Source organism: Strigops habroptila, chromosome 8, assembly GCF_004027225.2.
Source record: "Strigops habroptila isolate Jane chromosome 8, bStrHab1.2.pri, whole genome shotgun sequence".
Classification (NCBI taxonomy): Eukaryota; Metazoa; Chordata; class Aves; order Psittaciformes; family Psittacidae; genus Strigops; species Strigops habroptila.
Window position 1 is genome coordinate 37,600,905 of NC_044284.2, and position 127,660 is coordinate 37,728,564.

The following is a 127,660-nucleotide window of genomic DNA, read 5'->3' on the forward strand; positions in this document are numbered from 1 at the left end:
CAGTCAGTTCATAAAACTTCAATGCCAAACTTCCAATGCTTTCTCTTGTGTCACTGGTACCGCTGCTTCTTACTCCTTGAATGTTCAAAGTGTTACTCTAAATTCTGATCTAAATTTATTCATGAAGAGATGTGGGGTTTGTGCCATTTTTGGATTTTAGCTTTTTCATTTTATCCTGTGTGCTTGCCATGTTGATACACTTATAGAAACAATCTATGCTGGTTTTGTCTGGTTTTGTAATTGCAAATTCTGTAATTTCTATTTTCCTGACTATCTGAGAAGCATTTAACACACCTCTAGTAGACAGACCTTGTCTTTCATCAGTGTGGGTGACTGTTTATTTTTTTCACAGCCCTCTAGATTGTAGTTCAATACACCCCCAGATACAGTAATGAGGAATCATCTGAAATGGAAAGACAAATAGAGAAAGTACCGGGTTTATATTTATGGAATTCACTACTACAGAATGTCATCGAGAGCGAGACTATTGTAGTATTAAAATAAATAATGTTATTTATCATTCTGGAGTTTTCCTTTGAATGTTTTCATTAATTCTACTGGGTGTATTGATCCTCTGTCTGAAGAGGACACTAATTGCACTGGTTTTCAGGCATGTCATCGCAGAATGCAGCCTAGGCCGTAAGGATGGCATATGTCTTGCCCTTTCCTTTTGAGTGGCTGGAATTGTATCATAAAAAAAATTAAGGGCCTAAGGAGATACGGATCTCGGGTCTGGCTTTTAACAAGAGGATGGTTTCTCCTTAAAACTACAGGTGGGAATCTTACTATTGCCAATCTGATTGGTGTATGGAAGACTCTTGGGTCTGATGTTTTACAGTTTTATAGAAACACTTAAACATGAGGTCTGAAACCTCAGAATGTCACCTATTTACTGTATAGGCCCAAGCTGGTCTCTGCATTTTTGTGTTTCAGTTCCTCATCTGTCAATCAAGAGTAGTGTGTCTGCTTAGATTTCACATTTCTGTAACGAAAAGTGTATTCACATAGCCCCTGGTCAAACGAGTCCCTTTGTTCTTGTCTGTCACCACTGGGCTCCACAAGAGCAGTATTAATTGTGAGCAGAAAGCTTTCCGTGAGTTTTGGGGGCTAATTGGATGGGATGTTTAATATAAACCTTGATATAGTTTTGGAACCAAAGCTTTTTCTTGGTCAGCACACTTGTATGTTGATGTTCCTCCATCCAGAGGTTACCAACGAACTGAGTTGGCATGCTGCAGCTAAGAAACCTTTTCATCACAGAATAGTGATTCAGTTGTGTAAACAAATGCACTGAGACAGTCCCGTGGTTAAATAGCAGATGATAGAAACAGTTTCTCTTGACTATGTTACGAACGTTGACCATCATGGTTTGAGGGAAATTGCTGACTATGAAAGACCGATGTGCCGAAAAGCCATGTTTTTCTCCATGGTGTTTTCTATTGAAGTCAAACTATTTTACAGGGAGACCTGCCAGAAAAGCTTAGCTCATGGGTTTCATCCAAATTAGGATGAATTTTCATGGAACCAGATGCAGACTCGAATGGGGCCCTGTGTCTAATCAGCCCCTGATGTAAGCATCTGCCTGCTTCATAACCTGTCCTGTGAGCTTCTCCAGTGTACACTGTGCTCCCAATACCTATGCGCTGGGCTTCACCTATTTAATAGTGCTTTTTCTTTTGGCTGGGGCTCAGGAGTTGGCAGTCTGGCTCCCCTCCGTCTCTCTTTGGGTGTAGAGCTGTGCACTTACCATTCTTGGCTGTCAGTTAGGAGGTTTGGCAGAGATCTCTGATTTGAGTAAATATATGTGAGGGCATCTCTCCATTGCAGAGCTGTATGGCATTGCCTTCCCTAATCAATAATGAAAGAAAGATCGTAGGATGTGTGGAAATGTGTTGGGGGTCAGAAGGTGAAGGATGTTGTTGTCACAAGCTGAGAAAGATGTCAGGGGTTTTGTGCACACTATTGAAAGGCTGAGGTAAAACAGTAAGTCACTAGGGTGATATTCTAGTAAAACAGCTCTGTCTGTATACATAAAATTTCCAGCTGCTAGTCCATGCAGGTAGTGTTCGATGAACTGTTGATGAAAAGGAATTAGTTGGCTGGTAATTCATCTAAAAGATTGGCAGAGGATTTTGCAGGCTTACACCAGAGCTGGCTGGAGACAATAATCTCTTTTCTTGAAGAATGCTGAGGTCCTGACGCCCAGCTCGTTGGAATGAAACCTGAATGCTTTTTATTTCTTTGTGAGAGATTTTTTTTTCACCCTCTCTTTTGTTTTTGTTTTTAGGAAGGAACAAAATGTTTCATTGTGATTTTGTCAATGATTTTGATATAATGGATTAAAAGAGTAAATGTCTTCCAAATCCCGAAGCCTTTTAAAAGAAGAATTCCATTCAAAACACATCAGAGCTGTTTTCTCCCCTGAATTTTTGCTGGAATTTAATTTTAAGCAAAAGTTTACACACTTTACTGGCAGTGTGGGTTCCCTTGCAGCAATGATATGCTGTGGAGAATAACAGTGAACAGGATTTTTTTTGGTCAAGTTATACTTTATGCTATCCTGGCGGTGGAAGGGGGTGGGGTGGGGGGGGAAGTTCACATCCACTTGGTAGCCTTGTACTGTGCCAAAGCAGTGTAAAAAGGCCTCGGAGTGAATAAGAAACAAGAGAAGTCTTTGGGTTTTAACTGCCCCTGGATGAGAGAGTAGGATTCATCAATGCCTTACTGTAATTTTACAATTCCATTGCAAACTGTAATAGGATGGCAGGGGGAAGAAAGAAGAAGTTAGTACAATGCAATAGGGCAGGCTTCAGAGAGGAGACTTTTCTCTTGGCTCAAGGTTTCGTGTCCTAGCTTCCTGGTGTGATTGGAAGGAACAGACTTAAATGGCAGCTACAGAGCTGCCCAGAAGTTCCCATGGCTTCTGTTTCATCTTTCTTTTATCTTTCTAGTCAGATAGAAATGTGATCTCTTGACATCCACGGAACCCCCAGTGACTGGTTTGTTGTTCACGGCTAGTGCGGAAGCTCAGCAGCCTCCTGACATGCATGTTGGGACCCTTGCTGGTCAGCGTTCACTGACTTCCCTCTTAGAGGTGGAAAGGTGTACTGTTGTTTGAAAAGCAGCAGGTTCATTCAAAGTGAACTAATTTGATCTGGGATGCTACTATTAGCTGCTGGATGTTGTTTTGTGACTCTCACATTTCAAGGGAGTTTGTATTCAGTGATAGGGTTTAGGCCTACCTGTAATCTGCAGCACCCAGGAGATACAAATCTACAAGGAAGGTTCTGGGGAAGCACACCTAGTGGCTCAGGGGCTGTGGCCCTGTGGAACAAAATCCTGCTAATAGGAAACTGAAGGGCTCTACAGTGCACATTTCTGGGTTGGCTGCTGCCCTGCAAAATGGCCTTCAATCATTCACATTTATCTCCTTGTTTATCCCAAAGGTGTGATGAAGATACTGTTAGATGTTCTTATTTGGGAATAGTCCTCAGTAATTGCTGGTGGTTTTAGTTTCAAGAGTAGCACTGACTGTTAACTATTCTTTCAAAGATGTGGTATGGTGTCATGAATTTGGAGGGATAGCTTACTGCTGAAAACATTTTGGTTTTCATGCATTCCTGGATGTCAGTGTGTTTTATAGTAGCATGCAGGGGGTGGACACTAGCTAGCATCCCTCTCCCTGGTCCCACCCGTGCAAAACAATAAGGTTGTTCAGCAGAGTAAATCGGGGAGCCTCCACTCAGGTTTTTACAATTGGATTTAAGTTTTGGGGGGTTACTGAGCAATATAGAGGCATAAGGCTCTGGTCACCGTCCGTCTCGGGTGCTGGGTAAGAAAATTCAGGTAATTCAAAATACTAAAGCTGGGAGAAAGGCTAGTTTGTTTATGGGAGCAGCGCACAATTATCTTCATTTATTCACAGAGCACAATTATTCATCAGATTATTTCCCTTAATAAGTCCAAGTCTATTTTTTTTTTCTTCTTTACTTCCATTTCCCCCCAGCTTATGCTCTTCCACCAATATTTTCCAAATCCAAAAGAATTGGTTAATTTTGTCTAATGGTGTAAATCTGTGCATTTGTCCTCACTGGAGCAATGTTGCTGTCAGCTTGTTTTTTGAATCAAAACTGAAAAGGTGGTTTGTTTGTTTTTTTTATATACTAAAATCAGTATTGTCTGTGTAAAGAGTTAAAATAGTAGAAATCATAGACCCTGAATCTTGAATACTATAGAGTAATAATTTTTTTATTTTTAATTTCATTATTATAGAATAATATATTTGAAACTATTGTTAGATTTATCAAAGTTCAAATTTTAAAAGGTTGGGGTATTTTCTGCATCTCTGAGACCCTTTAAGGTGGCATTCTTAGGTAAATATTGTCCCAGAAACTAGAGCCTGAAGACAGTTCTTTAATATTCTGGAGTATCTCTACTACAGTACAAACCCACCATAGCATGGAGGCAGCACAGAGCTGCGTACTCAAATTCTGCAGACTTGGTTTCTAAAACTAGGTTCTGAAGTGTATATTTTGATGATAATTAAAGATTTACTAACTTCTTTTCAGTCATGTTCTGAAAAACAACTCTGTGTAAGTCTGTTTCTGCATTTCTTTGTCTTCTGAAGCTGCTACCCATTACTATTAAAGACTTCAATGGTTCATTTATAAATGGCATTGAAAAAATAAAGGAAAAGACTGATAGGTGTTGGGTTTTTGTGTTTGGGTTTTTTGTTGTGGTTTTGTCTTTGTTTGTTTGTTTGTTTTTTGTTTATATCGGCATCTCTGCTTCCATTTAAAGATTGGTGTAGAGTCTGCAACTAGCGATTACTCTGCAAGTGTGGTATTAATACTGCCTATTTACAGCTGCTGTATATTAATATAGTCATTTGGCCATGTTAGCCCTGATATACCTGCTGAGCTATCATTCAGACTGAGCAGGATGGAGATGCCAAGCCATCCCTTCCTGAAAGTTCATTATTAGAGGTCAGGTACTCTTGAGATACCAGCATCCCTATTTCCACGTGCTTTCCAAAGTCTGAGGTCTAGATGAATTTAATTTTTCTCTGAGGAAGAAAAAATCTGTTTATTACTGAAGAGTAAACAGACACTCTACCACAGGGCAGGAAAGCAGAACATTTGCAGCTGAAATGTGTATGCATAGAAACTGAATGAATTTTTTTGAGCATGGGATTTTGGCTGTGGTAATCAGATTTAACATTTTCCTTTGTCGTTTCTTTTGGGTGTTTTGCTTTGTTTTACCTACAGGGGCAAGGGGCCTTTGGCAAGACTACTAAATATGAAACAAAAAGATCAAGGAACCCCATTAAAATCAACAGTGTCTCTTACACTGGTTGGGTTAGAGAAGAAATCAGCGTTGGTGAGGTGGTAATGGGAAGCAGTGAGGAAAAAAGTTCTGAAATAATTTTTGCCTTTCCTTGGACTGAGCTGGAAATTTCAGTTGCTAGATTTGACGGATGTTATAAAATTTAGAATTTTCTGCTAAAATTATGTAGGAGACATCAATAGGTTTGGGGTGGGATTTTGGGGGGACTTTTTTTAGAGCATCAAAATGATGTAGAAGAGGAAAGAGGGAATACTTAAACTAGGACCAGCCTGTGCTCCCAGAGCACATGTCTGGGAGAGAGGGACTGGGCTTTTTTTCTGCACTAGCAGCAGTTCATGGGTTTTATCGAGTGAAAGTTTATTATAAAATACAAAACAGCTGGACATAGGACAGGAGTTCTCTCTGTCTCTTCCGTTGGGAGTTGTATCCTGACCACTGGGCTGTGAAATTATTCTTGCTCTCTTTTTGCTGTAAAGCATTTTGAATTCCTTTCTCTACAGCCTGTGCAAGAGATTTGAGGCATGATTGTAGCTTTGCAGTTAGGAGCACTAATGAATCCTGAAAATGTAGCTGTGGAGTTGAGTATATCCAAGATTAGTCAGCTACTCCCAAGAGTTTTCAGAAGTACAGGCTGGATTTGTCATCACATTCTTCATACAGACTTCTGAGCCTCAGTTGCCCCTCAAGGATGTTTTGATTTCATAGGATTTGTGTCTGCACATACACAGTAGAGAAGTGAACAGACAAATCTGAGCATCTCTGTTGCAGAGGTGGCGGTGGCAAAGTGACTCCGCAGTAATGGAGAGTAGGCTGAGAAGAGAGAAGCTTGCTAGCCAAAGCAGCCACTTTCTCTTGCAAAGGGGACTAGAGGAGCCAGGGCAACAGCAGATTTTCTTAGAGGATGGCGCAGTTACGGGAGGCAGCAAGAAAGCAGGTGAGATAAGCACAGCAGTGAAGCAGCCTGGGAAGGCTGCTGAAGTGCTGGGACTGCCGGAGACAAGAGGATGTTGCAGAAAGAGCAGAAACAGGGGAAAGGAAGTGTTTCACGGATGCATCTTCACAGTTTCCATTGGCCCCAGGAGGACAACAGCACTTCCTCCACCTTACGGCAACAACCTTTTCAGGTGCATCTGTAACCAAGTAGAAGTTGCCAAAGGGAACACTGCAAACACAGACTTTGTTTCAGTTAAACCTCCAGGCAGGCAGAGTGATTGCGCTAGCAGCTAACTACAGTCATTTCAGCATTTAGTTGTAGGTAATATTCGGGTTGCCTGAGTAACTGTAGTCCATGGAGGTACAGGACTTTAGAATAGGCAAGCTCTGGATTCACATGATGTGGATCACTTTCTAGGCCACTTCAGCACTCTCCATTGTCTGTAGGGAGCCCGCCTTAATACCAGGCAGTGTGACTATTGCCATGTGCTTTCCCAAATCAGGGGAAATAATCTGATCTCAATCTGGCGTCAACAACTGAAAACACAAGAACTTTTTTTAGTGTGACATACCTATGTCTGGACCATCACTGGACCTATTCTAACTTGCTCTTTTCACTCATGTTTAAAAAAAAAAAAAAAAAATGGAAACCAACAGACCTAACCACAACCCACAGCACACCACATGTGGTGGGGTTTTCTTGCTTGGGTGGGTTTTTTTTTTTTTGTTTGTTTCTTTTGTCTTTAACAGCTGCATCTCCTGAGGTTCAGTGGAGCAGGGAGCAGAGATGACTGCCATGTACTCTGCTGGAGATCGGGTTGTTCACAAGATATACCCTAGTCATGGCACTATCTGCTAAAGTATGCAGTTGAACACAGGAGGAGCACGCTCACCTTGAGATGGTGTTTTACCTAGCCTGTCTCACCCTGGCATTGTTGGCCTTTGCTCCACTTTACCCACTATCTAAGCTGTTACGCAATATGTTTGACTGGTTTAAAAACAATTATACCACTGGGTCCCACCTTAAGCATGTAACAAGAAACCTTTAACCACAACGCTGCGGAATAAGAGACAGAATGGCTTTGAAAGTCAATGTGCTGCCAACAGCCAGCCTTGCAGCAACGGGTTAAGCGGGGCCATCCCTTAGACTGTCACTCACCAGACTTATTTTTGAGTTGACCTGCTAGGATTTTTCCCTTTTCTCCCACCCCTTCCTCTTCTCTTTCTTTCTCTTTATTCTCTTTCTCAAATCTCTTTTGATTTCATGCTGGCTTTTTAAATTGAGGATAAAGTTAATTCACTGCACAATGCCAGAGCTGGAATGAAATACGGCCAGTCGCCCATGTGGAGGGGAGGGCTTCGTGCTGGCTGGGGGTGGCTCGTTGCGTCTCCTAAGGCCACTACGGGCTGTCACTGATTTATTGATAGCGCCTCTAGCAACAAAGCAAGAAGTTAACTAATTATGAACATATGGTTCAGCTCATGCTTGACTCAGCAGCCACCTTGTTAGCCTGGAGCTGCCTAGGTGTTCAGAAGCAGGAGAAGAGGAAAGTTTTGGGTGGAAGGTGTGGTCCAAAGTCCCACTGACAAGCCAGAGGGAGACTTGATTGATCCTAATCTATTCTTTTTTTGTTAGGAGGCAGCATGCTGCTGTCAGGAACAGCTTGGTAGGAACAGATTTGTGGCCTCTAAGTCCTTGTGGTTATAGTCAGCATGCGACACTCGGTCGGCTCCTTGCATGCTCTGTACTTAATTGGTCTCAATGGTCGGGTCTGAAATGAGACGGTAGTTCAAGGTGCAACACATGCTATACCTGAAATTGCAGCCTGTGAGCTGCCGCACAGATGTCAGCTTTTTACCAGTGGATTTACCACTGGGGACCCGGAGGGTCCGCACAGAAAGGGACAAGGGATGTCTGAGAGGACCCTGCAGATTTTCAGTGCTTAATATGGAATTAATTAGAGGAAAATTTAGAGACAGAGAGTGTGGCTGGTGGAGGAACAAGGAGGGAGACACACAGAACTTGTTAGGAAGTTGTCAAGGTGGATTGCAATTTTGTTTGCATTGAGTGGTCAGCATGCATAATCTGGACACAGAAGAGTATTTAATGGGAATTGATACCATCTAAAGGGGGGAGGAGGATGTCTCTTTCTGTCCATCTGTTGGTCTTTCAGAAATGAACTGGGCTATGCCACAGGATTCAAAACAGTGTAGTTAGAGGCTATTTTTTTTTCATGGACGTAGGTTGTCTCCAGGAAGAGTGGGCTTATTGCTGTGCTGACTTTTAAAACATTTTTCGGGCTCTTATAGTTTGCTTAACTGGAAATGCTGAGCATAGAAAGATAGCATTTTTAATAATAGGCAGCAGAAAGAACTCCAGGGATGAATGATTTGACAAAGTTAACAAATGGGTTATTTTATAACTGTCTAGACAAAGCAAAATTGGGCGGACAAGGCTATCTGTATACTGAGATATATTGGCAGGGCCACAGTCAGGAAGTTGAGGGAGATGGTTAGTGACTTCTACTAGGCACTGGTGAAGCTGTATCTGAAATACCGCATCTAGTTTTGGTCTTCACAGCGCAAGAAAGTTGTTGACAAACTGGAGAATCTAGCAGGAGGGCCACAATGCTGGTCAGGAGGCTGGAGCATGTAAGGGCAAGGGAGCTGGGTTTGCTTAGCTTGGAGAAGAGAGCTAAGGGAGTCTGATGGCAATCTTCCACTGACATGGGGAGTATAGAGAGGACAGGACAGCTCTTCAGATATGCAGAGTGAAAGAACTTGGAGTGGTCAAAATCTGGCACAAGTTATGTCCCAACTAGATATGAGGGGAGACAAAAACTCCCACAACAACAACAACAAACAACAACAAAAAAAAAACACCAAAAAAAAAACCACCACACAAAAAACAAAAAACCACAAACTACTAAACATGATAAGCTGCATAGGCTGTGAAATAGCTGTTCCTGGAGGTTTTCATAACTTGCCTGGGCCAGATCCTGGGCAGTGTGATATAAATTTGAAATGGACTCTTAATTTTTCTATGACCAGGCTGCAGCTGGAGCACAGGGCCTGGGACAGAGTGATGCGCCTCACATCCTGTCATGCACTGCTGTGCTGGCTGGCTTGTGGCTCCAATGTCATACCATGATGCACATGGCAATTATCATTGTCTCTCCTATAACGAAATGAGTTAGAACAGTTGATTAGTGGGTAAAGTCGATCTGTACACAACAGTTTGGAATATATTTCACCCTGATACAGCAATAGCTTTGCTTAGAAGAGGCTGTGCTTTAAGCCGTGGTTAGCTGGTTAGAGCAGAAGCAACTTTTGAGGCTAAGTGCCTGTCCCTCAGCTCTTTCTTATTGCCTCCTGTGAGAAGATGCTGCAGTTGCATGTGAGTTGGGGACTAGAATGCGAGGGGCCCTGTGAGACCTCATGCTGCTGCTGAAGGTGGTTTGAGCTTACCTGGTTGACTACACAGTGCTGCAGGTCAGAAGCACTGATGTAACTGGTACTGCAGATTCAGGATATTGAGATGCTAATCTCTAGTTAAGTTACCTAGAGAAGGTGGAGGGATAAATTCTCAGGCTATTAAAGCTGCTTTTAGAGTGGATTTCTGACTAAAGCCTTGATTTTTGTTTGCCTGTGGGGACCTTCTATGGCTGAAAGCTTTGCCTGCTATGTAACCAAATAGGAATAGTGACTTTTTAATGATATCCCTGTGTCAGCATCTCTATTGTAATATACACATTAAACAAAGAACTGAGAATAAATATTTAGGCTTAAATTCTCATATGTGTCACCCTAATAGTGTGAGAGAGAGAGATCTGAAGGGAGTGACACTTAAGCCCAGCATAACACCTTATAAGCCTGTCTGCATGGTGCAGCTTTGGAGGAGTTAAGAACCTATTTGGTGCTTCCGAGTTTCACTCAGGATCCATTTCTGATCCATTTTTTATCCAGTAAAGCAGCATGGACCAGGGGAGACCTTTGTAAAGCAGTGTCAACATTCCTCACTGCAAAAAAACAGCCACTGCTTTGGTTTGTGGCAAGTGCAGGTTATTTCAGAAGATGAGACCATGTTCTTGAAAAATCAAACAAATTGGGCTCAGATTTGGAAGTGTCTGGATCAGTTGGTGGTTTTATACCTAAGTCCGAAAGAGACTTGTGAGTACAGATTTAGATGATGATCCAAAAATCCTGGAAATACTCAGGAACATGTGAATTTGAGTCCAATTTCAGACTTGCTGCCAGCGAGATACAGCTGCCCAGTTAGGAGGAGCTTTTCTGACTTTAGTTTGAAGTTGTTGCTACAGGGCGGACCTGTATCTGAGTAGGAACAGTTAGTTGGCTTACCTGGTGCTAAATGGGAATTTGGTAGCAGTGATCATAGTTTTCTGGACACTTTATTTGCTCTGGAGTTGGCTGAAAGGGGAAAAAATGTAATCAGAACTCCTAGTGCTAATGAATGAGACCAGCACATACAGATCAAAGGCAGAGACACTGCAGTGAGTCATTACAAAGTGAAAACCTGTGTTCTCTGCAAGTAACACTGTGTTCCTGCTCAAGTGTGTTGGGGACTTGGAGCTTCTTTCCTGCAGCGTTAATAAAATGGCTTGTCTCCAGGTGCAGATGTCGCACAAACATCGTTACACCTGGAATTTTATACTCAAAACCGTATTTCTTCCTGAGAGCTTTTCATCACTATGGACAAACTCTTTAGGTGCGTTCCCGTACAGAATTCAATGGTATTTCCCTGTCTGCTGATTTCCTTTGGCTTCCCGGCTGAAACCCAGATCCATGTCACGATGCTCCTGTTGTGATACTGATTGCTGCTCCCTTTCCCGCCAAACGCAGATGTAGCCATTAGGATGACTTGCATCCTGCTGCAAGCAATATGTCCGATCTTTACCCTACAAAGGTATTGTTTAAAGGGCTCTGGAGATTTTGAACAAACTGGCCTGGCAGGGGGACTTTCAACTTCCCCTCCTTTATGGGCGCAACAGCCTGTGTTTGTAAACAGAGCCTTAGAGGAGTGGTGGGAGCTACCAGAGGACTGTCAGGTAGTTAATTGGATGTCAGCTCCCTGCTGGGGCTGGAGGCTAATGAGTCATCCTGCATAAAGGGAACAGCCCTGAGAGAAAGGCAAAGAATTGGACAGCAATAATCACATCTACAGAGGAACCCAGAGCCCGCCTGTTGGGGTAAAGGCAGAGCAGCATTTGGGGACAGAGGGCTTCCCTCTTTGGGTTTCATTAAGCAGAGATTAAGCAGGTTCTGAATTTGTAAAGTTTGGTGTGTGTGTATTTAAACGTGCTCATGTTCATGGGCAGTGGTCTAGTATGCAATATAAATACTTTCAGTTTGTTCATTTTGGTTGCTTTTGTTTTCTGAAAAATGCATAACCTTTAAAAAGTAAAGAGATCGAAATGAAATATTAATGGAGAGTTTCATCCAGGAAATGGCAAAAAGGAATAATAAAAGGAACATTGCAGCCACTACTTCAAGTTAGGAAACTTTTTTTCTTGTGAAAAGATAAGTCAAAGTCCATCTTGCTGAAAACTGTCTTCTAAAATGATGATCTTTTCATTGAGAACCTAACATTAAAAAAGAAGTGAAGTCTTTTGGAAGTTAGCATTTTGTACAAGTTCACTTTATGTCAAAGAACATTTTGATTGAAAATGTGGTTACATGAATAGAGGGATTTTTATTTATACTTTTTTTTTTATTTTTTTTATTTTTAAGAAGGGCAACATGAGTGAGAGAAAGATTAGATATTGGCATGAAGTTGCATCATTAAGAATATATGTTATCATTTAGAACTATTTTTGTCAAAGGAAAAGCTAATAAGAGAGAAGTAGTCAGGCACAAAAGAAAGGTAATATAAAGGTTGAAAGAAAAGATGGCTGTAAGAAATCCTGGGAAGTCATTAGGCTTGTCTGTATGCCCTAAAATGAGCTGCTCTTTATCTGGGCTGTGCCTGATGGGTATTTGCCTAGCCAGCTCTTAAAAAAAGAGAAGAATGGAAGATCCCTTGCCAACCAATTCCAGCAGGCCACTGTTCTTATCTGCAGAGAGTTTTCTTGATGTTTAATTTAAACTATCCTTGTTGCTATTTAAGTCCATTGCTTCATGTACTATGCTCCTTGAACATAAAAATTAATTTCCTTTCCTCCTTCAGCAATCTTTTCCATATTTGATGCCTGCCTTAAATCTTCTTCAGAGCAAACACCATATTATTTTCTTCTTCTTTCATGGTATCCAGATCACTGATCTTCCTAGTGTCTTCCCACAGTACTTTCTCTATTTGCTATTTATATTTCCTGAACAACCAAGAGAAGAGGGGCATGGGGGGAAGGGAGGGAGACAAAACAGGACCTGCTGCAAAGAGAATTTGTTAGCCAGCAGAACTTCTATAGGTAGAAGCTACCTGCTAATTAAAGTGTCAGTGAAGTGGAGATGGTGCTGGATACAGTCAAACCACAGTTGTCATCCAAAAGTTTCACCATGTCTCAGTTCTGTGTGGCCCACCTTCACCTTCTCCTTTAAGTACATAAGTAGTGTGCACCCTGATCCTATTATAACTCATGGCAATAGCACCAGGAAGACCTGTATGCCTCAGTGCTCTTAAGTCATTCAAAAATGGCAATTCATAAAGGCTGACAGCCAACTGAGTAAATGAGGTATTGGCTTCTCTCCAGATTTATGCAATTTGCTGGATTTTATCAGTGCTTCTCTGAGGTTTTCATTACAGGCAAAAAAGCAAATTGACAGAGTGGTGTTTCCCTTGATCTAGTCATCTCTAGATACAGTCCAAAACTGTTCTGAAGCAGTTGAGGAAATACTTCATCTAGTTTCTAGAATTGCTGAAATAGTGCATAGTGGCCTGGCACTATAGGACTTCATGGCCAGGGAAGTTCTATTTTGAAGGCAGTAGATCCCTCAGTGGCTGTGGCAATCATAGGCAATCCTTTTTGCCCTGGACTCCTGTTTATGCCTTCTAACAGGGTGGCTGTTTTAGAGATAAAGGTTTCTCATGAGCCGCTATGTAAAAGATAAAATAACCCAACAGCTTGCAGAGAGCTGGAGGGATAGTGTAGTTCCAGTTACTCAAGATGAAGCATCGTGTCACCTTCCAGAGCAAGAAAGCCATATTAGCTGGGTAGCACGGTGTATTTACCTGGCTGCTGCTCATGCTAGATCTGATCTGTGAAGCAAAATCAAAAGGCTGTCAATCCTGCACCAAATTAAAACAGAATCATGAGAATTAACATGCTTTATAAATGTGGGTTAAGCACACTGTAAGCACACTGTAATTACAGTCAGCTGCCTGGCTAGTGCAATCCAGTAGCACTGAGCTTAGGAATTAAATTGAATATACAATTAATAGGAGCTTATATTAAAGGCATTAGTAGAGTTACAAAAGCTTTTTAACAACAGAGTGTGACCCAGCCTTGGACACGGACAATGGTTTTTTGTGTGCTATAATTAGCACACACAAAACCTCCCCATTAACTTGACAGTTTTCCATTTGTTCTTTAAAGAATTGAGCAGTGCAAAGTGCTCTTGGCCCATCAGAGGTGGGAGTTGTGCAGTCAGTATGGAAGTGTCGGCAATCTCAACATTGTCTCCCTTTGGGCAGTGCCAGCTGGTCAGCTGAGATACCTGATGAAATAATTTACCTACAAGGTTAAACTCTGCCCCTGCACTGCCTGTGCATGCCTGAGTGATACCAGGACCAGCACGCAGAGTTGTGACCAGTCCTATGAAGAGCTGTTTCTCCTTTTTCTCCTCCTTACTCACATGAAACAAATGTACCTCAGTGGAGAGAAATATTTTGACCTGTTGTAGGACCTGAGAGCTAAGGGTGAGGAGCAAATGCAGAAGGAGGGAAGGAATTTTCTCATTCATTGTTATATGAGCTGAAGTGTTAGAAGAAATCTTGCACTGAATTTAAGACCAATATAGCAGTAATTGTGAGAGCTGGCATCTTTGAGATCACTCTGCAGGTCTAGGATAGAGCTGGAGAAAGACTGTACAAATTTAAAGTAACAAGCTGCAGAGGTTGTGTGAAGGAACAGATCTATGGTAGGACATTTGAACCTGAAGAAGGGGGGAAAAGCAGATCTTAAAGACTAATGGAAAGCCTTTCGGAAGCAAAGAATTTTCAACAACAGTTTATTTGCTCCGAGTCCCACATACAACTTAAAATTCAGGTGAGACTTCACGTGTAGTCTTTTGAGGGCATGTTGTCTGTGTAACTGAAGTGGAGCCGGATGGTTAAGGTTGAGGAAGAGGATTTGTGTTCACCCTTATCTCAGACAGTGTGTAGTTGTGTTAATTAGCCGCTGAGAAGCTCCACTCATGAGACTTATATCACTGGTGCCACTGATCTTCGGGACAGGGCTGGCAGTGCGTGCAGACCTGTGGCAGTGAAGGACATGGCAATGTGCTGTAGCTGCTAGGGTTTAAGGTGTACAGACCTCGGATCTACTCCATCCACTAAAGACAGATTTCTCCTCTTGTGTTTCACTAGGATACCTGTGGTAAGATTCTTACCCACTAAGCAGAACTTCCCTTTTTAAGAGAGAAGAGATGGCTGAGATCCAATAAAATGCCTGACAAGGTCTTTCTGAGCTAGGACAAGCACCTCTGAAACATGGTAGCCAGACACAGAGATCATCCCAGGGCAGAAGTACCACGCTGAGCATGCAGTACCTCTGCCCAACTCTATTCTACAGACTATTTGCTTCAAGTAAAATACAGTCATTTCCTAACTTCAAGCCTCTCATAGGAGAACTTTTTTAGATATTATTTCACACTTAGGTTGAACTGGTTTTCCCCTTAACATTTGGCTTACACCTAATGCCCCTCCAAAGCCCATCTCTATTCTCAAGAGAAGCTCTTCTGTCTCCCTTTTTGCTGTCATCCTGCAATTCTAGGGACATGCATTAATCCCTGTTATTTCTGTCAAAACTTCCCTGCTACGTGACTTTGTGTGTGGACCTGCACAGTGTTCTGGTGCACACCTGAGCCAGAAGCATCTGTTTTCAGGGATCCGGTACCTCATAGACAAGGTGACACGATTTTCCTGTTTAAAAAAGCAACTTTCTCTTGCACTCAGGTTTCAAAATTCTGCCACTTGCAGAAAAATGCTGTATTTCGAAGTGGCTGCACAGAAGATCAGAATCATCAGATGAAAATAATTCCTTATTACTTCCTTTCTTTTCTATTAACTATGCAGTCTGTGCTGGAGCTTTTTATAAAGCACGCATTACTAGTGGCTCTGGCTTTCCTGTAGGGCACTAATATGTAATACGAATGACATCTGTCATGTTTGATTTGTTCTGCTGCTTAAGTCTGGGGAAGAACAGCTCTCACTTGTGACGGGAAGTTTGAGTATCTCCCTCTGTGCTGAACTGTCTTGCAATTTGTTACAGTCAGTAAAGATGGCTGCTCTTCGCTGAGGCAATATAGAAGCCCTGCCGATGCACTAGTTGCTGGTACTAAATACAAAAGCAATGCTTCTAAAAGTTCCTGAGCTCCAAATTCCTTGCCACTAGATAAGTATATGGCTGACATATCACCCTGGTCTTGCATTCTTTCCTGAGTATCCTTTACTGGCCATAGAAGACAGGTTGTAGAGCTAAATGATCCATTGTATCCAACAATCTGTTGTATCTACAGATTCATAAAGGTTAATTGATTAACTTTCACCCCTTCTCAAAATAAGGACAGATTATCCAGCTGAGTGTTATCATGTTGTTTAATTTGTCTAATATTTGCCACTTCTCGTCCTGAAGCTGATGATAGCTGGAGGGTTAATGTTACCTGGCGTTTTGCCAGTGATGGGTTAGAAAAGCTAAAATAAAGTGTTCCAGCCTAGACAATTGTTTGCTATCTTATTGTCATCTTGAATGGTGAAAAAACTTAAAACATCAAAATTCTTATTGAACAACATTTTCAAAGTTAAATTAGAAAATTTAATTTATTTGCTTCTTATTTTGGTTTACCCTACAAATCTGCTCCAGGTTGTCTTAGTCTGTGTCTTCTCTGCCACCTGGTTCTTGGCTATCTGTCACATGTTACTCCCTGCCCAGTGTCAGAGTCTGTACTGGGGGTGCAAAGATTTCTCCTGTGCTGCTCTTCTGACCTGTGGCTTGTTTTCTCATTTTTATTTTTTTTTTTTATCCTTTAAAATATTTATCTCATTGCTGAATGTCTCAGTTTCTGCTCATTCAACCTTTTGTTCTTTGGTGTTGGCATAATTAATAATTTTATAAAGCTATTTGGCAGATGGTTTGCATGAAGCATAAGCAAATAAATTATTCTTGGTTTGCTTAGAATTGTAGGGGAAAACAATATTTATCTAATTATACTCTGATGTGCATGTACTTTTTATTTGATCAGTATATGGTTTATATCTATACACACACATTGACACAGGTGTATATACCCAGTCTGTTTTATCACACATTTGTGTGCACTCCTGTTGTGTGCCCTGAGTCCAGATAGGTTTCATACACATGCTCTGACCATCTGATTGTTGCTATTATGCTTCAGAGTATGTTTTCAAAAATAATTTCCTGCTACATTCCTGACTGTATTTGTAGGCTGAGTTTATCCTCTTCCCTGCTGTTCCATGATCTGCCCCAAGGTTACTAACAACCCCAACAGACAGCCTGGCTCATGCTACCTGCTGCTTAGATGCAGATTAACTCACTACCAGCCATATGGACTACCAACTTCATAAATTCCTCTCCTTTTGCTTTCTGCGCTTAGAAAAGTTAATGGACAGTTTACTGGTAAAGAAAACGTAAAACAAAACCCCAAACCTGTGACATAATCATCTGGGCTTAACACAACTGGCCCCTCCATCTGCCTTTATGCTGGGATTTGTGCATATAAAGCAGAATATGGTGCTCTGCGTAATGTGGATTCATACTGGTGACTTTCCATTAATGCCTAGGTACTTGTTTACAATACAATGGACTTAGATGAAGGCGTTATGTGTATATTGCACACACATAAACATGTATGACTTTATATGTTTAAAATTATCCCCATTGTGGGGTTGAGCTGTAATTAGGAGCAACTCTTATAGTTGTTTCTTAAGTGTTACTAGATTGGCAGACCATGTTTCAAGGCGATTTTCATAGTGAGTTTACAAAATACATGTTTAGGGAGAGGTGAATGTGAGGCCAGAAAAAGAGAATTTTCAGGAGGTTAAGATGCTGTGACATAAATAAGGAGAGGTCTGTGTTCCATTACTAGTATTGCACCTCAAGATTTTATCAGAAAACTGAACTCTTTAGTGCCAAGTGCTGACTTTAGGGTGCCCTTTCTAAATAGTATTTACTGTCTGGTTTTTAGAGGTGGGGAGCTGGGATGCTCAGGAATTAATGGGCTGAGTCTCAGCAGAGCTCAGGGTCCAGCATTCACGAATGTTAGTGGCATACTCTGTCCCAACCCTGTGGCTGGACCTGTTGTGCTTATGGATCCCATCCAGACTGAGTCCTGATTGACTTTGTTTGGGCTTCTTGCCATATGGGACAGATAAGGACATCCAAAAGAGGTGGTAGCATTAATCCAAGTTCTCAAAAATGTGCTGTGCCGTCTGAGACACAACTGAAATGTGCGTTAAGCCACCGCAGGCAGTCATTAGTCACAAAATACCTTTCTGTCACTGCGGTACTCTTGTATTGAAGACTTAGATTACAGGCATGCTGCATCCAGTCGTTTGTGAATTATAGTTTATATTGGCAGTTTGCAGTGTATGTTTATCTGCAGAATGTGTGTTCATGTACAGGTAATCTGGTGCATATAAATATTTCAGATTATCATGTATATTACTTTTGATTGTTTTTTTGGTTTTGCTGAAAGTTGGGTCCTTAATTTAACCCTGGAGTTAAGACTTTGTATCCTAGCTTTCAGGCATTAGCTTATATAGTCTTTATGTTCCTTTGGTAAAGGACTGAATGGTTATGGAATCAAGAAAGATTTAAGTTAGCCCATTGATATGCAACAGTATAATCGGCATAACTGCTGTGACAGTTCCAGCAGTGCTGGGTTTACAAATGTATACTTTCATAAGTTCTTCTAGAGAGGCTTATTCTTTAAACATTTGGGCAAATAACAGATTTTAAATCTTAGGGGAGAATCAAGTGAAAAATACAATATAATATAAACTGTTTTAAATGAAAACATATTTTTCTCAATATTTCCGACTTTTAAATAAGAAATGTAAATATTTTTATAGTCTCTTTAACTTTCACATGTGTACTGCAGCATAGAAATTCAAATCTATCTTATTGGACCTAATCCAGCACTTTACAGGCTACCACTTTTCCCCATCTCTTTCGAAAATTAACAGTTTTGCTAATTTTTTGGGGGGGTTCTTCAGGTTTTTTTCAATCTTTGGAAGGAAGGGAAAAAAAAGTAAGAGTCCTCAAAATAAAAAGCAATGAAGTATGGCTTCTCCAGTGACAGAATACAAATTAGGATAGAAAAAAAGAAAAGAAAGACACTGAAGTATAGCTAGTTCTTATTTTCCAAATGATTGAGGGGTTTTCACAAAAAAACAAAACAAACAAACAAACAAAAAAAAACCCAACTGGTGTTTCTTTTTAGAAAAAAAAAATCTTTCAAAATATCACAATTCATTATTTACCTTTTGAGCTCTCTTACTGAACGTTTGTAGAAGAGGCAGGCTGTGAAATATTGAAAAAAACCCCAACATTGGAAGTTTCACATCAGATGGTGTCTTCAAATTTCTCGTGCTTTGGTTCCTGCCTCGAGCTGTAGTTGCTGCTGCAGAAATTGGTAACATAGAATTGAAGCCAGAATCTTACCCTTTTAATTGAATGAGATTTAGAAGTGATTTTTGAGAAATTATGATTACCTGCTACGTGCTCAAGAGGTGTTGCATCCCGACTAGAAGAAAGTGCAGCAGGAGGGCCAGGAGACCTCCATGGATGGACAAGGAGCTGCTGAGGAAACTTAGAGGGAAAAAAGAAGCTTATAGAAGGTGGAAGCGAGGACAGGCGGCCTGGGAAGAATATAGGAGCATTGCCCGGGAAGCTAGGGACCAGGTTAGGAAAGCTAAGGCCCAGCTAGAATTAAGTTTGGCAAGGGATGTAAAAGATAACAGGAAAGGATTCTATAGATACGTAGCAAATAAAAGACAGACTAGGGACAATGTGGGCCCCCTCCAGAAGCTATCAGGAGAACTGGCTACCATGGATTTGGAGAAGGCTGAGGTTCTTAATGACTTCTTTGCCTCAGTCTTCACCAGCAAATGCTCTGACCACACCACGAAAGTCTTGGAAAGCAAATGCAGGGACTGTGAGAATGAAGACCTTAGGCCCACTGTAGGAGAGGATCAGGTTCGAGACCATCTTAAGAACCTGAACGTGCACAAGTCCATGGGACCTGATGAAATCCATCCACGGGTCCTGAAGGAGCTGGTGAATGAAGTTGCTAAACCACTGTCCATCACATTCAAAAAATCCTGGCAGTCAGGTGAAGTTCCCGATGACTGGAAGAAGGGTAATATAACCCCCATTTTCAAGAAGGGGAAGGTGGAAGACCCGGGGAACTACAGACCAGTCAGCCTCACCTCTGTGCCTGGCAAAATCTTGGAACAGTTTCTCCTGGAAAACATGCTAAGGCACATGAAAAACAATGAGGTGGTTGGTGACAGCCAACATGGCTTCACTAAGGGGAAATCCTGCCTGACCAATCTGGTGGTCTTCTATGATGGAGCCATGGAACTGATGGATAGGGGCAGAGCAGTTGACGTCATCTACCTGGACTTGTGCAAAGCATTCGACACTGTCCCGCACGACATCCTTGTCTCTAGATTGAAGAGACATCAATTTGATAGATGGACCACTCGGTGGATAAAAAACTGGCTCGATGGCCGCACGCAAAGAGTTGTGGTAAATGGCTCGATGTCCAGTTGGAAACCTGTAACGAGTGCTGTCCCTCAGGGATTGGTGTTGGGACCGGTCCTGTTCAACATCTTTGTCAGCGACATGGACAGTGGGATTGAGTGCGCCCTCAGCAAGTTTGCTGATGACACCAAGCTGTGTGGTTTGGTTGATACGCTGGAGGGAAGGGATGCCATCCAGAGGGACCTTGACACGCTTGTGAGGTGGGCCAATGCCAACCTTATGAAGTTTAACCAAGCCAAGTGTAAGGTCCTACACCTGGGTCGGGGCAATCCCAGGCACTGCTACAGGTTGGGCAGAGAAGAGATTCAGAGCAGCCCTGCAGAAAAGGACTTGGGGGTGTTGGTTGACGAAAAGCTTAACATGAGCTGGCAGTGTGCGCTCACAGCCCAGAAAGCCAACCATATCCTGGGCTGCATCAAAAGAAGCGTGACCAGCAGGTCGAAGGAGGTGATCCTGCCCCTCTACTGTGCTCTTGTGAGACCTCACTTGGAGTACTGCGTACAGTTCTGGTGTCCTCAACATAAAAAGGACATGGAGCTGTTGGAGCGAGTCCAGAGGAGGGCCACGAGGATGATAAGAGGGCTGGAGCACCTCCCGTATGAAGACAGGTTGAAAGAGTTGGGGCTGTTCAGCCTGGAGAAGAGAAGGCTGCGTGGAGACCTCATAGCAGCCTTCCAGTATCTGAAGGGGGTCTACAAGGATGCTGGGGAGGGACTCTTCTTTAGGGACTGTAGTGGTAGGACAAGGGGTAATGGGTTCAAACTTAAACAGGGGAAGTTTAGATTAGATATAAGGAAGAAGTTCTTTACAGTGAGGGTGGTGAAGCACTGGAATGGGTTGCCCAGGGAGGTTGTGGATGCTCCATCCCTGGCGGTGTTCAAGGCCAGGTTGGACAGAGCCTTGAGCCACGTGGTTTAGGGCAAGGTGTCCCTGCCCATGGCAGGGGGGTTGGAACTAGATGATCTTAAGGTCCTTTCCAACCCTTACTATTCTATGATTCTATGATTATACTGAAAGAGTATGTGCATTTTCATATGCTGCATTTTGTAGTGTAAGTGCCTTTAAGTTATCTGTACAAAGACAAGTCTTTCTCCTGGTTTTATGCAAGCTGGTAGCAGAGAAATGAGATTAAAGGAATGAGCTGGTTTATAGGTAGATTCATTGAATGATTCTGGTGACTGAATGATTCTCACCACAGAATGTCATTCTCTGCAGCTGGGTGGATTTATTTGTGTGACTGAAGCATCCTGACTTTTTTCCCTCTGAGCTTAATGATGAAAATCCCCGACTTTCATCTCAAAACTAGATTAAACATTTGTAGTGTTATTTAAAATGGGTGGGACTGTTTGCTGACTTCCTTGTCCTGAGCCAAATGGATCTCACCCTCTTGGGTCTGTTGTTCTAGCTGTCTGAGGGCAGGGCAGAGGCAGGCCTGAGGGCAAGATAGGATTGGAAAAGCAGGAACCTTAGAATGGTTTGAGTTGGAAGGGACCTTAAAGCTCCTCCAGTTCCAACCCTCTACCATGGGAAGGGACACCTTCTACTAGACCAGGTTGCTCCAAGTCCTGTCCAGCCTGGCCTTGAAGACTGCCAGGGATGGGGCAGCCACAACCTCTCTGGGCAACCTGTGCCAGTGCCTCACCACAATGTCTGTCTTTAGTCTTTGAGATACAGGAATTTTTATTTAGTTCTAAGGTTTGAAATACTTCTTCAGCAAGGAGGGAAACCCAGAGAGTGGCCAACCAACTGTGTAGCTCTGGAGCTGGTGCAGTAGCAATTCATCTGGTTATTCCATCACATGAGCAGTGCATGAGGAGAAGGGGTTCATTGCTGTTTGCTTTCCTATGTGTGGCTTTTATGCACCCTGGCATGGTCGGAGGAGTAGACATGATGTACAGTTGTAAGGTCTTTGCCTCTCTGATAATACATGTTCAGCTTGAGTCCTCTGTCCCATCTTTGTGTAATGAAAATTTCTCAGCAGGATGGTGACTTGTGCTGTGGCCCTAGTTTCTTGGGAGGAGGGGCAAGGGGGAAGGAAGAGATTTCTGTATCAGCAAATACCTTAGAAGTGGATGCAGGATATTTAGTGAGAACGTGCAAGCCGCCATGAGAGCAACAGGGAACCAAAGTCTTAATGAAACCCTTTGACAGGAGGGTAAGGCTGGCTGGCGTGGTCACTGGTGCTTAGCTCTGGTGCAGACGCCAGCCAGGCCCTGCTGAAATAATCCTCTTAAGGGAAAGAAAGAGTAGAAAGCATTTCCATCTGCTGCACATTCTCTTTGGATGCAGCGTTTGCTGTGTCCAAGTCTTCTATGTTTCTCTGTGTCTTCTATCTCTGAGGCATAGCAGGAGATCTTAGGAAGGGAGAAGCACTGGAAGTTGTATCTGCCTCATTTGGACCTGGATATAACCATGGGTATGGGAAGAGGAACAATAGGAATTGGTCTACATCGCATTAATCACTTTGAGTATGCGCTGGCAATCCTTACAGCGTGCCTTGCTGCCTCTGTACATTTGTGCGTTATTCCTCCTGTCTTTCTCCTCCAATGCTAGATCACACTGCTTTTCTCTTGATATGATTGCCTCCTTAAAGATCTCATGCAGAGTTGCTCTGCTTGCCACAAGCTGACTGTTTCATACCTCTTTGGACTAAAAATATGCCAAGATCAGTATTCCAGGATACTTCAGTTCTGGTACCAAAATTCTGAATCCAGCCAGCTGTGTTTTGATGGAGAGAAAGAAGCTCTGATCTAGGTCTGAATTTTTCTAATTGTAATCTGAAGCAAATATTGTTCACTTTTTAAAAGAAGGAATTGCAAAAGCAGATTTCCCACCAATTTGAAGAGCCTGAGCAGAGCTTCTCTCTGGCTGCTATGAAACACAGAACTGGGTGGTACTTGGTGCCTCAGAACTCTCTCAAAGAATGTGTGAAACACATGGATAAGGGTTTGCTAACTTCAGTCTATAAGAACAGGTCTCTCTATGTTCAGAAAGAATAAAACCCTCCCACCCTGTTTTTGTTTGCATTCTGTGGTGTTTTGGGTTTTGTTTTGTTTTGGTTTTTTTTTGTGGGCAATCTTTGGCATTTTGTGGCATAAAATTAGAAGGTTTTTAGACTAATGGCATGCAACATCCATGGTGCACTGTGCCCTTGCTGTTCTAGAAGCTGGTCTTAGTCATGTGGGTTTTGGTCTTTGTACTGGCCAGGTCAGGTAGAGGAGCAGCAAGTTTATTTCAATATTAAGCTGTCAGCAGATTATAGCAATATATTGTAAGGAAAAAGAGGTTCCTGAACATTATTAAGTTTTTAGTTTGGGATTAGGAGGTTTTAAGACAGATTTAATTAAACAGAGTAGGGACACCTTTATGAACCTGAAGTTGGGGTTAATTCACTCCCCTAATGTGCTCCATTTCTTGATTACACAAAGATGAAACAAATTCCATGACCTACCTGGGGAGGCCTGGACGGGAATGTGAAGTTTCATCTCCAGACAGTACAGTGCCCTGTCAGTGAGGGCATGATTAATAACCATGTCAGGGGACTCTGGTGATGGAATGAAATGAAATTGAGCCATGTCTGACAGTGAGCCAGTGCCACACAGGGTGCTTTCATGGAGATGGTGGGCCTGGTTGAATGGACTTGATAAAAGATGCCCTTCAGAGTTGCAGCAAGATGGGGGAAGAGGAGAGTAGGATCCAGAAGCTGTCAGGAGCTCATGATTAATGGAACCAGACATAGGTGTTTGTTTAAATTTGCCTTTGTGCTTGGCATCTCTTGGACTGTGATGAGCGCCTTTTCAGTGAAGTGGTGAAACAGCTCAGATGCAATTAGAACTTACCCCAGCTGCTACCACCACAGTAACCGGACACAAACAAACCCTTTTCAGAGCATTCTTGAATTTCTGATGGTTTTTCACTAGGTGCTTCCCACTTTTGCTTATTTCTGGACCCCATGGCTCAGTGTTCAAGTGGCACAAGATTTGCAGATGAGAGCACTGATTGTTACACCTGTCAAGCTTTTTCCTCTTTAAGCCTGTATTCATACATACATGGACCTTACACTTGTGAGTTTCATGCCAAATGCATAATGAAAAAAAATTAAAATGAAAGGATTTTATCAGGAGAAATGATTGAATGTGTCTGGATACTTGGGGACATTGCAGTGGATTTTGTGTTTTGTAGAATCATGTGTTTACAGAGCTTTAAACCCAAAAGGGACCCCTTTGCCTCTGACACCATATATCTCTGTCAATTTTTTTCTTAGCTCTCTCTTCACTGAGGTTTTGTATGTGATTAAAACATCTTCTCCCAACAGGCGCCTGCCCTGATTTTGAGTTGCTAGGGAAGGGGGTCACTGTGTGCAAGACAGTTCCCATGTTTAATCACTGTTGTTACGTAAAGTTTTCACCTTCTTTCCGTTGTAAGCAGCAGTTTCCAACTGTTGAATGAAAGACCCTGTATGTACCTGGAACCGGAACAATGCTCACAAAAGGCTGTTGGTCTCATCCCAGTGTTCTTGGTAGACTGAACAGACTGATCCCTCTCTACCTCTGCCAGGTCTTCGTCCCCTGTGTCTTTAACTAGTTGGTATTATTTTTATACTTAACCCACCAGTGTCTCCCCAAACCACAGCCCCCTTGTTTTTACACAGAGCACCCTCCTTCACTCCACACATCCTGAATGTTAGCTTTTTTCCCTTTTGTGCCAACATACTGGGTGGAATTATGTTGAGTTTCTTGCCCACTGTGTTGTCCAGTTCCTTTTAAGCACCACTGCTGTCCAGAGTATTGTACTCTTCCTCAATTTTGCATATGCAGGTAGTAAAATGAATTCTGTTTGAGTGGGCCCAGCTCCCAGAGAGTTTAGGCCACTTTCTAATGTTTTTTATTCAGATAGATCTGTATGTTTTATTATCAGAGCTTTTATGTTTATTACCAGTTATTGATAAAAATGCTGAGTACCAATACTATGCTCTACAGGATGCTAGGATATTCTCAAGTAAGCATGCATTGCCAGGTTTTGGGATGGTGCATTCTTTGCAAACCCAGCAGTCAGCACTTGAAGTCCCATTTGCATTCTTGTTTCTCATTTAGGCTTATTCCTCTAGTTTCTAGGTTTGAACTAAGTTACGTCAGACTACAAGTCTGTTATTCGACAAAAAAAAGATGGTTCTCAATCCAAATACACCACAAATGCTGGGCAAGACACAGGAAAGTTTGGTTCCCTGTTTTGTAGTTTCAGGTCTGTACCCAAAATGCACAGCTATGTGCTCTCTTAAAAAAAAAACATGAAAGTTTCAAATCCTCCATGTGAACTGAAAGTAGAGGAACATGAAAACCAATTTCTTTGGTTTGTATTCTTTTTTCTATATTTTCTTGTATTTCTTGTATTCTTTTCAACTGTTTTCTCATTTCTTTTTCCCAGCATCTGTATAAATCTGATAAGAGTTCCTGCTGTGGGCAGTCGCAGCTGAACGCTGAGTCAAGAATACAAATGAAGTCCAGATTTCCAACATGTTATTTTAAAAGTTCCCTACAGTTAATGCACTATAAGTCTAATAGTGATGTTTCCACCAGACCACTATATACACACAGTCTTTGGGGAAAAGAAGGAATCAGGATCAGTCTAGTATTCTGAATGCATCGTAGTCCAGATTTGATTTGCTCCCTTTTTATTGTTTTTGTTTGTTTCTAGAATACCAAGCAGCTTGTTTGTAGAAAAGTTGTAGCACTATTAACATGCAGATCTGGACTGCGGCCCTGCAGGCAGTTAAGGAAGGGAAATAATGCCACCTTATGTCCTGATTTGTCACTGCCGAGCCTGATGTTTGGTTCAAGTCAAATGCATTATGAGTGAGGAGTGCTGTGGAGTGAGTTCCTTCTGCTTTCTGGAGTTACTTCCACTTGGTCAGAAAGAATGAGGTGAATGTGTAATGCTTGGTGTGTTGGTAGAGATTTGGCTCCTACTTTGGATGAGTTTGGCAGCATCAAAAAAAACACTAAACCAAACCAAAACCAAAGATGATTCAGCCCCAAAGCGCTAACATCAAACTCTGTGAATGTGATATTGCAAGTCTTCAAATTTGTAAATATTAACACAAAACACTTCCGGGGTTATTAGTAGATGAGATGAAGTTTGTAAATGCAAAAACAGCATAGGCAAGTGTTGCAGATTTGAAAATTTGCACAACAAATTTAAAAGATTTTTAAAATAAATGACACCAGAAACGGAACTGCACTGGAAATGTACATTTACAGGCAGTAGACTTCCCCCTGCTTTTGACTGTTGCTTCGTATTTGTGCTATTTGATTAGGGTTTTTGAATCTTTTAGAAAATACAGTTATCTGAAATTTAATAGGAATGTATTTTATAGTAGTAGTTCAAATTGCAGGAGCTCATTGAGCATTAATATGGCCAGATTTAAAGTCAACATTTAAAAAGGATTTCCTGTTATTGGTTTATTGTCCCAGTTATGTGCCACAGTAGAACTTATTAAAAATAAACACACAAAATTATGGCTTTATTGGTTAACTGAATGGTCATGCATGTTTCTCTGGAATTAAGACTTTATACAGGACACTTAATTCAACAGAACGCAAAAGCAGCAATTCCTATTGTGCTTCCAGTTACAGCTGACTACTCTTCGTTTTGTCTTCCTCTGTTTCCTGGGTGCTGCATGCCTGATATCTCCCAGCCCGTGGAGGAAATATGGCCCTTCCCTGCAGAGAGGGGCACTCAAGTAGCATTTCATTTCTCTCAGTGATAAAAAAAACAGACCAAGCAAACAGATTTTGTTCTTCCAGTTTTACTACAGCACAGATTTGTTTTTCTCCGTACACAGATTGCATGGTAGGGGGTTGCTGTTGTCTAAGCAACTTCACTGGGATGGAATCCTATAGAGAGAAAGGAAAAAGAATCTGCTCACTCTCCTGCTTTTGTAATCTCATTCCAGGGTTTTGGCATCATCTTTCTGTGTATCTATTGTGCAGTTTAGAGAACATTTTACTCTGTCTTTGCTATCTTTATGCCCCTATGGGCTCCTCCGTAGGTAACACCTCTTCCTTGGATCAAGTTCATTTGCTTTCCTCCTGAACCCTTATCTTCTTGGTTAAGTAGAGTGTTGAAATAGTTGGCAAACTTTGAGCATTTTTAATTATCATTAGTAAATTGTTGAGAACACAGTGGACAATTGATGGTCTGGTCCTCAGAGTGCCATTAAAAGAGATTAGAAAAGGCTGTTTGTGTGCGTTGTACAAATTTGTTTGTTTTCAAGCACTGAGAGTATAATGAAAATGTCCCGGCCAGGCTTAGCTGTTGCCGTAGTACCAGTCAAAGCCCGGGACATCCGAATGAGGCATCATTGTTCTGGGTTACCGAGGACCTCTGGGCTCCTGAAACTGGCCCTTCTGAGCAGAAGACTTGCAGAGCAAAATGAAGCCAAGTGCAGACCGCCTGTCCTACCTCTCTGCAAACCTGCCCAGGAATGGCAGTTGCAAATGAATTGTGAAGCCATTTGTATATAATGACATCAATTATATAAATCAGTAATATATAGGACGAATATCTCAGGTGGATAAACACATTACCTCCTGCAAAGATCGATAACAAATGCTTTAGTTAAGAATGCAATAACAAAATAATATGGTCTCAAATATTCTCAAAGGAAATTTCAGTTGGAAGTAATGAGTGCTCAGCCTGTTCTGACACACAGGCAGTTAGGTCTTTTTAAGTGTTTGTTTTGTCTAATATAAAAATACATATGTGTTTTACTCTGTGCAAGAACTCCTGTAAACATTTGGTGTCACTAATGTCTTATGTCTGAAGAATTTCCCAGGATGAATCTCCCAGCACTAGAGTGTGTAGCGAGAGCATGGTGAAACAAGGGTCGGAAATATGTGGCTTATACTACAGCCTACTGCTGGTTATAGGTCTTCTGGCACAGTTTAAATTACTATAGAAAGCTTTTCTGGTTATGTGTGTCAAACAGGAGAGATGTTGGAAACATCCTTCATGCTTTGTAGAAATTAATCTGGCTTTTCACTTTATGTTACCCATGTGTTTCTCACAACAAATTTGTCACTTCATTTTTGGATTCACACATGAGTTCGAAATATTGAAATGGAGCTTGACAAAATGTCTGAAATTTCTCACTTTCATCAAAATTCTGAGTGGCTGTATTTCAAATCAAAGATACTTTCAGGTTTCCTTGGAAATGTGCCGACCTCTAGCAAACAGTTACAGACATGCTGACTTCAAGCTTATCAAGAAATCTGGTGGGTTTGATGTGATTTCTCATAGTGTTTTGCTGAAAGGTTCAGTTGTCTTGTTTGTGTGGATATCATCATCCAGGCTCTGCATGGCTATTTATTTTAGTGCAAGGTGGAATTAGGAGGTGTCTAGAGAGGGCTTACAGCTCCTTTAGCAAAATACATTGTATGAGGTATCGTGTTTTGCTTAGCTGAGCTGCCTAATACACATTACTGCAGTTCACTGTATGAGACAGCTTGGATATGCAGGAGAGATGATTCTGATTTCCCCACATGTAAAGTGTTAAGGAGTGTTTTCAACAGAGATGAGCTGAGAATTTTGCTGGCCCCACAAACTGCCAAATCATTCTGTACATTACTACCTGAAAAACCTTACATGTTAGAGACTGAAGGTCTCCTTGCCAAAAGATATTGTAGAAGCTAAACTTGTATTCAAGAGAAGAATGGAGAAGTTCAGAGAAGAGAAATACAGCCAGGGTTACTAACCATAGAAAACACCCCTCCGACTTGGGAAGTTCCTGGGCTGAAAATAGTTGGATGAATTTAAGGGAGACGTATCACACATCTGTGTGCTCTCTCTAGTAATTGTCATGGTCGCTATTGAGGCTAGGTGCTTGCTAAGGTACGTATTCGTTCTGATCCAATGCAACAAGTGTTATTAGGTTTTTCTATAAAACTTCTTTCTATTAACCCATTTTTCTCATAATAATTTATTTTTCTTAACCATAATATTTAGATTTAGTGAATTCTCAGGTGATTTGGGTATGGCTTGAGATGTTTCCTTCTCAGCAGGATATTGCTACCATCTCCAGCTGAATGAAGACCATTGGGCATGCAAGTGAATCTGGATTTGATGCAAGTTTTTTGCTGTAGTAGTGCAAAAAATAATGTTTGTACTTAGTGTGCCATGTATTACTCTCCCTTTCCTCTGTGGCTGCTATGCTTTCGGCTCCAAGGGAAGTCCCTGTGTGAATTCTACAGCAACAGTTAACAAAACTACTGTGCACAGTAGAAGGGCAGCAGATAACAAGTGTATAGCATTTCTTTCAGCCACTTTGCCAGCATTATATTAATTAATCCACTGATTAAGCCGTATTTGAGTAGGATACCTGGCGACCTGTTGCAGTGACAGAGGTGAGGGCACATTTCCTCTTTGCTGACCTGCTGTGCAGGCAGTGACTTCCAGCAGAAGACCTGAGTAGCTGTGGGTCAGTGTGTGCTACCTCTGCTGGGATAACAGCTGTCCTCTGGGAAACCACAGGGAGAAAGGTGGTAGAGGAGGAAGAATAAAATGCTGGCCTGGTGGCTTCATGAGACAGCAACAACATACATGAAAATATTTTAAGTTTTCAGTGACTTCACATGGTTGGTTTAGGCAGAGAAACTGTAATTATCAAAGTAAGGCTCAGAAGCAGGAAGAAGGTTCAACCAAAACAGGTTGAGAAGGGAGTTTTTGTCTGTTTCTGCAGGTCTTTGGCCCCATCCCTGCAGCATATTCCTGCCCACACCCTGGTGGAGCAGAGTGGCTGTTTCACATGGTGCTGCATGCTTCAGTCCTTCCTCTTTTTGACCCCCTAATCAATTTTTTCCACTTTCATTTGGGAAGAAAGAAAAGATTTTGGGGGAGAGGGAGAAGCGATTTCCTTTTAATTGCTTGTTTGTCCTTGCCTATTCTCCCACCCTTTCAGATTTCTCAGAGCAGGATTTGGGGTGTTTTTTCTCTTTTTTCTTATTTTCAGTGGTATCGATGGGGAAGAATGACATTTTCTGCTTGGATAGAAACCAATCACTTCCCCAGAACCCCTTGAAAAAAGCTTAATTTGCTCAACTAGTCAGTATTCCATCTTCGTTAAAAAGTCCCAGACTGGAATTTGGATTTAATCCTTCAGCTCACGTTTTTGCTTCTCTCCCCGCTTTCCACATCCATACTTACACTTTCCAAGGTACTTTCCTTGCCACTTGTTTTTTTTATTACTGTGCACTCAAGTTACCCTTAGCTCAGGAGGAAAAGGACAAAAAAATACCCTCCAAACAAAAGCAAATAAAAAGCCCCTCACCAAAGTAAATAAATAAGTAGACAGAGAAAACAGGCTGCTAGTTCATTTTCTTCTGCCTTTCCCTTAAGGCATGAGGTAATGCCAAGCTATTTAGTGTGTGATGCAACTGCCTGATGGACATTCAGAGAATCCCAGCAGTGGCAAAAACAGAGTTTACCCAAGCGCAAGTTGGCAGTGAAACCAGTCTCTCAACAAAACGCTATTTAAAGCCACAATGTGATGCATTTTTAACATTTTTATTCAGCACAGGATTTAATTGCTCGCAGACAAACCACCTAGACATTTGTGCCTGGGTGTTTGTGACTGGAATTGTTTGCTATCTGTGTGTTGTTTCAGAGCTGTTCAGTTGTCAACTGAGAGTTTGAGGCAGGAATGAGAATTTGTTCCCTTAGCACTTGCTGTCTGAGATAGCTCAGGAAGGGTTCTACCCTCTGGTCATGTCTTGCCTCTTCCATTTTTTCTCCAATTATTTCTTCCCAGTAACCTTTCCTCTTCTGCCAGCCTGCTCATGAACGGCAGTGGTGAATGGGATATGAAGATGTACTGTATTAGCTTCACCTAAAATGAGAAGCAGTAGCACAGAGAGGTTAAATGTCTTGCTGGAGAATGCAGAGGTGATCTGTCACAGGAGAAATAGCTACAGTCCCTGACTTGGAGGCACCAGGGTGGCTTGGCCATGCGGATGAGTTTTATGCTAGCTTGGCAGCAGCACTGCCACAGCACAGCCTACCTGCCAGAGCTTTACAGCTTGCTCTCAGTCTGTGCCCCTATGGATTATGCTGTTACCACATCAAATGTAGCGATTTGAGGATAGCTCATGTATATCCATACACCTTGGTGTTCCAAGCCTTGAATGAATGTCACTAGATGTCAGAAGTAAGTTATGTATACTCCCCATTGACAACAAAATATGATCCCCAATCATCTGTGCATTTCTGTCTTTAATTCTTACCTGCCTCTTTGGAAGTCTTGAGGTTGAGTTAATTTCACAAATTAAAAACCCCTACCACTTAAAAAATGTGCTGCATCAAAGTCAAGCCATGTTGTCTCATAGAATTCAAAGGCATGTTTCAGCACTCTGTTGAGTAGGGGCCTTGATACCTGCTGAATGTTTTGACATCGTTAGACAGGACCAGCTATGTGCCAGTCAGTGAAGGAAGATGGAGCTGCACATGCAGCTCAACAGCTTTATTTCACTAGAGCAATCCAAGCAGATGAACCTTAGCAGTACCTTTTCAAAGGTGTCAGCGGCGAGCTGGTATTTTCAGTAACTAAAGCACCAAAGTAACCCATTTGTTTACTAGCGTGGGCTTGCAAGAGTCACTGCATCTTTCAGTGCCTCAGTTTCCCCACCTGCCGAATGGCAGCAACGGTGGTCATCTTCCTTTGTGAAGCCCTCAGAAACCACTGATGCTAGGCTCCCTGCAGGCAGGCACTGCCAGCTCCCAGGAGGTCTCTGCAGGTACTGATCATCTACGTGCATCAGAAATTGGAGAGAAGTCCAAGAAATCACAGCCAGACCCACTCCCAGTAACTTCCTTCCCATCACGGCACAACTTCCAATACTCTTTGCTTAAGCATTAATTAAAAATCACTTAAATGATTGGCTTGGTTGGTCTGTCCATTCCCTCAAGGCTTCTAGGCTAGTTTTATTTTTCCTTCTTTTCTTTTTTCCTTTTAAATCAAGGCAATGTGTTAAATGTGGTGACTGTGTTGACATTGCACAATATAGAACCACCCGCTCCTGTATCGGGGCCTTTCACTGCCTTTGCATAGGAAGTTACTGCAGAAACATGTTGCCGGGACATTGCTCTTTATGCCATCTTGTTGCATGGCAGGAGTCCAGGCCAGCACCCAGGAGTGAGTCAATGCATGAGATTAGTTTAATCCTCTCTCAGAATCTTCCAATGGGGAGGGGAAGGACAATGACCTAGTGCCAGCATTTATTTTGTCCACAAGTTCAGTTTAAATAGGGAGGAGAAGGGGGGGGGGGGGGGGGGGAGGGGAAGGAGAGAGGGGGGAAAAAACCTTCCTGGAATTCATTTCGTCTGGAGTGTTGCCAAACCTGGGGGGGCAGCTTGCGAATGGGGAGTGAAGAAAAGGTGGAAAGAAGAGTAGAATGATGATTAGAAATCACAAATGAAAGAATCCCAAAGGGGGGAGAGGGGGGAGAAGAAAAAACAACAAAAAACCTTCTCTGCTTCTCTGAATTTATGTAGGGAGGGAAAAATTCCTTGCCTTTTCTAAGGGTCCTATTCATTAGCAGATGTACTTGCTTTGCTGCCAAGGGAAAAGGAGAACCCTGAGCAGTCCTCTCCTCTCTCCTTGGGAGGCACCTACTGGCTGAACCTGGGTGTGAGAAAATACGATCTCTCCCCTGCTGAAGTTGCTGTTGCGCTACTGTTTGTTGCAGGGCTCTCTGGTCTCTATCTCCTTTTATTCCACCTGCACCCTCACTGGCTGTCAAAGGTTCGCTACGGGTGAATGTGCTGTTCTGTTTCTAAAGTGAGAGGCGCTGTTTTGTTCCGAAACACGCCCAGGCAAGGTTCATGCTCCGCTTTCTGCTGTGGCTCACGGACTGAAGCGCACTCCTCGCACACCTCTGCCGGCTCAGCATCCCATCTCTCGCCAGGGACTCAGTGCGGAGGTCTACCTCTCCTCCGAGATGAACCTTGCGTTCCTGGTCACAGCTCCATCAGGGAGGGGGCGCTTGCGGGTCTCAGCGGCAGCTCTGGCGCTGTGCCGCCGTTCCTGGGCAGCGAGGCCGCACGGCTGGCACGTATTGAGCAGCGGCTCCGCGGGGCGGGCCCGGCCTGCCCCGTCAGCGGGCCGACAGCGCCACCTTGCGGCTCTCACTGAGCGCCTCGGCCGCAGCCCGCGGCGGCGCTCCCGGGGACAGCGCTTCTGGCCCTGCGAGCAACGATCCCGCCTCGGACCCCGGCAGCAGCACATGGAGAGCGGAGAAGTCCTTACTGTAGCGTATGAGCTCTCCCATGGCTTTTTCCTGCTTCCCCAAGTAACACGCATCCCGTTCTCTTTGAAAACATTGTGAATAAAGACAGAAATGAATAGAAAATATATTATACAAGACGACCATTGGGCGAAGGTAAAATAGATTCTAGCCACTGGTGTGGAACCCTAGGGGAGCACAGAGCTCTTTGTGTGTAATGTGTGCATGATTATTTTATTTAGTTTTGGGGGGGGGTTTTTTGGTGTGTTTGTTTTTCGGTTTTGTGGGGTTTTTTTGGGGGGTTGGTTTGGTTTTGTTTTTGGTTGTGTTTTTCATGGTTTTTTGTTGTTGGTGGGTTTTTTTGTTTATTTTGGTTTGTAGGTTTTTGGTTTGGGGTTTGTTTGTTTGGTTTGGTTTGGCTTTTTTTATTTTGGTTTTTTTGGTTGTTTTGGTTTTTTTGGGGGGTTTGGTTTTTTTTTTTCCTAATAGCTGTGAAGTCTGGATCCAAACCTGGATCTGAATCTGAACTTCCTCACAGATCAAGTTTCTTTTGTTCTGGGACCCCATTTTAATTTGTGGGCAGTTAGAGAGGCAGAAACACATGTTTTCTGGAAGCAGTCTGGGCGATGCTGGATCATTAAGTATCAAGAGATATGACTGAAATACCATGTGTGAGTGCTAGTGGACACTGTAACAGCTATGGAACACTGAAGCCTTCTTGTTGGAGTGCTACAGAATGTAATTGTTTAATCTAGTGGGACAGAACAAATGTATTTGGAAGCTGGAAGTCTAATTGATGTAGGTTCTGTTTCCTGCTGCTCCCGCCACAGTGTACTAGCTATCAAGCATGCTTATTGCATTAATTTCTGCTGGGTTTTTATATTACTTTTGACTATTTTTGAACACATCACCAGAGCTCTCTGAAAGTGGCGGAGCTGCAGTGGAATAAGATATCTATTTATGTGAGAATTGTCTGATGGAAGGGGGAAGACCGCCCTGCTGTGCCCAGTCCCTGCTGATTGCCCTTGCCGTGTTTCTTCTCATGCTTATTCTTCACTGGCAGCAGAATACGAAGGTCCATGTATTTCCAACTGATGTCATTTGGGAATCAGAAGTGCAGGAGCCACGTAATCCCGGCAAGGTTGTAGAGACTTTGCTGCTAGTTCAGGTGCACTTGCCCATCAGAATCCAAACTGAGAGCTCTGGGATTCACCATCCCCCAGCCGATGGGACCACGTGCAGTAACAGTTAAATCCACCACATCTGAGTGTGACAACACAAGACACAGTTATCCTGGGTTTTCAATTACTTCACGGGAAGCTGTCAGGAAAGAAATATTCCTGGAGCAGCCCACCAAGTCTAGAGTTTAATTCCTCTGCATATTTTTTGAAAGTAATCTCAGATAATAACTCTGAAAGTGGAAATCCAGGAGCTGAAATTTACTGTGCAGTTCCATGGTAAAGAGTACGTGTGCATGAAAGGGGTGGAGAGAGAATCCTATGGGGCTGAGAGCTGCCTACAGGTTTAAATTGTGTAAGATGTTGTTGGTACTCAAACCTGAATCATTGTTCTTTTACCTACCCTCTGTAGGAAAAGCATAATGCAGGGATCATTTTGTTTTACATTTAACAGTTTTGCAACCCTTCAACCTATTCAGGTTGTTACAGTGACTTAGTGTAAACCTGGTCAAGTATTGCAAATTGGTGTTAACATTCATGTTGCTTTTTTGATCGATACCTTAGATTTTGAAACACATGGTAGCGGACAAACGCCATTACTGTAACAATGAGGGAAACTGAAGCACCACAGGTTTGTTCTCAAAATTGCTCGAGTGGCTTTGGTTTATTAGTGTCACTTTGAAAAGTGCCATTGGAAAAGCTCCATGCCCATTTCCTTGCAGCATCCCTATGCAGCTCACTACAGAAAGAAGAGGAACTTGGTCTAATTGTGATTTTTTTTCTGGTAGTGACTTTTAAGCCAAGACCTAAGATACTAAAGCATGGGTATTTAGGTTCAGAACTTTTTAGCTGGCCAGGAATCAGTCAGTTTTCCACCAGGCACATCTCCCTTCTACAAGAGCAAGGAAGAACAGCAGTGCTGCACTGCACAGCATAGGACCATGCAGGTTCATTTGTTGGCACCTCTGTTCTTGAGGTTGCAGGAATGCCCAAAATCAGATGAAAGCACATATGTGCTTAGGTACTTTAGAGGGCTAGCATTGCTCAAAACAAGGGGAGGGATCAGCTCATTTATTGGGGAAGTGTTTGAATGCTAGTTCTTCCAAGTGCATAAAACACAATGTTTATTCAACCAAGGTCCATTGGTGGAATATTTGTTCAGCTGGCATTGGGCTTTGTTCAGATTTCTGCCCTAACCAGCTCTAGAGAATGCCCTCCCCACAACAGCAGCAACAGTGCAATTTTGTTGTGTGTATGCACTTCACTAGGGTCTGTCCCCTCTGATGCACCATAGTGCAGTTTGGCTTTACACCTCAGCCTCTCACACATACAGCAGTTAGCAAGGGTTATGTCATGCTGGGTATGACAGTGAACTGTCTGCAGAGGCCCACCTGTATGGTTATTAAGTTTTTCCCACGTGCCAGAAATGCTTGGCGGGGGGGAATCCTGGCCCAGGCTAACAACAGTGGGAGTTTTGCAATTGACGTCAGCAAAGCAGTAATTTCACCCAAGGCCGCTAACAAGATGTGATGGACGCAAACTAGGACTCTAGAACAAACTGCTCTGTATCCCATTACTCACCTCCTGCTCCAGCCCCTCTCCCCGCACAAGATGTGGCAGAATCTTGGGATATTCCTCAATGTGCAAACACAGCACATCTTCATTAGAAAATGGAGATAACAACACCATCTCTGCTGAGTGACGTTCCTTCATGTGCTCACCCTTGTTCAGGTCCTGTACCCCACAGAGCCCTCTGTATCAGCCTGGTTTGCCGGATGCTCCTTTCAGGAAGCACAGCTGCTGGCTGAGGCTGGGGCAGCGCTTGTATGCCCTCCTCTCTGCCTGCAGCAACTGCCTGGATAACTGACACAGCCCTGTATCTTCCTAGCCAAAACAGCAAAAGCATTTATTTGAAATGCAGGTCACTGACGAGTGTTTATAAAGGCTCAGATTCATTCTGAGAGGTTATAAAGCCCCTCCTAAAGCTCATTAAGAACCTGCTGCACAAAGGGAGTTGCAGCTTTGTGACAAATTGTCTCAGGACTGTCACACAAAGGCAGCTTAATGTGAACTGTCATGTGTTATTTAGGCTCATGAGTGATGGAGGAGGAGAAGTTCTGGAAATGAGAAAGGGTATTAAGTGAAGGGAAACCATGTCCTGGGCTTTTGGCCGGTAATGGGCTTTAGCATAGATCACTTGAATGGCAGGCTGTTAGGCTGGCCTTAGACCTATAGGCTACTTGAAAATAATAGCAACTTATAATTTAAGAGAGTATTAGTATCAATACATGTAAAGTGACCAGAAATAGGCTGGTGTAATTTGAGGAGTAATTCTGCTGTGTGGCTGGACTCACTGCAGGAGGAGGAGATGTGGGGCATTCTGAAAAACTGGAATATATCTAGAATGAATTAGCTGTGGGCAGGTTTCCTCTGTTTATTGAATCTGTATGTATAAGAACACACATACATTTTAGCAAACATATTTCTGTTCTGGTTTCAGGTTTATATGATTGATTTCTAATTTATTAGGGATTTAAAACTGTCACAGAAGGAAAAAGAAGTTATTTCTGTAGCACAAGCAAAGGACTGTCTGTTGATTTAAGGTCTGTTGTGGTGAGTGATTGTGTTTGCTCCCTACGGCTACTATACATGCAGGCAAATATAGAGTTATGGGGTAGACACGCTAAATGTTTATTAGTTTTTCAAGGCTAACCACAGTGAAAATGAAAAACAGAAGGCAAATAAACTCTTGTTCTTCAGGCTTTCCTCTGACTAATGGAAGGAAATATCTCTGGTCTGGTTGTGATTCACTGTCCACAACAGAAGCCCCTGACCCAGCCTACTAGTTATGGTTGAAATTAGCCCTTGAAATGGTCAGATCTGGCAATTCCTGCTTTCCTTACCAGAAGGTGCCAACACAAAGTAATTATTTGCCCTTGTGTTCTTGGCTCTGGTTGCAACTCCTTTCCCACCATATCCAGGAATGCACTTTGGAATTCCCAGATCACCACCCTGCAGAAAGCTGGGACAGTCCTTTGTGATCTTCCTCCCAAAGCTGCTACTCAGGCTCCAAAAGGTACCTTTGCTTCTGCACATCTGTGCATGCAGATATTACACCTAAAATTTCAATGGGGTAGCAAGAGTAAAATAGAGGTGGTTCAGCTGCAGAAAGTGTGTAGATAGCTTGGATATTTCTCTTTGTTACTCCTTGCTGGATGCCCCTGATACCATCTGGCAGAGGGAAATGGTGCACGTGCATGCAGATACCCACACGTACAGACACCACCACTTTGCAACAATACTTCGCATTGTGTGCAAAATCTTTTCTTTAAGAGGTAGTGTGCTTCAGATTTCGTAAGTCAGAACAATTAATGCTAAAGGGATCAAGAACCTAATGGAAAAATCAGTCTTGGAAAATGTCTATGTGGAAAGGGTTACTATCACGCCAGAGGGTTGACATTGCTTTGTTTATTAGATCTGCTGGTGCTTGAGAGTGGTGGAGCACTTCACCAGATCAGCAAGATCAAGGAAGCTGAAAGGTTTAGCTTTCCCCCTTTGCTCACACGTGACAGAGGAAAGAAATGCTTTAAGAGGGAAACAGCAAGGTGAGAATTTGCTGCTTGTCAACATTGGCTCTGAGAGGGATTTGACCAGCGTGAAGGAGGGCTGGCAGAAGCAGATGTCAACTTTGCCCTGGAGAGAGTAGAGTTAATTAGAAACACAGGGCCAGCCTTGCAAAAATCGCATCTGTACTGTCATGTGCACCAAATAACCCAAAAGAGTGTGGTTTGTTTCCATAATAGTGACTTACAGGGCCAAATAACACTTCTCCAAACCTTTGGCTAACAGCCATAAAGTAATTTTTAAACAGAGGCTGTCAATGAGAAAAATCATTATATGTATTAGTTTGGAGATATATATCTACATTAACATTCCTAACTTATATGACTAAAATAAACCACTTCTGCTTTTTTTCTTTAAGCTTCACTGGGTCTTTGCCATCTTTGTGGTCTATTTACCTCAATTTGATTTTGTTTCCAAAATGTGATTAGTCAGTTCCCCTTTGGTCCACTGGCCTTTTTAATGACAGCATCAGTAAAAGGAAAAATGACAATTCTTTTGCCATTTAATCTAATGTGGTATGTTTGGGGGCATTTTCCCCTAACCCACACATTTTCAGCTCTCCACACATTTGGAGGGTTTTTTCAGTTGAATCACTATAGCACTCCTTCTGTTGTTTTAGCACCTAGTTAGGTGACCATTACCATGTCTCTGATGTATTTTATTCTAAGTTACTGTGTAGTCATTGCTGAGTTCATAGTATTATTTTGTCCAGAATATAAATTAGTTGCTGTTTGGTAGTATCTTAATGATTGTTTTTTTTTTCCTCCTGCTGATAAATTGAATTCCACGGTTAGACTTAATTTGGTTCTTGCTTCAAAGTTTACAGTCTAAAAGAAGATAAGCCAGAAAAAATGAAAAATTTGCAAATGGAAACAGAAACTCTGTTAACTGTCCCTGAAATGTTTGAAGGCAGTTCTTGGCCTTTTGTCAGGAAGGAGCACACTCAGGCCCATCTCCATGTAGAGGGATGTTTTTTGCTGTTAATTACACTTGCCCACTGCCTGGTGCATCTGCCAGCCCTTTGCATTTGCTTGTCTCTGGGAATAGAGGCACTGGAAACCTTTCTTGCTTCTTTTCCAGGCTGGCAGTAAGCTGCGTTCTACCTCATGATATTATGATGAAAGATGTCTGGTCAGCACAGAGCTGAACTGCGGTTTGTCTCCTGGCCTCTGCCAGTGATTCCTTCTGCCAGCAGGCTCCTTATCGCTGAATTTCAAAGGAAATGAGTACTGCAAGTGTAGCCCAGCAGCATGGAGGGCTAATGAATGTTTGCAAAATGTTGTGAGATACATAGATGTAAAGTGCCATACGACTTCCTCAGACTTTATTTGTCTACAGCTCTATGGGATTCAGCTCGTGGTTCTGATTCCCTTTACTGTGTTCACTGAGTCCCTTTCTTCAGTTTGGAGGTTTCTGCTGCATGTGGTGGAGCTCATAGATAGCTGGAGATAGTGATGGCTTGAGCTGGTCCATGACCAGTTACCTGGTCTTATCCCTGTGCAGCCCCAAGTTAATGTCCCCTTTCTGAGCCAGGCATTCAGGGACTTCACTTTGAGGCTGCAGCTTGCCTAGGTCTGGCTCCAGGGGCTGCTCATGTATCACTGGTTTGGGAAAAGCTCCTTTATTCTCCATCACATGAATCTGCTCCTCGTGCCTGCTGTGCCAACTTTGAACTCTTTCTGTTGGTCACAGTAATCCCTCCTTGTTCTCTATCTGCTTTATTTTTTTTTTTGCTGTAAGAAAGACTGATGTGTCAAGCATTTCCCACGCTGTCACGCTCTAGGGTTAACTCATGACAGCAAGCTTTACTGGCAGATCCCTGCTGGTGAGGAAGCTCTGCTGATCTGAGGTTCGGGTGGCACTGTGCTCGTGAGATCCTTGGATGCAGCCGGGTCAGTGTCTTGGAGGCCCAGAACTTTCTTCAACACCAATGGGAAGAAGTGGAGTCTTGTTGGAAGTGCTGAGTAAAACCCCATCCTGGCTTTCTTCCCACGGAAGCAGAAAAAGGGTGTTGTGTACCAGGCACTCCCCATTGCCAGCACAGGCATTTCTGCAGAAAACAAGACCTGCCTCAGAGTAATTCCCCTGAGATGTGTAACTGTCAGCACAGTTTTATCTATCACAAAAAAAACCCAACAAACCAAACCAAACAAAATGAAAAATTTTTCCTTTTTCATCTATTTTTCTTGAAGAATCAGTATATTTAAATTAAAAAGGACTTTCATTTTATATCTTAGAAGAAACTCTTTTGAGTGTATTTTCTTAATGAACAGCTAAGCCTAAGGAAAAGCTACCGGGTGAGGTATATTTTTAAAGCAATGAAAAAATAAAGAGCAGGGCAGAGCTTTGTGCTATTCAAAGCAATCACAAGCAACACTTTCTTTGGCATCAGTTCAAGTAATTGTTGTGACATGTTAGTGACTTACAGTTTAAAAATCCAGGTCTGAGAGTGAAAATGATTAGATAAATATATGTTTCTGGTTGGAACAGACCTTGTTAACAGCATTTGTGGCGTTTGTGTTCCTCATAGATCACTGGTTTATGATCAGAAGCTCTCCAGCTTGAAACACATCTGCAGTTTTTCAATATATGCCTGACAACACTTACTTTTAACGACTCTTTTTCTGGCTCTGCTTCACTGTGAAGCAAAAAACTGTGTCTTTTGCTTTTGGGCATCTCACTTGATCTCTCACTGGCCCACTTCCCGTAGAGCAGGGATCTTTGTCCTCCTTTGTTAGCCTCTGGGAAGGATCTGGGGAGGTTGCAGTAGATTCACCAGTATGAAACAGCAATGAGTATGTGCAAATAGTTGTCTCGTGTCTAACTGCAATTCCCGGCAAAGATTTCTTACAGAAAGGTAACTAAGCCAGTATGGATTAACCAAGAAGGGTCTGGGATCTGCAGCACTGGAGGTATTTGTCTGAATGGGGTTGACCTCCTAGGATTCCTCCTGGCCTGTGTTTAATCTTGGATTCTGTGAAACCAGGAGAAATAGTCATAAGCACAATGATGCCATGTCCTCAGGTTCTCTTGACATTACCATGAAACACTTCATAAATGGATAGCCTTGAAATAGTGGGTTTTCTTCTGGCAAACTGAACCCATCACAGGATATTTACCATCATTAGTTTTTTATGCTTATTTGAGACTCCTTTCAATCACTGGGAATAGCCACAGGTTTAAGAAATCTGTACTGCTACAAACCTCTTCACAGCTTAATATTATTCATATCCTGTATTTTGAGTAACATCTACCTTAAATAGCAACGATACCTGAAGTCAGTGAAACGCAAACAGCAATTTTAGCCATTGGGGAAGAAAATATTAATGAACAGTCCATGAACTCCCAAAGCTTTAGTTCAAGTTTTCGATAACAATTCAGCTCCATCCTCTTTCTAATCGAATGTGCTCCCACCTTGACTGTGACATAAAAATAAGTTAATCTTAGTGGAAAAATTTTGGTAGGCTAAATTCTATATTGCTGTAGTAATTGATTGATCCAAAAAGTAATAAACGTTGGCCTCATCACTGGATGGAGACAACATGCGAAGGCTGTAACTCCCCAAGAGGGTCTTGCACTATCCATCATCACTTTGGTTCTGACTATAGGCACTCCTGTTCTTACTGTATTTTTTACTATGATTACATTTTATCTGTAAGAGTTAGTTTATAGTTTCTGCTTTGCAATCATTGTGATGAACTTGCTGGAGTGGATATTTATTTTGGTTTTTCTGCATCAGAACTTCTACCTCAAGACACTCAGCTACTTTTCTTTCTTGGTATTACAACGCCATGTCTATCTTGATGCAAACTCTAGTAATGTGAATAAGGAGGGGTAACATGTTTGGAGGGTGGCTGATAACATCTTTGCACTAAGAAATTAGGAGCTTTTTGTTTCATATATAATAACATGAAGCTGTATGAATGTGGCCTGTCTTCAAATACTTTCTTGTAGCACCTCTGTAATGCAGGAAAACTTAATCTTATACTGTATCAATATTAATAAAATGCATCTATAGTTTTAAGAGGCTTTATTATTGTTATTTTACTTTCAAACTCAGGAATGTGAATCCTTGTTAAATAGCCTTTTCTGATTGTTGTTAAATTCCAGGGATTAGGGCTGGTACTGCAAGACAAAATGGAAAAATAAAAAGTGTTCTTAATTAAGAGTCTGAACCCTTGGTTTGCCATGGTAGGTATCAGAGGGAGGTCCACAATATTAGCCAGGAATGTTTATTTTGTTGTAAAGTTTCAACAGGCATAAAAAGCATTTTTATTTCTGGTAAAACATAAATAAACAAATTACTTCTAGAATATCTTATGCTAAAAGAGAAGACAGATATCAGCATCTGAAAACTCACTGGATCCTACGTGAGTTTGTGTAATATCTTATATGAATGCAGAGGCTGCAAGACTCTGGTCTTCTACCAAAAGTGATGTCCCTTAAGTCTGAATCGTGAAGAGTGCAGTCAAAGAGATTCTTGAAATACTGTCTTCAATCCTTCTTCGACTTCAGCTAGAAGGGATTAATTGACTTCCTTAGCTCAGCCATGATCTTGCCTAAAACCTGGAGCCAAAGCTCACCAAAGTTAAAGGAATTCTTTCTCTTAACTTTCATAATCTTTGAATCAAGCCTGCTAAGATGGTAGGATGAGGTCTCTACCATGAAAGTAAAATAAATGTGCCTATTAAAAAGAGTGCAAAAACTTGATTAAGTTGTGAAATACAATTAGTATATCCCCATGTTCAGTTGTGTAACTGTCAGTGCTGTTCTCATTTCTTTAAGCTTTGGTACAGTCAGTTCCCTGTATGTTTTCCAAGAGATTTTAGGGGATATAGGAAGTTTCAGTATCAATAGACAACATCTGGCTTTCTGACACACGTCTGCATGAAGTAGGATTTATTCTGCAATTCAGGAGCATCATTATAACATTTGTTTCAATATTTCAAAAGTGTATGTCTGTTCATCCTCAGTAATTCTGCAGGGATATGCACTGTTTTCACTGTGTTTTTCAAGTCGCTGTGGTAACAAGGAGATATTCCACTTATTATTTTCCACGTGCCAGATCTGTGCCCTGGCTATTGGCCCAATTCTATGAGGTATTTAATACTACCTGAAAGTGTTGTCAACTCATGTGTAAACCAAAAGTTACTGAGGGCGTTTAGTCAACCTCATTGTTGTGAAAATGGTTGCATGCCTATTGATAGCCAGAGAAGAATTTGATGTGCCTTTTTGGCTGCACGTACCTGCCAAGTAACGCAAATGTCAGCCACGCCAAGAGCAGAACATGGGAGAAGTCGGGTGGAGATGTCTTCTGTAACAAGGGAAACAGAGGGAAATCATCTTCCACTTTTAATATCTAGAGGTTCTTTCCTTTTTTTCCCTTTTAATTTACTTATTTATTTTTTAACAGGCTCTGTCCCATAATTTGTACTTTGATTTCTTGGGCAGAATACCTGAAAGGGTAAATGTCAACTGGGCAGGTGTTGCTTTGTGTAGGATCTCCACAGTTAGAGCACACTTGAAAACCAGAATAGGCTTCTCTGAGTCCTGTCTTTCACTATATGGCCACATGATCTCATGCAGTAGCTGCTTTGGTCATGCGGTGTAAAGAAGAATAGGTACTTGCCCAAGTCACCCCGTTACCTTGTGTTGCTATTGTACTAAAGTTGCTTATCCCCTTTCTTTAAATCTAGTGTTCCTGAGCTTTTACTGTCCTTTCTCAGCAACATAGGGTTCACTTCCTGAAACTGCGTGCCAGAGCTTCCTGGAGACTAAATTATGGCTTATCTAGGCACACACAAAACTATACTGACAGAGACATATTCTATAGAAACTTCATACCAATTCCATTCTGTCCTGCCAGCCACTCACTACCTACTGCTCAGGGTAACAGTTTGCTACTATAACTCATCTGCTTTGCATATGGTCAAAGTAAGATTGAGTCTCTAACCAAAGCGTGTTCTGATCCTGCCTGAAGAACGTTATTTTGTCAGTACTGCTGTCCCTTCCTAGTGAAGGCTGTGGACTGACTCGACCCAGACTGCACTGTGCATGCGTTCACTGGGCTAGAGCAAACTGGAGAGCAGTAGGGATGGATGCTAGAACTGGCAACTGCTGGGTTTGCTACCATCACTCTTTTTCTTTCTGCTAGATCTGTGGAAACTTCCAGGTTTTGATTTCTGGAAGATTCAACAATAATGGCTATATTTTTCTGAAGAAAACATTGTCTAAAATTCATCTTTGACAGGGAATTGCCTCATAGGAGGGGCAGGCACACTCTGTGCAGTAGGGCTGGATTTTACTGGGAACTCTTATGTGCTAAGTTCCTGCAAACACTAAGGAATATACATACATAATGAAGTGTAGCATACCATTCAGAGTATGCTCTAAATGCCGGCATCAGACAATTAATAGCCTTACATAACTTTGTGTTGGGATGAAAACATCTGACTTCTGACTGATAAATTACAGTTCTCTTAGTGCTTGACATAGAGCTCAGACTCACGATCTCCAGCTTGATGTACATGTGCTATGGAATTGGCATTGTGAACCTGAATGTCACTAGAAATTTCAGGCATCTTCCCATTGATTATTTAATTGTGCAGAACAGCTTTATGCTGCAAGATGGAATAATGACTCATAGTTGTGTGAAGCTCTTCTATATTTCCCTTTCAAGAGGTTGCACAAGTACTTTGATACAATGGAAAATCCTATGACAGGAAAGTTTTGCCTTGCAAAACTTGCCAGAGTGAGGTCTCATGGAATTAGCTATGCACAGCTAAAAATTTATTTTTGTCAAGATGTTAATTTCTAAAAAGTATCCTTTCCAATCTTTGTTATTGCAAAACTTCTATTAATCAGCATTAGTACATATTCAATTCTTTCGGGAGTTGTTTAAATGAATGATACTTTAAAATCACTCATGTTGGAGTAATTAGAGAAATACCTATTTTCTGATAAAAAGATACACCTGAATGTTATTTTGCATTATCAAGTAAGAAAGGGGAACATGGGCTTACTAGCTAAGGTTCTGGGAAACTGATGTTCTGCACTCTGTTGTGCTTGGGGCTTCTTTTGTGACTATGGGAAAACCGTTTGGGTTTGGATGAATGCTCACATTGCTGTAGATCAACAAATTACTGCGTGTCATCTGAGTCATGGTCGTTGTCTAGATGCAGGAGTTCAGCTTTCTCCTCACGTGAAGTCATGCTGCTCTGGTGAAACTTCCTTTATTGCATGCTAAGTCTTACTGCTTTGCGTTTGCTGAGAGGCGAGAGCCTGCACAGAGGTGGCTCACCCAAATCAGCTAGTGCATGGTAGCTTATTGGTCCCTCTGGGTGAATTGTACTTTGAGCAGAAGTTCACGTTTGCTACACCATATGGCGGGAGCCAGGTGCAGTGGAGGGCCAGCCTGAATATAAAGCAAGATTTTTGCCCTGCATGGCTTGCACTTCTCTGCTGATGTGAATCAGTTGAACTTCAAACTGCATCCAAACTGTGAGTTGTAACAGTGTGGGTTATTGTGGAGCTTGGCCTTGAGTATAAATTGTTGCCTTTGTTTTCCACCTCTAAACTGGGGAAGGCCACACATCCCCATCAAACAGCTGAATTGCAAGGATAAGTGTATAAAAAGTCAAGATCTGAGAACTGCTAATTGTACTCTGTTAATATTGCCATGAAAGTTTCATCCCATACCCATGTTGGCTCATAGGCTAAGGAGCAGGCAAGAGTCACTCCTGGATCAAAAGTAGAGAGTTTTGAGGTTTTTTTCCCTGATTTTTCCATACAAAAATTCTGCCTTTCCCCAGACAGTAACCAACACCAAGCACTGGCACACAGTGATCGTTTTATTCAGAAATGAAGGTGAATGCTTTGAAAAGAGAGTGACAGCTGCCATGGAAGGGTGGAGCAGAACCTGAATTTAAGACAGTATTGTCTGTATTTGTACCTAGTCCAATGTAGTTTATTGTCAGGTTCACTTGCAGAAGGCATTGGGTTGGGCCACAGAAGCCCTCAGTGGCTCTTCCAGATCAGATGCATGATTTTAGGCAAGTCACACATCCCTCTACCTCAATGTCCAGTAGGTAATTGCATCCTGCTGTTGTAAAGTGCTGTGAGACCTTTCAGCAAGCGCTAGGTGTGATTCATTATCTTTATAGCAAATATACAATGTGTTCTGCTTAGCATCACAGGAACTGTAATTCCAAAGGCTTGGCAGCCTGCCATTATAGGTCACTGTAGCTCTTCATGTATCAGGCATTAAAAATCTCGGTCACAGCTACCATTGCTTACCTTCCAGTTCAACCCAGTTTCATGGGTATTTTTATAGGAAAGAATGGGCTGAAGTTAAGTGATACCTAAGTTAAGTGACATCATGTCTGGGAAAGGCACATCTTGAATAAAGATCACCAGTCTCACATTTGGTTTCCTTAGTGATACTACAAATACCAAAAGCAAGCCAGAGAAGATTGCATGAGAGTGTTAAAACCGTGCTTGTCTCCGGTCATGAGGAGGTAAATCTGTCCAGTTTGGCATGCAGGTGTATTTTCAGAAGAGCATTAAACATGACCTTGTGAAGCACAGATGGTCTAGCTACTGCTGAATCCCCTGAACCTGGGGCCTCTTACTCCAGATGTACTCCTGTTTCTTCTGGATTTTGAGGTAAACAAAAGAGTTTGTTGTGATTTGTGTTTTCTACAGTCATGTAAGAGAAATGGAAAAATAACATGGTTATTATTATTGTATGGCTGGTGCCATACAAATTCCAAGTGTTAGACAATCTAGGTCTTAAAGATTCATTCATACCATTTTCACCTTTTTTGTTGACAATAAATGGTAGTCAAAGTTTCTTCTCTTTATTTAAGGACGTAAGACAATTTCTATGAATATGTGCTTTTACTCTTTTGCATTGTAAGAAAGTATCTTGATCAAGAGACATTTCTCTTCTGTTAGTGTAGTCACTTAAGGATGGGGGGGAATGACAAGGGCGTAACAAAAAAGGTAAAATGGTGACTTCAGGTAACATGAAGGCTGGCAAGTTTTGAGTTGCCTTTATGTCCATTTCATGGTGATTACCCAGGAAGAAAAGGAGAGAGAATTTAACCATCTTTACTTCAGCCATCGTCCTCCATACCAGAGAGGCTTTAACTGCTTGGCTTGCTTAATTGCAGCACATGTTTCGCATTCGTGAATAACCTGGGCAATACTGTCCATTGTTAAGTCCACCCCTCAACCACGAGCCCATCTATATGTTGCATCTCTGCCTTGATGGCCTGAGGTGTCATGGGCCCACCGGACTAAAAATAATTCACCCTTATGTTGCCAATCGAAGTCCATCTGAGCCACTTCAATCTTAGCAGCTTTATCCACTTGTTGATTGTTCTGGTGTTCCTCAGTGGCCTGATGCTTGGACACGTGAACAGCTACGTGGCATACCTTCACCACTAAGTTCTGCACCCAGGCAGCGATATCTTGCCACAGTGCAGCAGCCCAGATGGGTTTACCTCTGTGTTGCCAGTTGCTCTGCTTCCATTGCTGCAACCACCCCCACGGGGCATTTGTCACCATCCATGAGTCAGTGTAGAGATAAAGTACTGGCCATTTTCTCATTCAGCAATGTCTAAGGCCCGCTGGATGGCTTTCACCTCTGCAAACTGACTCGACTCACCATCGCCTTCAGCAGTTTCTGCAGCTTGTGGTAGGGGACTCCACACAGCTGCCTTCCATCTCTGACGCTTTCCCACAATACGGCAGGACCCATCAGTAAACAAGGCATATTGCTTTTCACTCTCTGACAGTTCACTATATGGTGGGGCCTCTTCAGCACTCGTCGCCTCCTCCTCTCATGACATTCCAAAATCTTTGCCCTCTGGCCAGTCCCTGATGAATTCTAGAATTCCTGGATGACTGGGATTTCCTATTAGAGCTCATTGTGCAATTAGTGCGGCCCACTTACTCCATGTAGCATTGGTTGCATGATGTGTAGAGGAGACCGTGCCTTCGAACACCCAGCCCAGCACGGGCAACCAGGGTGCCAGGAGGAGCTGTGCTTTAGTGCCAATCACTTCTGAAGCACCTCAAACCCCTTCATAGGCTGCCAGTATCTCTTTTTCAGTGGGAGTGTAGCTGGCCTCGGATTCTCAGTATCCCCGACTCCAAATGATACATCAGCTAGGGGCACAGGTGGTGCTGCACAGTGTTGCTCTCCCCTCTGTGCTACTACTAATTGGGATGCAATCAGGCTCACTCTGATCTAACTGACCAGACCCCATGCAGATCATGGACACTGCCCATTTCTGGGCTCTGTACACAGAATCTATTATTGAGGACCTCACAGTTTTATCACTTAACTCTACATAGTTCAGCTCACCACATGCTGCTGACTTTCACACAAACAAGCTCAGTTACTTTTATTGCCCACACTCATCTCTGCTGATCAGTACTATCTTTACCACCACTCACTCATATCAGAGAGAAAAATGCTCTAGCATGTTGAGGGCATGTCCATATGGGGCTAACACAGTCCCACAGTAGATGCCTCTGAATGTGGAATAACACATCCATGCTCTATTCCACTTGGTCAAATTAGTACTGCTGAAAGACATGGTGAAGCAGCCCTCTGCAGGGCTAGGTGAACGTGGCAGAGCTACAGGCTCTATGTGACACTATCCTGTGTGATACAGCTGCAACAGCTTGTTCAGAGCTCGCTCAGGACTCTCTAACTTGGCACTGCTCCACATGGTACATTGTAGTCCATCCAGGTGCTTGGTAGTATCCTCCAATACCAAGGATGTTTTAATAAGGATGTTTTATGGGAGTTATCTGATTTTGTCCCAGATTCCCTATGTGGCTAAATTCACACCATTCTCATGCTCTATGAGTTCTTTGCAATTCCTCATGGTTTCTTCTTGGTGGATATGTTCATCATCACTTTGTTGTGAGACTAATGAACCTATTACCAGAAATTCTGACAATTATTTGGAAAATCAATGAGGTAAAGAAAGGCCGTTAGCATTTAATAAGCTATACAAGCACACTACCTTGGAAGGTCATTGCTAACAGAAGGAATTATTTTTCTCTTGTGAGTAGTATGGCTGAAAGCTGTTAATGTCATGCAGCACTGTGTTGGCCGAAGAGAAATGAGTGGTGTGAAACCTGCCAAGTTTTATTCAAAGGGCTGGTGTCCATATCAGTAACCTTGTCACCCCACTGAACTTATGGGAAGGAATGAAAAAAAGTGTGAAAAGAGTCTTTATACAAACATTTATGTGTGGTTGGATTTTTAGCAAATTCTTATTTTCAAAATGAACTGAAACACCAGCAGAGCAGCCTTGGATGTTCAAATATTGTTGGCCACAGGATGGCTGTACTCTGCCAATGTAAGCACAGCCACGTGTATTAGGCAGGTGACCTGTGAAAATAGGGCTGTTTTCATCCCACAGTAAAAGGCGCTGGTAAAATATCTGGAAATGGAGCTGCAGTGCACAGTAGCAAGGCTCTAGAAATTGAGTGTAGGATGGAGAATTGGTAGGACAGAAAAGGATAGCAAAGGAAGACAGGTCCTCAAAAGGAATATCAGAGCAAGAACTGATGCTGGCCAGGTACACTGGGGCGAAGAGCCAGCAGAGATGACAGTGATTAGCTCCTTCCATGTGATCTAATCAACCTTCCTGAGAGACTGACTAGGCAGTGTGGAGGGCAGGGCAGAGCAGGCTGGGTGAGAAGGCTGACCCTGTGGTGAAGAGCTTTGAGGGACAGGGCCAGAGCCAAGGTAGAGTTAAAACTCTGAAAGGGCATAGAAGAGAGTCATTACAGAGGCAGGAAAAGTGGAAGCATGTTTGAGATCCCTGTGATGCAAATCATTGATGATTAATAACTCTGCTGGTGCCAAAAGGCATTTGCCAGGTTGGGTCTCTCTGTCCTGTGTTTTCTAGGGTGCTATGATAAATATCATTGCCTTGACCAATGTCAGAAGTCAGCCTGGATGGGGTAAGAAACATGAGAAGATGAGAAGGAAAATAGCTGCACAGTTCTCAGCCAGCCTGCTCTGGAGATGACAGCCCATGCAGAGCAACTGCCCTCTGTGGGGTTGGTGGAGGTCTATTTGGGCTCAGCGTGGTCACTTCTGCAGGTCTGAGCAAACAGCATGGACTGTAAGTGGAAACAGCCTCCCATGTTCTTTGTCACACAGTACCTAGAAAAAACTTACCAGAACACACTCATGCCATGTCATTTGGAGTGCTCCCCTGCTTCTTCTCCTCACTTGTGGTGCCATTGAACATGCCCCAGACCATTTGGCAGGAGAGCCGAGAGATACTGCAGGAATGCCTGAAGGGCTGCCTTGCCAGGCTCTGAGAGAAACTCCCAGGAACCCAGAGAAACAAGGGACAAGAGAGCCATCAAGGTCAGAACTGGACTGAGCTGCTAAGTTCTCTTAGACTGTAGAAATAGGACAATTTCCCCAGAACCCTCCAACTCAGCATCGTATTTGGATAGTCTGCTGGGCTTCCTGTGCACCTGTGTATTTTCACTGAGCATCTTGAAAGCGTTTTGGCCAGCACCACAGGTAAAAGTTCCCTTCTGTTACTAATATTCTTTTTCCTGCATTTTAATTTAATTTCCGCTATAATTCCTTCTTTTTCCACTGCACATTTCCCCTTGAAAGCTAAGATTGCACAAACGGATGCATATTCTTCGTCCCTAAGTGCATGTAGCCTTTTCTCTGCTGTTTGAAGGAATTAACATTTCAGCTGAAGTGGACCTGCAATTCCCATTAATGTAACAGAGTGAAACTGACCCATTGGTAAAGAGAAAGAAACTCTGAACTCCCTTCCTCTGACAACAGATCTCAAGGGCGGAAAAGAAGAAGACCCACAAGATGGTAAGGAAGTCTGCTTTCTAAGCATTGGCAGTGTATAGCTATTGATGGAGCCTGCATGTTCAAATCTTTCTCATGTACTTAAGCTTAGGCTTGCCATTAGGTGCTTTGCTCTGAAGAGGCATGCAGTGCAAACCCACCGATTCTTGCTAGGGTATTTAATCCTGTACTGGTATCATCCATAGATATGTGCCCCAGGTCGATGAGCTAAAAGCTTCTGCAAATCAACCTATGTGTGCTGAAGGTGTATAGATTGGAGGAAAAAGAAAAATGAAGGGATCGGAGGAGGGGAAAGAAGTGCCTTGTGTTGAGTGGCAAGAGAGAAGCGAGCAACTTCTGCTAATGGTTGTGTATGTCCTGATTGTCCATGTAGGGCATCTTATATGTTACCCTAGAGTTGCATTTTAGGATTCCAGTGTGGATAGAAACACATTACATACTAGTGAATAAGTTTAAAACAGAGAGAAATGATGAGCAAATGGGAAGTCTGTTGCTTAATAGTGAAATGCAAAGGTGTAATTCTGGTCCCCCACCCCAGTAAAACTGATTGAATTCTGACAGAAGGTGTGCATGAAGAACAACTTGAAAATAAAAGTTTTAAACAGTTTAAGTACCATGTTCCAGTCAACTTGTTCTTAGCAAAATGAGTCAAGTTATTTATTAAGAATAATGTTCATGAGGAAACAATGTCTCTATTTTTTCCTCATCTATCTGTTCTTTCCTAATATGCTTGTTGTTTGCCAAATAGTTTGGACGAGTGCATATGTAGCGTGCTTCTGCTTTTGTTTGTGCAAGCTGTTCCCCGTTTGATGTTTGTGGCATATCCAGATGATGGAGTATTTTCCTCCTTTCTGAAGGGAGTGACTGAAGTGTTGTGAAACTAGGGCACTGTCAGTAAGGCTTACAGAAGAACACATTAATTTGGATGAAGAGTAAGACAAAGTCTCCAAAGACTTTGGGTTCCAAGTGTTTTGCATACTGTGTCCTGTTAATAGATCAAGACCTAAAAAGTCACTGGGGACAGTGGAGGTGGGGAAAGATGCACATACTGTGCTATGCAATGCTCATTTAGACTTTGCCTTCCAGTAAGTCTTTACCTTCCTGCTCTTTATCAGCATTGTGAAAACCCATCTGGTTTATAGCTATCTTGCCGGCTCTGATTATGAAAGATAAAACCAGTGCATAGAACAAGGTTTGTCTTATCTTATGGTGGGTCTATTTTCCTATGGGTACTGCAGGACATGACTCATGAGGAAAAGATGAAAATGTTAAGAGAGGACATGGCAGGTAGCTGATTACAAAATAGCCACAGAAAGTCTTTTGCAAGAATTGCAGGGTATGGGAATTTTCAGACCATCCACCTATGCTGTTTCATGTCTTGTTCTGAGAGTATGAGGGCTGTGTGTTTCCTTTCTGCCCCTTGTGAGGTACCCCTTGTGAGGTAGCTCATGTTAATGAGATTTCACGTAGGAGCTTATCTTCAGTTGCTGTAATCACACAAACCTTTGTGTGATTACTACCTATTAGCATCCATGATGTCCTCCTCCTGCTTTAGCTGTTCCTCTCAGACCTCTGCTGCTGACTGTGCCTCATGATTAGTGCATAAAAGGGTTTTCGTTCTCTACCTTTTTCTATGGTGGAGGCCTGTGTGATCCAAAATACTCTCTCATCTTCCCTTTCTGTATGCAGCTGGTAGATAGTGCTGCCTCTTTGCCAGCTGGAGCAGATCAACACATTTCATATCACACCCTGTACTCTCAGCTGTTTTCAAATGAAGGTTCTTGGTGCTTTGTGCTGGCGCTTTAGCTGGGGATTGAGTTCAAGATACTCTCACACATCTTCATGGTGGGTAGCAGCCTTGAGGACCAGCTCCTGCAACACTTACCCACTTCTAGGCAGAATTCCAGTTGTACTTGCAAGATAATCTTCACTGTGTTGGGCAACAAGAGGATTTTGCTTTGGTGTAGGAAGGGTAGGTAGGAACCTATTGAACCAACACAGTCTTTTTGGTTTTTTATATGATGCGTATTCACTCAGTTTGAATTTCAGCATCTCAGCAGTTCATCTGAAAATTGGAAGTAGGCAGAAAGAGCAGAGGAGGCTGTGGCATTGAAAGGAAAAAATGCAGAATAGAATTTCAGCCTGCAAGATAGCTGGATTCAAAGTGTGTTTTTCTTATTTTCTTTCTTTAGAATAGGAAATGAATCCCAGATTCCAAACTGTATTCCTCATATAAAACAGCAGTAGCTGTTAAAGCTGAATTGGGTGCAAACAGGAGTAAAACTGGGCCTTCAAAGTTCAATGGGAATTGTGGCTAGTAAGTGCACATTGTGAAAAGTCAGACTTCCTGATATATCAAATTACTACTCACTGTTGCATTAGCCCTCTCAGTTTCAGGGACTGACACCCCAGCACAGGGGGTTTGCAGTTTGTAATGATGGGTGTTTGCAGATCCCAGCGAGCTGGAAAGCGGGATCTGCAAGGAAAAGAGGAAAAAAACCCCAAACAATTGAGAACCAAAAATAAATCTCATAGTCCAGCTGGCAAATATTCCCAGGGCACAATTGTCTTTGGCTCCCCTCCACCCCCCAAGGTCTCCAACGGTTCTGAGGCCCCTACCACAAGAAAATCAAGGGTTTAAAAATACAAAAATTAAAGAAAATCTTGATGTCATTTGGATTTGGGAGTATTTGGAGGTTAGTGTTGTATGAGCATGTTTGCACATACGCACCCTGTTCTGTTGAATTTTGTTCAATGGCTGAAACCATCTATCCTGGGGCAGAGGAAGGGTATGCCCACCTACATCTCATTGCCCTGAGAATCTGGGAATTGGTGGGATGAAATTGTACTTTTTTGTGGAATAACCTTTAAGGTGGCAAGTGCCTCCCATTGCTTTGTGCCAGCTTCACCGTGCTGACCTCCAGGGGCACAGTTCCATTGAGGGAGTGAATAAAACAGGTACTATATTCAGCTTCATGTGGTGACACAGTTTGACCCAAGTGAAGTTCGTTGCAGTTGCCTCAAATGTTCTGTCTATAGGAGCAGAGAGGTAACGGGGAAAGTTGTGTTTGTATGTATCTTAACTTTTGGACCAAACCTAGGCAATATGCTTACTGGAGCCTCTTGTATGAAAACAGGAGAGAGCACGTTCAACAAGGTCATTCATCTGATCTATTGGTGACTGAGTCTTGGCTGCAGTAGGGATCCGTTCCCCTCTCAGTTCTGTTTGCATTCATAACAGGCAAAGTAGTCTTGCCCCTGCCACCTTTTTCTTTCCAGATTGGTTGGGGCAAGCAGTTACATTGGATTTGATCTCACTTTTGGCTTTTCAGAGGGTGTCTAGAAAGGGCTACAAATAGCAGATGCTTCTCTTCTCTTTGTTTGGGAGGTGCAGGACTGCCCAACGTAGTAAAATGTAATGGTTTTGGTTCTATATGCTATTATTGTTTTATTTACTTAAAGAAAGGTTGGCTCCAAAATGATTGAGTTGAAAGCTGCTCCATTATAACCCTAGCTGATTAGAGTTTAGGATGGTGCAAGTTAAGTATACAGAAATTAAAATGAAAGTATACAGAAAGTATACAGAAATTCCATGTCAGGGAGAACATTCCCCTCTTTTATGTGGTTTCAGACTTCTCTAACACTGATTTCAGACACAGTATTCAAAACCAAGTTTTCCCTGGCAGAAGCCTGAGAACACTCCTCTGCATGTCAGGAAGAATATGTCTAGTTCAGCAGTTATCTCATTGGCTTCTTTGGAAAGGTACTTGAAAGTAGAGCAGATACAGCTAATTCTTTTGATTTAACTCTTTAAAACTAATTCAACTAATATAGATGCTGACTGATGTGGATTCAGTGTATTTGACAGTTTATAACTAACTAATGAAGAAGTACCAGCTAAGACAGTTCAGTTTTCTTAAAATTTATCATTTATGATAGTTTTCTCCCAATTTTGTAACAATTGCTGTCTTAACACTGGATGAAGCCTCATGTCTTGCTTATCATCAGTTCCCAAAACTGACTAAGGAGAATTTTCATAGGAGTCTTTCCAAAGGAAAAGAGACAGAAACTATCTTTGAGGAGGGACAAGGTATGGAAAATTTCTACCCTAAACTAGAAAGTTTTAGAAAAGAACATCGCAAAGCAAGATTATTACAATAGGCATTACTTATTGCTTGTAGCAGGGTTTGCTCACAGTAAACTCTCTATTATCCATGTTCAATGGCCAAGTGGTGGTGGTGGTTTTCACCAACCTATATGCTGGAATAAAATAGCTGAGGATTTATTGGGCGGGTAAAGCCTTTTCCAGGTAACTCCTGACTGAACCATCAGTGTTTCTGCATTGACAGAGTGAGAGGACTGGAGAAGAGGCAAGTTTCATGAAATATGTGGTGTTTTTTTCTTTCCTCCATTGCAGGTGATACATAGATGGGACCAGATCTTCAATCCTTTCATCTTTTGCTTATATGAGCTTTAAAACTTACTTGCTGCTTTGTTTTCAAGGATAACAGCAATAGTAATCACCTGCTGATAGTTTCAGAAAGTCTTACAGCATGTAATTGCCAAAGACAGCCTAAGTAAGGCTAGGTCTCGTGGAATACATCCTGAGTCCGAGTTCCCTGTTTCTCTGCTCCCTGAAGGGGAGATGGCCAAAGCTGCAGCCTCATTTCCTGGAAGCAATCCTCAGAAATCCAAGGGCCGGGAGGAGAGTGAGTAGCTGTAACCTTCCTGCAAAGAGGCATGCACCCTGCTCCAGTGAGGAATAGCTCACAGACCATTCCCTTAGATGTTACATGGTACTGGCACAGGACATCTGGATTGACCTCGGAGCAGGCTGTGGAACAGGCAGCAAAGATGCCCACTGGGAACCCCAGTGTATAGAATGGAGGTCAGTCAGGATTAGAGTTTTGTGTCTTGCACAAAGAGTATTTCTTTTGCTTCAACATCACCATGAGGGCAAGGTGATGTTGAAGTCCTTAATCTGCCTCCCATGGCAGCCATCTTGCTGCTCAAAAACTTGCCCTACCTCCTGACCTGATCCCAACTTAGCTGCTGTGAGCTGACAGGGTCCGGGACCACGTTTGTCAGACAGAAGGTGACGGAAGAGAGAACCGAGCACAACAGTGTCTCTCATGGGTGGCACAGATGGGCATGAGCCGTTGTCTTCCATGGCCATGGTGAGCTACCAGGCTGCTGTAGCAGACCTCTGGGAGAACAAGCTCAGCTTTTGTTGCTGCTAACAGTTACAAGCAACGGATCTCTCTGTGGAATTGCCATAAGTGAAGAAGAGTAATTTTACTATTAAAAATACTAAAATCTTCCATATGGAAGAAAGGGTTGGTTTTTATTTTGTTTTTAATTGCTATTTCTTTTTCTCATTGCGCCCTAAATATACACAGCACCGTCCAGCTGGCTGAACCACAGAGCAGAATGAAGTATCTGCCTCATCTATAAAGGCACAAGCCTATAAAGTGCAGATGACAGGCTGAAGTCTCAAACCTTTGCTCTGTTCACATATATGGAAGTTTTACCATTGGCTTCAATGAGACCAGAACCAGGATTTGGCTCACGTGAAAGGAGCATTAGCCAGATGAGCACAAGCACATGAGTCAGAAGTTCTGGGTTGACTTCTGCTGTTCTCACTGTTTGGCTGATTTCTTCACTGCTCTTCTGCCTTAGTTTCCCACATTTACGAATGCATAATAGACTGAGGATATCTTACCTAATTACTAATTAATTAAATTCCTACTTTACATCTACTATTGTTTTTGCAAGAAGCTTTTAAAACTCCACTAAAGGTGCATTTTTTTCTGGCATAAACCCTTTTTGTATCATAAGGATTATCAGTCTGTACATCTGTCTCTCTTTGCTCATTCCTGACAGTCATATCTAAAAAAAGACCATGGTGTCATTTATTTTAAAAACAAGTTTATGTGTTCAGGTACAAAGAAGCCACATTCACTACTTTGAAGAAGTGTCTGATTTTCTAGAAAACGGATGAGAGCAAGGAACTTTCTATTTCCCCCAGAGAACTGTAGGTTGGTTTTAAGAGGTGTCCAGCTACAGAAACTCTGCAGATACAGCTCCAAATAAGACGAGGTCCCACTGCAGAGATATTACTGTGGTTAGTACAGGCACCGTTGTGACCATCTAAGGACTTAAATGCATATGCATGGCTTACTAGATAAAGCAAAGTGGGAGAAGCCACTCGGTGGATATAACTTGATGTTATTTTTGGATTATTTCAGCTTCTCTCTCAAATGCCATCTTTGTGCTTAGTGGATGGTTTATCTGACTGTATTGCTGTGGTTGGAGTGCAATGCATAGGATAGCATAGTTTGTGTTAATAATAATAAAGAAGAGCGCAATGCAGTAGCAATTGTTGCCCCTTGATCCAAGTGCAGCATCTCTACTGTTAAGATAGAAAAGTTTGTTATGGACTCCAGAGGCTTTGTGTCACTTTTCAAAAGCTTTATTTTCTTACTTTTTGTAGCTTTATTATTTCAAGATCCTAAGGTCTTCTGCCAGGCTTAAATTATCTTTTTTATATTTATTTGGCTTCCTATTGAAACCATCCATTCATCCAGTTTCCATGAAACCCCTAATAACTATTTTAAAGTTTTTGTTCTTGGCTCTTTCCAAACCTATAAATACTGGTTTGAAAACCCAAGCTGAATTCTGTTCAAATTATCCTCTCTATCACCCCTTCTCCTCTGGTTATAAGAGAGACTTTCAGCATTTTGTTTCCCAATACTTGCCAGTTATCAGTGATCCATATGCCTCTTGTTTTGGGGCAAGAAAGGTTATCGTGGCATATAAACAACCTCATAGACAATGTCTCCAAGTTATGATGGTTGCAGTAGCAAAAGAAAATAGTAGCAGATAAATCAGTTAAAACACAGTTGCACTCAAAACTTGTCTTTTCTTCCTGCCTTAGTGTAATCTCTTATTTAGCATATGTGTGCCCCTGAGTGAGGAGGCTATTATGCCTGTCAACAGCTCTCAACTTTTGTGTGGCAAACACAAACCAAGCCCAGTCCCCGCCAGTGAGTGCTGCTAGTGGATGGGGAAAGACCCGAGAGACTCATGACTTGCCCTCAGGAATTCAGTCCTGTGACCAGCTGGGTTCTGGTGAGAGGAGAAATCATAGCCATGTCCTGAGGGGGCTGACCTGTGAGCTGTGTTGCTTGAGAGACAATGTGGAGAATGAAGCAGTAGAGAAGTCCCAGCAGAATATATGTGCCTTGAGGAGATATGGTTGATGGTTGTTTAAAGATCTGGCTTTTGAATGAGAAGACAGTCCTGATGTCTTTTTTCCCAAGAGTAGGACTTGCCACTGGTATCTAAGGTGATGTCTGCTTATTATGGAAAAGTTTTGTTGTTCTTGTCAAAAGTAGACCCTTTTATACAAAGCTCATCACTAGGAAGTTTCTCACTATGCTTGTACCTGTGGTGATATGAAGCTAAACCAGGATGCAGAGAACCCTCATGGACTCTTACCAAGTGTGTCAGGAGAGAATTGGGTTCAGTTTCTTGTCTTTTCTTTGTGTTGTGTTGGCCCTTCTTTGTGTTGTTTAGGTGCTAGGATGCTAGGTCCTGATGGCAATGGAGTTGTCGCAATTTGTGCAGCCATGGACAACCTAGATTTATTGCAGCTAATCAGATGCAGCTCTTCACTTAACAAGTGTCCAAAGTGAAGTGAATGCAGGATCAGACGTCCATCTCACGTCCTTCACAGATGCTCAGGCTAACTGGTGTTACAAGCAGGAGGCAAGACATAGAGTATTGAACTCAATGGAAAAATAAAAAAATAAAAAATGTGTCATCAGAAACTTTGGAACTTCACCAGAGATAAAAACAAATATTCCAATATACTTCTTTCTATGTAGAAACACTGAGTGGGGCCTCTGGCCAAGATCTGAAAAGCCAAGGCCTAAAATTAGGCCCCTAAAATACCAAGAGCAGTGAGTGGTTCCGACTGATACCAAGTTAGGAAAAAGGGCCTGAAATAAACAGATTCCTCAGTCACCAAGATCCTGTTTTTGAGACAAGTGTTCATTCTCACAAATCAAAACAACAAGAAACCAAAAAGAAAAAAGAATGAAAACATCAAATCAAATCTCAGCAAACCGATGATATTATCAGCCAAAGCATGTCTTACTAGAATATTTTCCAAAATTCCTCAGGGAGTACCAGTGAGCCATGAAGAGGATACTGGTCTTTTCTGAAGTATTAGATTGCGGGTTTTTTTGAACACAACATACTTATTCATGCTACAAATCTGTTCTTTTGTTAGGTCATGTATCTGCTGCGTGGTTCTTTCGTCCCTTGTGAAGTTTCTTCCTTTTCCAGGCTTATGCTGTAAGGTATATATATTTTTGAAAGTATTTTTCTTGTTATCTTTTTGGCTTTCTGATGGACAGTATGATTATTTGTCTTATGTGGCAGGTAAAGTGAGGAAGCAATTAGCAGCAATAAATACTCTGTCAAGAGGATAAGATTGCTATCCAGCAACTATCTTGCTTTGATAGGTGTGTGTACACATTGTTCAGTGCAGTCCTGTTCCCTGGCTGAAATTGTTGGGAGTACTAAAATATGAATGTCATAAAATATTAATAGAAATGACAGCAATCTGGAGAACATCTATGGTTTCTTTAGAAATAGTTCTTGGATGTGGTTTTCAGGCCTCTTCTAAGTCTATGTTGTTCCTTTCTGCATATGACGAAAGTGTCCACGATAATTGCATTTTATGTTTCTTTTATGTCTCAATTAGGAACATCTACTTTATATTTCAGGATTAATGACTAAACAATAAAGCATAGGAAGCCTTACAAGCTAATTAGCACTTTTTGTTTGTTTGTTTTAATTGTATACATAATTGTTACAGTGGCTTGAGCATCTCATATGTATTTATTGTTGTACTTAAATTGCTGTATTGTCCCAGCACCCTACTTGTCAGTCAAGATCTCACTGTATAGTTGCACAACCAGTAGAGAGTTTCTGATCCAGGAGATCATGTACCTGTTTGACTCTCCACAAAGAGGGGGAGGCCTCCTACCAGCCTGAACTGTGTAGTTCCCCTAAGCAGGCTGCTTTGGGTGTCAACCAATTTTTTGGTATGTATCTGTAGAGAACCTAGGAGAATGAGTGTGATTCCTGGCTTAGTTTCTCATGCCTTTAATGTGGGATAAATGAGTAATATCCTAAGAAATATGTACCTTGAAATCTATGTGTGAGGAAGCATGTAAAAGGCATCTTGAAGTATGTAGCAAACAAAAAAATGTGTTCCTGTGGCTGTTCAGTATTAGAAATAAAGTCTTCTCAGTTCTGCACAATCTCATTTCTAACAAACTTTTTTTTCTGTTCTTTCTACCTATTCTGGCTGTGTCAGTTCCCATTGGGTACCATGCCACCAGATTGCCCTGGCTGGTGTAGACAGGACAGATGAGGCAGAGCAAAGAAAACAGAGTTAAAGTACTCCCAGGGCAGAAAAACTGCTATAAAAGGCCAGTAGAGAGTCTGATCATCTTTATGAAATACAGCAGGAGCTTCTTTTTTTGACAAGACATCTGAACAAGGGCTGGGTTTCTTCCTGCACTACAGTCCCTAATGTTGTGAGTCCTCTCTGTGTAGCTGGAGAATCAGTAGTCCCTGTAGCTGGAGAAAGGAAAAAAGCTGAAGCTTCCAGAAGCCCTACTGGCAACTTGCTTTGTAGTCTGATTAAGAGGGAGATGGTCAGAAACTAGAGAGACTGGCACTGTTGCGAAACCCTAGATAGACCCTGATGTAGACAAAAGGCTTTTTGCAACACTCTGCATACTAAAGCCTTTTCCATTTTAAGTTCAAGTGCAGTCACAGTGGCAATAGTGACTTGTTCTGACCAGTATCAGTTTATGATGGGACATAAATGTAGTTTTAAAAATACATATTAGGTTTAAATGCAGCTCAAAATGTCAGCATATTACTCTGTGGTCTTTCAATGGCAGTGTTATAGTAAAATCATAGCCCTTCAGCTTCTGGAAGACAACACAGAGAATGTTACTTCTCTGGTAGTGTAAATTATATTTTCCTTTTGCAGCTCTTTCAAGAAATCTGCCAGTTCAGTGACAGACAAAAACAATCTTAAGAAAACCTGAACTCTGCCTAGAAAGGAATCTTAATGTTACCTCTGTTTGGAGCTTCCTACCTCCAGCTCTAACCACATATTTTGATGCTTGAGGGGTTTTTTTATATGTGTGTATAGCAGGAGGTGTTAACATTCCTCTCCTCCACCTCCATTCAAGAAGCATCCTGTGACTGTTTTAGTAAGGAGGCATTCCTTCTCTGAAGATCTCCAAAGGCACCCAAGGCACTAACATACAGCTCAGCTACTATGTGGGGAAGTGCAGTCTGTCTGTCTCTGTGCTGGAAATCTTTATGGTGCCTCCACTGCATTCACAGTGCATAATTGTGAATACCATCTCTCCCACAGACCCTTCCCTGACAGCAACACTGAAGCAGTAAACCAATTGTGTCACTCTTCAGTGGCCTGCTGCAGGCACCCCTGTGATTCCAGGGTCCAGCAGCCACTGTAACCTTTAGAGAAGAGTACGAAAGACGACCAAATGAACAGAGCAGTTCCTTTATAAGGGTTGATGGGACAGACTGGGACTCCTCAGCTTGGGAAAGAGACACTGAATACGGTGGTAAGAGAGAGGCTAGTAAAATTATGACGTGTGGCACCACAGCTATTAAGCACTGCCTCCGCCCAGCCTTGAGACTCAAAAGTACCCTCTTTCTCTGCTTCCTAATATATCTGCAATTTCTCTTGGACTTTACTTTTATATCAACCCCAGTTTATCCTGAAATTGCAGCATTTCTTTGTATAGCATCACTTCAGCTAAACACTTTGGAGTGCATCACTGAGGGTGTGACATAGTTGAAGGATTTGTGCCAACTAAGATATGTGGTAACTCTTAAAAATAATTTAACTTTGTTCAAAACATAAAAAAGTATGTCTTTTTCTGCTGCTGGTGTCATTATCGCTAAGTATCAACTTTCTTCTGTGAACGTAACAGACCCAGTGTTGATGAGTCAGGCTTCAGTAGACCTGTGCTGGTTCACACTAGCTGATGATCTGAGCAAATTCAAAGTTGTGTGGCATTCAGAGTTGGAGCAGGAACCTTAAAACAGAGGTCTTTTCCATCTGTAACATGGGTATGGCAAGAGGGTTATTCATTGAAAGGCACATGCGGTATTGTAAAAAGATGCAGCTCAGTTCCTTTATCTTGCAGGTGATGTAGTTAGCAGAACTCCTAACTCAAAAGCCATGCTATGTCTTCTGGATCCAGATGAGTCATGCAGACTAGCTGCTTCTGCCTCTAAAGAAAGGGAAGGCAGCATGTCCTTCCTTTCTCCAGGGGCCTTGTCTCCAGCAGCAGCAGCAAGGAAATACTGTCCCGTTGCCAGGCAGAAAAGGCAAGCCACCACATCAGCTTTCCAGCCTGGAACCAGTCCTGGAACTGGCGAGCCTCAGGCTCTGGTAAACCAGGAAGCTAAGTCATGCTTTCTGTGCTCCTAATCAAGGCTGCAGCCAACATGCCAGTTTCAGACACTTCTCTGGCTTTCTGCTTGCTTTCTGCCACATGGGCAATGTCTCTAATGCAACACTCACATCCTGTATGTGTTATTGTCTGTCTGTATGCGTACTTACCCAGACATGCATTTGCCTTCCAGAACTTAACGTGTTTCCACACGCTGTTTGCCCAGTGCACTCCAAGCCTGGGGCAGTGGGGATGTAAAACAGCTCAGCTTAGTCTGCGATGAGGGAAGGTTAAAGTGAATCAAGTCCTCCTGTTGTAAACTAAGCATGCACAAACAAATAATACTATAGTCAGCTTAATGTTTTGTTAATTTGACTATGCCCAAATCCTTTGGTTGTAAGGCTGTGGGACAGAAGAAGGCCTTTCTGTTCTGTTTACACAGCTTCTGACATGGTAGTTCTGTGACCTCTTTTTGGGACCACAGTGAGTCATAATCTAATCTAGTGTTTTGCTTAAAACTGCAGCCTATCTCCACTCAGGTACAGTAATTCTCTGAGGCTCAGAAACTAAGGATAATAAAATATCTCATGGTCTAGTTTCCTTGGATTCCATGAGTCCTTGAAAACCTGATTACACAGGGTTTCCTACCATGCTGGTAGATTAGTTCAGGTATTAAGACTTTCACAGAATGCACATGGCCATGGACAAACAGACCAACAAACAGGTGTGACAAACTGTCTTCACTCCCCTGCTGGGGGGTGAAACAGCTTAGCTTCTTATGAACACTTTGGTCTTCTTCTACATCTGTCATGCAAGATTGGCTTGTCGCCTTCAGCTTTCTGCACAGAGAAGTAAAATCTGTGCTGCCAATTAAAGCCCTTGCCCTTTAGTGGAGGCAGAGGGACCTGTTGTGCCCTGCAAGTAATATTCCTATGAAGTACAGAGCATTGGTGTGAAGTATAGGGCATAAAAAAGCCCAGAATTGAATGCTGACCCCACACGGTGGCCACGGACTCGGGTTTGCCAGCTGTATACATGATAAAGAGGCAGCACAGTCATAGCAATTAATTTCTCACCTCAAGGTGGAACAGCAGACTTTCTCCGCTCATACGTATGCAGAGCCAATCCCTTTTCCAAAAGCCAGAGTGCTCATGTTACACAGTGTTCAAAAGTCCTCGCTGTTCCCAGAATATTTCCTTCGCTCATTTGACCAGTAAGGGGCACAAGGTAAAGTAATTACTGCGGCAAAGGTGGAAAATGAAGGTAACGGTTCCATCTAATCTCCACCCCACCATGGAGAAAGCTGCATCTCTTCTAACCACAGAGGAGGTGTTTAATGCTCCTGCTCAAGGCAAATATTTCCTCATCACTCAGCAGCAGTTAAGCAGAATGTGCCAAAGCCAGCCAGGTCTTGCAGTATGAGGAAAACAAGAGCTGCGTGGAACTGTCATCAGCCACAAGAGTCCTAGAGTTTAGACAGCTCTTCTTGCTGCGCTCAAACGAATGACAGGCCTCATTACACAGCTGCAGAGATTAAAGTGCAACAGACCTGAGTGCAAGGCTAGTGGCTGATCACTGCATTTAACTCTTTGAAGATTGTAAATGATGCTTGCAGCCTTCTTGTAAGAGTCTAAAAGACACCAACAAGGTGTTGCCTTCCAGGGGAAGTGTGGCTGGTGCAGAGGATCCCTTTTGCAACCCTGATGGATGAAGTTTCTCTGCAGCTGTAGCTGCACTGAGCCACTGGCTAACTTAGCGCAAAGAGGGGCAGCCTGTCATAACCCAGCTTCTCTTGGGATGAGTTCCTGTTCTTGTGGAATCAGAGACCAGGCTGGGTTTTATGCCTACCAAGGTCTTTGAGTCTAGCTGATAGAAGGGAGATAAACCAGGCCAGCCTGATCTCATTCAGATCAGCTTTACATTAGTCAAGCTTGCTGTATTAATTCTCGTGATGTTATTCCTGACTGAGGTCAGGACTCTGCGTGCTGGATTTATGTCATAAACATGCATGACAATTATTTTCCTCCAAGTGCTTGTGTTGGTAAAGCATTACCAGGTGAAAGAGGAGCTTCTTAGGAGACAGCTGCTGTAGCCTGAAAGTGTTTTAGTGAGACAGATGTTTTGATGGCTTCAATATGCTACAGCTAATCTACAATCAAATTCTTACCTCAGTTCCAGTGGTGGGGATCCTGTGTATCAGTGGAATTGCATCGCTTCAACTAATGTAATTGTGCTGGTTTGGCTGGAGTAGGGTTAATTTTCTTCATAGTAGCTAGTATGGGGCTATGTTTTGGATTTGGAAACAGTGTTGATAATTCAAAGATGTTTTACTGCTGAGCCCTGCTTATACATAGTCAAGGCCTTCTCTGCTCCTCATATTGTCCCACCAGTAAGGAGGCTGTCTGCACAAAAAACTGGGAGGGGACACAGACGGGACAACTGACCCCAACTGACCCCAGGGATATTCCAGACCATATCACATCATGCTCAGAAAGACAATTAGGGGGAAGGTGGGCTGGGGCAGCCTGCTGCTCAGGGACCGGGGAGCATCAGTTGGTGGTAGTGAGCAATCGTTTTTATTTGCATCACTTGTCTGTCTTGGGTTTTATTTCTCTCTCTCATTGTTCTTTTTCTTTTCATTACGATTTATGATTATTATTTTATATCAGTTATTGAGCTGTTCTTGTCTCAATCCATGAGTTTTCTCACTTCTGCCCTTTTAATTCTCTCCCCCCCCATCCTGCTGGCCAGAAAAAGGGCTAAGTATAGTATAGCTTTTTCCTTCAGATATGTAGGTCTGAAAATTATAAAATTTTGCTTGCCCTATTGTAGACAATTGCATCAGTTCATACTGTTTATGAACTGATCAGAACCCAAAGCAGAGTTTTGCTCACGCTGTGTCCTACATGTTGAACTGTTTCTGCTGACCAGCAGTAGTTAGGTTCTTTATTTTCGTTCTGGACCAAGTCCAAGAGGTGGTATTTTACCCATTAACAAATAGCAGCTTACATCCAGTTTATGACTAAAAACTCGATGTAGAAGTTGCCAAAAGAAACAGTCCAAATGAGCCTTCTAGAAACTTCAGCATAGAGCACTGCTTCTCTGCAGATCGATTTATAAATTTACGTTCACTGATGCCAAACTGCACTCACGTATGATGACTTTTCAACATGGATGCTATGTATTGCCTGTTGGTACCCCATATGCAATTTTTTCAGAGATGTTTTAATTTTTAAGTAAGTCCTTAAGAAGTTATTAAAAAGATCTCAGTAATTACAAAGGAATTGTAGAAGGAGCAATTAAAAATATTAGTTAGATATTTGCTATATCAAATGTTAAGTCACATACTTTTGTTTAATGAAATTAGTTTCCAGTAGAGTTCATAACATCATCAATGACCTAAACAGTGCACTCAACAGCTTGCCTGCCATCTCGAGCTATAAATCTGGGCAAGTAATGGTATATCGAACAAGAAAAGGTCAATAAATGCAGAAATGTGTGGAGAATCTAATCTTTTCTTGGCACTTGTTATTCCTCAATTTTCACTCTCCCTTCCTTTTATAATCTGTCACATTAAACTAGTCACGCTTGGCAAGAGCCTGATCAGGACAAGTTTCCGATAAAGCTGCATCCATTCTTGCCACATCGCATCAGATGGGCAAAGGCAATATGTGACTGCAGATCTGGGAACACACAAGGGGAGAACTCTGTTCTGGAAATGCAATTTAAGAAGGAGTCATTAATATATGTAAATAGGTTACATTTGAGAAAGAGGTGGGAGAAACTACAGAAGCCACTCATCTCTTCACACAATTAAAAAGGTTTCTGGTGAGTTTGGTTTGGTTCTGAACAAAACTGCTACTGTTGAGAACAGAAATGTCTTAGGCTTCTGAGTGGTAGACCTGGTAGTCTTTCCATTCCTAGTACACTTTTTTCCCCTGTAGCGTGCTTAACACTTTGCCCAGTCCAGAAAGAAATGACTCAGTCAAAAGGACTTCCTCTATCTCCCTTGGGTGACTGTTCCACAGCCTATTAGGTCTCCCCATTAGGAAATGTTTCCAACATAATTTTCCTGTGCTTACTTTTAAGGCATCATTCTATGACTAGATGTCGTTCTAAACAATGCTTTTCCATCATTAGTGTTTCCATTTCTTCTGTACTTGTCTATGGTTATCGTATCTCCTCCAGCATTTCACTGGTGTTTAGTAGAGCTGCAGATGTTTAACGTATTCAATCTTTCCTTGCATGCCAAGCATAGGACTGGCACTAGGATATTTATACACCATTAAACAAGGGTGGTGTCTGCTAAATGTAATTACTTTCTTCTGATGCTTTCATGGTAGAAGTTGTGCTAGAGAACAAGGGCAGCTTCTATTCTAAACTACAGGGAAAAGGTGCAACTCCTAAACAAGAATGACTTATAAACAGACTATATATGGTAATATATTAATTTAGTATCCAGGCTTGATTTAAATCCACAGGGGAAGCAGTTAAATTTAATTGATGCTGGCCTCTCAAACAAAGATATTGCATGTATGTGTGCACACAAGAAATTCTAACCAAACTGATGAATATTATCAGGTTTACTAGGCTTCTGTATTTTAGCTGTAAAAAATACCTCTAAAACCACGAGAGTCTTTTAGACTGTGGGAAACATTGCAAATGTTACCACACTATGTCTGGATGCATAATATGTATATATTTTTGTATCTCAGCATATTTGGGTTCTGATTTTCTTCAGTACACAAAGCTTACTTCAGGGGTAGTTATATAATTGCTGTATTGTATATTATCCAAAATTGCTGATATCTACCGTCTGCTTAAATTCAAATATATTTTTTGAATTAAAGGTAGAGATGATATCTCTGTCTCTTATTTAAGTTGTAAACATTTAGCATTTACTTATCTTCGGTTGCTTATAAATTTTCTGTGTTTTAAGTCTTTGGGTTGAAATCTCTAAGTCAAATCTCAAACAAAATATGGAATGTGTATGTAAATGTTATGATCTTTTCAGTAAATTTTTTTAGCCTTTCCTGAGAACAAGGAAACAGGAAAATGTGATATAAAAATGCAAGAACAGTCATACCAGGTCAGACCAGACGTCTGTCTAGCTCAGGATACTCACTCTGACAGCAGCCAGTACTGCAAGCATATTTGACACTTCCTTCAAATATTCTCCCAACCTCCAACAATTTGTGGCTGAGAGATTTTAGAACTAGACACAATATTTTGTACTTCATAGTCCTTGAGGGATTTTTCTTGGTGACTTTGTTTTTGAATCTGTATAAGCTTTTGGCCTCTAGGATAGAATTTGGTAAGGAGATCCACTGTTTAAATACACACTGGTTGAAAAGAGGTCCTTTCTGGTTTTTGAGCCTACTTCCTGTAATTTTCAATTAAAGATCCTAAGCTGTTATATTGGAAGCACTCATTTTGAAGGCCAACTCCTGCCAAACCCCCTCATAGTTCTCATTTTGGAATAGAAATAATCAGCTCAGAGCCCTCTGCTATGTAAGCAAAGTAGAAGTGTTTAAGATTGTTTCTTCCTGTGTGCATCTCTTTATTTACACTCAATGTTGTCTGCCCCTTTTCTGGCCAGACACTCCATCTTGTCACCTTCATCTGAAATTTTTCTTAGTCATTCCTTAATACCCTGAAAACCTGATTGTCGGTAGCAAACTGTTTTCTAACTATTGTCTGTCCTTTCTAGATAAAAGTATAAAGCTAATTTTTCTCAAGTTAAAAATGTTAACAGTTTTCTTTGAGCATCTTGAGCCACTTCATAGTATAGTAAAGAGGAAGTAGGAGTCAGGATTGTCAGGAACATGCATATTGCTATGCCCATGTATATTCAAAAATACCGTGGGTCATGTAAAAGAGTGCAGCAGATGCTCAAGAGCAATGATCAAGGAAACTGTTTCATTGACAGATAAGACCTTTTACTTATGTAACTTCAAAGGGCTGACTTCAGATACCAAGGATCAACAGATTTTGGCCAAAATACTGAATAGCAGACCCAAAGCTGACTGACATCGAGAATGAGACTTGCTTAGAAATCAGTAGGGTGTTACATCAGATGTAAAAGTAATGTTCCTGGGTTAAAGAATGAATAGGAACTGTTCCAGGAAAACAATTAAGTAAAAGTCTAACTGTACTTGCTTGAGTAAATATTTTCAGTGGGGATACATACTCTGAAATTGAAAACCATACTTAAATGCTTTGCTGGATCTCTTGAGGAGTCGTATAGCTGTCTGTAAATATTGAATATATGTGAACTGTTTAAAATGTATGACCAATTTGAAAATAACCTGTTTATCAGAGTGCTTCTATCAACCTTGACCAATCATCAGTTTGATTCTTTTTCATACATCTCTCCCAGATTCCTGGTGAGCTGCAGACTTTGTGTTTTTTCTCTGGGGTCTGGTTTGGTCCTCACTGAAGTTAATAAGTAGCAAAGTTCATCAAAAAAGTATCAGCAGGATTTTATCTTTTTTTTTCCCTCTTTTTCTTTCAAAACAAAGTTTCTTAATCTTCTCCATTCCTTCCCCCTGTTCCTGTCTGGGAGATCCATTCCACATGGCCCATGGAATTTTGGCTTCTCATTTATATTTGGAAGAAAAACAAATTTCAAAATGTTGGAATTTCTCACAGATCAGAAATTCCTTTTTCCAGATAGTTCTTCATGAAAGGGTCCCAGTGGCTTCTATGGCACTTAGATTGCCAGTGTAAGATTGTCAGGCAGATGTAGCAACATCCGGATGGAGGAGGAAGAGGGACTGTATGGCAGAACACGCCACAAGATAAAGTGCCTTCTGCCCCAGTGATGATAACTGGGGGCTCCTGAGACTCCTCTTCTCTGATCCTGTTAAATCTGTTCCAGAATAATAGTTCCTTTGCTGAGTCAGTTTAACCTTTCCAGCTGTAAAGGTAGTGGATATCTTTGTTAGAGACGGGATTCTCAGAACTTCCTAAGAGGCAGCTGTCAGCTCTTAGCAGCTTTCACTGGGACATTTCAATCCTAGCTTACCAGTAACGGGGAATTTTAAAGTGTGCCAGGAGACATTATTCCTCCAGATAGTGATGATAATTTTTCTCTGATATAAAAGAAAAAAATAGTAACAGAAATAGGAGATATCAGTTAGTAGAAAAGGAATGAAAATAGTCCTAATATCTTCCTTTACACTGTCCCTGCAGCTATTGTTTCACCTTTCAGTGTGTTATTTTTGTTGTTCACTCACCAGTCTCTTTCTGTTGAATTTCTTGGGAGAATAGGAGAAAGACAAACTGCACTGAAGTGCAGTAGAAGCAGGGATACGGGGAGACAAGAAGCTCGTTTTATATAGGATAAAAAAGTAGGATATAAATTATCCAAGAAAAAACGTGTAGGGTGGCAAAGCACAGGCAGGGGTGTGGAGGGAGTTCTGCTCCTCTGTCGCTGCTGCATTCTTGCAATACCAAATCTGACGCTACACACGTAATATTTGAGTGTAGGTGTGACATGGGTCTTCATTCGCCAAAGCTCATGTCTCCTGTAGTCATTTTGATGAGTATGAAGAATATGTAACAAGCTACAGTTTCACTGTTTCTGACTTCTTGTTTTCCATAGTAGAAGACAGTCAAGGTTTACACTTGCACAGATGAGAGAGTCACCAGAGCAAATTTTAAAGCACTTTCTTCCATAAATGACAATCAATTGCCTTTTCTTTGTTGGAAAACAATAATTAAAGGAGGCCTATCTGGTCTGATTTATTTACAGCACCCTCATTACTATGACAAAGTCAGTCACAAAATGTTCTTACAGAAGTTGAGTAGTCAGGAAAGAGTGATAAAATGCTGAGTAATGGAAAAAAAAGACATAAAATTATTTTCAGTGTGTCTTAAGGGACAACAGCAGATACCTCAAGGTTCAGTATTAAAATTTAATGTATGAAGGTTTTAGAACATTGGACAAGTAGGAAGCTTGCAGAGTTTTACAGGTTTAACTTTATTTTATTCAGGTTAGTCCAGCTGGGAAAAACTATGACTGATTTCATAGAATCATAGAATGGTTTGGGTTGGAAGGGACCTTAAAGATTATCTAGTTTCACCTCCACTGCCACATGCAGTGACACCTTCCACTAGAGCAGGTCGCTCAAAGCCCCGTCCAATACTGACCCCAGAGGAACACCTCTCATAGAATCATAGAATCATAGAATGATGAGAGTTGGAAAGGACCTCAAGATCATCTAGTTCCAACCCCCCTGCCATGGGGAGGGACACCTCACCCTAGACCATGTCGCCCAAGGCTCTGTCCAACCTGGCCTTGAACTCTGCCAGGGATGGAGCATTCACAACATCCTTGGGCAACCTGTTCCAGTGCCTCACCACCCTCACAGTAAAGAACTTCTTCCTTATATCTAACCTAAACTTCCCCTGTTTAAGTTTGACCCCATCACCCCTTGCCCTGTCGCTACAATCCCTGCCGAATAGTCTCTCTCCGGTATCCTTGTAGGCCCCCTTCAGATACTGGAAGGCTGCTATGACGTCACCACTCAGACTCATCATTGATCTCCACTTGGATATTGAGCTGTTGACCACAACTCTCTGAGCATGACCAGCCAACCAATTCCCTATCCACTGAGTGGTCCATCTGTCAAATCCATGCCTCTCCAATTTAGATGCAAGGGTGCCATGTGGAACAATGTCAAATGCCTTGCACAAGTCCAGGTAGATGTTGTCAGTCACTCTTCCGTTATCCACCAATGCCATGGAATTGTCACAGAGGCGTCCAACTCACTGGGGTCTCAATTCAGGGACGAAGTTCTGAACTGCCACGGTAATGCAAAAAGGAGGCAGTAGATATAATTGGAGAAGATTCAGCTGTAAGAAAAAAGGAATTCCTTAGCTTTGTGGTGGTAGTTACAGTGTATTAACATGCACAGGATCTTTGCTGGGCAATGCTGTTCTAAGCTCTGTTCTCCTAAGTCACTTAGTAACATGAGCCTCAGAAGATTAGACTTTCTTCATAGAGCCCTTTTGGAGACCAAGATATCCCTTTTCATATAGTCTTACAGTATAATGTTCCTGACAGCCAGGTCGATGCTGGCACTGTGAGTATTCCTTGCGCAGCCACCCCTTGTGTATGAGCTGTGGTCATTGCTGATAGGTTCAGGAAAGGCAGCAGTGTCATCTGAAACGCCATCATCCCAGGTTCAGAGCATGCTCATGTAACCGTCCAAAGTGAATTAACCTTCTTCCAGTGAAGGTTGTGGACATGTTAACTTCAGAAACATGTTTTGTTTGGTTGGGTTTTGCCTTTGCACTGCAGTACAATCTGAACATCCCTTGGTTATGACCCTTAGGGATTTTACTTTCTTCCACGCCTCAGTGCTTGTGACTTCTGCTTGCAAACTGCAGGACCTGGGTGACACTTTCGTTACACCTTGGGCTTTAGCTGCCCCCCTGAAATCACAAAGCAGTATGTGACCAAAGGCATACCATTCTCATTTCTGCCCTGGGTTGCTCAGCATTGCTATCTGTTTTGGGCATAAAGAAGTGCAGGCAGCAGCAGCGTGACCTTCTATTTAGCCAGAGATGTGAAGATCAAAGCAGGTGCCTTGGATTTTCTACCTCACACACAGGGAACATAAATGTTTTGTCCTTCATGAGCATCTTTGTTAAAGACTTAGGAGCAGCTAAGCACAGCTCTGGTAGGGAAAAGGGAATCAATCCCCTACAGTAGCAACTTCCATGAGCATTAAAGCAAATTTTGAAAATGATCAAGGAAGAGAAATGGAGGCAAAAGCCAAAGAGATGAGTCAGATTCCCAGAGAAACGAGCTGAGGGATGATGGAATGAAGGCATGTGCCTTTCAGAGTCTTGAAGTAAGGAATAGAAGAGATTATTTGGGAATGCCTTTCGGATCACTGCCTGACTGTATAAACACTGTTCATGACACCCACCAACCAGACTGCACTTGTAATGCATCTGCCTCAAAGCTGTCACTGAGTACGTGATGTTTGAAAGGGAGATGAAGGAGCTTTCACAGATAGGGGTGGTATACCTGGTTGTTTCCTTCTATTCTAGTGCAGATTATCAGTGGAAAATACCACTGCTCTAAGGCAGAAGCTGCTTTATATGGCTCAGTTCAGGCTTCACTCTGCTTTTATCCTGGACTAACTCCTTGAATATTTTAATTTTTTTTTTCCTAATTGACACCAGTAAAAAGAGAAGAAAATCAAGTTATAAAAATCTTTTCTAGTAAGTGATCCTGGATCTGTCTTTGCCATTAAAGTCTCTCTCACAGCAGGGTCTTAAGAAAGTTCAAGGAATGCATGACTGTCAATTCAGGAACAGGCACAACAAGTCTAAGAGTCTTCCTGAACCACTGCCTTAAAATAGCTCCACCAATGGCCACTTGTGCAGTGACATTTTGGAAATGTGTACCGCCTTATTAGAAAACTCGACTGTGAATACCAGGCAATCTATTGTGGTTCCCGGGATGTCAGCCCAGAATCTCAGCAGCCTTCCCATCTGCAGAGCTCAGAAAGGCAGTTTTTAGATTAAAATCTTCATGTAAAATAATAGATGTTGCAGGATGGGAAGCCTCATAAATTGAAAAATGTCAGTTGGTTTTGTAGAGGTTGCTTACTTATTTTCACCTCATAAACATTTCAGAATGGATTCTAGCACTTCGTTAAACTGCTGCAGTATTGGAGTCTTCCATGTTTATTTATACACACCTAGTAAACTCCCTGAAGTAGCCAAAGGGCCTGGTTTCAGCAGCCCTATGGCTGGTGACTTGGGCTTTTAATTTTTTTTGTCATGATAGATTAATGTTCTGATTGACAAATCTGAGCAAAGTGTGCACACTGCATGCAGATGTTTGTTCTCTGAAGAAATGTGAGAGCCCACCAGCTAACCTCTTTAGTCTAGGTTCACTTGTCCAAAGCGGGTCCAAAGATGGATAAATGTCTAACGCAGTGTATCCTTCTTTTGCAGCTGCAGCCAAATCTCTGTTTTCTGTTTGGAGCTATTTGCTTCAACTTATCCCATCAGCACCTACCTGTCACAATCAGTGCAGGCAGGTCCAGCACTCTGTTGAAGACTTGTAGAGGACTTGTAAGGCAGGATTCCAGCTTGACAAAGGTCAGCTCAGCTCCAGCCAAGGTTATTGGCCAAATTCTCAACTGCTGGAAAGTTTAGTTGATTTAAAGTCATTGTGAAAATCTGTGTAGCTCTGTACAGTGATTTGCTTCTACTTTCAGGGTATTTGTGCTGACTTGTCCCACTGGGAGCTGGTGGAGTATAGCAGTGTTTCCTCTTATTTCAGCTGGTCTCAGAGTTTCTTATTCTCCTGGATGGCATCTTCATTTCAGTTATGCCAAAGTAAATGCTACTGAGGATAGAGAAGCTATAACACCAAAATAATACTGAGAGATGAAAGGAACCTTTTACTTATTTTGCTGGTTTATCCTTCACCCTGTCCCAGTGCAGGGGGTCAGCCCCAGTTTTCCTGCCCTAAGCATCCCCTCTGACCGTGCTGGTGGGGTTCACTCTGCAGCTCACTAGCCATGGCACTTGGGGTACCATTGCTGAACATCCCCCCAGATGTGTTTTCTAGGTAATATCAGTGGTTAAGCTTTGACCTAGTGGAAGTCAGCATGAGCCAACAAAGTCAGCAGTTTTGGGCTGGTGATAGGGAGATAAGTGTCATGTGCTAATGCTGCAGTGCAAAAGGTTTTTGCATGGGTGTCAAGGGATGTGTTCATGACAGACCCCAGGCTAGCTTAACCATCTAGACAACATCTTCTGCATTTGTGGGTGTTTTTTATTCCATCATTTTTGTTGAGCCATATACCTCCCTCATCTGGAATATCTCCACTGATTTCAGTGAATTTCTTAGGATTTTCATCAGCACTAAAGAATATTTAGTTCATTGCTCATAGTACTGACACTACCTCAACCCTGCAATGACTGTGGCAAACGGGCCAAATGCAAAGCTGGAGCAGGCAAGAATATCCTCCACTGGGAATTTTGGGGATGATTTTGCAATCTTGTTTATCTGTGCAGATCAGACCTAATCAGTGTGTAAGCTGGCCAGAAAAAGTGTGTAAACAAAACTGGTATAAAAAGCGTGTGCAAAATGAACATGACTTTCATTTCACTGGGGCAAAGGGCAGGTATTGAACAGCACGAGAGGAGAAGTATAATGCAGAGTACATGTATGAGAACATAGCTATATAAAGATCAAGAGAAAATAAACCCTGCACACATTTACGTTATCTGTTGATCTAGCTGTCAGTATTTCGCTGAGTCTGTTGTTGCTACTACAGCCATCTGGAGCATGCAAAAGGAGTGAAGTTTGTGATTTTTGAAAAAGCATTGAGGATGATTTCCTTAGTTCCCAGCTTTTTGGAGGGCAGTTCCTAAAGCAGTGCATTGATCGTGGGAGGGGAAGGAGCATGTGACCTGCACCTTGGCTGCTGGGAACTCCCTTGGGTATAATGCTTGCTCTTTCACATGCTCTCCAGAAATCTGCTGTGCCTACCCAGGTGCCCACGTTTGGTGTGCTACAGGGGCTTTTCCAGTAATGCACATCTATCCTGCCACATTCATACTCAGAGTTAATGTCCATCCTTCTGCTGTGCTGAGGACTGACTGCATTGCAGGCAAGAAGCAGTCATTCTCTCCCTCTCCTTCTGCAGGTGTGAGCTGTGCTGCTCAGGCAGAAGGGGAAGGGAACATGTTAATGGATCTGTAACAAGAGGGGTGATTTTTCCTGCCAGCGCTTTCAGCTTTGCTTCCAGAATGTGTACAGTTGTCATTTATGCTCCTTTAAATTCTTTTCTTTTCTTAGAAGAGGTCAGTGCATAGAAAGAATATGGATTATTAGTCTGCTGGCAGTGGCCTGCATTTTCCACTGTGTGTGCTTGGAATACAGCTTGGTCTTGTGCCTCTCCTGATTTGTTTGCCTTTTCCCTTCCCCTCTTCCTGACGCCTCCATCCACCCCATCCTCTGTAAGCTGTTGAATACCTCTTTCAAAATTTTTAAGTGAGCCATTAAATCAGTTTTGCAATTTCTCTGAAAACCTTAAAATTGCACATTTGATCTCCCAAAGTATGAAGAACTCAGTGAATTAGCCAAGACACATTAATGCTTGGGTCCTCAGAGCACTCAGAAGACACTGAAATTTGGGTCCTATTACGGAAGCAAGAGCTTTGAACATGTATCTAATCCTCTATCCAGAGGTGCCGTAGTTGTCAGTCTGAGCTGGTCTGTTTGCAGATGGGGAAGTGCTCAGCATCTAGTGCAATGTCATAGCTGGTATTGGTATAGGACAGGTAGGATCTCCCTGCTTCCTCTGTTGCTGCCATCTATAGTGTGCTGCAAAATCAAGCCTTCACTGTAGGTGGCAATGAGCAGTCAAAATATAAAAAAAAGGAGCAAAGGGACTATAATAGCAGCTGAGAGGACCTTTCTTTAGTTGTTCCTGTTCCGTATTTCTGTACCCTTCAAAACAGAATGTGGTTGAACAGAACTGGACAGCCATGGGACAACTCTGGATCTATCAGTATTGTAGAGCTTCACACAAAGATGCTCTTCAACCCCTCTGAGCTTGAACACCTGTGGTTTTGAGTATGAGTATTACATATGTAAGTATGTAAGCCAAGTATTGCAATTTGAAATTCTGCACAGCGGATTCAAATCTAGCACTGAGCTATGGTGAACAGCAGTAATCACCATTTCATAGCCAGCTGATGGGTTCCTAGGAAATGACAACTCCTAGTCTTATCTTTTTCAACCATTGTTCATATCATTAAAAAGGCCATCTTGGTCTATGTGACCTCTCTGCTACTTGAAATCAATGTCTTTAGGAAGGTAATCTTATTTTAGGAAGGAAAATATTTTTTACTGACAAAGATAATTTTAACTAGGAAGTTTCTGTCATTCAATTCTTTAGCACATTCAGCTGGTAACAAAAAGACTGGAGAGTCAAGCCCACCCAGGAACAGATTGTCGCCTTTCCTCTGCCCACGGCAGAGGGGTTGGAACCAGATGATTTTTAAGGTCCTTTCCAACTCAAACCATTCTATGATACTGGGCTGTAGGTTTTAGCCATGCAAGGCTCTCTATTGTAAAGTGTGATATATTTCTGCTGGTAGTACCTAGCACAGAGGAGAAAAGGGATTGCTCCCTGCACCCACACAGTGAGACCAGGGTTTGGGACTGGGGAGGCAGTGGATATATTTCCATACGAAATGACCAGGGATGTCTATGTTCAGATGATAAAAAGCTGTGGTTCCTAGGAACCAGTCCTGTTCCAGAACAAGCAATGGAAATAATACTGCTTCTACTGCTGTTTTGCTCTAAAACAAATATTAATGTAAAAATAGAGTAATTTAGAACTAGCTATCTTCCCCCAGCTAGCTGTCATGGCAGCAAAAGCCCCACAACAGTACCAGTCCCTGAGCCAAGGTTATTTCTAAACCACTTCTAATTCGTGGAAACTAATTTGCAAAATTTGGGGTGGTTTGGGAATGAGAAAAGTCACTTTACAAATCATTGTTTGGTGCAGGAAAAGCAATTGTCATGGACCCAGAGCATAAAAACAATATAAGGGTTTTTTAGTGTATCAAGTCATGTGACAAATTAGAGGGATACCAAATAGCATAATTTCAACACAGTCAAACAGCTCATTCTCTGCTTGCATGGTGATTATCCTCTCAGTTTACACAGATCTTTGCACTCCTGTGGTGCTTTAATAACATCACTTTAAAACCCTGACATTTGGGTAATGTGAGGAGCAGTGAACACTCACAGCACCTACAGTCATCTGTCACTGTCAGCTCCAGGCTGAGGTTTCTCTGCTTTCTAGCTGTGCGGCTGTACACATAGCCACTTAACTTAAACTAACTTAAACTCTCTTTTGTGACACTGGGTATTTCCCATATCCCCCAGAAAACAACCTGGAGAGTCTCAGGTTGATGTTCCCAGCTGTCTGAAACCTCGAGAGCCTGTGCAGACACCAGGCGAAGGGAGAGGTTTGCAGTCAAGTATAAAATGCTGCTCATTAACTGTGGCTGCTCCCTGAGGACAGTGCTGGTTACCTTGTGTTATTTGTGTGGCAATAGAGGGACCTGCTTGAGATAGAGAGGAGGGGGAAAAAAATCACTGAATAATAAAGAAAGACTTTGGTCTGAGAAACCAGGCGGAAAAGGGATGGAAGAAGGGTAGGACTGATGTGCTTCAGGTACTGGTTGTTGATAAATGCCTTGAAGAAACAGTGTCTGAATTTTCTCTCATTCTGTGCAGCCGGGCTTTGGTTTTGTTAGCACTGGTGAAATCACAGATTGCTCCACTGACATCAGTACAATGACAGCACATTCTGCTATCATCAGGGCTATTGACCTAAGAGCAGTTATTCCATTTATAACCTGGCTGAATCGAAGCCAGTCCTGTGACTAGGATGAGAAGACCAGGACTGGCTGGTAGCTGGCTGTGTTTTCTGGTTGTTGGCTATCTATTTGGTCTAGTGAGAACCAAATTCATTCCAGTGAAATGGGCACTCCCCGCTCCTAACAATCAGGCTTTGCTACAGCAAAGCTGGGCTGTGGGGAGTGTAGATGCTTCAGACCCATGAAGCATCTTGTGCTGTGACATCAAACTTCTGTGACATGATGCAGTTCAGTAGCCCAGTTCCAGATCCTCTCCCATCTGGTCACTGGAGTTGTGTGCTTGGTGGCAATGTGCTTGATTTGGAGCAGGAAGACAGGGCTTGGAGTGCTTAGTCAGTATTATCTGCTCTGTTTCATTCCACAGGTTGGTTGGTTTTAAATATATTTTGGACACCTAATAATTCCAATAAGAAATTTCTAAAAGAACATCAGAAAAGCTATCCACAGTATTTAAATCACTATGTTAATGTGACTGAGCTCATGCGGCTAAGAGATTGCAAATCATTTTCAGATGCCGTCAGCATCTTTTTTTGCTCCTGTCTATGTCCTCCCATGACCATTGCTTGGAGAGCCATGTACACATTTGAAGGATTTGCTTTGAGGGGAGGGCTCAAATATCAAAGTGGAAAAAAAGCATTCAAGACTAAAAGCTGACCATAAAGCCCAGCACATCATTTTCAGTAGCAGAACATTATTGTTGCTCTGCTGACAAGCTTCTTTTGAGGGCAGCAGCACAGTCCAGCACCATTTCAGATTTGTCTTGAAGCCGCAAGTAACCAAAATAAATACATGGTTACATAAGAAACTATACTATGTTCTTGCTCCTGGGTTCCAAGTCTAATTGTAAAGTAAGCACAAATCCAGTATTTCTGCCCTTACGGAGGTAGATGGCCAGTCTCTTCCCACAGGAGATCCAGTTGATTCACACCTGGGATAACTGGGTCAACCCAGTGGAAGGAAAGTGGTTTTGTCCCTTCTTCTAATGTTCTTGTGTAAGATGTGGAGGTCCCCTGTGAAGGTGAAGACAAGGGGACAGGTAGGGAGAGGCACTGAACAGGCTCCAGAGAGCAACCATGTCTCAGGGAGGGCAGTATGTGGGTTTTGGACATAACCCAGCTTGGTGTGAGTAACTGGAGCCCAGAGGATTACGTTGCTCACATGAATCAATAATGATTTATGCAGCTCCATTAGTATGCCAGCAGCAATGCCTATAGTTATAGTGACTTAATGCTATGCATAGTACAAGCCTGCTTTCTGCTGCATATGACTAGGGAGAGTTATGTTGTGAAGCTGCGACAAACCTGTACTTTTAGAGCTAGCCTTAGAAATTTGGCAGGGGATAATTGTACTTCTTTGCCCCTAAAGGTGTGAAAATATTTGAATCATTGTTTATTTCCAAAGTGCTTGGACACTGTAACTTCAAATGGGGGTAGGAAAACCCATGAAGGAATCCAGTTTGCTTCAGGGCAGAGATCCTCATGAAAGACAAACATTGGCCTGTGGAGGGGAAGGACCTGGCCGTGTGTGGCATGATGCAGAGGACAAGGAAACATACAGTAAGAATAAGCGGGCAATGTTAGGACCTTGAGTTTTCTGAGGTTGGCAGTCTCACAGCTTTAATCAAGCACAAATTGTTCAATTCCATGCAGAAGGAACTGGATAATGTTCAATGCCCGGCACTCCCTACAGGAACAAAATTGGAGGTTCTCCCTGGCTTCTAGGTTAGGCTAGGATACAGCTGCCACGGAGGGGAAAAAAGCTGGTAAGATAAAAGAGCATTTTCCATGTCATAATGTTCCGAACAGGATTTCGTAGCCCTTAGGCATAGCATGCTATACAGTGCTCAGTCTTCTGCCTCTGTTTCTAGATCTGTAGTGTAGTAGAATAATGTGTGTGTGTGTGTAAGCTCCTAAAGAAAGGACACTGCAGCAGAGAAGGTAAATAAATCTAAGGCACGTGGGCATCAGGACAGCGACTGCTATAAAAGCCCACATGGAAGCGAGTGTTGTCAATAGGAGCCACCACACATTGACAGAGGATGATAAGGAGGACAAATGAATGTCCTATGAAGGACAAATGAAAATGACACCCACCTTGGACAAAGTTTGAAATCTCTTTACGAAAGAAGGCCAGTAGCATCATCACTTTGGACACTAAGTCCCAGAGAGCTGAATCCAACGTCATCTAGACAAGGCAGAAGTGAAGCTGAGACTAACCCCATGCACCTACACAGGCTGAGGGATGAATGTCTGGAAAGCAGCTTTTAGAAAAGACCTGAAGTGGGTGAGTTGACCATGAGACAGTAGTGCCCTTACAGCAAAGTAGGCCAACAGCATCCCAGGCTGTGTTAGCGTGTACATGTATCTAGAGTGCTGGTCTTCCTAGCACGAGGGAGGCATGGACATACTGGAAGGACCACATATTAGAGCATCTGGCATATCTGAGCCGAAGCTGAGCAAGCTGGGGTTATATAGCAGAGGTGAACTTACTAATGCATATAAATACCTGATGGGGGAGAAAGAAAACAGAGCAAAATTCTCTTCAGTGGTGCCTAGTAAAAGTACAAGAAACAATGGACACAAACTGAATACAGGAAGTTCCACTTAAACATCAGATTTGTGTTTGGTTGGTTGGTTGGTTGGTTCGTTTTTTCACTGTGGCAGTGGCTGAACAATGAACAGGCTGCCTGAAGAGGTTGTGGAGCCTCCATCTTTGCAGGTATTCAAAACTAAACACAGCCCTGACCAAGGTGCTTTGGTTGACCCTGCTTTGAGCAAGGGTGTTGGACTAGGCAATCTCCAGAGGTCCCTTCCAGTCTCCACCATGTTGTGATTCTGTAACAGAAGACAGCTCTCCTGAATCCCGGGGTAATGTTCTCAGTGAGATGGTTACTGGGATCCTGGACTTCTGCTCTTTTTTTGTTTAAATGAGGCCAACAGAAATATATGTTCAGGTACAGAGCTGCACATGTGCAGATGGTCTGTACATTTGTGTGGATACCTGCAGAATCCCTCCATATGTAGGCAAGCCAGTGCATCCAACCAGTCTGCCAGAAGAAAATGTGAAAAATTGCTGAATTCCACCTAGACAGAATTTCCAGCTGGAAAAAAGAGGATGTGTCTGGGGAAACCTGGCCATGAGTTATTCCTGCCTCCAGGATCCCATGCTGTCTCTCTCTGCACAGAAGAGTTTCTCCTTAAATAAATACTCACCTATCAACAACAAGGTCTTTGCACACATGAAATAGTATATTCATTGCTCTATTATATTGTGGGTTACTTGCTATTCATCACGCTTTATATTCTTCCTTAAAAAATTTCTTACCTATACCAGTCAAGGGAAAGAAATGAGAGTGCATGGTTGTGTCTATAGATAAAGGCCTCCTGCTTTTGTCACACCAACACATTCAGCTTGCATGAGCTCAATCAACTAATGCAGTTTTGCACTGGTTTAATTTATGTACTTTGCTGGAGAAAAATAAGATGTGAAAGAAGAGAGTTTAGTCTGGGGGTTATTTTTACTGCTTTTCATTGTAGCTGTGCCATATAGTTATCTCTCTCTGTTTCGCTCCTCTCTGCAGTACTGTGACTGCAAAATACGTGAATGCAAAATGCTGCAAATTGGGTGACCTCTCAAGCAACAGAGAGAAGGAATAATCGAGGAGCTGACAGTCAGCGCTCAGTAATTTCATCCTGTAATGGTATATGGATCTACTCTAATCAGCAAATACCTTCCTCTTGCTGCATACAAAAGTGCTTGGTCTCTCAGATAACTCATTTACAACAAACCCAAATCAGCTCTACCCGCAATGTGACCACCTCTAGAGGGCGATGACTGACTGATTAATGTTTGTGCTATAGCAGAAAATGATTACCGGATTATCCTGGATTATTCCAGTTGCGATGCTGCAGCTGTTTAACAAATTACAGCTTCACTGCAGAAAGGTGCAGAGTCTGACAAGGAAAGGTCTCTGTCCAGTTGAAGTGGTCCTGCTGTACAAGCCACCATTCCAGGGATGGGCTTACCAGGAATGGGGGTGTGGTACACTCCTTATTAACATAATTTGGTGCAGAAATTGCTTCCAGGGAGAAACAGATGCCCAGCCCCACCTTTCATGTGACTTCATCTTCCTCTACCTGCATTTCAGGTGAGAAACTAGTAGCGACAATTCCAGCAGCATCCTGGGATGTTCTGAGTGGTCCATGGGTCTCTATCCACAGCTCCCACACCATTGGTTTCTGTCTGAAGAATATAATTCACCTTCCCCTTTCCCCCCCAGACTGTTGTCATTGTTTTGCTGCTTAGCTGCTTTTTTAATTCTTCAATATCCTTTCTCCTGATGCCAATGAAACAAGCTCCACATCTCAGCTCTGCACAGAAAATGGTGATCAGTTGTGTGGAAAAAAAAAAAGTGTAAGGCAGGACAGAGTTTCATCACAGACAAGTATTTTCTTCTTGTGAGCATGTCTTTGAATTTAAGCTGCTGCTGTGCACTCAGTGCTGTGCTACATTGCCACATTTGCAATTAGCTCTGGAGCTGGAATACATGCTCTGCAGCCAAGATGCACACCGTGCTGTTCTGTGCTTTGTGAACCATGCCACAAAGGTTCATGGGTCAAGAAGAGTTTATTTCAGTGACAGGTGACATCAGGACACATGTCTTTGACTGGGGAGGCAGTGTGAAAACATTAGCACCGCTCCCTCCCTTCTTAGCACAGAAAGATGGGGCTGGCTCTTAGTTTATCTTTGCGTTTAGCATTGGCTCTACATAGCATAGCTAGAGGGGATGGAAACACAGTCTACTCATTTTCACTTCCATGTTACCAGTTTGAATTAGGACCAGGCTGATATTGTCCCAGAATTATTACTATTTGCTTAGTACTTTGGCACCTCTTATACAAAGCTGTTTTGTGGCCCTCAGCTTGTGGACTATCATGTCCATAGCACAAAAGGCCCTGTCACTCTTGGTCATCTTTACTCCTCACGGAGATCTTAGACTACAAAACGATGACATGGGCAGAAAAGACAAACTGTCTTTTATATTTCCCAATGCATCCTTCTTCATCATAGCATGACTGTTACAGAAAAAAACCTGCATTTCAATAAACTGTCCTTTTGGAGGATTTTTTGTTTTGTGAGTGCTTTTTATGGATTCTTATATGTCATGACCCAGCACGTATCACAACCACTTAATTCTAGCACAAAGGACTTTTTAAAAGTACATATATAGAAACTGCTAGTAGGAAGCCTAACATTCCTGAAGAATGTTACTGTCTTCAGTTTTATATGCTACCTTCTCTTTGTGGGTTTTGTTTCTCACAATCCATCTAGCTGTAAGGAGTCATCTTACATAGAAGTGGCACAGCAAAAGCTACTATGATAGTTTGCAGATTTAAAAATAGCTGTCTTAACACAGTTTCTCCTTCCAAGGTAGAATGTACCCTCAATTGGAAAACATGCGTGCACATTGTTAATGCAGTATCTCTTTTGCATAGTTCTGTTTACAGTGAGTTATCTGCTGTCTGGCTTTGTATATCTACACAAAAATAGGTGGCAATCAGCTTGGTTTCTGACATTCCCTCTTATGTATTAACAGAAAAATCTGTGGTGGTCATGTTTTAGTGGGAGAAGAAAAAGATTAAAAGTACAATACAGAAAACTAGCAAGCATGCATATTCACAAAATTTCAAAGATGAGGTCTGGCAAACCCAAATATAGTTTCCACAGGGAAGGATGATGAAGAGCAAGATTGCTCAACACCTACAGAAGTAAACCTTTGCTAATTCCTGCTCTCTGAGTAAGAACTTGTCTACTAAAGGAATTAAGGAAAACATTGAGACAGCTCAATTGATTTGCAAACTAGTGTTGAAAGAATTACGGAAATCGCTTTGTGAGAGTATGAGGGCAGCAGGGATGCAAGTTTGTCTTTCTTTTGAATGGTAACAAAAAAAGCTTCATGTCTTGTGTCCTTACCTCTTCCAATTCCCTTCTTTTTGTTCTCATAGTTGAGAAAATCACATTATAGTTTTTTATTCATTTATGGTTAAGGCAATAAAGATTTCTTCCAAACTCTTGGCTGCCCTAACTTAATTATACTTATAGTATAATTAAACCACAGTAGTGCTGAAGATGTCTGTTTCTTGGGCACTCTGCCAGCTAAGTCACCACCATATACCTTTTTCATTATCTGGGAAGTCTTCCTTAACAGCCTTCTCCAGAACATTTCAAAAAGGTATCTGTAAATTGTTGCTAAATCTAGGTCAATTTAGAATAGGAAATTAAAAGTTAACACTCCAACACACTATTCTCTTGTCTTTTTTTTTTTTTTTTTTTTTTTTTTTTCTAATTTTCTCTCTCCCCCCCCCCCCCAAAACACTGTGTGCTGGTAACATATGTCCTATTCGAAGGTCAGTAGCAGCCCATGAAGATGACTAATTACTCAGATCTGAGTCTTTCACACCTCCCAGTCAGAGATGAGAGTTGTGTGCATCAGCAACCATTTCTGAAATCTTTTAGATTGTATGCTTTTGTAGGAAGAGCACAGTGATAAATTTATTTTGAAAAAGAAAAAGTGCATGTTACTTCTCTAAAAGAAAAAGCCACAACCTCACAGTAGGCCCAGGTGGTACAAAAGTGGCTGGAGCTTTGTTATAGGATTGTTGATCAGTGGACAGCCTAAAAGTAAATTTTAATACCAGGTCTTAGACGTCCTCTTGGAGTCAACGGAGATGACAATATGGTTTCATTTCTCCTCCAGATTTTTCTGCAGCCCACTGTCCCACTCACTCTGGTGAGGTGCTAAACTTTGGCCAGCTGAGTCTCGGCCATTGTCTACGCTTCACCCTGTGCTGTGAAATACTGAAATGACCACATTACCAGCATTCAGTTGTCTGTCATCAACTTACTCTCAGTGACGCAGCCCATGTCTCCTACCAGCCTCATCACCACCAAACGTGGTAACAGAATGGAGCCCTACAGAGATCCTGCTTAAAGAGCTTGAGATAGGGCTTGTAAAAACTCCCAAGAGGAGTACATGCCAAGAGGAGTACATGCCTGTGAGTGCTGCCTTGTGTCTTTCCAACAGAAAAAAGAGGAACTGAGTACCTAGAACTGCAGTAGCTGGTAGGCAGCGCCTCATAGTATGTAGCAAAGGTACCCCATGAATCTAATAATATCTTGTGGTTAGGTCATGCTTATAATTTTTCACACGAGATCCTGCCCACATGTTTTATACACATCAGTCAAGTACTGTAATGTCCTTGGAATTCCAGCAACACACCACCATCTAAATGCAGGTAGTACTGTAAAAGAGAGCATTAGTCCAGGTGTCCTCCTGTGGCAGCATTTGTAGCTGAGTTTCAGCAGTATGGCATTGTTTGGCTCTACCCTTTTGATTCTGCTACTGCTCTAGCATTCACAGAGCCCACTTGCATCTCTGTAGCTGTCATCACTGTTCTGCTGTGCCCTACAATGGAAAATGGTACCAACCTGCCTGCTCCAGTCTACCATCAGTGTGGGTGCTCATGTGGCTAACGCTTATTTGTGAAGCACCACACTGGGCCATGCTCTGCTTCTGTATCTGCCTGTACTGAGAGATGCTATAGAAATTCTTGCTTTGCCTCTCCTTGTTCTCTGGGGCTGTACATTTGTGTTGTGCTCATGTGTTGTGCAAAATCAGCCTTTCATTCTTCACTGACTCTTTTTTTCCCTTGATACCTCAGTCAGGCAGTGTGACAAAAAGATGCTTTGCAATGATCTAACCTGACCTGGTGCTTTAGGTCAGCTCTGCAAAATTCTGCAGCCACCCTTATCTGGGAAATGAGCTGTGGTACAATATGACTAAACTCTTGCCTTTCTCTAATCATTCTGATCAAGACAGATGAGGAAATCAAAGCTTTTGCTCCCTGGCTGGCAAATTTTCCCCACCTACCCCAAAGTTGCATTTGAACTTTCCTTTTGCTGTCCATTGCTTGTTGGAAGAGCTTTTACCAAGTTGGAGTAAAAACTATTTTGAAAGTACTGTGCCTATCTATTTAGAGAATAAACTCACCATGAATTAACTGCAGCCTGCACAGGCTGGAATTTTAGACCCCAAAACTGGTCTCCAATTGCTATGTGAATCAATTAAAAACTGAAATTTAAAAAAAGGTGCAATAGACTTATTCTAGTGAGGCAAACAGGGAAAGAAATAGGTCCTCTGGTATTGCTTAGGGAAGATAGGCAACTTCATAGCTCACACTTTGCAATCATTTCCATAACTAAAATGAAGTGTCTTAAAGACTTAAATTCTTGTGGCTTGCTTTACAAAACACACTCCTTTTTTTTATGCTTATGTTACAATAGTGTCAGTTTGCTAAAATGCACTAATTAATTTCTTCCTGAAGTTAATGCATTCCTTTTAAAGTTATTCCTGTTGTAACTGAGAAATAAAGTTAAAAACACCACCAAAAAAACTATCAGGACATCAGGTTTCTGTACTGCAGTTTGCAAAAGTGAGAGGTTAGAGGACTGGAGGTGCTGCTGAAAATCTTTCCACCCCTATGCCTGTCTGAATCTTGAAAGAAAGAAAGAAAAAAAACCCAACAACGACAAAAAATGAGACCTTTAATTATAACCTAATCATCTTGATCAGAGCAATAAATATAACAAAAGTGCAGCAAGTATGTGTGTGAGAGTGCAGGACAGAGAAAGGTTTAGGGCAAGGATCAGTGGAAAATCTTTAGAAATGATGTAAGAGAAAGCAAAGGCAGGGATTGGAGTTTGTAGCCTACAGCAGAGACTATAAAAACTCTGAAAGAAAGCTGAACATTAGGGACAAGTTAGGGGGAAGAACATAGCAGCACCATTAAGGTTGGAATTTCTTGTATCCAATGCAAGGTAAGAGGAGTGAGGACAGAGATGTTTTGGGGATGTTTTGTGTCTTCTGCTCTGTTTACAGAAGCTTTCTTCCCTTCTGTACTTGCTTCCTTTTATTTTTTTTTTTTCAAGTTTTTGTATTAACAGGCATGCACAAGGTATACACATGCTCATGTCTAATGGGAAAAGCACAGCTTCTTTTTCCACTTTGGGATTAAGATAAGAAGATGCTTATCACCTAGTATTTTTGGTACTAAACCTGAACTAATAATATTCAGTGGAAACTTCCCTCCTTCAGTTAATCAGCCAATATTTAAACTAAATGTGTCAGTGTATTTTACAACAGTGACTAGTTACTTTCATGCTTTTGCAGTGCTTTGCAGTAAACTGCTGTCTGTTTACATTATTATGGACTTTAGTCTGTATGTTATTGTCAAATGCATGTTATTTCTTAAAATAAGCTGAAGAGCTATGACATAATAGTTCCTTTGCATTACTAAATAACATATGTGGTAGACAAGTTTGCTGTGTCTAATGTATGGTAAAACACAAGATAAATGATTTATGGAATGTCTTTAATTTATGAATCTGCAAAAGGATTTTATTATATACCATATTAGATAGATGTTGATCCAGATTCTTCTACAGACCTGCAATAATAGAATAAGCCTGCAAAAACATTCCTACACAGAGCAATTATCCAGTGATCTGACTACTTCAGCTTGGTAAATGAGGGCAGACTCTGATTCAGTGATAGTCATTGTAATTTCTTCATTCTGAGTTCAAAACTATTTCACTGTTTCTTTTTGCCTCCCAGACTGGAGTTATACAAGTAAATACATGTGAGTAACCTTTGGTTTAGATGTCCAGAGGCTACAATAAAGTTCAAAATCCGCTAATTTTTGAAGCACAAGCACATAGTGCCTTTAGCATTCCTTACTTGGCTTTTCAATTTGGAATGACCATCCTCTCATGGGGAGTGCAGAGCTGACAGCTGAGGAGCTGCAGGAATATTTTGTGCTCCTGCCCACTGATTCACTCAGAGAGCCTGAGGTGAATTATTACATATACCTGCCTCTGCTCACCTGTATTCAAAATCCAGCTCAATCTACTTTTCTTGTAAAACACTATGAGTATAATGAGGAATACCAGTCAAAAAATCCACCCTAAACCAGGAAAATCTATGGTGTAAATGATGGGAAAACTGCAAAATATTACTGGCTGGACCAGGTGTTCTTCAGTATTTGTAAATACCTGCTGCGCTGATTTTGGTAGATTAGGGCTTTGTTTTCACACTTTGAATGAATGACCTCTCTGGTCTTAAACAGCAAATTAAAAATGTGGACCACAAAACAATTTTAAGAGCTCTCTTGATTGACCCTGACAAAGATTGCAAGCGATTGCAACTTTCTTTTTCACTCAGTCAACTCAGAGAACAGACTATACTCTCTAATTTCCATTTGCAATGCATCTTCCCCAAGAGTTTTCTTCAAGTAATATCCTTGCTCAGAACACTTAAGTGTTTAACCAGTAAATCAGCATCAGTGTTTGAGTCTCATTAAGAAATTCCAATGCCATTCTTGTGTCTTAAGAGCTTATCTTGAAGGATATTTTTACTAGGCTTTAAATGGTCTATGTTTTTATATTGATAATGTATTCTGCTAATATACTCTTCATACCAGGTATGAAGAACGTCCACTTACCACCCCAACGTTGAAAAGAAAGGAGATATTTTTTCTAATATAGAAATTTATCTACTGATTTTTATTGATAGAAAGGTTTCTTATTTTTACCTCAAATGCTGAAGATGGCACTCTAATAATGAATGGGTTTAGTTCTCATGCTAAAGATGAAGAAAGCTAAATGTGAAATTGCTAGAAATGGTTAGAAAAGTTGGCACATTCAGTTAGTATGTATATAAATAGCGGAGGGTTGAGAGTTTGTTGGCAATGAAGAATAGTCTAATAATGTTTTGTTTTCCATTATGCATACCAGAAATGCTGCAGCTCTCTCAATTACCTTACTTAGGAAAGGTGCAAATAGGTTCTTCCCATTAAGAGATATTTTCTTACACTTCATATCACCTTCCTTATAGAATAATCCTGAGGCTTCTAGACGGATTTTGTCACTTCTATTTGTGTCTCTAGCTTCATGGTCTCCTACATATATGGAATTAATATGAGCTTGGGGGTTTTAATTTCTAAAATTTGTTGTTAAAAATAGATTTATTACACAGTGTAGTCAGTTTTGCAAGATGTCCAACTTGTCTCCTTCCTGCCCATTCTAAGGAAAAGTGTCCTCATTTGTTCTGTGTGGCCATTTGGTTTCATGCTTTTTATTCAAATGAAGAGATGAGGACCAAGACTGACTGGTCTTCCACGAGTGTTTGTCCGCCTTTGTTAGGTTTTTTTTTCCTGAATTGTGCTTGTGTCTGTTAAGCAAATGTACCTCAGCATGGCTGTGTTCATTTGTATACTTTCCAAACTCTGCGCTGGAACTAGAGGACGCATTTTCAGTCTTTCTTTATACGAGCTTTGCCGTTTGTGTGATGCTCCCACGAGCTTCTTGTCTTCCACAGGCAGGGTCAGTGCAGAGTCTAGTCCAAGCCCTGAAGGAACTAAGCCGTTGCTGCATCTGTTTTATCTGAGTACAGATGGTAGGTATAGTTGTATACTGAGCATCTCCGACCACATCTGTGCCTACCAAAAGCACAGCTACCAATAGCTTAGTCAGCATTTATAATAGATAATTCAGTAAAATACAGGCAAAGATGACTGTCATTGTGATATCAAAACATGTCAGGACCAAACATAGGAAATCATATTGCTACAGTGAGTGCAATTATTGAAATGAAGACTCTGAAAAGTAATGACTAATCAAAGTGCCTTCTTGAGAAACCTGTAAGGAACTTAATTTTCAGAAAGTGGAACATCCTTGGCCTTGAAATACTGTCTGACAAAACGTGTCATTTAGAACACAAATATACCTAGGCATTATTTCAAAATAACTACTCATACACCTCTTGCGTAAGTCCATGAAATTAAAGTTCTGATTCCATCAGATGAAACCTACCTGCATCTATTTATCTACATAGTCAGGAAACTGAAAATAGAGGGCAATTTACTTTGTAGAAGTTGGCAGTGTCTATACCATATATCTAATGGAAATACATAGCATTGTTTAAAAATCTACACCTACTCCAGAAATTATTAATAACACAACCTGACACTGACTGCTTACATTTAATTTCACTACAGAGTCCCATGATTCAATGTTTTGCTTCAGTATCTTTTTAGAAAGCAGTATGTAAGAAGTGCTCCATATCACATCTGTGGGATGAGAACAAAAACACCACTTCAACCTATGTTTGGACTCTGCTTTTGTTTCTGAGGGTGGGTTTTGTTTAGAATTTTCTTCCTTTTCTTCAATATGTACATGACTAGAAACTCACACTTGAGATACACAAGGTCCCTTACGAATTTTTGAAATCACTAGAACTGCTGGTATGGGCATATTTTTCACTTTGTGGTAATGAACGTGATCAGAAGATCCACCCTACAACTTTGAAAAGTAGGGCAAATTTTTTTCAGCAGGAGCAGACTTATTCTCAGAGCTACACACAAGCCATTTTGAAGTTGTACTTTTGGTAAGATACTCATGCAGCATAACTTTCTTGGCCAGGGTAGATTATCATCAGGTGTCCATTCCAAGGCTAGTAAGGCTAACGTTAGGACTCACTGGTACGTTTGATCAAGATAGGTTCCATTTTGTAGCACTGGAGCAGCGATAAAATACCTCAGTAATTGTCTTGCATACACATCTGTGATTTCCCCCAGCCAGCTGAAGAAGTCTTTTTGGCTAACAGGTAATAGAGGCTCACCAGTATCATCCCCGTGCTTGTAAAGCAGAAGGTCTGGAGTCCTAATGGACACTTCCCAGTACCTGTGGGATAGTCGTGCTTTGGCTCTGCATCAGGTCAGCTTGGGAGCATACAGCACAAAACCCCAAGGGCTTCTGGGCTCCTCCACAATCTGCTAGTTGCAAGAGCAAGGTCCTCATTTGCAGGTGAGCTCAGGCATGTCCCATGTTGGTGTTGCAACAACAAGCAAAGCATAGTCATCTATATAGTGGCAGCTGAAGTGAAAGATTATGGTGCAAGGCATGATGTCTTGCCTCAGTTCTCTTGCTAACAGGCCAGCAAGAAAAATAAAGCTCTTGTGATTTATACTTACAGAGTAATCTCCACAGTAATGTGAAATATGATAGTTCAAATGGGTAAGAGCAATGATAGCTGTTACCGTTTTTGACAGGCAATGGGTTTGGAGCTTAGTGATGAATTGCATGCTGTCTGGGGTTTGTTCAGCCCACTTATCTTCAAGATGTCATTCTGGTTTTTCGTTTTGTGTTTTTTGTTTTGTTTTGGGTTGTTTTGGGTTTTTTCTTTAAAAGAAAAGCATCTTTTAAGTTTTCTGGTTTGATGTTGGAGACTTACAGTTTGTTTGGTAAAGAATTTTGCTTTCTTGTGATCTTTTCTTGGAAAATGGCTCTGTACAGATTCCTGAGAAGAAGTTTTGAATGTTTATACTGCTTTGATAAGGTAGGATAATGTTCTCTCTTTTATCTTTAATTTTATTTTAATTGGACCTGCAACAAGATACTTAATTATATGAGGAATTTTAGTTTTGATACTTTTCAAGCTAACATATTACTAAAACACATAAATATGTCTGAATTTCAGACTTACAATTACATTTAGTGAAGGGTAAACCATATTTTATGTCAAATAACACCAGACCAGACCCTGAGATACTAAAGACATTGAATTATACCGCAATCCCTTGACCTATCTCTGTGAGATTGATGGTAAAGTGTTTTCCAGAAGGATGGAAATTCAATAGAAGTCGTAAAGGTGAGTCTTGCAAAAGCCCATGTGGTCATAAGAGCTTTGCTTATTCTCCTTCAGTAACAAATACTGCCAAGCCTCACTCTAGGTCTCTCTTGAAATGGGTCAAGGTAAAATGTGGATGGGGTAAAGCAAAGACCAGTGCATGGCTGGAACAGCCCCTTTTGGCAGGAGGGCTCTGCCTATCCAATTGCTCAGATGAGCTCCAGGAGGAAAAGCAACAGTTTATTTTAACAACTAAGATCCTGTGACATGGCTGAAGGTGGAAAGCAAAGTCCCCAACTGGCAGAAGACACTGTGATTTTAATTATGTTTACATAATCCTCATTGCACCCTAAGATTTGCAAATGCTTTTCTAGAGCTAAACTACTTCGAGTAGAACAACCCTGCTTCTTTCTCCCCCCTTGGTCCCACCAGTGCATGAGAATCGACACAACGGGCTTTTGCTGGACTTAAGTTTTGCTCTTTGTTAAACCAGCAACATTGCTTCTTAGCTACTAATTTCCATGGGAACTAGAGCCAAGCTTGAAGTCCTTGCAGTTTCCTTCTCTTCTAATTTAACTGGCGTCGAGTTCTGACCAGTTAATCAAATGTCTTTTGTGTTGCAGGTGCCTTAATGTTTATTTTGATTAATGTACCAGTTGCTATTTTCAGCAATTTGGTCCTTGGGTTGAATGAATACCAGCACAGACCTTAAACCATAATAAACCTGTGTTTTTAACCTTGCCATTTATTTTTATGTCTCTGTATCCAAATAATCAGGATGTGGTTACCTGTGAAGGTAGTAGACCACTACTTCAAATTTCAATGCACACCCACATACAAAAATATATATTGTAGAAGGTTACAGCTTTAAAAACACTCAGACTCTCGTCTGACTTTCATGCTGTTGCCACCGAACTGAGAGACAGTGGTACCACCTGGCTTATTGCTTTGACTTTGTCCTTTGATTCCAGTGAACTAAGTCTGCTTCATCCCTACAGAATAACCAGCAGCTTTCTTCCTCACTACTGATCCCTTGTGGACAATATATATAAAAAAAATTATACATACAATATATAATGAGGTAACCAAATAACAGAATACAGAAGCACATGTAAAACATATTGGAAAAAGCCAAGTGTTGTTTTAAGAAACAATACTACAAATATTATATCTTTACCTTATAAAACTGGACTCTAACACTTTTGTGGCTTTTCTCCTTTGCAGTGTGGGGAAAAGTTACAAAGACAAATGTTTTTTACCATGTATTTCTGCCTGGTGGGAAATTTTCTATGCAGAGGGTGAAACAACTATCATACACCATAGAACTGTATTTATACATGCTTTCTATTTCTGCTTTGCCAAGTGGAGAATCAGCAAAGAATGGCAGAATCAGGCTTGAATTACGCTCCTGGGCAGGACCTGGAGACAGAGTAATCAGCAAATTAGCAGATACCTTTGGGACTAGAGGCCCCAGCCTAGTTCTTATTAACATCAGCCGAAATATTCCCACCTGGAATATTTCTTTTTCAGGAAGCTGCATAATTTTTTTCCAGGATCCCAGGAAGATCCTGGAACTTGTGGCTACTGTTAACTCACATGAGGACTGGTGAAATGCAGCCCTGCTTTCAAAATGCTCCTGGAGAGGTGTGTGATTTCTGTAACAGGTTTAAGCACCTCTCCAGCATCGGGGAGGTCACTGTCAACCTGGATGACTATGAGCTAAAGTTTCCCTGCTTACAAGTGAGTGTCTAGTTCATCTGATTCTAACACAAGTTTGAGGTCATTACTGCTGACATTTCAAGGACTGGGCCATGCACAGAAAGGAATTAAAAGATTTGCAGGGCTGTAAAGAAGAAAAGAAGAGGGAGCTCATTTTGCACCCAAAGGTGAGGAGCATTCAGCTGGCACTATCTGTTTGCTGGGTTTTATACAGTGACTCTGTGAGATAAAACATATTAACAGCCATGGAACAGAATCTCCCTTTGCTTTCACTTCAAGACATTTGGAGCAAGGTTCCAAGGGAACGCAGCTGTGAAGTTGTTAACAGATTGTTCTCCTTTGCAGATGCTGCAGTTCCAGCTTGTTGTGGTGCATTTGGCCCTTGTGATTACCCTGCTGCAGTGGCATTCTACCTCAGTGCTCCTTGTGGAGGCAGCTCCAGAGGTAGGGGAATGTTTCTGGTGCTAGTCACATAACACTGCTCTTCCTTTGGTTGTTTGTTGCCACAGAATGTAGAAGACAACACAGTATCCAGTGTTAGAAGGTAAACAACCAGTATTGACTCCGCAAAGGCAAAGGAGCAGCCTAGTGAAGAGAGTGATGCAAATTGTGTGGCTCTGGGAGAACAGACAGAATGATTCATGCAACTGAATCTCCTGAAATGCCATGGGATTTTCTGTGTGTTAAAACATTGTCCAGTGACTTTGGGTAGAAAACTTCCTGAAGAGGGGAAGAAGGTGATGGTGATGGAGGGGGGGAAGCAAACTTCTAACACTGAAGGAAAGGTTTCATTCTTCTTCTTAAAGACAAATAATAGCATGAGAAGTCTGCAGCTTTCAGAAGACAAAGTTACAAATTAAAGGAGACTGAATAGACCAGGAGAGGGAAGGTGCAAAGTTACTTGCCTAAGCGTGTGAAGGAAAGCAGCAGATGAAATGGGAGAATTGTCTCATGTTTCATCCAGAATATGCGGGGATTGCACCTGAAAACACTTCTACTGCATTCTGTTTTGTTTTTTTTATGTCATACTGACACAGAACACATTTGGCAGGAAAGGTATTTGTGTAGTGGTTTCATGCCATAAGAAAAATCAAGGGTCTGAAAGTTTAATCAAAGTAGCACTATTTGGCTGTAGGGCCTTTACATAGGTTTTTAAGATCAGCTTAGAAGCTAGATGCTTACAGGGGAATACTGATGGATCCTTCTACCTTACTGTCTGTCTTCAAATGAAGACGCCCTGATTATACAAAATAATATTTGTTACAGAAAATAGAGCTTGGGGGAACCACTCCGCACACCAGTGCTGCAGCAAATGCTGTTCTGATGCTACAAAGACCTGGTAGCCTGTCTTCAACAACGAAATTTTTTTATTGTGAACAATTTATTTGTTAAGAAAAAAAAAAAAAAGAACAGAACATCTCCATAGAGTTGCAGTGGACCAGGGCACTTTTTAGCTGCTGACGATCCATGACGTCTTTTGGCAATGCATTCCACTGCATCTATGTGCTGTGTTTAATAAGTTACTCGTTGTATTTATTTTAAATCCACCATCTGGTGACTTCACTGGGTGGATTGAGAAACTCATTTTCTTGAGGAAAAAAAAAGCTAGTATTTATTTTTGCTGTTCATAAGTTTATAAACCTTCCACTCTACCCCCTGTAACTCACAATTATCTCTGTTTATCTGTGAAGTTGTACATTGTTCCGTGGTTCACCAAAGGAAAACTGTTTTCTACTTCTGATTATCATTTTAGCCGTCTCTTCCTACAATTTCATTATACCCTTTTTAAGACAAAGCAAGTGAGACTGCATGAAGTATTTAAGAGCAGAGGCTATTTCTGACCTTCTAGTTTCAAGCATTATTGTAGCTATTTATCCCCACTAACCAGAGGGAAGAGTTCAGTCTTTTTTTAAAGGCATAATTTTGTTGAAAACCTCTACGAAAGTTTTATAACCCTGAAAGGGTACAGAAAGGATTGCTCAGTGTACTTGAGGCTCATAAAAAGTAAAGTCAGAGGACAGTATGAAATCCTTTGCAAAAGTATTAACAGTGCTACATCATTTGTGTGATCATTGTGGTCATGTCCTCCTCCTTATATAAAGACACTGTTTTATACACTCCATCACTGGTTATACCACCCATCAGTAGTGGGAAACATCACCACCACAAGTATGGTGTAGACCACAGTAGAGACAAGCACATTAAATCACCCATGTGATGGCTTGCTTTACATTTGTACTAAACTCACTGTGTATGAATAAGAGAGTGGTGTGCTTCTGAAGATAGAGGAAAACATGCTTCAAGTCACATAATAAAAGTTTTAGTTAGAAATTTCTATCTAATTCTGTGATCAGGTGGAGCAAGAAGGCAAACATTTCATCTGAAGAAAGAATGACTTGAGCTTAACATCTCTTTTTGTAGACTAGCTGTTCCCTAGTTTTCTTTTATTTGGAAAACAACTATTTCACTTTGATTTGTATCATTTCTCTCTTAACAGACCCCAATGTTCTCAGCTATTCTGGATAGCAAAGTAAAGCTTGGTTTTGAAAAGATGTTATGCCTAATGTCATAACTAAGGTTCAAAACACTGTGTCAATTCAACATACTGTTCTTTCCTTTCTTCCTCCCCACATAGTGTTATTGCATAAATTCTTTGAATGTCAGTGCTGAGCAAGTTTATCTTGGGATATTTTTTGAGTAGCAATTAATTAATTAGTCAGCTTTGGATGGAAAATTCTGTAGAAGTTTTCATTACTATTTATTAGCATTCATTTAAAAAATGAAAACCAGTTTCCTGAAAAATATCAGGATGGATATTGGAGTCTGGTAATGGTGATTGCATTTTTAAAAAGGATTAAATTACTTGGCTCATGCTATAAGTGATACTAATCACACTGCTGAGATAGGGACAGTGGGCTGGCCTGCAAAAACAGGCTTTGTGAAGTAATAAATTTTGATAATTCTTGCAATAATAATGAAGGCAAGTTCAATTCTGTCAAAAAAAAAAAAAAAAAAAAATTAAAATCCCAACCTTTTACAGCAAACTTCTGTGGGTAGAAAATGGCCATGTTTCACAGAAGGATCTTTGTTTTAAAACATTATCCCACGTTCAGTATTCTCACGATGACATATCTATAGGACTGCTGCTGTGATGCTGGTTGAAATTGTTCTTCTGCAACTTAAGCAGCAAGCAAACATCCCCTCTTTCTTTTGCAGCCTTTGGAGCCTTCTGCTGCTCTGGGCATGGAAGCACGTCCCGTTGCCAGTGAAGAGAAGTCAGCCACCAACCTGGCAGCCAAACTGTTCCTTCTTGATGAGCTGGTGTCTATGGAGAATGAGGTGACTGAGACCAAGAAGAAAAGAAGTTTCCCAGGATTTGGCTCCCCGATAGACAGAATTTCCTCTACCTCTGTGGATGTTAAAGGCAAACAGAGGTAAATTCTTAGATGCTCCTTCCAGTGATACAGTTGGAAGAAGGCTTTTGGTAAATGTCTGGGATACAGATGGGTTAGCTTTAACCACCAGCAGGTTTAATGGCCAGTTGTGAGGTGCCTCTGATCAGGATGCCAGAATCTCTTCAGAAACCATTCTGGTTGCATGGTGCATAATCCTTCAGCTGTGATGAATACTACATGCACTAGTTCATTTATCCCTACAGTATCATACAACTAACAAAGAACACTCAAGCTTCTGTGGTGTTTTTTAGTGCACTTCTTTCCACTGATGTGAACTAACATTCAGTTAAAAACTGCCATTTTGATCATGAGATTATTTAAAGCAAAAATATGCCTGAGGTTTAAAAGCAGAAGGGGAGGGCCCGGTATTCCCAAGGCTGGGATCAAAAGAAGGTATGGTGATGTGCATGTCTTGAATACCAAGATGAAGAACATCTTGTGAAAATGGGAAGATAGTAGAATGAGCTTCAAGACCTTGATCAATTTATGATAAGCCAGGGTTTAATCAATACAGCAGTACAGTCATAACTTCACAGTACACATTTGAAGATAAGCATGTCTATAGCAGGGCTAAGCAATGATGCTTGATATTGGTGGGGAGGGCCCATGAGTTTGGGGCAAAGCTCAAGGAGCTGTTCGCTATGTCTGAAAGAGCTTAACTGTCTTGTTCCCTTCTTCTGCTAACTGTCTTCTTTTGGATGGAATCCCCATTGGCACAAAGTATTTAATAACATGCTTAAAGCTTAATCTGGAAGTGGAAAGTATTCACAAAAGCCAGTCAATGCTACAAGTATTTTTTTTTTCTTTCCAAACAGTTTTGCAATATTTTCTTGCTGTTTTTCCATTTATCCACCCAGTCAGCTACTAAGACTTTTTGACTGCAGCTAAAAGGGATAAAATATGAAATTCTTAAAACCCTGAGTAGAGCATTCTATTCTGTATATCTCTTCAAGAGATCAAAATCATCTCGTTCTTTGTTTGCTTTTTAGCATGTTTTCCCTTTCCAGAGGAAGAAATACAAGATCATTTTTGAAGCTGTAGTGCCTTTCTTATCAAAAGCACATGGTATTCTCAATTCATCTCATGCTTTTTGGGTGGAAATCTTGTTGGTGAAATTTGACCAAGTTTTCTAATAGCTTGCCTCTGAAACAGTCATCGTCAGCCACTAATGGTCATTTGCCGAGGTGAGTAGCTGCAGAGAGGATGCCTTCAACACCAGAGCGAGGGGAAACACAGCGTCCAGGGTAAGAGGAAGGGCTTCTATAGGTATGCAGCAAACAAAAGACACACTAGGGATAATGTGGGCCTTCTTGGAAGCCACCAGGGGAACTGCCTACCCTGCATTTGGAGAAGGCTGAGGTTCTCAATGACTTCTTTGCCTCAGTCTTCACCAGCAAGTGCTCTGACCATACCAACTCAATCTTGGAAGGCAGATACAGGGACTGTGAGAATGAAGACCTTAGGCCCACCGTAGGAGAGGATCAGGGTCGAGATCATCTTAAGAACCTGAATGTGCACAAGTCCATGGGAGCTGATGAAATCTATCTGTGGGTCCTGAAGGAGATGGCAAATGAAGTTGCTAAGCCACTGTCCATCATATTTGAAAAATCATGCAGTCAGGTGAAGTTCCTGACAACTGGAAAAAGGGTAATATAACCCCCATTTTCAAGAAGGGGAAAATGGAAAACCCAGGGAACTACAGACCAGTCAGTCTCACCTCTGTGCCTGGCAAAATCTTGGAGCAGATTCTCCTGGAAAACATGCTAAGGCACATGAAAAACAATGCGGTGGTTGGTGACAGCCAACATGGCTTCACTAAGGGCAAATCCTTTCTGACCAATTTGGTGGCCTTCTATGATGGGGCTACAGAACTGATGGACAGGGGCAGAGCAGTTGACGTCATCTACCTGGACTTGTGCAAAGCGTTCGACACTGTCCCGCACGACATCCTTGTCTCTAAATTGGAGAGACATCAATTTGATAGATGGACCACTCAGTGGATAAAGAATTGGCTGGATGGCCACACACCAAGAGTTATAGTCAATGGTTCAATGTCCAGTTGGAGAGCAGTAATGAGTAGTGTCCGTCAGGGATTGGTGTTGGGACTGATCTTGTTCAACATCTTTGTCAGCGACATGGACAGTGGGATTGAGTGCGCCCTCAGCAAGTTTGCCTATGACACCAAGCTGTGTGGTTTGGTTGATATGCTGGAGGCAAGGGATGCCATCCAGAGGGACCTGGACATGCTTGAGAGGTGGGCCAATGCCAACCTCATGAAGTTCAACCAAGCCAAGTGCAAGGTCCTACACCTGGGTCAGGGCAATCCCAGGAACAGCTACAGGTTGGGCACAGAAGTGATTCAGAGCAGCCCTGCGGAGCAGGACTTGGGGGTGTTGGTTGATGAGAAGCTTAACATGAGCCGGCTTCAGTGTGCGCTCACAGCCCAGAAAGCCAACCGTATCCTGGGCGGCATCAAAAGAAGCGTGACCAGCAGGTCAAAGGAGGTGATCCTGCTGGTCTGCTCTCGTGAGACCTCACTTGGAGTACTGTGTACAGTTCTGGTGTCCTCAACATAAGAAGGACATGGAGCTGTTGGAGCAAGTCCAGAGGAGGCCACGAGGATGATAAGGGGGCTGGAGCACCTCCCGTACGAAGACAGGCTGAGAAACTTGGGGCTGTTCAGCCTGGAGAAGAGAAGGCTGCGTGGAGACCTCATAGCAGCCTTCCAGTATCTGAAGGGGGCCTACAAGGATGTTTGAGAGGGACTCTTCATTAGGGACTGTAGTGGTAGGACAAGAGGTAACAGGTTCAAACTTCAACAGGGGAAGTTTAGGTTAGATGTAAGGAAGAAGTTCTTTACTGTGAGGGTGGTGAGGCACTGGAACAGGTTGCCCAAGGATGTTGTGAATGCTCCATCCCTGGCAGTGCTCAAGGCCAGGCTGGACAGAGCCTTGGGCAACATGGTCTAGTGGAAGGTGTCCCTGCCCATAGCAGGAGGGTTGGAACTAGATGATCTTAAGGTTCTTTCCAACCGTAACTATTCTATGATTCTATGAATAATGAGCTCATGCAAATGACTGACACACTGCACAAAATTCCTCTTTTCCCAGCATCATCAGCACAGTTTGCAGTTTTGTGTTGAGATTATCACTTAGGAGGAGCTGATTAGTTTTTAAATTTGGGATTGCCTTATTTATTAGAACCAACTGAGTTGCCTTGATCACTGCATTGATAGACAGTACCAGAAGCATGGACCACAGATCAGATGAGAGCTAGCTATGAAATCGTAGTAAGGCTGTACCTTAAGGTAGAAACAGGCAGAGGCTTCTGCACTTAGAGGAGTAAAATGGGACTCAGCACCCCACTGCTATTGTGTACACAGTAGATAATGGCCCATTCCTGCACCAGTTAGGATAGTTACCTTTAGAGACCAGATAATGACTTCTGAAGCGTGAAAGCTGTTAAACAGATTCAGCCCCCTGAATTAATACAGTGTGTGTAGTGCCTGGCAACACAGTAGAAACTTTTGGAAAAGAGTAGGTCAAATGTAAGTCCACATAACAGCTTGCTGTGGAACCCACCAGTCACAGCAAGGCCCAGATCTTAATCTTGCTCATCAACATGAAGTTCTAAAGCTTTGAAAGCATGGGAAAAGCATGCAAGAAGACATGAGTTTTCAGAAAAAGCAGAAAGATCCATAGACAGACAGAGAGAAGAAGACTCAGGAATCTTAGACAAGGCTGCTTTTAAATATAAAACATCACTTTGTCCCTATTAAGTGCTGAAATAGGTATGGTCTGGTCTGTAAGATGGGGAGAGTGCGTTGGCTGTCCTGTTGTGGCTCGGGATGGCCATGAGAGGGGAAGCTTCACTGCCTGCCTGCCTACCTGCTAAAGCCTTCACAGCCTTTCCCGTGGGCATGACTTTACAATTTCCTTCTCTGTTTAACTACAGAGCATGACGGTGTTACAACCAGTGATGCAGAACCTGACCTCCTGCACCCCACAATCCAGTCTGGGAAATTAATTCCCCTTTTATCAAGTGAGACTCAGTATGACCCCAGCAGCCCAGATCTCCCACCTGCCCCCCACCAGCTTGTGCCTACACCTGGGGTTTGGAAAAGAGTGCTGTCGTTGAGGCAACAGACTAAAGATCAGCTCTTGGCTTTCTTTCTCTTTGCTTTTTCTATGGCACAATGCAACAGTGCAGCTACCTGAGGAAGGGACAATGAGGGCTATACAAACGGCTCCCCTTCATCTGCGATGTTCTGTAGCCACTCCAGTGTGACCGATGTGGTTCTCCTTATGCTGTCGGTTCCTGTTTCTTGACCTCAGCTGAAAAGTACAGGCAGTGTGAAATGGGCTGCTGATGCTGGTAGGATACTTCTGGGCTTCAGCCCACGCCTGACAGGTGTGAGGAAAGACGACTGCTTGGATGAGACCATGGACTAGACAGATACTTCTGGGTGGGATGTGCAGAGACTCCAAAGCCACCAGCTGAGTGAGCATGGCCATGCTAGCACAGAGTTAGACTCGAGCACACCATAGCATGCCTTCCTGCTAGTTACTTTGCATTTGCCAACTTATAGTACAAAATTTTGTTTTATTTATGTTCCTTGACAAGGACAGAGAAAAGAGTTCATCTTCCAGGGCTTCTCTTGTATCTGCATTTCACTGACAAATATTTCCAAGAGCAAAAGTAGAGGTTATTCTGAGCTGCAGAAACTTTCAATATCTCCACAATTAACTAAAATAAAACTTGTGCTGGTGGCAAAAATACTAAAAAATGCTGAATTAAGATGGGAACACTTCTTTTACATACATGTATTTTAAAATCATAATATTCCTGCATAGAAATTTCCCAATTTTCTCATGCCCTTATTCATGAAATCATCAGGAAATGTAACATATGGAGGAGAAAACAAAACCAAACCCCTCCCATTTTCAATCTCTTCAAAGGGCTGCTACTATACAATTTTGAGAACAGTGCATTGCAGGAGATTCCATAGGAAAATCCGGCTAGAGCTCATCTGTTACTGTGCAATACTTTCTACCTTCTTGCTTATCTTAGCTCCAGTTGGCCCTGGAGATTTCAAAAATGGCTAATGGGCCACCTGAAGTGCATGATACTACGCACGAAACAATTCCACTTTGTACATGCAATGTATCTCTTTTATGAATGGCAATTAACCTGTGAAGTAATTTGTTTGCTGACAAATAAAAACAGGGATAATGGATCAACATTAGCCAGTCTGTAAAACAGGTCCAACTCCTGCCTATTCTTTTGTAAGACAAATGAAGCATCTTTTTTTTAAAACACTCACATCTTTGGCTGCTCCTGCACAGCTGTTCTGTCTGAACAATAAGTTGTTAGTGGGATGAATGAAGGAATCAAAGTTGTAGTAACATTTTGATTATCCCTATGATGTCTTTCCCCAGCTTTTTCCCCTCTTTCCTTGCTTGTCTTCCCTGTGCAGGAAAGTGGTTGAGCTGCCTAAGAGACGTTTTGGAGTTCCTCTTGACCGGATTGGAGTGAGTCGTCTTGGCAACACCAAGGGTTAGCAGTTCCTGCAAGTAAGCCAAAGTACTCTGGGTGTGGGCATGCTTGGAGAACCCCACCTGCTCTCAGTTACATGGAGGTACTCAAGTCATGCCAGTAGGCTTCGAAAGAGTGGCATGGGGAATGATGACTTCTGGAAACATGGATTGTGACTGTCAATTTAGCTTCAATGCTCTAAATTACAACTTAGTACCCCCCTACAAGAAAACAAGTATTCATAACATTTTCATCTCCTTTGGACCACCTCACAGTATGCTTGTTCAAGCCTTGCATTTCTGACAAGGGAAAATGTAATGCTTACTGCTTTTCTGCCTACAGGTGCTTCTGTTCTGAATGATTGATGCTGTATTGGAAACATTACAGAAATGCAGAAGATGCATCACAGCATACCTTGTCATTGACTAATGATACAACACTCAAGGAATTGACCTCCTGCAAAATTGTTTCACAATGCATTTTACAAATGTTGCATTTACAAATAATAACAAATTCAATTCATCAAGTCAGAATGCTCTCACAGTTGTGCATGGTGTCACTGATAGGACGGGACAGAAAGTATGTTATAATTTAACTGCCTGGCATTTATTTCTTAAACCAGCAGAAGTTCATTATCCTAGCAAGGACTGTTAGATTTTTGGATTGAAAATAAAACCTCCAGAGATGCCAACAGCAGTCCATGGAAAGCAGACAGTTTGCTTTGCACATTTCTTTCAAGAGGGTATTTGTTTGGTAGAGGAAGGGATGATTTAACAGTTATGGGACAAACCTAGTATTTATTTCAACTACTGTTTGGGAGATGTCTACTGACTTCACTAGGAGTTAGTCTGAATAAGAACTGCGACAATACATTAATATTTGTCCTGATGTTTTTAGTAGTCTTTCTCATATCTCTGCACCATATTTAGACATGTTTTCACTGTATGGCAGATCCTGAAATGTGGTGAGACTTCTGGTTTCCTCCTCTAAGCTGATGAATACATTTCACTCTTCCCTATGCATAACATAGGATAGCATCCAAATATGAAGTCATCTACTTCCTAGGCCATCTGCACCATATGCCTTGTTTTAGTCCCTTCATGTGTGCACAGGACATAATCTGACATCTAACTCTAAAAGTTAAAGTATTTCTTGCTCTGGTAAAATGTAAACATGTCCTCTCCACTTCATTTCAGAGTAAAACAGGTTATCTGAACTCCTGTTTCAGGCTTTTCCATGCTTTTTCTTTTTTCCAGATTATAAAATATAGCTGAAAAGAGCTGTTTGCTGATATCTCAATGTTCAGATTTGTAGCTGTTTCCTAAACCTTGCATGCTCCTTCTTGGACTCTGGTCCATGTCAGCTAAATTCCTTGGATTGCTATTTTGGGTATAAATCATTCTTAGCATTGTAAAAGAAGATACATTGAGCAGGGGATTATCCAGGACAAAGATAAAAAATATTCTTTACAAACACCCTGTGTCAGGCAGAGAGTGAGGTTCGAGATAGGAATTAAGTGTTGAATTCTTAATCTTGTATGCAACACAAAGCATCTGGCCATCGGCTAGGAGAAAATACAGTCAGCTTCTTAGTCAGCTACAGGAAAGGAGCTGGGAAGTCAGTAAGTCTTTGAAGCTAAAGCTATTGTGAGGATTGGGACTTTGGGGCAATTGCCCCATTTCAGGCCATGGTGGGAGATGAGGCTTACACTCAAGAGGGAAGGTAGCACCCAATTTATGCCTGGAAGGGGGCACTGCTCAGCCATAGCAGGGGCCTTTCCCTTTTTTCTCTGTGCGTACAGCTCTGCCCTGGGACCGGCACTGGCCCAGCCACAGAAAGTTTGCAAGAAACTTTGCTTTTCTTTACATCTCCAATATACACTAATGCTGCTGAAAGCAGCTGCACAAACCAGTGAACCGCATCAAGAGGTGCCCCTGTCTTTCCCATCAAGCAGAGCACTCTTTAGCTGGGTTGGGTGATCATTCCTCCTTTGGTGAGTGAGTTGTGTCGTTATGTGTGAGGTGAAGCACTGCAGGTGCTTTCCAGACTGAGCTCTTGAAAGTTGTAGAAAGAAATAAGGGCTGTAAGTCCTCGTGTGGTCATGGTGGGGCTTTACCCCCTGCTTTTCCTCTGGTCCTACTGCTCAATTTCTGTGTTTAAGCTGGGAGGTGAAGGCTCGGAGAGCTGGATTGAGTGGATGCATGTAGACTGGCTGACTAGAGACAAGATTTTCTGTCCATGCTAGAAGTGAGCCTGCAAATGCAGTCCCAGACAAGCCCAGACCCTGTCTCCTGCAGTGCAACTGCCACCACCTATCCTGAGCCTACCTTGGGGTTTAGTGAGCAGTTGTCTTCTTGCACTGAGCTTATCCAGTCTGCAGATAATCTGCTTGCAAGGTAGCCATATGTATGGGGCATGGGCAGATTATGGAAGTGATGACCTGACCACTCATACAGATGTCAAAAGCAGCATGGACAGAGTCATTGCAGGATGTATTTTGGGAGACTGAGATCAGAGGAATCCAGTGCTAACACAGCAGCTTTGCAAAGATACTGCTGAACAATAAACGTATTGAAGAGTTCTCAAGTATTTGAGCTTCCAAGTAAAGAGGAGGTTTAAAGCCTGCAAACTGTGTGCAGAAATGCTCTTTATCTGAAGGGCGATGTGAAAGCAAAGCAGGACAGAGGTGTCTGTGGTGGTGTTGCTTGGAACTCGGAGGTGGAAGCTTCAGTCCTGTTTTTGGCTTCCACCTTACTGTGTGGATTACTTGGGAGAAAGGAACAGCCTTTCTGTTTCTCTGCCCCATCCATCACAGAGCACTCTATGACCTTCTGTGGCTCAAAAAGCACTATTTAAAATCCATAAATTGGCAGGTGCATTTAAAATATGATGATGTCTGAAAGGCTGAACACCACAATTTGTTTTCATAGACAATATTGGATAGCTTCACTCATTGTGCATAGCATACAGGTCAACAAATGTGAAATGAGGATATACTGCAGGATCCATTGCACTAGATTTACCCTGTGCTGACTGTTTTCAAATCCATTCAGATAGATAATAAATCAACATGATATACTAGAATATCTGAGGCACATCTCTTTAATTATTGCCTGTGGGTCATTAACTTTAGCAAGAGTGACTGCCCAAGCATGGGTAAGATGTGAGCAGCCACAGTGTGGAGGGTGGTACCTGAGAAAGAGTTTCTGTTCTGCTTGTTTAAGAGAAAGGACAGGACCCTCACAGTGACATGTTGAGGTGAGCCTACAGAAAGCATCACCACCTTTGCTTCGAATTAGTAAATGAATTGCATTCAACACTTGCTCATCACTCTAGTAGAAGCATGTAACATAGCAGCATATAGCATAGTGCCTGTAGGGAAATAGTGGGGTAGTTTGGGTAAATAAAGTTTGAGCACGTAAATAACTGTGCTGATAGGATGTAGCACTCCATGTGGGCTAAAAATCACTGCTAAGCAGCATGGCGCATTACACTCCAGGAAATTCTTGTGTCTGAGATCAGAGCAAGCTGTTAAATAGCCACGGATGCTGTATTCCTTTTCCTGACTTGCTGATGAGTTGCCACACTGGGTCAGGAAGGCATGGCTACAGCTAGCAGGTAACAGATGGAGCCTGCTTTTCTGGCCTTCTGTTGCACTGGTATTTCCTGCAAGCTGAAAGCATCCAAGGGCACACAGTGAAGCTCTTGTAACACACCTCCCTTTCAGGTGGAGCACCAAACCCTTAAAGAAAGAGAGATCCTTCTCTTGGCAATAGGCTATGATTTTTTTCCTGGATTTGGTGCTGTTGTGAGGGTATGTGAAAGTCTGCTCCCACATACCTTTTCACTTGCACAAAAGCAACAGGAAATGGGAAATGTGTTCTGAAATAACAAAGAATTAATGCTAATAGCAAACTGTATTTTGCATGCCATTAGAGCTCACTGATATAATCAAGCTGGTTTTATTCCACAGATGTCAGCTTTGCCCTGTAATAGGATGAATACATTTCCTGTTAATGAAGCACACAAAAAGTACTGCTGTGGTTAAGCATGCACTTCTTGCCAGGGCCCAAGGCAATGAATGTAACCTGGTAATTATAGCTTTGGGAGAGGTAAAGTTTTGAAGAATATGTAGCATGCAAGCTATAGTTAAATAGCATAAATTGACAGGGCTGGAGAGATAGTTCAATTCTAATCAAAATCAGTCCACATATTACTAGTGGCTACCAGATTCTGCTCTCATTTACACTGTTGGAAACCTCAAAGTTAACATCAGGATTTACTCTGAGAACATGGTCCTTTTTTCGGTTTGTTTCTTTTTTTTTTTTCAAATAAATGTGGGTAATGTGACTTTAGATGAATACATGTAAGAACTAGCGATAGATTGTGATCTCTTCTTTTTGGACAGGGGCAGATGTAATTCTGCAGTAGAAAAGGACAGCTAGCATCTTCACTGACCAGCCAGATAAGCCAAAAATGTCTGCTTAAACCAGCTTTTAGGGGTGAATAGTTAGAAATCAGAGGATCTGGTCAAGTCCTGTGAGGATAGCAGCTCACACATACTCATGAGGAAGACACATCTCTCATTCCTGATTCTGGCCAAAAGGAAGGCCTCTTCCTCAGGCACATTAAAAGAGACCAGTGTTGCTATACCTAGGTGTTTAATGGGAGCCTTTTTGCCATTGTAAACTTCACATGAACCATTATGGTAACAAAAGCCTACATTAAGGGAAATGTGCTGTCCCTTGGGCCTCTGCGGGGGGTGAGAAAGAAAACAGCACATGCTTCTGTGCAACAGAAAATCTTTATTGGAATGATATCCAAAGGATCCAGGCTTCTGTGTCTGTCCTCCCCCAAACCTACTGTGCACGCTGACGGGACACAACAAGGAACAGCTCTGGCTCAGCAAGCTGAGGCAGGCAGCCCTGAGCCCTTCACGTTACACCCAGTCTGCCTTCCTCTCCCAACGCTGTGTGTTAGGTCATCACAGACCTGCTCGTAGGAGGTGATAGGAAATGGAGACATCACTGTGAGCAACGTCTGAAGATGTGGGCAGAGGTCCAAGCTCTGGGGAACCGAGTTAGTGTTTGGTGCCTCAGGGGATCTGGTGAGAAGGGGAAGAGTGTACAGTGGCAGCAGACTGAATGGCACATACAGGACAGTAAGGAAAGTTGGTGAGCATCTTCCAAGTAGAAGATGACAGTGGGATAAACCTGGAAGGAAGGAACAGTGGAGAGTGGTAGTGGGTTACCAGCTCCTGTCACAGTCCCTGTTAGAGTTGGCTGTGGTATAGTCGTGGAGGATGGCATCCAGCTTAGCAGCACAATGACAGAACAGAACAAATTCTTAACACATTAATACCCAGCAAGGCAGTTGGGGAAGGGCTCATGTTCATCCTCCAGTCCTGGCAAGCCTTCAGATGCAGTATTTCCAAAAGCAGGCTGGGAAGGGGTACAAGAGAAGGATGTTAGTATGCAAGGAATTTTTCCAGCTTTCTATTCTAGCCCCATGCCTTGAGAGAGTTGGGGTGTGAAGCTAGCATAGTGGTTTCTGGGCACATCTCAATAATCAGCTTTGAGTTCATATAAAACTTTTAGAAGGTGTTTCTTTTAGCTGCTTATAGTGTAAATAAGGGGTCTAAAAGTTGTTCTCATGTTGCTTGATTTATATGGGCTTGTTTTTCCTTTTGATGTACTTCAGCACTACCAGGAATAAGCTTTTTCTTTCCTGTCTATTGGCCAGCAGTTTTGCTGTCCCAGAGGTGTGTGCAGGGTTTTTCCACCCGTGGCTGACTTGAAAATCAGGGTACTGACTTGGAGAGACCAGATCTGGTCATTACAGGGTTTTTTAAAACCCACTCACTCAGCTGGTAACTGGCCTTCAAACAACACTGATCTCTGTGGGAGCTTCTAAGCAGACTAGACTGGGGAAGGATGCACATTTTGGTGTTGGAAAATAAAGCTGGATCACCAGCATTCCCTGTTCTTTGAATCTCTTGTGGGTCTGCTATTGCCAAGCCTGAGAAGAAATTTCTACCTGCTTTTTGAAAGCAGGATCTTGGGACAAAACTTCTACTGAATCAGCAGTGCTCATGCTGAGACACGAGCTTCTCCCAGACCGGAAGGACTTTAGATGGAGGCAAAGATTCTCTGGCAGAATCTGATTTAACCCTGGCATGGCAAAGTAGTTTTATCTGCATTTGAACCTTCCAGACTGGTGGGGGCATGAATTAGATTAGCCAAACTAAAGACAGCCTCCAGGGTTTTCTATAAATTGCCGATTGTCTCAGGATCACTTAAGCACTTAAGCAAGCCTCACACAAAAGGATTTTCTCTTGGCTGGCTAGGAGGTTGTCAGCTTGCATGTGCACAGAGCATGTGGGGTAAGGGCAGAACTAGCTCTTTTGGTTTTAGGCCAGATCTGCCATCAGTGACTTCCGGTTTACAGCTGCCACTGCTTTTGGAAGGAATCCACTGAAAGCCAGCATGAACGGCATTGTCCATGTGGTTGTCGGGGTGGTCTTGCAGGAGCACTGTTGCTACGTGCTCTTGGGTCACTGCATACAGACTGGACAAAGCTTGGAGATCAACTAGGGGACCTACCAGATCTTAGTTCCCTGCATTCTTGGTTGATTTCCACATCCTTTTTAGCTGCTTTTCAACAGCAAAAACAAGTGTTCCTTTTTTCTCTGGAGGGAGGCAGTGACCTTGGCAGAGAGGAATGCATGCCACATTCATCATTATGCCTTCAGCACTAGCTTTGTGCCCAAAGCAAAGCAACGGGTGCACTTAGAGGGTGTGTTCATACAGAACTCACCCCCTCCAGGACAAGCACTCATTGCTCATATAACCCCATGTTCCTTTGTGAAAAGCAGGATGCAACATTGACTGCCTTTGGAAAGGTCCTGGGTGTGCAGACGTGGTGTATCTGCCCTGGCAGCAGACAGGGTTGGGTACACAGTTCTTGTCTCAAGGGCTGCTAAACCAGCCAGCCATTAACAAGGGAGGACCAGGACTGCTAGAAAAGCTGCCAACCTGTTTTTCAGCATATTTGGGTCATGTTTACTGTCACTGTCTTTGTTGCAGAAAGGAAGCCCTGGAGATGAGAGCTGGATGGGATGGCTGCAGGGCTCTAACCCCAAACCTACCGCGTTTTTTGGGCTGGGATGCTGAAAGACTTTCCAAGGCATAGGCCACTTCTGACCCTTCCTCAGTTGAGAGCTGATCCTTCAACTTCTCCAGCTGTTTAAACACAAACATCCAATGTTTAATTAAAAAAAAAAAAAAAGTTCCAATGTTTACAAAAGTAAACAAATCCTCCATCATGAGGAGCGCCACACCACGCCAGCAAGCACAGGGCAGCTCAGAGGCAGGAAGTACAGGCAGCTTGGATGTCAGTATCACTCAGGAGGCCAGGGTCTTCCCTGGAGCAAGACCATTGCAGGAGGATCTACCTTTGGAGCATTCCCACCTCCTCATGTCCTTCTCCATTAAGCTGGTTGTTTGGTGACAGCAGCGTAGGCACTCTGCTCTTCCCCCCACTCCGGGCGCAAACGCCTGTGGTGAGAAGGCTGTGTAGAAGGGATAATGCAGCACTAGATAATGCAGCACTAATTGTCAAGTCACTGCTGGGGAAGGAGGTCTCCAGACATCCACCCACTGCAGCGGAGAGCATTGCTTCTCCATTGTCCTGTGTTGTCCCTTCCATCCCTTCCCCCAGTTCTTGATAACTTCCCTTGGTTAGAATGTGGAAAGTCCACGGTATTTCTTCTCTATCTGTAGCTAGTCTTTTCTAGTAGATTGGGAATGTCTACGGGCATCATCTAGACTTCTCTGGCAGTGTTACTCCCAGGAAGCGAGAGCTTAATGTCCTTCAGCACTGGAGTGAGGGGCTAGGGTAGAATCTAGCAGCCTTCCATCTGACATGCCACACTGTGATTTTTCAGTCTGAAGTGGAAAGTGCCAAGGGGAACCCAGCAGGACCTCCAAGATCCATGCAAACATGTGGACTTGGCCTGAGAAAGAGGAAAAAGGACTTCCACTGCTTGTGGGGTTTGGGGCACAGTGGGAGCCATATCAAGGTTCCAGCATACCTTTCCCTGTTCCTGAGACTGGGTGTAGGATGGGCCTTAATCTTACCATCTGTGTGCGTGTGCACTCTGCTCAGCACAGCAGGGCGCTGGCCCTAGGTAGAGCCTCTCTGACTAGTAAAGAGTTCAGACAAAAATGATTTTGGATTATGTATGCAGTGGCTATCCCTCTAACTTCAACCTTCAATCTAATGCAGCCAGCTGATGCAATGCCTAGGAAAGCAGTGTGACCTCCTCTTCTCCATCCCTTTTCTTCCATGGAGATTTCCTTTGGCATTCACTTTTTTTCCTGGCTTGGCCTTCTCTAGTGTTCCACTGGTGGCAGTGGTAAGAGCTGCCTCAGCTTTTATTGTGCTAGTCTATAGCCTTGCTCTCTTCTTATCTCTTCCAGCTTGTGCAGCTCTTTAGTCCAGGTTCTGCTTTTCTCTTTGTGTGATATATGCTTATATTATAACAGCAGAATGAAAAGTAGAAGGATGCAAAGGTAGAAGAATAGGGCATAAAGACAGTATGCACAATTCTTTGCCTAGTCATACAACAAAATGCATATATGTGTCTGTGTATTTGCTCCTCTCACCTTTTCAAGCTCTTCAAATTTCTTTGCAAGCTCCCAGTCTGCAAGAAGGAACAGAGTAACATCAGTGTCTGCATTGCTTCCCAAAGCTCAAAGAAAAAACATGTTCTTCATTTAACCACTTCAAGGGTTGAAAGGAAAAGACCTAGTTATCACCTCATTCCTGTTAGTGATCTCCAAATCTGTGGTAGCAGAATCAGTGATAGAAAAGCAGACTTTCTCTGCAAAATTCTATGGACTTCACCCAAATTACCCATTGATGAAGGAGGCCTCTTTATTGTAAACCAGACTCTAGGGGAATTGGCCCAACAAGGTCACATACTGTATGATACCAACTCAGATGAACCTCTTTGCTGCTTTTTCATTTTTATTCTGATAACAGCAAATCTCTAATGCTGGCTTTCCTGTCACTGGCCTTTTATATGAACTCCCATTGCTTCCTTTAAGACTTGTGTATGCTCACATCACCCATGCAGACAGAAGTCAGAAGACACAGATTTAGACTAGCATAGCTTGTTGCTTTATAAGTCAGCAAACATCAGGGTTGGCAGAGTCATGCAACAGGAAGAATAACAGGAGCAAGTGCATAGATTCCATACTTCTAAATGTTAGGGGAGCACAGGAGCCTGGGGACCAGCTTCATAGATTAGATTTAGAGATCTCAAGGCTGAGCAGTACTGTACTAGAATGTAAAAAAAAAAAAATATGAATTAACTGCCCTGAGACATCACATCCAGGACAAGGAGAGGGTTATGTGCCTATGAACAGTATCTGAAACCTCCAGTTGAATTGGGAAGGGACCAGCAGTAGGAAAAGCTGCAGGAAGGGATGAGGGATTTAAATCTCACTCCTCTTGAGGACTGAGGTACCTTATTCCAGACTCAAACTGATGTCAAAAACAGTTATTAAAAAAAAATTAAAAAAAAAAAAAAAAAGATGAAACAATGAAAAGCACCATGACAAAATAAGCTAAATCAAAGCTGAACGACTGGACTACAGTGGTTCTCCTAGGAGGGGAATGCAAAGTGATCAGCTGGTTTTAAGTGCCAGTTTGAGAAAAAAATGCACTAAAATAAGCAGAAGAGCCAGGAAAGAGCTGAAGAATGTCTCTGCTGTGCCTGACAAGAAAGCCAAAACCCAGCCCTGGAGCTGCCTCTTTTGTCTGCTCCTAACGTGGCAGCAGGCGTTGATCTGCATCTCCAAGGGGATTTAGGATATAATTTCCCCTGATTTCAGATAAGACTTCAGCACACAGACACATTGCCAGACTTGGGCTTTTTTTTAAGACATTTGAAACTGAGCAGCCAAGAAAGCCAAGACTGCCTTTCCAGTTTCTCCTTCGAGAAGGAAACAATTCAGTTGAAAAATCCTGAATATTTTCTGCCCCATATTAATCCAGCAGAAAAAGCAGCAGTTCCTAAGCAAATCCATTGCATCAGAGCTCGATTTAAGAGATGGTCTGGGGATGGGCCGGGATTCAGGAGAGGAGGGGTCTGTTCCTGGCACTGCCAGTGATGACCTCAAGCAGATTCCTTTTAAGAATGTCTTTATGTATCCATAAGGTAAAGACACCCAGGCCTGCAGATCTACAAGTCAAAAGTGGCACTTAAGAGATTGTTATTATTATTTTATTATTATTGTACACATTTTTACCTCTTTCAGATTTCAAGTGCATGTTTTGGCTTGACTTTCTGCAAACTGTAAGCTTGGCCAATGACTGCTATGAATAGAAAATGAACAGCGGTTGAAATTTGGAACAGATTATCTTAAGCAGGGGAAAGGAAGTTAATTTATGGATGAAGCCTTGAGAAACTGCCTGCTGTAAATCCTCTGTCTGCTCTGCTCAGAGATTCATTAGATTCAATTGTCTGGCATAAAATACAGCCTTTCTTCTAGGAGCAATAAGTGCAATAATCCATAAACCAATCATAAAAACATTATTTCTTGAATGCATCCCCTTTGCAAGAAGAATGCCTTGGTTAGAACAAGCATTTGATTTATCTGTGTTTATTTATTTGTCCCAGGATTGTTTAGCCACTGCTTCACTGCATTAAGAAGGGGCTGGGGAAGAGCACTGAGTGATTTTGAGAAATGGATTTTTGTAACAAAATTTTTGCTGGGCCCCATTCTTGGCTGTTTTCACAAGGAAGAGCAGCTTCCTGCTCTAAGACCACCACATACAGCCCAAACCTTCCCCCGGCCGTGGTGGCCGTGGGAATAGCTGACCCCTGAAATCCATATGGCAGTTGTGATTGCTGTGCGTAGTGTCACAGAAAGCCCAAATTTTTATTCAGTGGGTCTGAGTTTAGCCACATGTGTGTGCCTTTAAATTTGATGTCTGTTCACACAGCACAGACAGGAAAAGCCTCCACATGATCCGTGTTTGGCCTCTGTGCTGTGTGGGAAAAGCCCGTTGTCTCAATCTCCTCCAGCAGTAGCAGGGGCTTAGGCTCAGATAGGAGCTCCCACTACCTCTCTCCCAACCTACACCTGACCCCAAGGGATCGATCTCAGCCATGTGATGTCTGCAATCCTGACTCTGCCCCACCACCCCATATGCTCACAAGATGCTGCTGATTTTAGCATGCCAGCAAGCCACTGAGCTGTATCTCAAAAGCACATGAGGCTGTATAGTGTGGCTGGAGAGGTGACTCCCAAGGCTGGCCCATGCCCCCAGTACACAATGTCTCAGGGATAGCAGGGACACAAGGACTCAGCAGCACCTCTTCTTCCTATCACTTTTGTGCACACACACGCATCCTTGCCAGCTCAGCGTTAAGTGTCTGAGGATCTAGGGTGCATGTTTTGGGGCAGCTTTTTGTCACATTGCAAAAGCAGGTCTAGGAGCTCCATGGTGGAGAACATCTCACATTAATCACATGTAGACATCATACTGGGTGCTTCTGCTTTCTGAGCAGTGGCGTTTCTGAGAAACCTGAGAAGCAGGTTCCTTGCATTTATGCAAACACAGATTCAAGAAGCTGAGATCTCCAATGCCATTCACTTACCAATATTTTCTGGTCTCCGCCATGCAAGTTTCTTATTAAGAAGCAGAGTCAGCAGTGTTTCCTCGTGATTTGCGTCTTCTCTCTCCGGAAGCACTTGGTTATCTGCAGCACATAAAACACACCTTTCTCAGTCTCCAATGATAAAATGGATGGATCCCAGCCTCCAGCATTAAACCAAAAATTAAGTAGGCTAATAAGTGGAAGGAAAATGTCTCCTGTCAGCACCTGTCCACCTGTCCATCAGCATGGACAGACCTCTGGGGAAGATGTGTAAGTATAGAATAAAATGTCCAGGCAGTGAGGGCTGCACAGTGAAAGGGTATGGAACAGGGAAGCCTTCCCTGCCAGCTCCGGGCTGCTGGCCAGTCTCACTGCAGCCTCATCAGCATGGTTGGCTGCAGACAGCCAGAGCCATCACCTAGATTTAGATAGTCCAGACCTCTTCTCTAGTGGATGCCTCTGCAAAGCCAGGCAGGAACCCACAAGATCCTCTCTTCTCAAAACTGCAGGTGGTACCCCAGTCACACCACGCACCTTCCTATGGCCAAAAGAGGTGGGAACTCAGCCCTTTTGTTCAAGCCCCTGTGGCTTGAACAGAGCCAAAGTGTGGAGGAGTTTAAAGCAAGCCTCTTTATTCCTGAGGAAGCATCTTACAGTAGCTGTAGATGATGCAGAATCTTTCTGTTTTCCAGGAAAAACCTCTCCAAGCTGCTGTCCTAAAGCAATTTGGACTTCTTTATGGGGCCCTTTAGGGAGCTTTCTCAGTGGTTTTGCTTTAGTGGTTGTGGGTATGCCCTCAAATGAATGGTTGGGAAGGTCAAGGGTTTAACAGAAACCAACGGACACACAGGATGGGGCTAATCAGAGCCCTGAAGGCTCTCAGACCCTCCCAGCTCTGCTGAACAGATTTCCAGAATAATCTGAAACTTGAATGTTGCATTCATTTTTGAGAATGACAGAATGGGAGCCACACTTTACAGGGAGAATGGTCGTTACCCAAAATCTTTGGTCTGAACACCCCTGCCCCACACCCAGATCCTGCAAAGCCGTAGAAGATGCCTAAATTTCCAGAAATGGAAAATACAGAAAGGCTTATTTTCTCTTCTTCCAGGATCTTTAGGACTTCTGCTTACTCCATTTAAGAAGGTGACAAAAGAGAAAAGGGTCTCGTATAGCCATTGGCTCTTCATAGGTGTGATGAGATTAATGCAATTATTTCTGATACACATGAGACGAAACATTGTACCAGATGAGCCTTAAGGATGCTCAAGAGTGTATGGGAATCAGCTCCATTAGCTAAAATCACATAAATCTGCAGAAGCAGAGGGGCCCTGGCCAAAGTGATGCTCCAAGTATTTGGCCAGACTCAACCCTGCCTCATGCTGCGGCTGAAGCCTCTGGTCCTGATTGTGATCTCTAGAAATAAACCCAAGGGAGTTGGTAGAGCTACATGCTGTGTAAAACTTATGTGGAGTGCTATAAACCTCATTCCTAAGTCTGAAAGACAGTTATTATTTTAAAATAGCTACTTCTAGCCATTTGGGGGATTTGCCACAGAAAAAAAACCCCTATAAACAGTCTAGTAAAAACTAAAGGGAAGCAGTATTTAGATAAAGTGGCCTCAGTAATGTTTTGGTTGACATTACAAAAATAAATAGGTGATATAAGAGGAAAAATAATTTGAAAAGCGATGTTATTTTCAAGCCTATATTTAGTGTCTGTTTTTTTATTTCCACTGCCAAGTCTCTTTAAGAAAGAAGATTAATGATTGACATTTTCCTGCAGAACAAGTTCAAGCTAAGATTAAATTAAATTATGGGAGAACATATAAAAAGAAGTTTTGTGAATAAAAAAAGTTCAGCAGCACCCTACTACTGACATTTATGAGCTGTCAAATCTCATATGGCACATACAGGAATTGCTACTCTATGATATTTTAATGGTTTTCTTTGGAAATTTTGTTTTGGGAGAGAGCGAGCTACCCTTACCAGATTTCACCAGATCTGATATTTTTACTGATTAGCAGAATGTGTCATACGATCAACTGCAGACCAGAAGGACAGTTTTAGCTCATGCTAATATGAACAAGTCTCTGGGTAGCACCCATGTTAATCTTTTAGTATTGCTCAAGGTTCATTTTATTTTCTTTCACACATAAGCGAGTGTTGCATTGGCCATGACAAGCAGCAAAGCAAAGCAAAAATATTACCACCTACCTGTGTCATCTAGTCTGTATTCCAGCTTACCTTGTAGTAAAAAAGGCTCTCCCTGTGTAGATGGGACATACACAGTCATGGTCAAGATGGCTAGAACTCCAAGGAATAGCTGGACAGACCACATCTTCTCCACGTTCCCACTACCCAAAAGCATTCTTCCTTCAGGCACGGTGGAGGACTTCAATGCAACCCAGTGCCAGATGAGCTCACTTTTAAGAGGCAGTGGATGTGCCGTGATTGCAAATGGCCTTTGGAGGAGGGGAGAAAAATATCTCTGGAGACATAATTCAACCTGTCAATATGATTCACTCCTTTGGGAGTGGACAGAACAACCCAGTTATAGATGTCAGATGGAACCTGTTCAATATATCTCTTATCAGACTGATCTAATGAATTCTGATGTTCCCACAGGCATGCACTGTGCACAAACATTGATATACATTCCATATGTACATACATTAAAAATGTTTTTTGGTGGCTGCTCCTTTAATAGAGTTCAGACACGAAGACTCCCACACTAGCAAGGAAGATTTGTCTAACGTACAGTTGCCATATGTCACCAATTTGGATGGAATCAGGTTAATGGGTTTTTGTAATTTATCATCTCACTTCCTAGTGCCTATATTAATTAATGTGAGATATAATGAGTGCTGAAGTGGTGGGAAACAGAAAGGGAGAGCTCTTTTCATTTAACTGATTGGAGGATGTTGAGTGTGTCTCACTCACCGTGACTTATGCCTTTGTCAACGGGAAAGGCATCACACCCTATTTTGGGATTATGTCTGAGTGGGGGAGCGCAGATTTGGCAGCAGATATAGAATACATCAAGGATGGGCAACTGTCTTCAGTTTTTTCTTGAGGGAAAAAAGAAGTGGAAGGTCAGATGTTGGTTCTGGCTGCAAAGCCATATTTTATTAGTTTAGAACAAAGCATTGAGTATTGAGGTACATTGCACATATTCCATGTCTTCTCGGGTCATGACTATGTCTTGGTTTGCCTTCTATTTGTTGTCTATCCATCACTATTCAGGGACCTGCTACTAGTTTTCTATTACAACCTTACCAAGTGTTATAATAGTAACAGCACTAAGCTTTGTTCTTCACTTCTGCTGCTTCTGCAGAACTGAATCATCTGTACTTGTCGTGGTCTAACGCCGGCCAGCAACTAAGCACTAAACAGCCACTCACTCCCCCCACGGTGGGATGGGGGAGAGAATCAGGCCAATCTCTGATTTGTACATACACTCCTAGTGACTCACTTCGTGTGCCTTTTTGACACCACATTATGCCAGATTACCCAACATAGCTTCCTCCGATGGTACCTGCACTTCATCTTAACTAAAAGACAGTATGATTTCCATATTTGGGCTTTTGGCTTCTGGTCCCAAGCTCTCCCTACAATGTGCTGTGTTACCCCTTCAAATATTTATTTACTTTTCACTAAAAAATGGTGGGAGAGAGGCCCAGATTTTTGCAAGAAGTGCCTATGAAAATGAATGTGATGCTTCCATTAAGCAATACTTCTCTACTGAGAAAATATTCCAAAATTTTCCCTGCAGTTATAATATAATAATATGTACAAATAAACCAAACTCATCTTTTCCCTCAGTCTTGTGAACCAGCTGAAGTAATCCCCTTCTTCACAAAGTTCTGTTTGGACTGAAGGACAGCTTTGTCCTAATGGGAGCACTTTTCCATCTGCCTCTGCCTCTCTAAGATGCCTGTTTCAAATTGGTCACAGGTGAGCAGCCCCCATGAAGCAGAGGCCATAACTTGTTGAGCACCACCACCTTGCACAGGAGTCCAGGGTGGACAATAGTAGCTCTGACTCAAAACTGTATTCTTAAGGGAAGGTCAGGTCTGGCTTACTTGGTATTAAATAGTTTTCCGGGTCCCTACCAGTCTGTCTTGAGATCTGCTGTAAAACTCACTTTGCCTTGATGCAGAAGATGGGTTTCCCCATCTCATCTAAGTTTATGCAGAATCCACAGACTCTGACTGTTTTTTCATACCCTTGGCTATAAGGCATCATGAGCTATTGCCAGGCTCTTTCAGGAGGATGAGCTATTACCTGGGATTTCCCCTTTCGCTGCTGAAAAACTTCAGGTTTGGGTCACTGCAACTATTTAGCCTCCAAAGCAAAGTGTGCCAGTCCTTTCAATGAGGGCCTTGGTGAAGATGAGGAACTGCCAGTCTACATTTACATACTAGAAGGAAGATTACTGGATGCTGTTAGGGGTGGATGCTCTGATCGGGTGGATGGGTGGGTGGGTAGATGCCTGAGAGCTGCTGCCAGACACTAGTGGACTTTTTGCATTTGTTGCAGTTATGATAGTTGATTTGCAGTGTTGGGCTTCCTTTGCTTTTAGCCCGTTTGTATGAGTGCTGGAAACACTATTATGTTTTATTGTAATTATTTTTTTATTGTTTTATTGTATTATGTTTGTATGTATTTTATTCCCAATAGGAAAACAACATAGTCTCCATATTTCCCCTATTACTTCACTCAGTCATAATATCTTCTCTATCATCCACTGAGCGTTTGTATCTAGAGCTCAAAGATAGTGGGAACATCTCTACTTCCCATGGTACTAGTCTGTCTAAGCCTCTTCATGCAGGAGTTTCTCTTTTCATAAAGCTATGCAGACTTCAGTTAATGAAACACAATCAAACTGGAAAATTGACAAAGGTGGACAAAGCCAATGAGTCCAGAAGGCAAGAATGGAGAAGACTTGGCCCAAGCAGATGCCACTGAACTCAGCTGCAACGGCTCTGAGTGTTAGAGATGAGTACATGTGTCAGGGCCCTGAGGGTGTTAACAGTCCCAAGCAGCCTCACCCGGAGCCTCTACCACTCTCTCTGCCCATAGGCTGAGGAGCCCCATTTAAGTTCAGCCCTGAGCTTCTGGTTTTGCCTAAACTGTGCTGGATGAATGCTGGTCTGCAGCTTAGTTATGTGTTTGCCTGCCCATGGCCCCTACTAATCTGGACCCAAATGTGCAGCTTGACTTCCTTGCTTGGCCTCAGACATCTTCCATCAGTGTGGACCTATCTGGTGTTCACTGGGCTGTGTTTGACTCTTGCTGCTACTGATTCTGACTAGTGAATTCACTTCCAGCTTGAACGTGGATCTGCCTGGGCTTCCCTGATCATTGGGATGTTTGGCTGAATCTGGCTGCTGTCTCTGGGCCTGCTCTGCTTGCATCCCTTAGGATGGGTCCCTGTTCTGCTGGCAGCATTCCCTGTTCCCTAGGGAGCAGCTGGCGCATGCTGCTCTTGGACAACATCTTCCTCAAAATGTTCAGCTTCTTTCTGTTCATAGACTCCTCTGTCAGGTAGACTCGCAGATCTTGGAGCAGTGAAGGCTTTCAGGTATGTTATATAAAATCCCAGTTTTTCTGAAGTCACTTTGGGCTTAGCTGTTAGCAATAACGAAGGTAGAGCTGCCTCTAGAAGAGATACAGTCCCCAAATAACCTAACCTTAGTTTAACCCCAAAGCAGCGAACCTTGCTGTTTCAGAGTAAGCCTTAGACAAGGGGAATTCCGTGTAGGTTTTGAGTGACCTGTAAAATGCAGGAGGCAGTGTTGAGCTGCTGAAAGCAGAACATGAAAGGGCTACTTTATGGAGCCAGCTTGGAATGGCACGTTTCCAGGCCACTTTGTGTGTTGTACATTTGGGGTTTGGAGAGAGAGAGTGCATATTCTCGTTTTCCCCAGACCTTCCTGAGAATGCATGAAAACATCACATGCATCATGTATTTCAGGTGAGCCTCAACAGCATCCACAGGCTTTGCTATGGTCTTATGGTCTCCATTTAACCATAGTTTGCTTGGTCTCAAAGCAAACAACCTGCTGTGAGAGGACCTGTTGGCGAAGAGCCTTTACTTAAGGTTGGGAGAAAAGGCATGTGAACTGTCTTGCAACCTCTGCACCAAGAATGGGACTTGGCTGCAACTAGGTGGTCTCAGCTGCCAGAGACAGGATTTCATACTCTGTAGTACAAATGGGGAGACTCTTGTATTATTATTTTCTTACCTAGAGTGTTTCTAAGAATAAGATGAGGGTGGGGAATGGTAGCCCCAACAAAATAGGGAAAGGTTACTGAGCTTTTAGCAGGCAAGAAAAGGGAGCCGCCCTCACAGCAGGCATGAAGTGAGCTTTACACACAATGTCACAAAGGCAGGAGTCATCTTGCTCCTCCTCCTGATTAGTGACTTATGGTGTACCCCACCCTGTCCTACCATGTGCCTCTAGCATGTATGTCAATTTACATGCCCAACAAACTGTTTCCATTTTCTGTAGCCAAGTACTTTCTCTCTACCATAGTGTCTGTATCACCACTGTAGACCTGATGCCATTAATCTCTTTTACATTCTTATTGCATCTATCCGCTCCACTGTGTCTCCAACTGTGCTTCACCTGGTAGGAATCAGAGTAGAAGGTACCGAAAACCACCCTGTCCTCTTCAGCCTTTCTCTCTTACATCTTTAATATATTAATACTCCTCTGCTTGTTACTCCTACCCTGGGGTGAACTTGAGAAAACAAAAAACGCTGCAGTTCCATTATTTAAAGTGCCACTCAAAGGTGGTCAAATACTCTGCTGATGTGTAGTGCAAAGTCCCTGACAGAGCAGCTTGACTGCAGAAAGGAATTAAAATATTGTGCACATAAGCCAGGAGAGCAGTCCCTCCTTGCAGCTCCCTGAGAGGAGGGAGCACACGAGGGGGGAGATGTAGCTACAAATGAGATTCTCTGTTCCTTGGAGGACTGTTAAAACCAGTCAATATTTATAAAGCTTTTAGTCTGACTCATGCAATTTGCTCCCCCTTCTATGTGCTTGTATTTGGGACTCAGCTTTTGCTTGGCCTGTTACTGCCATAAAACTAGATGCTATGGTTTAACTGTATCCTTGTTTAGAGAAACAAAAGGGAAAGGTCCAAGGCAGACTGTAAAGCAAACCAAGTTGCCACCTTACTGCAAGCAACCAAGGGAGCACACAGAGGGAAGCATCACCAGCTCCCATCAGATGAACGTTGTCCTGAAGAGAAACAGTTCCTCATGGTTAAGGCAGTGGAAGGTAAGAAGTTCAACTGGCCTGGCTTTTACATTCACTGTGGGATCTGTCAGAAAGCCACTCGACTTTTCAGAGAGCAAGCCAGCTCCAAAGTATCCTCCTGGAGTGAAGAGCTGAAAAAGTAATTCAGGAATGTGAAAACATTGGATGTGGAAGGAGGCAGCCCATGGAGAGAAAGCAGGGAGCAGGGTCAGTTGTGGTACCATTCTCACCTCTGCCTCTTAATTCTGGAGGAGCTGGAGCACCTTCTCCAGACTCAGTCTCCCATCCCTACTGACTGGGGTTACTTGGCTGAGGTTCCTGGTAAGGAGATTAAAGCAGTACATGAATGTTTTCTGTTTTGAAATGTGCAGTGACCTGCTGGTCTCAAAATAATTTCCAGTGATGCTCCTGAATGATAAGTACTGGTGTGGCTGGGTATTAATACGATCCCTGTGTCAGGACAGTGTCCTGAAGAGACATTATCTGGAATGACCTAGTTATACCATCAGATTCACCTTGGGCTTAATCCCCCTCTGTTCTGACTCACCTTCTGCAAGCCCTGAGTCTGTCCTGAATGATGAATGTCAGCAGCGCCTTTGGACTTGGCAGGGACACTGAGTGTTAAGTGATGCTGTGAGGTGTCTTTGCAAGAGTAGTGTCACCTACACAAGCTAGAACCCCAGTAAAGGAAATGGAAGTAGGAAGGCTGAGAGTGATTTGGAGCAGGAGCCTGCCTGGTTTCCTGGAGAACCTCTTCCCTCTCTGTTAATTTATAGGAAATTAAAGAACAGCCACTTGTGAAAATGGCAACTGAGGTAACAAAGCAGTACATGATAAATGAGGTAATTTCTAGAGCTGGGATTTGCCTTCCACAGATGTGGTTACAAACCCCACCACCCTGCCAGTTGGCAGATTTCACCTTATTTATTCTTTCTAGAAGATGAGTATCTTTTCCTGTGAGCACACAAAGCCAGAAGGACCCAGAGTTGTGGTCTTGACATGTGGCTTCTGATGGAGCTTGTCATTATCTGCATGGAGGCGGAAAGTAAGGGGAACCAAGTATGAGATGCGTTATCTCTACTAAGTAGCAACAGACTGTGCCCAGCTGCCTGAGCTTGACCCCAGGGAGCCGATGCATCTCCCCAGTGAGGTGGAAACCCTAGATGGGCCACCAAAAAAACATATGTGCATATCGGTGTGGTACTTCGGATGGACTAATGAATCTGGCTTCTGTGTGAAATTGCTAGGGTAGCAGGGCTGGTTCTGGGATGGCTTCTGCTGAGCTAGCACACAGGGCACTGCCTGCCTGCATGGAATTATGTATTCAGAAAGCCCTATTTCCTCAGAAGTTTCAAGGCTGTTGGGGGTGGGGCACTGTGTCCTACAGGTGGTAGAATTCATTGACTGCTGCACAGACTAATGTGGACTTGGCAGCTCCTGGAGTGACCTCAGAGGAATGAGCTGCCTCTTGATTTTTTTGTTGCTGTTGTTGTTGCAGGTGTTGGGCTGATGATGCTCAATACTACCTGCATCAAGAACCCCTGTGAGGATCCTTTGGTGTGGTCAGCAACCATTGTATGGGAATGAGTGTATGCATCCATCTCTGAATTTTCCCTGCATTTTGCACACTGCTTTCTACTTTGATTAGCCACTCTCAGTATGTCTAAATTGAGTGTAGCTTGTACACATACGACTTCGGGTAGCACAGCCATATAGACAAGGCTGGGTGATTTCCTGCTAAAGTGCTGGCTGGGGCACTTTTAAGGTTGTGGAGGTCAACCCTATCTGCCAACTTTCACACTGTTGTTCCTCTTTCTCGCTCTTCCTCCTCTCAGTTCTCATCATCTGGCCTTTTGGTTTATTGAGAAATGTTACCCATTTTTTTTTTTTTTTTTTTATTAAATGCTCATGACAGATCACCCAAGGGAGGGCTTAGAGGGTACACAGATCTGTGTTGTTTTGAGGAAACTTGCATAGACAACCATGATCTTTGCATTTTGGAAAGCCTGTCTTCTTAACCTAGCTTTTCATTTGCAGGGCTTCTGAGACTGTGATAACTTTTGCACATGCAAAATAGTGTTTTGAGTAACACCAATACCTTGTGGATGTAAACTTGCATGTACAAAATCATGACTTGAAATGAGGGATCCAAATGAGAGGGTAGGACATATCCGTTCCTCACTGTCTGGCCTGCTTGCACCCTGCAGCTTGGGAAACAAAGGTGGCAAAAGTGATAAAACAGAATTTTGTTTGGTTGGTTGTTGGTTTTGGTTTGGTTTTTTGGGGTTTTTTGTGTGTTTGGTTGGGTTTTGGTTGGTTTGTTTGTTTGGTTGGTTTGTTTTTATATATATCCAGAAAAGGATGGGCAGATGGAAATCAAAAGAGGTGATTTTTAGGTAGATCCAGAATTTTTTTCAGAGTGGAATATAGCAAACTCTCTTCTCTGCAAGAGCTACATTGACTTCAACCCCCATCACACTCCCTTTAGCAATGGCAGTGTCTTGAAGTTTCATCCAGGCAGTTGTGACTGAGTAGCTAGAGAACTGGCCAAGGTGCTTCATCACATTTGTTAGACTTCTTATGCCTCTATTGTGTGGATTTGCAGGCAGCTCCCAGCAGAGCACTGGCTGAATAAATATGCTTCTTGTGGGTTCTGTTGTTCTGACATGTAAGACTAGGGAAGGATGCACAGTGAATGAGGGAAGAAGTAGCAAATATACCACTTTTGGTATTACTTCTCACTTTCATTGGTAAAAGAGAATTTTTGGAAGACATTTGGTGTCTTTTGCTGAAGTGAAACTTAACACTTTCACTTGGAAAAAAAATCACTATAACTACAACCCTTGCAAATGTATATGTAAAATTGTGGGCAGAGATGCAGAGCTAATTTGGACCTTGCAGTTTCCAGGGTAGGTTACCCAAACATCTTATCTGTGCATGTAACGAAGCTGTGAGCAGCATCATACCTGACTTCAGATTGCATGAGTTCTCTCTACAACTTGAAAGCCAGTAAAAGCCCTTGTTCTGTAAATGCATGGCTCATGATTTTTCTAGCACCCCTCATTATGTTACATGTAAGTGCAAGTTTAGTTTCCTCTTTGTTCATTCTTTGCAATCATTCTATTCATTACCCCTGGTGTGCTCTATAATACCTTAATCCTTGCAGGCTCCTACTCTCCTTGTTCTTCAGGGAGCCTGAATTCCCACAGGCACCATTCAGCTGCCTACGGAAATTGCACACCTGCTTCTTAATGCTCCTTGCCAATGCTATAATGTTTGCTTCCTCTCATCGGCCCCTTCTGGCACAGGATTTCAAACCTCTCTTGAAGTGTCTTAGCTTAGAAATGCGGGGAGGTTAATAACTGAAGTGTTTGGGTTTTTTCCCAGTGTGTTTTTTCCACTACATCCCTGCATCCCTACATCCCCTACGTCCCTACATCATCTGTCCCCCAGAAGACCGTGCAGCATCCTGCAGGGTTGGTGGTAAATCCTATTTGGGACCCCAAACCTTGATTTTTATTTATCACAGGTAGGAAATAGGGTGCTTGCAACCTTTAGGCTTCTTGCAGATAGAAAGGAGCCTTATACTTGTTTTTATACCAAGAATTTGACTTTGGGGAGAAAAACCAAAAGCATGTGTCCCCAGCTCAGGTGCAAAGGGAGGTCAGTCCTCTAGCATCAGCCACTGCTCTGACCTACAGGTTTTGGAATTGGGTTTGTGCAGTGCCTGATATCATGAGACACACAAACCCATTTTCCCCCATCCCTTTGCATTGACCATTAACTGATGCACACATTCCTGCCTGTAGGATCATTATCTTCTGTGTCTATTTCAACTCATCAGTTGGAAGTTAGCCTTCTCATTGTTAAGGAAACTAACAAAGACTGTTCTGTTGAAAGTGAACATCTTGATGAGGCCTAATTTATTTCACAGTTGTTGTTATCCTGTTGACCCAAAATGCAGCAGGAGACTTGGAAAGGTGCCCAGTTTATTTAAGAAGCAAGCACAAAATTGTCTCTCCCTGCCTGCAGAAAGAGCTTAGCAGCATAAGGCACTCCTTGCTCCTGGTCCCAGTGCTCTGCCTGGCAGCTCCTGCCCGTAATAGCTCACCATGGCTTTTCTGAGGGCCAGTCCAGACCATGTGGCTTTTGTCTGTTTTTAACAGTTCCAGCCTCTGCTTTGCACATCCCCTCAGGAGTGTTTTCAATGCTGTGAGAGCTGGGAAGTGTTGTGAGGTGCACCAGTGTGACAATCTGCATACACTCCAGGATTGACGTGTTTGGGGGCAGGTAGCTTAAGTGCCTAGTCCTGGAGATCCCTGGGGTTAAAGACTCATGTACAAGCACAATCCCAGATGCAGTGTCATCTCTGAACCCCTGCCCACAGCTGTCTGCTGGAGCACACTCCTCACTGGTCATGGTGTGCGTGGTACATGGGGTCTGCCAATGGATAATAGCCGCTGGAAAGTGCAAACAAGGTACACAAAGGTAGGACAAGGGTCTGCAGCGTGCAGCAAGGAGAAGTGCCTCTGAATATAGGGAGAAAAATTACAGTAAGCAAAGAATGGAACAGAAGCTCAGAGAGAGGTGGCATGATGTCTAGTCCTGGAGATTTTCAAAACTCACCTGGGCAAGGCAATGAGCGACCTCATCAGATTTTGAAGCCTGTCCTGCTTTGAGCAGGGAGTGAGACTAGGGCCCTGCAAATTCCCTCCAGAGGGAAGTTATTCTGTGAGAGAAAGTTAAAGGTGTGTGCCGTGTACTTCAGCTTCCTAGTTGCTTTTGTGCTGTGAAAATATATGGGCTTGTCTTCCAACAGAATCTCCTGTGAGATTAAGTACCTGCGTTTATGAAAGATCGAAGTGTCATCTTATTACCTTAAAGTGGTTAGTTGTGCCAGCTTTATTTGGATTCATCTACCCACTGTAACATATACCATTTGTCAAGCTAGATGCTGTACAATTTGCACAGAAAAAGCTGATGCCAGTCTAGCAGAACAAAACCCTCCCATGCTGCTTAGAAGCAGCTTTTATACACAAGTGAGAGTTAGGAGGGCAATTTAAGATCCACCACAATAAGAAGCCTTGTGGGAGCATAAGGTGTCATGATGCTGCAGTGCTAGCATTATATCAGCAACTCATTCCCTGGAGCCTGTTTATTTCCCTCACCCTCAGTCCTGCTGTGGTCAGTTCTGGTTTTTGTAGCTGTCTTTGAAACTTTCTGCAATCTTCAAGTGATTTATGCCATCTTCCAATCTCAGAAACTTCATCTGAATACATCTCAAATCAAACTAAGATGAGAGGTAAATCCAATGTCAAGAATGCAAAGAAAATACTTTGGTGTGTAGGACCGTGTTAGGGAACAGAGTTGACAAATGCTGTTCACTGTTTTTTCTTGTTAACCCTCCCAGAAGCCTGTTCCAACCTTCCTGTGCTCTGACAGCTAGAGATGTTCCCCTCACTTCCAGCACCAAGAAAATAATGTCACTTACTCTGTCTCCCTGCAGTTTCCCTGGGTCCTGGCAGAGCTCACCATCCAACTGCTATCACTGAGCTTGAGCAGTTCTTGCATGAACAAATAAATTTGCATGATTAAGGGAACCAAAGGAAGGCATGAAGTGCCACATAAATTATGTAGTAGAAACCTGAACCCAGGAACCTCACTAACTACTCTGCTGTGACCCTGAGCATCAGGTACCAGATCTGTCTTTAGTGAAGCTGCACGTAGCCAGGAGGAACACAGTGCCCTCTTAACAGTAGCCAGTCACATCAGACCAACACAGTATCTCTTGAGTGCGGTGCAAGTTATGACTAATTTATGTTGCTGGATTTGGCCCTAGCCGGACAAATTAATGATACAAATTCATTACTGAAGACTAGAGCAAATAGTTGTATGCATAGAGTAAAACGCACGATCACCAAGATACAAAGCTTAAAAGTCGTGTTCATAAATGTAGAGTCAAAGTTGGCTCTGTTGCATTAAAGTTGCTGTGTTAATGTGAACACTTTAGGCTTTCAGCTTCTGCTGCTTTGTGTTGAATAGCTTATGCTGAGAGAAGGGCAGGAGAAAGCCATGTTCCAGTTTTAGAAAGTTGTGACCTGTGTCAGATC

The 127,660-nt window shown here is 42.4% G+C and overlaps 2 protein-coding genes across 5 annotated transcripts; one reads left to right on the forward strand and one right to left on the reverse strand.

Moving 5' to 3' along the window:
* Window positions 1-33,418: 33,418 nt before the first annotated feature.
* Window positions 33,419-103,313, forward strand: OSTN (osteocrin). 3 transcript variants are annotated; one of them, XM_030494800.2, is made up of 5 exons: window positions 33,419-33,667; window positions 93,962-94,060; window positions 96,833-97,050; window positions 102,548-102,644; window positions 102,949-103,313. In XM_030494800.2, exons 1-4 carry the CDS (start codon window positions 33,626-33,628, stop codon window positions 102,630-102,632), a joined length of 444 nt encoding a protein of 147 aa, XP_030350660.1. In that variant the 5' UTR covers window positions 33,419-33,625; the 3' UTR covers window positions 102,633-102,644; window positions 102,949-103,313. The 3 variants fall into 3 exon arrangements, with proteins under 3 accessions (XP_030350660.1, XP_030350659.1, XP_030350661.1); XM_030494799.2 differs by having other exon boundaries at window positions 102,548-102,627; XM_030494801.2 differs by lacking the exon at window positions 33,419-33,667 and adding an exon at window positions 86,981-87,030.
* Window positions 103,314-107,388: 4,075 nt separating this feature from the next.
* On the reverse strand, window positions 107,389-116,720 carry UTS2B (urotensin 2B). 2 transcript variants are annotated; one of them, XR_003992660.1, is made up of 6 exons: window positions 116,524-116,672; window positions 114,278-114,379; window positions 111,273-111,310; window positions 109,754-109,847; window positions 107,968-108,047; window positions 107,395-107,710 (listed from the first exon to the last, which is right to left on the reverse strand). XR_003992660.1 is itself a non-coding variant. In XM_030494931.1 (5 exons), exons 1-5 carry the CDS (start codon window positions 116,645-116,647, stop codon window positions 108,022-108,024), a joined length of 384 nt encoding a protein of 127 aa, XP_030350791.1. In that variant the 5' UTR covers window positions 116,648-116,720; the 3' UTR covers window positions 107,389-108,021. The 2 variants fall into 2 exon arrangements, 1 of the variants encoding a protein (XP_030350791.1); XM_030494931.1 differs by having other exon boundaries at window positions 107,389-108,047; window positions 116,524-116,720.
* Window positions 116,721-127,660: the final 10,940 nt, after the last annotated feature.

Bases quoted from the DNA above. Each gene is read 5' to 3' on its own strand.
- UTS2B (XM_030494931.1), bottom strand. From the start codon at position 116,647: ATGCTTTTGGGTAGTGGGAACGTGGAGAAGATGTGGTCTGTCCAGCTA. The intron at 114,380-116,523 runs GTAAGCTGGAAT...TATGTGCTGCAG, and splicing joins AGAGCCTTTTTTACTACAAG to ATAACCAAGTGCTTCCGGAG. The intron at 111,311-114,277 runs GTAAGTGAATGG...TCCTTCTTGCAG, and splicing joins GCGGAGACCAGAAAATATTG to ACTGGGAGCTTGCAAAGAAA.
- OSTN (XM_030494799.2), top strand. From the start codon at position 33,626: ATGAATAGAAAATATATTATACAAGACGACCATTGGGCGAAG. The intron at 94,061-96,832 runs GTAGGGGAATGT...TTTCTTTTGCAG, and splicing joins TTGTGGAGGCAGCTCCAGAG to CCTTTGGAGCCTTCTGCTGC. The intron at 97,051-102,547 runs GTAAATTCTTAG...TTCCCTGTGCAG, and splicing joins GATGTTAAAGGCAAACAGAG to GAAAGTGGTTGAGCTGCCTA.